The sequence below is a fragment of the Gavia stellata genome, chromosome 4, assembly GCF_030936135.1.
Source record: "Gavia stellata isolate bGavSte3 chromosome 4, bGavSte3.hap2, whole genome shotgun sequence".
NCBI classification, from domain to species: Eukaryota; Metazoa; Chordata; class Aves; order Gaviiformes; family Gaviidae; genus Gavia; species Gavia stellata.
The window spans coordinates 7344579-7473578 of NC_082597.1; the positions used below are offsets into that span (position 1 = coordinate 7344579).

Consider the following 129000-nt stretch of genomic DNA (forward strand, 5'->3'; position numbering starts at 1 on the left):
CGCGGAGGGCAGCCCCAGGCGGGGTCCTGACGGCGGGCGGCCCTGCTCGGGTTACCGGGAGGCTGCGGAGGCGGAAGTGGCTGAGGGGGAGGGGGGGGCTCGGCGGCGCGTTCCCTCACAGCGGCGGGGGGGCGGGGAAACGGGCCCTGAACGGCGCTTCCTTGGGGGCTCCAGCACACCATTCGACTTATTGCCCCGCGTGACGTCACTGCTGTGACGTGTCTTTGGCCGTGAGGCATCACGCCGCGTCACGCTGGTCATGTCAAGGGTGGCCTTTCCGAGGGGAGCGCGCGGCGGCTGTTCCGCACGGGTGGGCACCCGGCACGGCGCTGCCAGATCTGTTCAGCTGTCACCATGATAAAATACTAGGAGTAACAGTCGCATAACATCAAGTTATTACATAATTGGTGATTTAATGGAGGTTGTCTGTTGTGTTTTTGTAGTCTGAATCTGGTATCTCTGCTTTGCGCTCCTGTCCTGTCAGTATTCTTGTCTGGACATCCAAAGGCATTTTACAATGGTAAATTCAGTTGCACAAAACTTCCCAGTTTATTTGGAACGCTCACGATCTGCGCGTCTGGGCGTGGTATTGGCTGTTGGGCAATCCTGAAGTCACCCAAGCTGGAAAAAGCTGGCACAATCTAGAATTTCAGAGTGTTAATCTGGTATTTATTTTACATTTAGACTCCAGATTCTGACAGAAGATTATTTTTTTAGTTACGGGAAAGTGTTTACACCCCGCTAGACTTAGAAAGAGCACATACAAATATTGGGCCGTGAATGACGGCAGGCACTCGCCTGGATGTGCATAATGAGATCATTCAGCTGTTAATGCCACCTTTTATTCAGAGGCAAGAGTCAGCCCAAATATAAGACTGTTTACTGATGCAGAGTTGTAGGTGTGCTCTGCCAACTGGTACAAGACTAGACAGGGTTTTTTTCCCAGGAGAGAGCTCTCCTCCCTGTTGTTTAAACTTCATTGCTCATTTTGCAGCTACATCTAAAAATCTCTTGCTGGAAAAGTTTGAAAATATGAAGTCATGCTTGTTATTTCCACAGATCATTCAAGTGTCCCTGCTACACAAAGATTTCATTTACTTGCCAAAATGCCTCGAGTTACCAGGTTGATTAAACTGATTCACTAGAGTGGAGAAGATGTGCTAAACAGAGAGAAAAAAGGGTTACGTGGGGGGAGTAACTCCATGTTCGTGTTGGCGCTTTATTTTCCAAAGGCACCAATCCTGTAGCCTGTCAGTGGATGCCTTTGAATTATTCTTTTTTGGACTGCTTTGAAAAGGGGCACTCAGCATTATATTAGGCTTAAGTATCAGTTTCAGTGGCATTACGTCAAGAAATGTTGGCTTATTTTCTTTTGAAGCATATTGCTGCCTTTTCTAACATGAATAAGATGCACTATCACTACAATTTTGAAAGGAAACAAAAGCTCCTTCTCTATTTATACCACATTCCCACACAGCTACGACTTATGTTGGAACTGTCTTTTGTAAAGACCGTGCAAGTAAATCGTGTTTTAAGTTTGTCTGGTAGCTTGGAAAACTTTTCCTTACAAAGCACCTGTTTCATTTGTGTACATACTGATCAAGATTTCCTACTGACTTACCAAAAAGAAAACCAGGTAGATCTCATTTCCTGAATCTCAGATATGAAGCATGTCTTTCAATTTTTTTAATTCCTGAAGCTGTTCTTCCCAACTTTTTCAGTATGTTTCCTCAATTACCGGCAGCAAACATGCACTGACAGTAATCACAGCTGTGCCAAATACTGGCCTAACGCAGAACCTGTAGGTGTGCTCAGTATTTCCTTGTAGCAAAATCCAGAACATGACCTTTTTTGACAAGTGAGCCAATATTCACATAACTTTTTCAGACCCATCTGTTTTATTCCCAGGATTTTTTGGAGATCATTTATAGTCACTGTTTCCTACAAAGGAGCTCCATTTTTGTGCATATACTCTTTCAAGGTGTACAAGCTGGTGTCTCATCCTGTTAAAATGAATCACACTTGCTTATGTCCAGTCCATCTTGACATTCAGATCCAGGATAACCTCTCTTCATCACCTACCTCCAGCTGACAAACTTTGTCAGGACTTAATTTGTGGGCAGTTTTATCAGGTTAATACAAATACTAAAGTGGCAAGGACTATAATCCCTTTAGAAAAGCTTCCAGCTGATGATGATTTTTTATTTTAAATATTGCAAGTTCAGATCTGCTGGCTAGTCAGCCGTATACTGTTTAGTATACACAACCTTGATTTTGAAGCATTTCTAGTTTTCTTAGCCAGGACATCAGGTAGTACTGAATCAGCCTCACACAGGAGTCTTCCCTAGAACAGGTTCTCTGTGCCAGAAGAGTCAGGCCAGGAGAGTCCCCTTGCAGAGTCAGAGCATATGCCCTTAGCAGCGGTGTTTCTGCTGGCACGGGTACCACTTTCTCACGTTTAGACATGAACCAAAGTCAGCACAACCTTTTATGGACCCAGATACAGTTACAGCAAGGCTTTTGCCACGTGTAATCATGTCGTATGCAAGACAATTATGCTGGCAAAAGCCTGCGAAGTACTTCAAAGCTTTATTAACTGAATTTTGAATCACCGAAAAAACCCAACAAGTTACCTTGACAAGATATATATTCCATAAACCCATGCTTAGACTTGGTTAAAGCAGTAAGTGAACCCATATGTACAAATATTCCATTACTTCTCTGAGATCCACATTGTGTGACTGAACAATCTCATTTAGTCCTTTTTTAACTTTAGAAGATTTTTTGGAAGATGTTCAAACCTATTCCTCCTATCAGTATTAACTGGGAAATACTCCACTAGTTCTCTGTTTGCTTTAAGGCAAAATCACATTGATATCTGCTATTTGACTGATATTTGCTTAAGAACTGTATTTCATCATCATGCTATCTGCCTGCAACATTTGTCTTTTTCCCCAAGCACAGAATAGAAATATTTCACTGTACCAATTTTTTCTGCCTCTTTACTGTCAACTCCACAAAATCATGTAATGTTGCAACATTATTCTCAAGGTTCTTTTGTTACAATATACATTGAAAAAATAAATATTCAAAGCCAAATTTCTACTATGCTTTACTTTGTTGGCCACATGTAAACTGTCCTTCTATAGCTGTATCCTTTTGCCTTCTTTGCAGCTTTAAAGGTCATTCACTTTTATTTTTCTCCCAAATTGGCTGTTAAAAATCTGCATAAAACAGGCCTCAAGGAACACAAGTGGCCCCTCTCCAAGAACTGTGAATATCATAAAATCCCTGGCCAACTGTGGTCTCATAACTGATTTAGTTGCAAAATCCAGTTCCACCTGTTCCAAAAGCATATAACCACAGTTTGGGTTGAAGGAAAAAAAATACTCTTTGATTTCCCTGTTGTGAAGGCAGTCTGCAAAGTAGATTCATGAGCACAACCAAGCCTGTGGAAAGGTAACTTGTCAGTACCCCTCCTGCCTCCGAGGCCTGCATTCACACAAAGTTTACAGAATCACAGAACGGTTGAGGTTGGAAAGGACCTCTGGAGGTCATTTGATCCACCCCTCCCTGCTCCACCAGGGCTACCTAGAGTCAGTTATCCAGACGGCTTTTGAATATCTCCAAGGATGGAGACTCCACAACCTCTCTGGGTATCCTGTTCGAGCGCTTGGTTACCCTCACAGCAAAAACATGTTTCCTGATGTTCAGATGGAGCCTCCAGTGTTTCAGTTTGTGCCCATTGCCACTGGTCCTGTCACATGGAGCCTGGCTCCATCCTCTTCCCATCCTCCCTTCAGGTATTGACATACATTGATAAGAACCCCCAAGCATTCTCGTCTCCAGGCTGAACAGTCCCAGCTCTCTCAGCCTTTCCTCATATGTGATGTGCTCCATTCCCTTCATCATCTTAGTGGCCCTTCATTGGATTCTCTCCAATATGTCCATTCTGTCTTGTACTGAGGAGCCCAGAACTAGACAGATGTGGCCTCACCAGTGCTGAGTAGAGGGGACTGGCTGGCAATACTTTATCTAATGCAGCCCAGGATACCATTCGCCTTCTTTGCTGCAAGGGCACATTGCTGGCTCATATTCAACTTGGTGTCCGCGAGGACCCCCAGGTCCTTTTCTGCCAATCTGCTTTCCAGCTGGGCAGACCCCAGCATGTACTGGTGCATGGGATTGTTCCTCCTCAGGTGCAGGACTTTGCACCTCTCCTTGTTGAACTTCATGAGGTTCGTGTCAGCCCATTTCTCCAGCCTGTTGAGGTCCCTCTGGATGGCAGCACAACCCTCTCATGTATCAGCCACTCCTCCCAGTTTTGTTTCACAGAATCACAGAATTGCTAAGGTTGGAAAAGACCTGTAAGAACATCAAGTCCAACCATCAACCCAACACCACCATGCCCACTAAACCATATCTCGCAATGCCACGTCCACACATTCCTTGAACACCTCCAGTGATGGTGACTCCACCACCTCCCTGGGCAGCCTGTTCCAGTGCTTTACCACTCTCTCAGTAAAGAAATTTTTCTTAATATCCAGCCTAAACCTCCCCTGGAGCAACTTGAGGCCATTTCGTCTTGTCCTGTCGCTAGTCTCTTGGGAGAAGAGACCAGCACCCACCTCTCTGCAACCCCCTTTCAGGTAGTTGTAGAGAGCGATGAGGTCTCCCCTCAGCCTCCTCTTCTCCAGATTGAACAACCCCAGCTCCCTCAGCCGCTCGCCGTAAGACTGCATTCATCCACAAACTTTCTGAGGCTACACTTTGCCCCATCATCCAGATCATTAATGAAGATGTTAAACAGGATGGGACCCACCACAGACCCTTGGGGTCCGGTGACCAGCCTCCAGCTAGACTTTGTGCCACTGATGACCACCCCCAGGCCCGGCCATTCAGCCAGTTCTCAACCCACCTCACTGTCCGCTCCTGCAGCCCCACACATCAACAGCTCGTCTATGAGCGTCTTACTGGAGACAGCCTCAAAGGCCTGAGTGAAGTCCGGGTAGACAATACCCACTGCTCTCCCCTCATCTACCAGGACAGTCATGTCATCACAGAAGTTTATCAAGTTGGTCAAGCATGGTGAAGCCGTGCTGACTGCTCCTGATGACCTTCTTGGCCTTCATGTGTTTGAAAATGGTTCCCAGGCACCTGAGAACTTTAGATGAAGCTTTTAGATTTTGTTAAAACTTTGCTTCTCTATAACATGTCATTTTGTGGTAGGTTTTCCAGAGGTGATGAGGTTACTATGTCTTTTCCCAGTCTAACCACGACGCAGCATACCGTACACACAAGATTAAGCTTTGGTACGTTTCAGAGAGACTTTACTAGGAAATTTAGGCAGCCTTTTAACAGGAAATACCAGGATACTGGAATATATTTCTGAAGTCGCTGAAAGGATCAGAGAAATAGTCTGGACATTCACATTTAAAGGACATACACGCGGCCGACCATCCTGACGGACCCCCCCGCAGCCGCCACTCCGCCCGCGGCCTCCGAGGCCGCCTCACACTCCGCGCGCGGGGCGGGAAGCGGCGGCCCCACCCCGCGCGGGGGCGTCGGCGTCGGCGGGAGCGGCGGTTGGTGGCAGCGCGGCGGCCATGGCGGCGGCGGCGGCGGGTGCCGTGCGCTGCTCTCTGTGGCGGGGCGGCCTGCGGCGCTGGTACCGCACCGAGCGCGGCGTCTACGGCTACAAGCCGCGGAAGGCGGCGAGCGGGCGATCGGCGGAGCCGCGGGGCGCCGGGGCGAGTGGCAAAGCAGGTCGGACAACCCCCTCCCAACGGGGCTGCGCTGCGCTGGGCTGAGGGGAGGGCGGCGGGGGCTGCCCCGGAGGCGGGGGGGCTGCTCGTCCCGCCGGGGCGAGGGGGGAGGCTGGGTCGCCACCGCGACGGGTCGGGCTCTGCTCGGCAGCCCCACGGACGGCGGGACGGGGCCTCAGCCAGCGCTGTGGGGCCCAAAGTCCGAGGGCGTTGAAGCGTCGGTCTGAGGCGCTTCAAATTTTGTTCCCGTTGCCTCTGTGAGTGCCGTCCGGAGCCGCCGCTTCTCCTTGGGGCTCCAGGCGGGTTTTCGCTTGCCGTAAGGCAGAGCTTGGCCTCTCCGCTCAGCGGGGGGCTGAGCGGTGCGGGATCCGCTCCGCAAAGTCGTTCGCTTTGGTTCCCCGGAGGCCTGCTGGTACCTTGCCCAGCTCCACCGGCCGAAGTGACTGTGAGCGCATCGACTGCTGAAGTTACTTTGGTGATGTGCTCCTGTAGAGTTTTACTGCTCATAAAGTACCTCTGCCATGTGCCTGTGGATTTTCTTTTTTATATTACTGTGCTTGAATTAGCTAAGTAGAGGTAACTCTGCTGTAGCAGTAACAGTGATGCTTTTAGCTCAGTTTTATAGTGCATAAAAATGATTTCAAGCAGAAAACTCTTGGGATAGTAGTGTCGTCCCTGCATTAACACCTCAGGAGACTCGGGTAGGAATTAAGCCCGTTACGCAGAAGCAGGCGTGATAACTGTTTGTTAGCTCTGGGACACCGAGTCCCATCGCTGAGTAACCTCCTTGTTAAGCAAAGAAAGCGTTAATATATTTTTTATGTAACATTTTAAAAATTGCTTTTAAGTGGCTTTCTTGCTGAGAGTGTTGTGGGAGATGTTAGGGTTATGTTCTTCTGTTGTAGAACCCGTTAGAGAAGAGGACCTGTTTTGAAGAGGGCAACTGTGTGAATGTAATAGCTGGAGCAGAGTGCCAGCAATGGAAATACGAATGTCAGAGAAATAACTTTATGAAACGGTCTCAGAAATTGCATTATTTTGGAAAATGAAGGTCTTCAGACCTGAATACCATCAGTGCTGTGTCTTTATCAGGGCAGAAAAATCCCCCACATTAGAAATGCATTATAAACTGGTTCATATCATTAATTTGTAGCAGATTCTGCTGCAATGTATTTTGTTGGTTTACAGTTTATCGACCTGGTCTGTGACATGCGCTCAATGACAGTAATGTTGTGTGCATGACCTTTCAGCTGGTCAAGTTTTGCTTATGTCAATAATTTTTTGATCTCGATGCAAAATGCCTGCAACAGTGTGTTGCTGCTGTCTATTGAAAAACATGTTCACGTATTTGAATTTTTAGCATGTCTGGCTCAACACGTGCACATGCTCTTGGCTAGTGGTTCCTGCAGACACAGACTTTTTTTTTTTTAAAGTCATAGGATGTGAATTATTGTTAAGACCCTATCCTCCTGTCATTCCAGCAAGGTACAGGGAAGCAAAAGTGGAATGATTTTGAGTCGGCTGAGGAAATAAGACTTTGCACACTGATACTGTGCCATTCTCGAGTTGGAGGTACCTGTTGTAAAGAGATTCGAAGCAAAATGAAGTAGCTTTGCATATGTTTACAGGTGCCGAACTATGAGGGGAGCCATGGAGGAAATCTAGACTGTAGTTGCTTGAAAATTGAAGGGTGAGCAGATTTAGCAGTTTGATGATGGGAGTTGTTGTGGGGTGATAAGGTGAAAATAACTGCTTAGAAAAACCGTCTTTCCAGCCAGAACCCTTATGATTATCAATGGACAGAATTCTACTGTGTTGGTGCTGTAAATGGATTAAATGTGAGCACGTGTGTGATACTGTTCTGCTTTCTTTTTGTTTTTAGTTGACCATGCTCTTGCTCGTTTAGTAACTGCATACGCTGAACATGGCCACAAAGCAGCCAAAATAAACCCGCTGTTTGCTGGCCAAGCTGTTATGAACATGGTACCCGAAATCCAAGAGCTGGCAGAAGTTCTTCAAGGGCCTCTCATTACTACAGGTAAGTCTGCAGCCTTATCACAGCAAATTGTCTTCACAGGTGATTTATTAAGAGGCTGTGTCCACTGCAGAAGAGCCAAATATTGAGTGGTGGTTCAATCGGTAATGAACTGTTGGACGGAAAATTGTTAACTTCAACCTACTTACATGTTTGTTGCAGAAATCATTGTGTAATGAGTGGCTACCTTCTAGCATCTTTGGAAATCATGAACATTTTTACTTGTTCTTACAACTACTGAGGTTATACATTAATTTTTTTCGTTGCTGTAACATTCTATGATTTAGCATAATACTTAACACTGTAGTGAAGCTGCCAGAGAGCACTGGGGCAGAAGTCAAGACTTGTCTTTTCTTGGATCTCTTAAACTCTTGCTGTGACCTTGAACAAAGAAGGGTCTCTCTCCGTGCTTCATTTTCTCCATCTGCAAAACAGGTTCTTATTTACTTGTGATGGAGCTGGGATTGGAGCTCCTCTCTCTGAGCCACAAGATAGCAAGTGCTATGCTGAGTCACAAAAACTGTGACTTTGTGTCATTCATGGTAAACTCTTTAAGAAAGGCATTTTGAGCACCTTACAAATAAGCATGAGACCCTCATATTAATAACACTGAAGTGTGCTTTAAAAAATGTGCTTGAGTTTGGCCTTTAAATGAAAGAAAAGAAGACAAGACATGAATTTGTACTCTCAAAATGTTAATGTAATTGCAAGACAGCAGTTTAGATCTTAGTCCTTCCCCTTCCTCTCCCAGAGTGTCTAATAACGTTTATTTCCAACCAGGGCTTCTAAACATGGGAAAAGAAGAAGCTTCCCTAGAGGATGTGTTGGCTTACCTTGACCATATATACTGTGGGCATATTTCCATAGAAACAAGCCAGCTTCCAACTTTGGAGGAGAGAGAATGGTTTGCTAAAAGGTTTGAAGAGCTAAAACAAGAAGCATTTACACCTGAAGAGAAACAGCACTTGTGCAAACTGATGTTGGAGTCCCAGGTACCTTGTTCACTACTATTGAATTGTAATAGAGTCATGGAGTGCATCATGAACCCTTTACTGCTCCAGACATTATTCATGCAGAAAAAGAACAATTGCTATCCTGAAAAGCTTTGACAGTATGCAAGAGGAAGAAGTACAAGGTTTTGCCTGAGAAAGTGCAATACACAAATGCAGGAATCTCATTGGAGGTTGTTGTTGAATTTACTTAGCAGCCATTATTGAAACAAATAGCGATACCTTTTGGTTTGCATTGACTATTTCTAGGAATTATTTCTAGGAAAATATTTCCAGCCAGTTCCAAACTCAAAAGGCTTTTAGAACTAATTAGAACACAGATTGTGGGTAATATATATTCATGTAACTTATATTCTTTATCATCTGGAAACACAAATAATGACTCTACAAATCCATGAGTAATCAGTCTTTGAAAGTGAGATTCTCTTAGGCTAATCAACTGACAGCTTATGTTAAATGTTACTAATGGGAATGCAAGGTTGGGCAGAGCTCTATGAAATTTTGTGCTCTGGTGTAGCTGTTCTGTGTTTTCCTTTCACCCTCATGCTGATCTGTTTTACTAGCTTTAAAGTACGATGTCTTTCAAGGTTTTGGGAGAACAAAACAGAGTTGGGCTGAGGTGTTAGCTATATAGCACTGGTAAATTTGCTGCTTTTCAGCAAAGGAACTTTTGTTCAATGGATTCTGTAAGGAAGTGAAAGATCTAAGTACTCGCAAAATGTTTAGAGAAAATTTATTCCAATATTTCTGTCCTGTGAACAATTTTCTTTTTTTTTTCCCCTTTTCTCCCTGTGTTATCTGGAAGAATGGAAAGGTAGAAGAGCAGGATCTGTGAAGTCATTCCTGTTTCCAGTTTTCCAAGTGGAAGGAGTGTAAAATGTAGTATTTACTAATGACTAAACAGAAGTATATGGCACATTTCATATTTTTCGTGCCTCTTTGGCAGCTGAAGGAATTTTACAGTGACACAGGAGGGTGAAATCAGGACTCTGATAAATCCCCTATTGACTTCAGTGTGACAAGAACTGTATGTAGAGTGTAGAATTTGACAGGAAAAAAACCTGCTTCTATGTGTGATTAGTTTTGTATACATTACTCCTTGGAACTAAATGTTGCTTAACTAGGAGGCATTCAGCAGTTGGCTTGGATCTTTGGCTGTAGCTCAGTCTTTCCTTCTCAGTTACAGACTTCGTTTATTTTCAGTCTTCAGTTGCAAAACACTACAGAGACTTCCAGTGCTTCCAAAACTTTTGTCACTTGTGAGAGTTGTCTAGGAGTAGATGAATGGAGTGAAGTAGGACGAGTGAGAGGAAAATGAAGTAAATATAGATTCGTTTATTTTCCTTCTCTCAAGCATTCTTGTACCTATGTACTAAGGACTGGGTCTAATAGTAATCAAAATGAAATGCTGTCCTTTTCTAGCACTTTGCATCTCAGGATAATTAAGGTTTATACTGTAAAAGAACACCATTCCTTAATTTCCACCTAAAATAGGTAATCTATCAAGGAATTTGTAAATTGCTCTGTTGTTATATTTCTTCATGCATCTTCTTCCATGTTAGATAGAGACAGTGTGGTCCTCAATCCAACGTTTTTCTGCTAAAGAGATAGGAGCTGATATCTTGTAGTCATCATAGCTTCTGGTCTCAGACTGTGTGGGTGGACAATGAGCTAGGACTTTCAAGGGGTGTGCTTAGGTTTGTATGCCTTAAAGGTACAAATATAAATTATATCTCAATCTTATAAACAGAAGACTGCTGCTTAAAATAGCCTAATACTGAAGTTCTCCTGTTTTTAATAGGAGTTTGATCACTTCTTAGCCACAAAGTTTGCTACCGTGAAGCGGTATGGTGGTGAAGGAGCAGAGAGTATGATGGGTTTCTTCCATGAGTTGTTCAAGATGTGTGCATACAGCGGTGTGACGGATATCATTCTTGGAATGCCTCATCGCGGAAGACTTAATCTTCTCACGGGTTTACTTCAGCTTCCACCTGAGGTAAGAGACTTAAAATCTCATTGACAGTTGCTCTGTGCCTAATTTATTTGCAACGAAATAAAAACCTGGAAGTTTGTTGTGTTGCAAATGCTGAAGCAATAAAAAAGTTACCTGTGTGAGAGTGTATTCCCCTTCTGCCAGCACCTCAGCCAAATCTTCACAGGAGACTGTTAAAGAGAACTCTAATGAAGCTCTCTTTATCTGTTATCTGAAGCATCCTTGCAATTTCAGGAGTAGGAGAGCATACAGTTCTGTAAATGTTTTTCTTTCAGTGTGTCAATGAATTGTGAAGGGGATTTAACCAAATTTGTTTCCATGCAGCTCATGTTCCGTAAGATGCGTGGTTTGAGTGAGTTTCCAGAGAATTCCGCAGCCATTGGGGATGTTCTCTCCCACCTGACATCTTCTGTAGATCTTGACTTCGGTTCCCACAGGCCTGTGCACGTCACCTTGCTACCTAACCCCTCGCACTTAGAAGCAATCAATCCAGTGGCCGTGGGCAAGACACGAGGAAGGCAACAGACTCTGCTTGATGGAGATTACTCCCCAGAGAGCTCTGCACAGCCTGGAGATAAAGTTATTTGCCTGCAGGTATTTTGCTCACAATTTGTAACTGATCCTGGTAAGACTTCCTGGACTAGCCTGTGAACAGAAGTGGTGTATATAGAAATATCAAGCAAAACTGAATTAATGTAGAATATCAAGAACTGGGATCCTCTTTATGGAGAAAGAGGAGGGAAAGGAAGATTTCCAGGTGACATATGTGATAATACTGGCATTTAAACAATTCCACTTCTAAGATTTCTGAAGAACTGATTCTGATGCCTTCCTTTGTTGTAATAATACTCTGCATTGAGAGTCATGTGTGCCTTTCCTCACAGATCACTTGTGCATTTAAACCACCACTGGTAGTTTTCTTTTAAATTAAATGGATTTGGAGAAAAGCTATCAACAAGGTTGCAAAATATATAGGAGGATTTAGGATTTTGTCATTTTATCATGGTACTGTTGAAGAAGGTCTGCTGGAATTGGTTTTTACTCCTTGAACTGTCTTTTATAGCTGTGGCAGTCTGAGTGGCTCCTTGATAAATTTTAGTTTCTTGCATTGTATTCAACTTGGAAATACAAGAGAGTCAATCTCTTAAACGTTTTTTAAAGCTGGGAGTAAAAATGAGTTGGGGCAGAACTGTTCTCCTGTGAGAATAATAAACATGGAAGAAGTTACAGGTAGAAGTGGTAATATATTTCAGTTAAATAAATGTTTTGCTTCCTTCTGGAAGGATGTGGATACTGAGAAAAAGCAGAAAGGAGAATATGAAATATTGAGAAAACTGGAGGCAAGTTGGGGTTTTTATTATTATTTTTTTATTAAAAAAAAAAAAGGCTTTGGGGCATGCAAGTGCAGGAAAAAAAGTTTGTTACCTGATGCGTCTTCTCATCTTTCAGTATAATTATGTCAGTTAGTTTGGTAAGAAGTTATTGCTTCTTAGATTCTGTCTGTCTCACAATGTTAGATCTTCACTGTGTAGTAATGAAACTACTATGACTCGTTAAACAAAGATTCTTCAGGATAAATGGAGCCACCCTATTCAAGAAAAATATAACTTTTCATTTTTTGAAGGTGTAAGTGGTAGGGAGGGTTGCATAGTAGAGAAGAACAACATTTAACTCCAAGCTAGCCACCTCCGTGTTGGTAAACTGACTCAGAAGTATTCCCAAAAGAAAGAAAACGTTTCGTGTAACATAAACATCAGTACTCGTGATGTCCGTTCAAGAGGTCCGAGAGTTAGATTTAAAAAAAAGGCAAATTTTTACAATTGTGACTGTTAACTGCTGTCATTCAGTCAGGAAGAAAGAGACGAAAGCAGACACCTCCTCTTCCAGCATCTTGGTTTGGAAGTTTCTCTTTGGGCTTTCTGTTTTCATAGTGCTTTCTGTCCAGAAATATAAGTGTAGAAACTCTGAATTAAGGTTTACTTTGGCATTTATTCTATTCTTCCACTAGCCTGAGTGCCAGAGCTTGAGGGTAAAAAGAGCGAAGATCAGCTGAGGTGCCACTGTCAGTCTTCAGCTTAGTTGTCCAAAGTCTGAAGATCTTCTTTTCTAGAACTTCAGTGTGCTCGTAATATATGAAGACTATAAAACTCTTCTTGGTTAACTACCATGCACACTTCTGCAATGTTTAATTGTCCATCTCTGCTGAAGAGTGGCTTATTTTTCACCTTCTCGCATATCTGAACTCCATTTCCTGGACATCAGGCAGCTACTGGTGTTTATGATTTGAACTGAAATCTGAGAATAAGGTCTCCCTGAAATAAATTTCACATTTGACGTTCCACTGTCAGGGTCACTGTTTGATCAGTTAAACTTGATGGTGACCTTCCTTTTATGTTCTTTGCTAATGCTGCCCAGAAAAAACAGGTACTAGCAAAAACTGTTTCCAGCTTTCTGCTAGAATGAGTGAAATCCTACCTGCCCCACAGGAATTGAATCCTCTGGGGTTGAGATGCGTATAAAGAGTCTTGTGTAGTTGGATAGTCACTCTATTGGTAGGCTTTAATGCTTTGGGATGTACTGAAGGCTGTAAAGTTCTTTCAGATATTCTAGGGTCTTCACTCAAATGGTATCACCGAGATACGTAGCCTTCTTAGGCAGCAGAAGAAACCAGAAGGGAAAAGTGAAAACCCAACACTTCAGGAACAAGTGTAGCATGGTAAGGGGTAGAGTGGGGATGCTGTGTTGGCTCTCTCTTGCAGTAGTTAACTTTGGTGTTTCTGTGATGCCTTTTAAAAAAGTCTCTGTATTAGAACCCAGTGCTGCCATTCCATTGGTTGATCACACCTCCACTGTCTTCCAGGTGTACTTGCACCTCCAAAAGTCTCTTAAGGCTTGAAGCCAGTATCCCATAACGAAAGTAGAACTGTCATCTGGTTTTAATAAGAAACTACATCAATCTGAGTAGTGACTTTGATCTGCAAATGATCAAATCTACGTTCTGAGGAAGCTGTGATCAGATTCATCAATAGAGAACTATCTCTAGTTTCAAAACATTGAAATGCTAGATGATACTCATTCTAGTATCTCTAGCCTTTTTGGAAACCTGGGTTGAATGCCACAGTAGTCTCCCTTCCCCTCCCCTTCCGAACTTTTTTTATTTGCAACATTTATTTGCAGTTTTGAAATGTAACTAAGAACTTAGGTTTTATTTCCTTCCAAAAGCTTTTATTTACTTCTATATGCTTCCATTCAGTTCCTTTTCCGCTTTTTTTCCTATCATGTCTGTTCCTGTCTCTATTTGTAAGGTGGCAGTAGGCATAAATCCCAGTTCACAAGCATTTAACTTTCAGCAAAGAGTGCAGTGACTGCTGTGGTGACAGGCTTCCTTATGTTCAGTGGTCAGTGACTGGCTGCTGACTGCTGCAGCTTTGCTACAGCCATGGCACTTGCAGTCACCTATACACTGGTGGGTCAATTTCAAGAGATTATAGGTCCGTTCCAGGGAGGGATTACATCAGGCAGTCATGTACAGATGTTGGCTGCTATGACCTTGTGTTAGTGATAAGACTATATAAACTCTGAAGTCATGAAAACAGTAGTCTGAAAGGGGTTAAGAAGTGGATCCGGCTCAAACTATATCTGTTCTGCCTACTCAATTTAAAAGGTCCTGCTTAATGAGTTACAGCTTCAATTTTGCTGTTCCTCTAGTGTTTTCTAATGAGACTTTTCCATCTTGTTCCCTAATGTAGGTTCATGGCGATGCAGCTTTCTCTGGGCAAGGGATTGTTCCTGAAACACTGACCCTCTCTAATCTACCACATTTCAGAGTTGGTGGGAGCATCCATTTGATTGTTAATAACCAGCTGGGCTATACCACTCCTCCAGAGCGAGGAAGATCATCTCTGTACTGTAGTGATATTGGTATGTATAGTTGAATCAGATGGAAGATTGCCTGTTGTGTCAAAATGGATTTTTAACTCCAGTGTGAATATATGCTCTGCTATGGGCTTTTTATAGCAAGTGCCTATCAACTCTAGGGAGTTAGATTAATATATCTCCATTTTCATGATAGAGTAGAAATTAAAATTATTATTGACTATTACCTCCTACTGGCAAAAATTCAGATGCTAAAAATATGCCCTCCTCTGTCTGCTTTATGGCAAGGACTAAATATCAAGGGAAAATCTTGTCACATTTTTACGGGTTGTTATAAAATATTTGCAAGATTACTTTGAAGTCTTTATAACTCATTTAATTTCTGCCATGTCATTGTCAGCTTTTAAAAATGTATTGTGATGGAGTGTATAATAGATGTATTTTAAATATATCTTGTGAAATTTAATCAAAATAATTCCAGTGTGTTTTCTGAGCAAGATTTGTAAGTCAGATACTCCTTTATTTTTCTGGTTTGTTTGTTGTCAGGTGCACTTGTTGAGCTTTTAATTGAAAGATGAGGCTCATGCCATTTCTAAGCTTAAACTAGAAGTCTTTTGTTTTGGACTACTCTCCCTTAGTGACAAACAGATGTATTATAATTAGCAAGATCAGAAACATAGTAGTTAGTTTCCTTGTGTATGTCTCCTAGAATTAAAAATATACTAATGTTTGTTTTTAAGACTTAAGGTCAAGTGTTTGTGTTTGTCTTACGGTTTCTTCAAACCAAACAGGTAGATTCATTAAATCTGGTAAGGCAGATAGCATGTGTTATTAATACTTTTTCTCTGGGCTGGTTTTGGGTTTGGGTTGGTTTACCCCTCCCCTCCCCGCCCCTCACCCTTCCCCCCCCCCCCACCCCTTCCCCCCCCCCCCCCCGCCCCCATTCCATCCTTAGTTTTCCTTTCTTCTTACCTGGTCAGTGAGGGGATTTGAGCTTCAGGATTTTGCTAGGGAGGGAAACTTGACATGGGTCAGGAATGGCTGAAGCATCTTAATTTCCCAGAATTTGGGCAGATAAAGTACAAGAGGAGCACTCTGTTGCTGGGAAGATTTGCAGCCAAATTGTCGTACAGGAGAGCGTGTTAAGATGTTTGAATTTTGCAGTGTTCTCTTTAATTAAGAGACCTTTCTGCCTGGAGGAGCAATGGGTAGAATGACTACTAACAAGGGATAAGATTGTTTCTGGCCTGTATGAATTCATAGTAGTGATAGCTTAGGATAAGAAGGAAACAAAGCTCAGTTTTTGTTTGGAAGAGAAGCTATCAAATAGTTCTCTCCCATTCCCCGCAGACGTCCATCCAGATTGAGAAGATGTAGCAACTGTGTATAGAAAGTCCTCTGGGAATTTACTGCTGGTAAAGAAGTTGTGTTCAACCTGTGACAAATACAACAGGTTGGCCTAATTGCACTTCCTCTTGGGGAAGACTCCTACTCCTTACCCCAGCTCTCATCACAAAGAGTATCTTTTGTAGATTTGTTTTTGTTAAATACACTTCACATGAGTTGTCTGTAGTTTTCAGCAGAGTAGGTGTGTGTCCGCTTTCTTTGGAAGGGGTTGAGTGTGATTACTGTTGTTATGTTTTGAATCCCTGGGCAGGTAAAATTGTTGGATGTGCAGTTATCCATGTGAATGGGGATGATCCTGAAGAAGTTGTCCGTGCCACACGACTGGCTGTTGAGTACCAACGCCAGTTCCGTAGGGATGTAATAGTAGACTTGCTGTGCTACCGGCAGTGGGGCCACAATGAACTTGATGAGCCATTCTTCACCAACCCCAGCATGTACAAAATCATCAGGTAAGGGTGACACACTTGATGGGGGAACCCAAAATGTACTTGTGTCTACACCAAGATGCCTCTTGGAGAACAATCTTGCACATAGCCCTTGGATTTCAAATTCATGATGACTGGTAATCAGAAGGCAAAGTTGTCTTCTGTGTGCCAGAGGGAAGTGTAGATAATGTGGGAGAATGGGCAGGAAGCCAGCATGATGTTTGTCTCATCTTTGCCTGGTCCTGTTGGCTCCAATGGGGACTCATCTTTATGAGCATTTGAATGTATTCAGATTCCATCCTTATCCCCAAAGAAAAATACACATTAAAATTTACTGGCCAATAAATTCTGGTATTTTAGGTGAAGCATTTATGGAATGGATGGCTTGATTCTCAGCTAATACTGAAATCCTACTGTCAATTTGTCTGAAAAAAATATGTGTGATAGCAGAGTCACTCTAACTGGGAGGTTTTTTTGACTTGCATTTACCTGTAACTGCTGACTATAGGCAGGTTTTTTTTTTAAATAAAGGACTGTAAAGCACATATCCAAGAGAATTTTTATCTTTCTGGAAATGCCGGGAAAGTAAACTTGATGCAAATGAGTATAATGCACCCAGACATCATTTATTTTAGTTTTCCTTGGTACCTGACAGTAGTAAGGTGGTATTTCCTTGTTTTGCAGTGACACTGTTTTCAGGCTTAATGTCTATGGGGTTTGATTCCCTCCCTGACAGATCGCGTAAGAGTATCCCAGACACATACGCAGACCACCTAATAGCTTCTGGGCTCATGACTGAGGTTGAAGTATCTGAGATAAAGACGACATACTATTCTAAACTGAACGATCATCTTGCCAACATGACTTTGTATAGTCCACCTCCTACCAACCTGCAGGCTCACTGGAAAGGCTTCGTCGAGCCTTCTGCTAAAATTACCACTTGGGACACAGGTATGCCTGTACCGCTTCTGCAGTTTATTGGAGTCAAGTCTGTAGAGGTGCCTGAAGAACTCCAGATGCACAGCCATCTTCTGAAGACCTACGCACAGGTCAGTAGAGCACAATGATGCTTCTAGTCCCACTGCTCAAAGATGTCACCCTTTACAGGAAAAACTTTAAACACAGCAAGGCTGCCAGTTAGGGAATAGCATAGTATACTCTCAGAAAAGCAGCTCGCTCTCTTTTTTGAGGCTGGGATTATGCCATTTTTCCTCCAGTTTTGAAGACAGACATGTCCTCTCCCCCAAATCTGAGCATATACTTAATTTTGTTATTTCAACAGTATTTCATTGCAATGAAAAAAGCTTATGGAAAATATATTTTGTTGTTCTTACAAATAATAAGAACTATTATGATAAATTACTATAATTTATATACTTCATGATTATAATGAGTACTTTGTGAAAGAATGAATCAGGAACTTGGTAATAGCGTACACAGTTTCTGAAGTCAGTAGTGAGTGTTTATGTGTTATATATATAAACATAAGCATACACATGTGGTCAAGTTTGACAGTCAGTTTTTGATAGCTCATTAAGTTTGTGTGCAATAATTGGATTGGTTTGGGTTTGTGAAGTTTCCCTTTGATGAATGATGACAATGCGCAGGTGCCTGGTTGGCAGCCATAGAGAGGCTATGAGCTGGATATTTCAGAAGACTGATGTTCTTGCCCTTCCAACCCAAGGGAAGAACACCACAGCTGGGTATGATTATTTGTCTGCAGTTCTGCAGGCCAGAACAGGGGACAGTTTTGGAGGCTGAAATACTTACACCTGGTATCTTTCATCACTGCTAACCAAGCAAACCAAAAATCTGTCAAGAGCACGGTCTGTGCTGTGCTAAGATTTTTAATATTTTTAGACTAAGATCTAATTTATCAATCTAATCTACAGTTTGTTGGCAAGTGAACATCTGGGTCATCCATGGTTTTGTGGTCTTCAGGGCAACCTTTTTCAGGATGTGATGAAATAAGAGTTCATGTATTCCAAACAAGCCTAAGTTGGCTGTAGGAATATAGCATTTCTCTCTATAGTGGTTTTGTTTTCCTAGCTTCTAATATTGATCTGTGCCACAAAAAGAGATATAGATGGGAAAAGGCAAAGTAGTAACTTTTCCTTGTTTACTTGTTTAGTCGAGAGTTCAAAAAATGGAGGAAGGAAAAAAGCTGGACTGGGCAACAGCTGAAACTTTAGCGTTTGGTTCCCTCCTGAGCCAAGGTAAGAGGCAACTAGACAGCAGGCAATAAAATATTTTTGGTTTGATGACAATAAATTATAACATTAGATTTCTTAGGTGTTTCTAAGTCCAAAGATTGATATGATGTATAAACTTGACAATTTGCATTTGCATGGTACTAAGAGAAGGTAAATATGAGTCCTGTATTGTCACTAATGTTTGTAGATTGGGTACTAAATGTCTTCAAAGAATTGTTGCTCCCTCCCACTGCCCAAAAAAGTTGGTGCTTAGCAGTAAACACATGAGCAATGCAGCTGACATCAGTGAGGTCTCCCATACACTTACCTTTTAGAGTGCTTCATGCTACAATTTCTTTTCCCTCCTCTCTAGCCTGAATTCATCTCTCCATTTACATATGATACAGAATGCACATAATGTGCAGTTTGCTTCAGTAAATTGAACTATCTACCACAAAATAATTCGTGGCTGCACAGAAGAGAAAAGAGAAGTGTCTGAGCATCTCTGTGCTTGTGAGTTGGAGCTGCTGCTGGTTAAGAATTCCGCCTCAGATTTGGTGTTGCTGATGAGGGGAAATCCAAGAAGCAGCATAACAAGAGAAGTAATATTTTAGGAGTGGGGAGTTGTCCTGCATATTTTCTTCTTACATGACTTGCTAATCCAGTGTTTTGTTTATTGCTTGGCAAGGGTTTAATATCAGACTAAGTGGACAAGATGTTGGCAGAGGAACCTTTAGCCAACGGCACGCAATGTTGGTTTGCCAAGAGACGGATGATACCTACATTCCTCTGAATCATATGTCCCCAGACCAGAAGGGTTTCCTAGAGGTAGGTTCTGTGGTCCACAAGACAGCCTTCTTCAAGTTGTGCTGAAACAGAATGCATATTTTAAAGCTGCTGAGACATATGTAGGTAGCCTGTATATTCTGGCAAACACACACACACAGAGACATAAAAACTGTCAGAGCACCCCCATTCTTTGTAGTTACCCTCTTTACGAATTTAACAAGGGGTTTTGCTTTTCCTTGAGACATTAGCTATTATTCTTTTCACCTCAGTGTCTTCATTCAAAAGCAAAAAAGAGGTGACTGTCAGTTGCCTGTAGGAGTGCATGTCCTCAGTGTGCCTAGCACTGATGTGCCTGGTTCCAAAGGTTCCTAACCCTGGGTTGTCTTCTCCCTCACCCACCCCTCCCAACAATTTCCTTTTGTTAGGTGAGTAACAGTCCCTTGTCTGAAGAAGCTGTGCTTGGTTTTGAATATGGAATGAGTATTGAGAGCCCTAAGTTATTGCCAATTTGGGAAGCTCAATTTGGAGACTTCTTTAATGGAGCCCAGATAATATTTGACACTTTCATCTCCGGAGGTGAGTGTACAAGGAGCTAATATATTTAAAAATTAATCATTTGTAGTAAGGATATTTTTAGAAAATCCTTCATCTTTAAAGTAAAAGGGCAACGTGTTGAGAAAAGAATTCTGTTTTCTCAAGAAGTCTTGTGAGCTTGCCTGTGTGGTCCTGACTTCTATGCAGCTTTTCTCTGGAGACAATCATCTAAAATGAAAGACACTTGGCAGAAGACAGTCATTCGGAAAGGACAATTGATTATATTAATGGCCTTTCTCCCCCCCTAGTTATTTTACTGTGTGTATATATAGTTGATAGCTTTCTAGGCTGTACCTTTCCTTCATGAGGCATCTGAAAAATTTCTGAAGCAATACAGAAGGAAAATGGTGATTATTTAAAACAAACAAACAAAAAAATCCCACAACGACACCTTACAACCAACCTCTCAGTTTGACTCTAGCATGTGTTCTGAGTGCTCAGATACTGCATAAAGACCTCTCTGAACTGGAACATGCTGAGAAAATGGCTAAGATGGATTTCTAGAGTGGGATTCCTTGTATGTAAGCATCCAGAGTTTTGGCATCTAGCCTCACTTAGGCCTCTGCTCTCCCTCTATAATCATAGATGGAAATTCAGAGGCTCTCTTATCCCACCCATCCTCAACATGTATTTGAGGCTGGGATGAATAACCTTCTGGATTTGACTGTAATCCCTTAAATAGTGCAGGAGGTTTGATGTAGCCCAGGGGAACTAGTCTGTGGCTAGTACTGCTATGTTAGCTAGGACTGGCTCACAGGATGCTGCCTGGGTCACACCTGCAGAGAACCAAATGACAAGGTACGCAGAAAGTATGCAATGAATTATGGTTAGGGCTTTGCTTACTGGAGAGTTACCTTTGAGGACCCCTGTTAGTCAGGAGGACAGTTCCATTAAGAGGATTCTTAGATACTGTAGTGATGTTTTAGACTAAGTTTTAAAATCTTCACCATCTCATGTGCTCCCCATGGAGGCTTAAGTCTTCTGGAAGCCCAAAGTTACATGGTAATCTCAGAAACTTCAGATGATCTTATGTATGCTCTTTCACTGTTGTGAATCTCATGGCAAAATGCCAGCAGCATGTTTCAGGCTTGTATTTAATGATGTGGAAAGTAGCTGTTCTTTTTCCCTGAGTAGTTTGTGCAAAGTAATATGTGTTTTGTGGCTTTTTGTTCTGTGGGAATCACTTTCCTTCCTCCTCATTGTGTGTTTTTAGGTGAGGCCAAATGGCTTCTGCAAAGTGGGATAGTAATTCTTCTTCCCCATGGCTATGATGGTGCAGGCCCTGAGCACTCATCGTGCCGGATGGAGCGGTTCTTGCAGGTACCCCGCCACACCTCTCAGATTCACATATCCCACATCACAGCACTGGCAACCAGTGCTCTGGGACTCTTGCCGCAAAATGCCTCATGCCTGGTGTACCTGCTAGTGACATCAGAAGCTGGAGACATACCAGGATCGTACCCTCATGATGATATAGGAACGGGCTGGGCTGAAAGTGGAGGAAGAAAGGGTGTTGTGATGAGAAGGTGTAGGTCTAGAAGTGGTGAGGAAGCAGTTGTGGCAGCATTTAAAACAAAACAGCTTTGGTGCAAGTCTCTGATGGAACCTTGTAATAAATGCTTGCTGTTCCTGTTGCATCTGTCATCTGCCCAAGTGGGTGTGTGGTAACGTGAAATTTCCTAACATGAGATTTGTGTAGTGTTTGCAGAGGCCCTGTGCCCTCTGCAAACAGTCCTAGTGGGACATGCTTCAATACTGCCTGCTGACTTTTTTCTGATTATTGCTCCTCAGCAATGTCACTGTACCACAGAGTGAGTCCAGTAGCAAGACAGAATTGCTGAATTACAAATAGAAGACCTCTAATGGGCACTTCTTATAGAAAACATTTTGTGGGTTGGCATCAGAAACAGGCAGCCACCCTCTTGTGCAAACCACTCACAGATCTATTCACTAGGCACAGATCATACAAACAGAATGCTGGACACTATTAAATATCACTATTAAATATCACTGTGGCACGTTTCTACAAAAAAAAAAATCCATGTTGTGCCCTTGTGACTGTAGTAAGTAAATGAAAGCCTTTTCATCTGAGTAATGGCTTGAGGAGGGGTTTGCAGCATGTTTAGAGGAATGCTGTGACTCAGGTGGAGAAATCATGACCTCTCCACTGTTAGAAAACCTGTCATGCCCTGGTTACAATGTGCTAGAAGGAGGCAGTTCAGATATAATCTTACCAGTTAAAAGCTAAAGCCATTTCTTTTCTGAAGCTGTTCTTCCCTTGCAATCAATGTCTGAATTGGGATATTTGCCCTTCTGTACTAGTCAGCATGCCTTACATGCCTGTATTCTCTCTTGCATATTTGGCTCACTGCTTGCTTCTTGACTAGGTATTGCTGTGTTCCCCTTATACAGATGTGTGACAGCTCAGAAGAGGGAGTCGATGGGGACCAGGTGAACATGTCAATTGTGCATCCCACCACCCCAGCACAGTATTTCCATTTACTCCGGCGGCAAATGGTCCGAAACTTCAGGAAACCTCTCATTGTTGCTTCTCCCAAAGTGTTACTCAGGCTCCCTGTAAGATGAAAAACTTTCTTTTCCTCTTTTTTTTTCCCCTGCTCTTGCCCTTTCTCTTTGTTCTTCCCCTGTGTTCTCTGATCTCTGTTTTGGGGTCAAATCAATGGGGTTTTGCCTGTTTGGGGCTGGACAGGTTGAGGATTAAAGCTGGGTGGAGGTGAGCTAGAAGTAGTGTTGATTCCAGGTCTGGCGGTGTTCTTCGGAATCTTATCATCCCACCTTTCATTGGTGGGAGTGGGAATGGGAATGGGAGGGAGATGGAAGACTGTATCTGTTGTACTTACCAAAACCCTGTCTCAGTATCCTCTCCCCAACTCTGGCCTGAGGGAAAGGGCAGCAAGATTTGGTAACTTCCAACTCTCCCCCATTTAGGCTGCTGTGTCAAGTTTTGAAGAAATGGCTCCAAGGACAACATTCAAGCCTGTCATTGGCGACTCCTCAGTAGATGCTAAAAGGTAGCTCTACTTTCTTAGAGGAAAAGCTCAGAAAGGAAGTCCTGTCCTTTTTCCTACCTAACAAACAGCTCAAGTTCGAGGTGATAGGAAAGAGGGGACTTTGGGGAGAAAATGTTTTATGGTGGGTGACTTAGTTTTCCTTGTTTCTCTCCTTTTCTTCTGCTTACTTGTTGGTAGTTACCATATCTGTCTGCATAATTGTAAAGGGTTCAGGCTTTCAGCCCTTGCCTCCACGGGGAGGCTGTGACCGTAGTTACTAATCTGATGGGCACTATTCTGCACCCTGCCCATTAGTTAACAGTCACTGGGAGCAGCTGTTATGTGAAGAGATGTGCGATTTTTGTTCTGGTGTTGGAACACCTGGGCTGATGAAGTGAAGTTAGGGCAGTAATAGATTGTGTGTGTGTATCCTCTTCCTCCCTTCAGCTGTGATTATAGAGAATCCTGTTCACAATGGGTAATTCTGGCCTTCAATTTTTTTCCCTTCTAAGGTTCTTATCTGGTCCTTGTCCCAGTAGTACCCGAGTCTGACAGCGTCCTTGATGTTTGCATAGTCACTCACAATCAAAAGGCTGGAACTATCTTAGCATCTTGGTTTTTTAAGTGGGATGGTGAGGCAGAAGGGGTGAGGTTTCTCTCCTTGCCTTTATCCAGTAAGGTTAGGCAGCCAAGACCTCTCTGATTGCTGGAGGGTATTGTGTATCTCCAGCAGGCAGTTCCTCTTTGGCATGGAAGAGAATCATCCTCTGGAGGCACTTCTCTCCCTCTCTGGTTTATTCTCTACGGAGAGCGCATAGATGACTAGCTTTGACTAGGTGTTGAATTTTTTATAGTTAAAGCTAAGAGAGATGAATCCCATTGTAAGGTAACTTTCCCGGGATTACTGAAGAAGCAGGACCTCTGGGCTCTGGCATACTGTGCCCAAAGGTTAGTTTGTCAACTGTTGGAGGGGAGTGGGAAGGAAGGGAAGACAACAGAAAGGGTGGTCTAGGGTAGCAATTTAGCAGTTTAGTTGTCTTTAAAGTTTGGCTAGCTGGTTTTGTTGAAAGTGTGAAGTTTCTGTAAAACACTAAACTTGGAAACATTCCTATTTTTCTTTAGTGTCACCCAAGTGGTGCTCTGTTCCGGTAAGCATTACTATGCTTTGGTGAAGCAAAGAGAGACACTAGGTGAGAAACAGCACAACACAGCGATTCTGAGACTTGAAGAACTGTGTCCTTTTCCCCTGGAAGCTCTACAGCAAGAGTTGAGCAAATACAGCCATGCAAAAGGTCAGCCAGATTGTCACCTTTGTGTTTCTAGACTCTTTGAAGTATTGAACTAAATCCGTTGCATGCCTTCTAGGACAAAGAGTTGTAGTGGCTTTTTCCTCTTTGCTCCCCCCCGCCCCCACCATCTAGTGTTTCTGGAGTGGGATAATGCAAATGCTTACCGCTTGTGCTAAAAGAACTTGTCTCTCTGCTATTGTTAGCTTCCATAAAGCACTGCTAAAAATCAGAGTGAACCGTTTAGGGCATTTTTTGCATTGGTCTTTGCAGTCCAGTCCTTTAAGTTGCTTTTGAAAATGGCAGTAGAAAAGCAGAATAAACCCACAGTATACACTAACGGTGGACATACTTTTGGTTTGACTTCAGTGAGCTGTGACCTGGCAAGCCTTCATTTCAAAGATAGTGCCAAGACAAAAAAGGCAGAGGTGCTACAAAAGAAAAAACTGGTTTTCTTGGGCTGCTGAAAAGATAAATACGTGCATTTGTAACATACCCTTATCCTTCCTTTAGTCTTCATCTGGAGTCAGGAAGAACCACAGAACATGGGTCCATGGTCCTTTGTGTCACCACGGTTTGAAAAGCAGCTGGGGGTTAAGGTAAGATGTCCCCATGGTGTTTTAGTCTTTAAAATGAAGTTTGAAGTTCTCCTTGAACACAAAATTCTGTGATGCTTACACAAAAACCTAATCCTGATGCCTAAACCAAATGTGTGTTCTTATTTAAGCTATTTATGCTCTTTATAGCACCATTTAGTGGTGATGAGCAGGACTGGAGTTTTCTTTTACCCAATGTTTAGTTAAAGTAGACAGGATGATGAAAGAGGCCAGGTAGGAAACAACATGCTTGAAGTGAGTAGGAGGAGAGTCCAAAGCTGCTCTTTGCTCTGGCAAATCATGTGCTGTAATGTTCTTGGAGCCATGGTCTTTGGGAGCTGGAGGATAACTTCCTGCATTACTTCCAGCTGGGACAGCCTAGTATCTGACAGCAGATACCACCATGGCATCAGAGGACCTCAGGATGCAATCCTATGCTTTTGCTTCATTAATCATTTCCTACTGACTCAAATTTCAGCTCCGTCTGGTGAGTAGACCTCCTTTACCAGCCCCAGCAGTTGGCATTGGAACCCTACACCACCAGCAGCAGGAAGACATTCTTACCAACACATTTATCTAAGTTTTCAACGGACAGACTACTTCTGCTGTCAGTCATGTTTGATGCCTCCTCCTGTGAAGAACAAAAGCCAGACCCTGAAGACTCCTAGTTCTCCAAAATGGGAAAAAAGAATGGAACAAGTTCTGTAATGATGAAGCAATTTTTTCCTGTAGGGGAATACCTAAAGATGAGAGGTGATGCCTGTTACTCTAGATACTTCTTGTTCTCTTGTAGTATTTTCTACAAAACGTCTTTTTAAAGTTAAAAAAAAAAAGTCCAGTCCAGGCAGGAGGTCGGTGAGGTGGCTATAAAATACCTCGTATCACATTGCTTACCTGCACTTGACAGTTCCCTGGAGTTTCTGTTTCAACAGAAGTGTTAGTGCTGTTTGGTTGAATAAATGCTTCCCCATGCCTGGGAATGAGCCATTTCTATAGCAGAGTGTTGTGGATTTTCTCAATTCTTTTCCTATGGGCTAAGAATGAAATCTGTTGCAGCTGTTGGTGCTCTTCTCAACGCATGGGTTGTTAAAGCAGGATTTCGGGGGGGGTGGCCCTTGCAGGATGGCTCCTGAAGGCTTCAGGCACCACTATTTCTGTCACTGGGAGAAGCAGTGCTTTCACATCAAGCTTGCAGGTTGGAAGGCATGCTGCAGGGATTGTGCCGTGTTTTAAAGCCGTATTTTGTAGAGGCCAAACCAGTTTCTAGAGGCTAGCCTGAAGCGTGACACTACCTCCTACCTGGGAAATTCTTCTCGGTGCCCTTCTTCTGGTTTGTGGTTTGGTTTTTTTAACCCCAAGATTGTACTGTGTGGTGGGTTGACCCTGGCTGGATGTCAGGTGCCCACCAAATCTGCTCTATCACTCCCTTCCTCAGCTGGACAGGAGAGAGAAAATGTAACAAAAGGCTCGTGGGTTGAGATAAGAGAGATCACTCACCAATTACCGTCACAGGCAAAACAGACTCGACTTGGAGAAATTAGTTTAGTTTATTACCAATCAACATCAGAGTAGGATAATGAGAAATAAACCCAAATCTTAAAAAACACCTTCCCCCCACCCCTCCCTTCTTCCCGGGCTCAACTTCACTCCCGATTTTCTCTACCTTCTCCCCGCAAGTGGCACAGGGGGATGGGGAATGGGGATTGCAGTCAGTTCATCACACATTGTCTCTGCCACTCCTTCCTCCTCACACTCTTCCCCTGCTCCGGCGTGGGGTCCCTCCCACAGGAGAGAGTTCTCCACAAACTTCTCCAACGTGGGTCCTTCCCACGGGCTACAGTTCTTCATGAACTGCTCTAGTATGGGTCCTTTCCACAGGGTGCAGTCCTTCAGGAGCAGACTGCTCCAGCGTGGGTCCCCCGTGGGGTCCCAAGTTGTGCCAGCAAACCTGTCCAGTGTGGGCTCCTCTCTCCACGGCTCCACAGGTCCTGCCAGGAGCCTGCTCCAGCACAGGCTTCCCATGGGGTCACAGCCTCCTTCGGGCATCCACCTGCTCTGGCTTGGGGTCCTCCATGGGCTGCAGGTGGATATCTGCTCCACCGCGGACCTCCATGGGCTGCGGGGACACCGTCTGCCTCACCATGGTCTTCACCATGGGCTGCGGGGGAACCTCTGCTCCAGCACCTGGAGCACCTCCTCCCCCTCCTTCTTCACCGACCTTGGTGTCTGCAGAGTTGTTTCTCTCACACATTCTCACTTCCCTCTTCTCCGGCTGCTGTTGTGCAGTTGTTTTGCTCCTCCTTAACTGTGTTATCCCAGAGGCACTTCCACCGTTGCTGATGGGCTTGGCCTTGGCCAGCGGTGGGTCTGTCCTGGAGCCGGCTGGCATTGGCTCTCTTGGACATAGGGGAAGCTTCTAGCAGCTTCTCACAGAAGCCACACCTGTAGCTCCCTCGCTACCAAGACCTTGCCATGCAAACTCAATACATTCTGTTAAATTGGTCCATTGGTTTAGTTTTCTGTGTTGATGAGAAATGTGTAACTTCTCACTCGTACAGCCACAGGGAAGGTGCATTTAAGAAACCATCTCTTTTCTAGTCCCAGGCTGCTGTGCTGTTTTACCAGTTCTCATGAATGTGGCCTGGTTTTGAGGGCTCACTTCTGCTCAGTTTCTTCCTTCGGTGGTCCTTAGTTCCCACACAAAACCTTGCTCATGCTGGAAGAAGGCTGAAGTTGTGGCCAAGTAAGAGCAACAGAAAGTCCAAAACTGTGGCAAGCTAAGCAGAAAAGTGCAGTAAGGTAGGCTGCAGAGAGTTTGAGGGACAACTTGCTGGAAGGTGTAATAGTGAGGCCTCTTTCAAATACACCAGAAGCTGGAAGGGTGAGAGGCGGGAGAATTAGGAGGTCAAAAAAATCTGTTGTAGCAAAAAAACCCAAACATCATGGCTTTTTTTGGTTTTGTTTTTTCATTGGGGAGGTCCTCATCTGGAGGCCTGTTGGGAGGTTCCTGAGCAAAAACTCTCCTTTGCAGTGTAGGTATTGCAGACTTTGTCTTGAAAAGGTGTGTTAATAAAACAGGTTATAGAAGAAATCAGTGAAAGGAAGAGCAGCAAATGACAGATGGGGTAATCAGCCAGGTTTTCTGAAGGAGCTCAAACAGATACAGGTATTCAAGCCATTTGAAGAAGTTCCCAAAATGCACCTTTGCTCCAGCAACAAGATAACATGAGCAGGAGAGGACAGTGACTAAAAGGAGTTCAGTTTAGCCCTCACAAGCAAGGAGTGACCATGGGTCTTCCCCTTCTCGCTGCTTCTCCTGAGGGCCCTGAGAGGGCTTCTCCTGAATCCCATCTTCTCCTTCCAAAAGCAATTCTTCTTCCCTCCACAGTATGTGGGAGCTCTGTGTCCATTTAGAAGACTAGCGTGTCAGCTAGAGCTTCACAAGGGATCTGTTAGGACTCACTAAAGGCTCTGTTACACCACTGCCCTTTCCTTTCTGCCTGTGTGACTTTTTCAACTTAATGTGTTTGGAGGAAATGCGAAAAAAGCCCTTTGCCTGCTTGTTCCCAAACTACCCTCCACGCCCAACTGCAGAGACATTTCTGTAGCCAAATGCTCTGCACCCCAGCAGTCAGCGTCTGGCTCCTGGGTGGAAAGCCCTGCAACTCCCTGAGGGAAGGTTTCAGCACAGCTGTCATCTGGGGACAAGAAAGAAATCAACAAAGGATAAATGACCAAAACACTGAGGTTAAGCAGGAGAATAATGAAGCCAGATAGCAAAGGGAGGTAAAAGCTGCATGGGTCAGACCCTGGCGTTGACTGCCCTCCTGCTACTCCACGGCAGCTCTCCCGTCGCCACAGGATTTTTCCCAGCATTTTCTCTTTTCTGGTACAATTGACAATGAGATGTGGCACCTCCCTACTCCTCTCAAAGTTGTCTGGGGGAGTATGCTTGAATGCACCAAACCAACAATGAGCCAAAGACCTTTTTGAAAAGAAACAAGTGGGATTTAACCAAATCCGGCACTTCCAGATGGAAGGGCTTGGTAGGTGAGGAAGGGCATGCATTCACCTGGAAAAACAGCTCCCAAAAGTGTCTCTGAAGCATACTTTGGTATTTTACCCTAATTCATTCACACATTCATTCATTAACTCTACGTGACCCAGAAGTAACCTCTGTAATCTCTGTTCTGTTGTCTGTTTCACATGACTTCTTTAGCACATCCATCACAACGACATGAAATCATGTTGCTTCCACTTTGCTCTAGGAAACTTCACAACTTCTTATGTATTTTGAGCAGCTTTATGTAATCAAGACATATTCCGGTTTAAATTTCTGCTCTGAGATTTCCAAGGATTTCTTGCCATGGTCCCTGGGCAGTAGACTCTTCTAGGTTGAAATCGCCTTTCCTGAGAATGGCTGGAGCTCTCCCTGTCCTTTACTTCTGTTTTTAACCATGAATATTATCTAATAACAGCAGCTGTTCTCTCACAGGGATATGGTTACATTTTGTTTGGATATAATACTTGGGATGTATACTTCAGTTTGTTAGGCACTTTGCCCAAACAGGCACTTGTGTTGTGCTCGGTACTTTTTGTACAATTTATCTCCTGATGCTCTGCTCACAAAGAACCTCTACATCGATAACTAGGAAAAGGAGGCTGAAGAGTAACATTGCTTTGGCTGCAGCTGCAGCTAAGGAAGTTGTAGAGCACAATCATCAGCCTTGACTCCAAGCTGATGATTATGTAAAACCACATTTTTTCACTACGACGATACACGCAAGGGAAGAACAGACCCAGTATGTTGAGCTTCACATGGCCCGAGCCTGACCTTGCTACGCGCCACTCGCACACAAGCTGTGCAGGTTTGGTTACCGAACCAAGTAACGGATGCTGGAGTGTTCAGAGCCTGTTTTATCCTCCCTTTGGGACACACAGCTATTTCTGTAGTGCTGCTCGGCTAAATGCCCCCAGCCCAGCGTTGCTGTGCCACGGAGCCCCCCAGGGATGCCAGAGTAAGGAAGGGAGAGCTTCAACACAGCTCTCCGTGGTATCGCTGATGCAGATTGCCTGCAGAACACTGCTCTTCCGTGATGGCTAACAGCTACCAGGAGGAGGACAAAGGGCTTAACACTGTTTCTGTCACCGATTTTGGATGCACGCAAGGCCGTTTTCCACCTGTGTGCTATGCTCTGCTCTGCACGCAGGCTTGGCTCTCCCTGCATGAGTGCTGGATTGCTTTTGCAAAAAAGTGTTTTGGAAAAGAGAAGCAGAAATTGCGAAAGCCCCAGAGGAGAGTGCTGCTTGACAATGGGAGCGAGTTTCCTGTGTGTGCAGGAAACTTAACTTAATTCAAGAAAACACTAGATGAAGTGGTACACGAGTTGGGTGAGTGGGTAACAGAGCAGGTCCCAATCCTTGGACAGGAGAATTTTGTGGGTCATTAAAATAAGCAGGAATGAAGCTTTATGTGCTGTTAGATAGCAAAAAAGCTAACTAGCTAGAGAGGAAGTAGTACGGCATGTGTTCGTTGTGGTGTGTGAGCTGAGATGCAGAGGTAATAACAGAAGTTACGGATGGATGTTCCGGATTTTCAGAGAGAAGTGCAAGACGGGAAGAAAAAAAATAAAAATGTGAAGGAATGAGAAGATAGGTTGAGCAGTTCATTAAAGACAGCAGTAACTCTCGGTGACAGGAAGAAAACACATCAGGAAAACAAGTATTTTAAAACCAGTGTTTTAGTAGCAGTGTTGTTATTTTAGATTTTTAAAAAAATCTAGCTTGAATTTTGGAGGTGCAGTATTCATTCAGAATGAGCAAAGAAAACAAGACTGCATTTTGATTTTTTTACTTCTGTCACTGGGAACCCATTCGTAGGTGACACAGTAACATCTCTTCAGCACACCTGGAGTGGTGCATCTATGTTAGTACGGACTGAAGAAACCTCCTGGACCTTTTATCAATCACCAAAACATGGGGCAACAACTTACACAGAGGAAGGTTTGCTGTGAGCAAGTGAGCTAACAAGACCTGTAATTTAAGGAACTTTTAAGACAAATATGGCTAAAAATCTGAACAAAGAGTAGTTTCAAGAAACTTCCTGAAGCTCAGCTATTAACCCAGCTATTAACTTATAGATTATAATCTAGAAGTAAGATGCTAGGCCAATTAATTATGGGCATTTGTCAGACAATTCAGGAAACTATAAGTGAAAGTAACTGCCACAGGGTAACTAGTTAGTATTTGTAAAATTATGCTACATAAACTGGAAGAAAAAGCCTTTCTTGGCGATTTCAGAGAAGGGAGGCTATTGAACAAAATTCTTGAAAGATATTGTAACAAGGTCTTGGTTAAGAGCATTTCTTCTCAGGGAATGCAGAATAAAATACAATATATAGATTCAAGATTGGGGAGGAGCCCTAATCCTTCACATGCCTCATATTCTTTCTTGGTAACAGCCTAAACCAGGAAGAATACAAGCCTATGCATAGGATGAGTTACTCAGAAAGAATAAATATTATTTTAAATTACCGTATCTAAATCCTGCAGTGAATTCTGATAACCCTCATTTTACAGACCGTTGCTTATTGTGGCTGAGAGCTCTGAAGAAGGTATGATACCCGTTTTGGTGCTACCCATTTCCCGGCAGTCTCCATTGTCAGGTTCACTTCACCCACAGCCCTGTGATTTTATCAAATTACCTGTGAAATTATCACATCCACCCATCAGTATGGGTGGATTAGGGTACTACTAAAACACACCAGTACCAAACCGCTATATCTGTGCTTTTCCAATCAATACTCCTCTATCAACGACATCGAGGAAACCTACTCAAAACCCCTGAGGGGTAAGAAGATACCAGCACGGCTGCGATTCAGAGCGAGGGGGAGGTATTTTCCTCCTTCCGCACAGGCCAAAACGAAATCAAAGAATGGGTTTTTGCGATGCTACAGGCAGGCAGGGCGCTGTGAGGGGGCTGTTCCCGCCCGCGGGCAGGCACAGCACTGCCCCCGACACCTCAGCCACGCCTCGAGGCGGTGCTGTGCCTGCCCGCGGGCGGGAACAGCCCCCTCACAGCGCGCAGAGCATTCTGGGAGCGCGGCCGCCCGCGGGTCCTCCGCCGTTGTGGCTGTCCGCTGACAGCCTGATCCGGCCCGTAGCGGCGATCATCCCCCTCCCCTCGGTTCCCGTTCCCCTTGCCTCGGGGAAGGGAGCGGGGCGGCGCTCAGCGGGGGCGATATCGCCTTTCCCCGCCGCGACGGTGGCGCCGTCCCCTCAGGGCAGGGATAGTCGTCCGGAGCGATGCCTGCGCACAAGGGGGTGGGGCCCTGCGGCCGGCGTCACGTGACGGCGCCGGCCGGCGGCTGAGGGGAGCGGCAGTGACAGCGGCTGAGGCAGGCGGCCGGTCCCGCCACCGCCATGGGCAGTGAGTACGGACAGCGCCGTTCCGCGGGCGGGGGGCGGCCCGGGGAGCCGGCCCGGGCCCGGGCCAGCGGTCCTGGGGAACGGGGTCGCTGTCTGTGTAACGGGAGGACGTGGCCGGTTGCTGGCTCGGCGGACTGAGGTGGCGGCGTGCCTGAGGTGCCCGCCCCAGGGAGGCCGGAGAGGCGGCGGCAGCGGGGCACCCTCCTCCCGAGCAGGTTTCCTTGCTGCTGGGCAGAGGGTGAGACGAGTCACCGCTTGGCACCGCTTGTGCTGGGTTATTTTTTTTTTCCCTGGCCTTAGTATTTTAACATGGGAGCTGTGCCGCCTTCTGTAGAGCAAGATGCATCATCTGATGAGCCGTCTGAGGGCTTGAAATAAATAAAGGAGAAATATGTCACAGCAAAGTGTAAAAGTAGACATGGCATTTCGACCATAATCTTACTTAACTCGGTTTGCAGTGTAATAAATACATTTTATTTGAAGAGGGACTGATGTTTGTTTTCTGTGGCTATCCAGATGTGTTGGGGCTGGGAAAAATGTACACACTTTGGAGGACAAATTACCCACCAAGCACATGTGCTTTGATTTTTTTTTTTTTTCCAGAAAAAGACCTCAAACTGTTGAGCTTTTCTGTGTTTTTAAAGGAGAAACTGTGAAGACAGATGTATCAAAAGTTAAAATAAAATCTCTTGAAGTTCTGATCAGAATAAGTGTTGCAGTGTTTTAAATTAAGATTTCTAAACATATTTTAGAGATTGGATTCTTTTTCTCAGTTAAATATTTCCGTAAAACACAAGATACTAATCTCTACATGGATATTTTTTGATGTCCGTATCCTTTGCTTCTGTGTTTAACTAGAACAAACTGATACTAGGTCATTTATTTTTAGGTGGAATACAATTTAGTTCACTTCTGGTGATACATACAGTGCTGCTTCTCATCTAACATAATTCCAGCTGTGGAAAAAAGGATGGGCCAAATCTGATTAGAAGAAGAATTCTCTTTTCACATTTTGCCCTGTTCTCAACTGTTTTAAGAAGTGGCATTAGTTTTCAGACATTGAATTAGAGCGTGTGTTGATGAAATAATTCACTTAGAATTTGTTACTTACACTTTATTTTTTTCCCCCAGCAGTTAAATAAAGTTGTATGAAGCTTTATAAATTCATAAAGGTTCATTAATATATTTTTCTCTCTCCTTTTGTGTGTGTTTGTTTTTCTGGAACAGTAAAATTTTTAGAAGTTATTAAGCCATTCTGTGCAGTGTTACCTGAAATCCAGAAACCGGAAAGAAAAGTGAGTGCCACGTTATGTTCTTACTTTCATTGTCTCAAAGATCAGAGAATATTGTGATACTTAAGTCCACACTCCAATATAAATACAGACACTGGGCCCTAAAGTAGGACATATTCTTTGGAGGAGGGGGAATCCATATTAAGGTAAAAGATTACCATGATGATGAATTCTTAACAGCTTTCTGTTAAGTTGTTCCACTTGGTAATTATGCTAACTAATTTTTTAGAAAAAGTCTAATCTCTAGACTAAGTTTATTTAGCTTGAGCTCCATATGATTTGATCTATTTTAAAATTCTAGAACAGAGTTTTCAAGCTTTTTTTCCCCCTGTGGATACAACTGTTGTCTTTGTGGATACCACTGTTGGCTTTAAGTACTGGTCACAACTCTGGGCTTTGAGCTGGCTTATATATTACTTTGAAAAGGCTTGCGCTGTAATTCAGGAACCACAAATTTATTTCTTCCTTTCCCACAAAGTGTTTTCTACTCCCATTGCTGTGATTCACCTTGATGAAGTGGGAAAGTGGTCTGTGATATAGTTCAGGTAATTGCTCCCTTTTCTTTGTTCTGAAATCAGTGAACTGAGTTTATTTACAGCTGATCTCTCTATTCCCCTAGACCTAGAAACTCCTCCCATTTCTCAGAACATTTTCTATATTAAAATTAGTTAATTTCTACAGACCAGAAAGAGACCTGCCTTGTAAAAAAAACCCAAACCACCACCGTTTTTTACTTCCAAAACTCAAGCAAGCACATATCACCTAGGTGACAAGGGTTCTATTTAAAGTAACAAATTTACCTAATATTCATTGTCATGACTGGCATGAAAATTCCTTAAGAGCTAAATGTTGATTTTTTTATATTCTTAAAAGGAAATGCATAGCTGGGAACATGACACCATCCGAGAGAATCCTCTTTTGTTGATGAGAGATTCCTGAAGGTTAGGACTGGATGCAGAGACGTTTGTGCCAGTAACCATAGCTGAGCCTGCTGGATTGAATGGAGAAGATACAGTAAAAACTGCTGATTATTCCCCTCTGGAATTGATTTTTAAAAAGATTGGGATTTATCCCCTGGCTCTTTGCTCCATCTGTCTTTCCTTGTTGCTTTCCAGCATCTTTCCCTCTTGAGACAGGTTTCCAAACAAATTATCTAGATCAGAAAAAGGCATCTTCAGAGCAGGAATCTCCAGAGCCAGACCCTGTGCTAAGATTTGGATGCACCAGATCTGGGTGGAAAGTACCCATCTTTGTTTCTGCAGCAGTGAAGCTTAGTGCAATGTCCTGGTGCTGATTTATGGCATCTCTGTGACTAGTTGGTTACATCTATCCCATTTTTGTCTAGTGAAGTGGATGGGAAGAGGAAGCTAAGACAAATCTACAGATACTGATGTTTCTGTAAAGCTCATTGACAGTTGTGATTTTTCGCTGTTTTTTTTTCCTTCTCCCTTTCCTATTTGCCAGAGAGGAAGAGGGGCTTCATCTGCCCATGTCCTCCATCAGCAGATGAAGGATGCCCAGAGAGGTGCTGAGATTCCTGTCCTCTCTATTTGGGTCACTTTGTCTTTATTACTATCTAGGTCACTGTCTGGCAATGACTGCCAGTTGCCAGCTTTGTACAAACTTGGAGTGAAAATATAATTTGGAACATCTTTCCTAGACTGAAGAGCCCTTTGACCATTTTAAGTTCTGTTCCTTGTTTGTGTATAGTTTATCAAGGGATCTAGGTCATTCTATATAACAGTAATTCTTTGTTATTTATTGTTTTCTTGCAAGCTGTCACTGGCAGACATCATTAGTAATAGTTTTATGGGTTGATTAAGGCCAGGACAAGAAATTAAGATAAAAAAATATAAAAAGAAATCTATATTCTCTAAACTTCTATTGATTCTTAAGTGAAGATGAAGTTTTGATTCAATTGGGCTCTCATTGAATCATTTTGCCATTATTGTTGATGAGGGAAGCGGGCTTCGGGAGCGTTGCTTTTGTGCTTTTGTGCTTTGACCAACTTGATTAACAGAAGCAATTGCTGCTTTTTGTAGTTAGCAGCATCAGTTCACGTTTCCCTCATATGCACAGATTTTTCTAAGTAGAACACACTGTTCAGAACACCAAGATGATGATGCTCAAGTCCCTTCATTTTCACAAGTTTTAAGAAAAATGTCAAGGGAATAAAATGTCCAATTGAATCTGATCAGATGATGAAATGTACTGTCCCTGTGCTTGTTATCATTTGTGGCTGGAATATTTTGGTACCAGTCTGTATTTTGCTGTTCCTGGCATATGGATTCAGATGCCTCCTTTTTCTTTTTTGTCTTTTTGAATCATAGACACTGTTTTTCTTGTGAATAACTGTGATTTGGGTGATGCAAAATTTCTCTAATGCTCATATTCACCACAGTTACAGAGAGAGTCAGAGCAGTTGTAGAGCTTGACTGATACTTCAGAAGCTAAGGTTAACTGCTGGGCTGCAGGGAAGTCTGTACTTAAATTCTATATTGTAGAATTCAAACAGCACTTGGTAAAGTGGGTCAGCACTGCATAAAGTCTAACACAGGATACTGTTTGGATTTATTTGCTGCTGTCACTATTTTTCTTTTTTTAACTTCGTACTGTAAGTATTTTTAGCATCTGTCCTCTTTTAAAAGAGTGAGGCAGTATCAGTAAATAAATTAAATCACTGGGATTATTTTGCTTCTAAGTAAGTGCATGATTTAATTTACAAAGATAGAGACTACTTCTGGGTTTTCTTTTGCTTAAGAAGCTGTAGTGCTACATTGGTTTGTAGTTTCTCATTTGTGGGTGTTCAGTACCTATAAAACCAGGCACTAATCCTTTTTCTTGTTACTTTTGTGCAGGCAGATTCAGTGGTTGGAGGCAGAAAGCTAGTATTTCTGCTGTATCTATCTTATATGCTAGTTCAAGTCACATTTTAGTAGCGGCTGTACTCTTGCCTAGAGTGAACACACTTACCCTAATGTTTATGGTCCATGGAGGAGAGGTGGGAACTTGAATAGAACACTGCATCTTAGCTCTCTCTGGTCTCTTCAAGTGCATTTCTTTCTATCTCATGCTTTGAGTAATCTCTGGTTCAAACTTGAATCTGTGATTCTTCTCTTCTTGTACCGTGCGGTAGTTACAGTTGCCTCAAATGTTGTGACCCTGAGATCTTCTTCAATGTATTAGTGACGAATGATCGTTGATCTGACATTCTTTTTAAAGTAATGTATATTCTACATTGACAGAAATATTTTGGAGGGAAAAAAAGAGTCTTTAAAAATTATTTTGTGATCTGTGTCCATAAACATAATGGTAAATTTAAGCTTCTTCTAACACCCTTTGAAGAACTTAATTTGAAATATTTCGAATTGCTATCCAAAACGCATGGTTCTTCTGGTTTTTATCACTTGTCTTCACAGCAGTTAAATCTTTCCAAAAACCTTATAGTCCTTTAGTTTAGTAACTTCCAGTCTTACAAAACAGTGCCTCCAAGCTGTTGAAGCCTAGAGCACTAATCACTGAAGATAAGGTTTTTTGCATTAATCTTTCATGCTTGTTCTGGTATGTCCATGTTTTTAGCCATGCCATTGCTCTTCTGTAAATACCCACTGTATTAGAATACTATCTATAAAATATATTCTACTGACTGAATGTCAGCTATGCTGTGTGCTAGATGCCATTTAAGTTTTCTTTGACTATAGAGAAACCCATGACTTTCTCTCTCTATAAATTCTGAAATCATATTAAATGAGAAATGAGAAATGATGCCTTCTGGTTCAATATCTTCACACTTAATTCTGAATGATAGAGTACAGTGAAAATTCTACATACAATGAACACATTCATCTCTACAATCTGTTCTGTAGATCCAGTTCAGAGAGAAGGTACTATGGACGGCTATCACGCTCTTCATTTTCTTAGTATGCTGCCAGGTAGGTCTCCTGATGTTTTCTGTATTTCAGAAAATGTGCATTCTGTACATCTAAAATAGAATGCTAATATTATGAGAAGTTCTTGTTTTGTGTTGACCTACCAGTTTCAGTTATGTATTTTTATGGTTAAGTATTTGAAGTTTAGATAAAGAAACATGGTTCTCTGAAATAGTCTTTATTATTGATGGTATATGTTTTCAGAAACAAATGCTTTCTATTCAGTCTAAAATACATAGTGATTTTTCTTGTTATATGAAAGGTCCTATCAAATGATGATACTGGCTGCAGGGTAAACAACCAAGCTAACTATTTATTGAATAGTCTAAACAATCTGAGCAATATTATGCATTCTTTATCCTCCATTCATAGATAAATGTTAGCAGTAACAAGTTTGAAAGTGGAATAAAGTGTTTTTACCTGATTTCTCTTGAACAAGCTGATGGGTTCTAAAGATTGCAGAAAAATGTTTTTCTGAGGTGTTTAAGTTGACTTTTAGAACTTATTTTTTGTGAATATTCTGGCAAAGATGTTAGCTAAAACCCCTCCAAAACACAGGTCTTTGTAAACATTTACGTGATCTTTATTACTCACAGTGGCAGGAGTTCCTAGAACCTGTACTTGGGTTGTAAACAGATAGTGTTGGTTATTTTTAAAGACTACTTAGATATTGCCGAAAATGAGAATCCATGTATTACTTGATATATTTTTTTTAGAACTTTTAGACCTCTTAGAACATTTAAAATGAACTGTACATCTTCAGAATCAGGCTTTTTGTGTTGTATTTATTAACTTACCCATTCCAGACTCTGAAGCAGTAGTTTAATAATTTTTGTTTACAACTCTGAAGGACTGTTGAAAGGCTAAAACCCAGCTCTTGTACCTACCTGTTTTTTTGGAAGGAGGAGGCAAGAATGATACTAGAGTTAGAGAACATGTAGTTAATCTGTGATTTCGTAGTGGCTGGATATATGCATAATCAAGATTTTGAATCTATACAAAATATTACAGTAGTTGAATAGGAAATCAGATGGTGCAGATTAGAGTTTTCAGGAATTAATCTGTAAGATTGCCCTGATTCCTCATCTACTGTTTTTGTGAGTAAGAGGGGTTTTAAAGAGCTCAAAATGCCTCAGTATTGACATATAGAACATCGGAGGTTTTGTATAAACTTGGTTAACTCTGACAGTTCCACATGGGATATTTTAAAACATATTCTCAGATGTAGAATTTGAATATTTAAATTTGCTGGAGGAAGATATTTACGTTGTAGTTTATGGTGTATCTTTAATTGGTACTGAAAAGAAACTCTGTTTAGGACAGTTTAAAAAAATAAGAAACCTGCTTTCTTCTGTCTTTTCAAAGATGTTTTGCTAGTTTTCTCTTTTTTTTTTTTTTAACTCAAAATTCCTGCAAAAATTTTGGTGAAATAAGTAATGGAATATCATCTAATATTTTTCCCCTTTCTGTTAATGATTTGTGGTGGTTAACCTATTTATTTTATGCTTTTTCTGTTCTTTTGGGGGGTTGTAGTGCTCCAGAACCGCATATGTCAGGCATTTATATCTTCAATAATCTGGTTTATGTGCACTGACTCTTCTTTCTAGGGGGTTCTGCTTTTTCCTGTGGAAGGGTCTTAGTTTACATAGTTTAGTCCTCTGAGTCATACCCCAGTTGGAGGATTAAAATAGATGGTATCAGTATCTCTGTTATTGTGTGCTCTTGTTTAATTTAACAAAAAAATTGGAATAAATTAAATTAAACAGTATAACAGTTGAGTGATTACACGTTAAGATTTTTGGATTAATGCAAGCTTTCTTTGTGTATCTGCTTAATACCACTGTGCACTTTGACAGATACCTTTGTTTGGAATCATGTCATCAGATTCTGCAGATCCATTCTATTGGATGAGAGTCATTCTTGCGTCAAACAGAGGTTAGTAAATTATTCCTTTCTCTGTTTTGTATCGGTATAAACAGGCCAGGAGGAAAATGGTTGGCTGTTAAATTTCATACAACCCAGATGTCACGTTGAAACACTTTGTAAAGTTCTTAACACAGATGTAATTAAAATTGACTGATACTTGAGGAGTACTTCATCTTAGGAATGGGGTTTCCTTTGACATGCAGATGAGATTAATCTTGATTCTCAAGTTTTGGGATGATTCTGTTTTGAATTGTAGAGAAGGCTCTTTCTGATTAATATATGGGACAGGGAATCTCCTGCCCCACCACTTAACGAACAGCACTAATGTGCAGTATGAGAGTGTTGATCGGAAAATACCTTATGTGTCCAAGTCAGTTATGCCTCATAATATTTTGGCAACATTATGGGTGAGTAATTTTATAGGTGGGAAAGCTAAGGGCAGAGATGGTTAGGATTATAGTTTAGCAAAGCCAAACTAACTCATTTTAGAATAGACAAGTGGAACCCAATCAAATGTATAAGAAGACTTAAACTAATGCTAGAAGTCTAAAACTTAAGATGGGTGACCTGTCATGCATGACTTTAAATAAGGACACTGACCTCACCTGTATCTTGGAAAGCTGGCTGGAAGTAAGAAAATCCGTGGAACCCTCTCATGTGAAGGTACAAATTATTTAGGAATGGCAAATTTTTTCACACCAGTAAAGATAATAAATTAAGGTAAATAAGTTAGCTGTTTCAAACTCTACTGCGGAATTTGCATATAAAATTCTGTGTTTCAGTAGCAGCATATGATACTAAATATGCTATCCACTACCCAGACAAATGGTAACAGTGGCCAGGAAAAAACTAGAGAGACTGTGAAGGCAACAAAAAACAGGAGCGGGAAAGTTAATTTTCACCTAAGTCAACTGACTAGATGTCATTGGAGGATGTGAGGTAAAGGCTAAAGTTTTTGACATCCTAATTTTCTTGCTGTTGGAGAAGTAGAGATTTCCATGAGAGAGGACGTACTATTTAACATGGTACTGAACAGTGCGTAGACTCTAGAATGCAAGTATGAAAGAACCATATTATAGTAATGACTTTAATGCTTTCACATTTTACATTTTAGTAGTAGGGAAGACACACAAAAAATTAAAAAAAATAATTGCAGAATAATGCTTAAAATTTTTAAAAACCGGAACTGAAATGTAGACTCTGGTAGTTAGGCAGAAATGAAAAGAAGACTCCAGACAATAGGGGAGGTGCTCAAAACCCTTTGTTAAATTCAGATTACTTATTAAAGGCTCTTCAGGAAATTAAGCTATTGTGGGATAAGAGGGAAGACCTTCTAATGGCTTAAGAACTGGTTGAAAAGATCAGAAGAAACATCTGTACAAGTCTGTAAGGTGCCACCAGTTGAATATTGCGTGCAGTTCTAATCTACCATGCCACAAAGGATATAGTGGAGCTAAAAAAAACACTCAGGAAAAGGCACCAGGGAGAATCTAAGGTAGATATTAATCTATAGAAAGAGATCCTAAAAAAATAAGGATTTTTTGCCATGAAATGTATATCCCAAATGTCTTTTAAGTCTTCATCTTTGGGAAAAAAAGTGGATAGGGAATGGACAGTCACTTTTTCCTTATCACAGAATCACAGAATCACTAAGGTTGGAAAAGACCTGTAAGATCATCAAGTCCAACCATAAAAAAAAAAAAAAAAATACTGTAAGAGGGAAGGGACAGCCAATGGTATTATTAAGCAGAACATGTAACTCAAAGTTTCTGAATAAATTACTGGCAGAAGTTGCCAGAAGCAGTTTCTGAATAAACGACTGATACATGGGAAAAGGGAAATACAAAACGATACTTCCCCCAGAGAAGGGCCCCTTTCAAAGATGGGGTGTGAGGATAGATAAGCTTCTAGGCTGATCAGCTATGGATATACTGTTTCTACTTCTTTTCATCTTCTGCATGACCTTACAGACCATGCTTCCCCTGTCATTGGTTCTTGTTGAGTCTTTACAAGGCTGCAGTGGCTAAATATTTATATTATTTATGTCCTTTGAGTGACCCTGTAAAAGATGGTGATGAAGTAATTTGATCTGGCTTAATTGAATATTAAACTTGTAAAATGTGTCCTTACCCAAAATTTTTTTCTCTAAGGTTCCAGCTTGGGGAATGTGGAAAGTTTTATCACTTGGTAGTTCTAGTTTCTTAATTTTCATCCCAATTTTCAACATTTTGTTTTTTTAAGCTTTCATTATCTTCAGATAGGAGAAGTTTTTCTGGTATTAGCTGAAGGACAAATTAAATTTCAGAAAGTAATCTCTTTATAACGCTCTTGCTCCAAAAAGATTCTGTGGAAGAATGTTTCTGTATTGAGATGGGAGAGTATATTGTACAGGCAAGAGGTGGGCTATTTTCCTGAGTTTAATTGCTTTGTGTACATTCACTTCTGCTCCCTTACCTCATTATAATATAACTCAAGTAGATATCAGCACTTGAACAAGACCTTGCTGAGAATATTTCTAAATTAAAGTATCAGGTGGTAGTTCTGGTTTCCAGGTGCATCAGTCTGAGGATGCAAGCAGAATGAGTGGTGCCCAATTTTTATTACACCAGAAGAAGTGATTGGGAGGGCAAACCAGGCAGATTTTCTGGAATATACACCTATGTGCTGCAGCAGTAATGTTTTATGAAGTTATATCACCCTGTTCGAGATGTATACAGTTGGAAGTTGATACCTCTGTGACATTGTGCCAGTAGGTGAATTGGCAGAGTAGAGCATCTTAATGACATGTGTTTGTTTTGTTAAGAGCTAGTTTAATCCTAAAGTTCTGTGCTCTTAACTAGAGTCAGTGATTCCAAGAGTGGCATTAGCAGCCACTGTGGATCTGCACCATTTTTCTTGTGGTCTTCAAAATTAAACTTTTGGAAAATGTGACAGTTGAAGCACTGACGGAGTCAACAACCAGGGTGTCATGGTTTAACCCCAGCTGGCAACTAAGCACCACAGAGCTGCTCGCTCACTCCCACCCTGTCCCGGTGGGATGGGGGAGAGAATCGGAAAAGTAAAAGTGAGAAAGCTCGTGGGTTGAGATAAGAACAGTTTAATAAGTGAAATGAAATAAAGTAATAATAATAATAATGATAATGTTAATACAAATTGTAATGAAAAGGAAAATAACAACAACAACAAACAAGAAAGGCAAGTGATGCAAATGAAAACAATTGCTCACCACCCTCTGACCGATGCCCAGCCTGTCCCCAAGCAGCGGTCCCCTGGCCACCTTTCCCCCTAGTTTATATACTGAGCATGACATCATATGGTAAGGGATATCCCTTTGGTCAGCTGGGGTCAGCTGTCCCGGCTGTGTCCCCTCCCAACTTCTCGTGCACCCCCAGCCTACTCGCTGGTGGGGTGGTGTGAGAAGCAGAAAAGGCCTTGACTCTGTGTGAGCCCTGCTCAGCAGTAACTAAAACATCCCTGTGTATCCAGACTGTTTTCAGCACAAATCCAAAACACAGCCCCATACCAGCTACTATGAAGAACATTAACTCTATCCCAGCCAAAACCAGCACACAGGGACAAGATGCTTTGCAGTGAAAGGTTCCTTGGTATGATATGCCAAAAAGCTGAGCTTCAGTGTGCATTGACCTTTAGTGTTAGCATGGTTTCACAAAAATATTTGAAGTTAAAAGCTACGTAGGTTTCTCATGCTGCCTTCACAATTACAGATTTTAGCACTGCAGCCTTCTTTTGTGAGGAGATAATGGTCTTTGTTTTGATCATACCTGTACTGGAGTATGCATGTTCGAAGCGTTACGAAAAATGTTCCTTATAGGTCAGAAACCTTTCAACAGATGTAATATTTTCAGAGTATAATTCTTTAGGAGAGATGCTTGAATGGCAATTGTATTAATTTTTCTTCTTGTTTAGGTACTTTGATGGAATTAGGTATCTCACCCATTGTGACATCTGGTTTGATCATGCAGCTACTAGCTGGAGCGAAGATCATTGAAGTTGGTGATACTCCAAAAGACAGAGCCTTGTTCAATGGAGCTCAGAAATGTAAGCACTGTTTCAGTTAAAATTAATAAGCATGTTTTTATTCTTGAGAAAGCAGCCTGCCGAAGTGATACTAGATGTGAGATTTCTTTGGTAGGTGATTTCAGAAGTTTTTTTTAAAAGGATTTGCTTTCTCTCTTGTTTTAGTATTTGGGATGATTATTACCATTGGGCAAGCCATTGTGTATGTTATGACTGGAATGTATGGAGATCCTGCTGAAATGGGTGCTGGAATTTGTCTTCTTATTATAATTCAGGTTTGTAATGAGCTATTTTATGTGTAACTAAGACTGGTTAGATACAGTGTAGCTGGAAGGAAAAATCATTCTATGTCTGGTTACCTTTCATTTATTTATTTTTAATGCTGTAAAGCATCATCCTCTGTATCTTTCTGTCTATATATGAAAAATTCTAAATAATCCGTAAAGGAAGAGAAAGTTGGGATAGTTAATATCAAAAATGTTTCAGATAGGAGTGGCTATTTGATTCAAAATACAGGAATTAGTAGACTTGGAAAGCAGTAGCTGCTTGGAGGACTTCTCACTAAACAGCACAGATGCAGCTTTGAGACATTATCCTGTAGAGCAAAGCAGTAAATGCACAAACTTAAATGCTTTTTTGAAAAAAGTGCTTACTGAGTAATCTGTTTGCTAGCGTCAGTGTTGAAAAGTCACAGAGCTCATTGCCAGGTGAGATGCGCAGGCATTTGAACGTGAGAGGGCAAAATACTGCATGAATGATATTTAGATGAAAAACTTAATGATCACTCTCCAGCGTGATGAAAATACTGAAGCAGGGAATTAATACATAATTCTTGACTTGATTTATTCTTGTTTCTGCTTAGTTTCCTTTCTTTTCCCACAGCTGTTTGTTGCTGGTTTGATTGTGTTGCTGTTAGATGAGCTGCTACAGAAAGGTTATGGCTTGGGGTCTGGTATTTCTCTGTTCATTGCTACCAATATCTGTGAAACCATTGTCTGGAAGGCTTTTAGTCCCACTACCATCAACACTGGCAGAGGTACGTGTGTGATTACAGTTAGTTACAGCGTGTTTCAGTGGACATATACTACACATAAACTATCGTATGTTTATTGGACGGCTATCAAAAAAATGTTTTAATGTGTGATGATTAACTTCCAAAGTCAATTGTCTAACATTCAAGATGAAAATGTTGTCTGGCTTACATGAAGATTAATAACCTACAAGTTTGCCTTTCCTGATTTGAATGGCGGTAGTTAAAATGGGACTTGAAGCCCCTTGACTGAAGATTTTAGGATTTCTAAACTGAAATAGTCTTGTTTTAGCATCATTTAGTCCATAGAAATAGAGAAGATAAGAAATTCTGTATGTTCAGAGAGTTGTTTATGATCCAACTGTTGGTGGTGGCTATAAGATACTTTTATAGTTGGTGCCTCCAAATGACTTTAAGCTTGTTTGATTCTTCAGAGACTACCATCTCCATTCCTCAGCCAGTCTTTGACAACATCTGGTTGTCCTGAGACCCTAGAAATACCAAGTTAAGATACAGCCTGTTTGCATCAAGAAGTTAATTAGTTTAATGCATATGTTTGAAATCCTGAGCCGTGTTTTTAGTTTGCTTTCATTTTCACCTGATTTTTAGTAGAACCTTTGCATTTTATTACTGCTTTTCTAAAGTTATTTTTCTCCTGGTTTATTATTTCTTCCTTCCAATTATCCTCCTGCCCCCATAAAAAAAAAAGAAAAAGAGTATTCTTTCATCTGTGTGACTTGTTTGGTTTTTTTTTTAACCAGGAATAATGTTTCAGTAGATTATTCTACATTGTATAAGCTAAACCAGAATCCTGTATTGTCATATATTTGTTGTAACAGGTTTTATGTCCTATTGTATCTGATTTTATATGTGTCACTTCAAAATTTCCAAAAGAAAGATACTACCTTTTTTAATGTTTATAATTTACAGTTTAAAATTTCTTTTACTTTTTTGCTTTGTGCAGGAACAGAGTTTGAGGGAGCTGTGATTGCATTATTTCACCTTCTGGCTACACGAACTGACAAAGTCCGGGCTTTGCGGGAGGCTTTTTACCGACAGAATTTGCCCAATCTCATGAATCTGATTGCTACAGTATTTGTATTTGCTGTAGTCATATATTTTCAGGTAAAATGAGAAATGCCTCATGGTATCTCTGCAACTGCATAGGTAGAAGTGCACGGACCCTAGACACTGCAGTCACTGGGGAAAAATGCAGAAGTTAAACTGGAGTAACTGAAGTATCTTAGCTTTGAGTAAGGAACTCCTTTTATTTCAATATTGTTATTTCAGTAACATACCTCCGTGAAGTGCAGCTGTTAAATTTTATATCCAGACGTACTTGTACTCAGACAGTGATGTAATCTCACATTCCATTAAATGCCATACACACTGTGAGAGTATTTTTACTAAAAATGGATTCTGGAACTGCAGTGGTTGTATCACACAAATAATATACTTGATATTTATAGTTGACTTAAAAGAATACCTTTGGACAGAGCTAAAGAACCTTGATTCTCTGGGGTGTGCATGATACAGATTTGTTCTAGAAAACAGACGTGTAATTAATGCAGATCCATATGGTACTTTTCTCTTTTTTTTGTGTGTGTGGCTAAAATATTGGTTTTTTTTAAAAAAAGTAGTTATTTTTTTAAGCTGTTGAGTCAGAGTGCTGGCAAAAAACTGAATTATCTGGTTTTCAAATCCATGTGGCTTTTCTTGGGTCTACTCAGATGGGAGCCTGCCCCAGAAAACAGAAGGCTGGGCTTACTACCCAAAAGTCTGCTGTTAACTGGCTAGTTCAGTTAAAAGCCATCAAAGGCTTTTATCAAACCCTATTCTATAAAGTGTATTTTAGAGGAGTATCGTTTAGCAGATGAGAGATAATGTTTATGTAAAAAGAATGTAATACAACCAAGCAGTAACACTTACTTACAAATCCTTAAAATGTGTAATCCAGACTGCAGCAGAAAGCCTCTGGGTTTTACTGTCTCAGACCCTGCACTCCTTGTTTATCTAGCAAGAGCTCTGCGGTCAGGAATAGCTTTTAGGTGTACTAGGAATACCTTCTATTTTGGAAATAAACTTGGTGCATTTGTGTTCTTTCCCGTAGGGATTTCGTGTTGATTTACCTATCAAGTCTGCACGATATCGTGGACAGTACAGTAGCTATCCTATCAAGCTCTTTTATACCTCCAACATTCCCATCATTCTGCAGTCTGCCTTAGTTTCGAACCTTTATGTTATTTCCCAGATGTTGTCTGTTCGTTTTAGTGGCAACTTCTTGGTCAACTTATTAGGACAGTGGGCAGTAAGTATTTTACCGCTTTTTTAACTGCATAAAATCATATGTATATATTACTTCATTGTGAAACTTTGGTATTTAACCAGTAGAAAGCTGGAATACTTACTTTTTAACATTTGTATATGAAAGCTGTTTTAAACATTGAAGAGGAATTCCTCTATAAAATGTAGGACAGGAATGCGAGAGATCAGTGAGAAATAACTGCCTTTTTCTTCCCCTCTCATAGGATGTCAGTGGCGGTGGCCCTGCTCGCTCTTATCCTGTTGGTGGCCTGTGCTACTACTTGTCCCCTCCAGAATCCATGGGTGCAATATTTGAGGATCCTGTCCATGTAATAGTTTATATAATATTTATGTTGGGATCCTGTGCATTCTTCTCAAAGACTTGGATTGAGGTGTCTGGGTCATCAGCGAAAGATGTAGGTGTTCTGATAAACGTGCCTAAATGTTTTCAAATGCTGCCTCTAATTTTGAACTGACTAGCTGCTAACTGATTAGTTACTACTCTGACTAAATATCAAGTGACTGTGAAACACCGCAGCAGTTTCATAAAATGTTTTTTGCAGGTTGCCAAGCAACTGAAAGAACAGCAAATGGTGATGAGAGGCCACAGGGATACTTCAATGGTTCACGAGCTTAACAGGTAAGGAAGGGCTGGCTTCCAGTGGCGCTGCTGTACTGCGTGGTTAAGAGTGCTGGGGAGGTGTCAACTAGAGCAGATACTCATGGAGAGGTCTGAGACCTGTTTCCACTGCAAATGTCGAGATTCTTCCCATTCAGCTGTCGCCTTTCACAGTAATGCAGAAGATGTTCATAGCAGTAGGTGAGAGAGTAACGTGTGGTGTCTTTTGTGCAACTGGCATAATGAAGGAATTTGGGTTGAATCTTTTCCATGTTTGTAAAAGGAAGATACCTTGATTTTTACAGGTGTTTGATTTACCATTACTGAACTAAGATGACACTACAAAAGTGATATTTTATGCAGTATTGCAAAGCCTGCAGATCTAGACTGAAAGGTAGATCTATCCCTACATATTTAAGTCAAAGCAGTTATTCTTGGTCCTCTGGAGGTTATGTAGCATGCATATATATACAATTGTTACACTTTTAATTGAAAAGCTTTGCCAGTGTTCAATTATTCACACGGTTTTCCTATCCGTGAATATTTATTTTAGTTTCTATTTTGTGCAAATATGGAAGATAGTAAGAGGTAATGGCAGAGCTGCATTTGCAACGCTAAATTTGTTGCTCAGTGTTCTAGTTGGTTGTTTTAGTAGTAGATGTATTGTTAGAATCCTTGGATGAAAATTCATGATTATGAATACTTTTTTCTTTTTCCTGTTGGTACAGGTATATCCCTACAGCAGCTGCGTTTGGGGGTTTGTGCATTGGTGCCCTTTCAGTGTTGGCCGACTTCCTAGGAGCCATTGGGTCCGGCACTGGCATTCTGCTTGCAGTCACTATTATTTATCAGTATTTTGAAATATTTGTAAAAGAACAGGCTGAAGTTGGAGGAGTAGGTGCATTATTTTTCTAGATGTCCAAATATTTCATGATTTGTGTGAAAGGGAAAGTTTTGACAACATACGTCATTTAGTCCAATAATGCTATTTTCATTTTACTTGTTTCAAAGTGCTACATGTCCCATTACTGTAATGGGCATTCAGCGAGGCCTGTGCGCAGCATTAGTACCAGCTGCCTTAAGAATAAAGTTTACATTATCTTGTTTAAGTATTATCTAGTGTTGCCTGTAATGCTGGAAACCAATTCATCTACCTTGCTGTTCAAACACTACAGTGAGATGGTAAAACGTATCAGTTTGGTATCGGTAAACATTTTTGCACACAGCATTGAAATGTTAAATTTATTTCCCTGTCCTTAATAGGAAAGAATAAAAATCTGAGTTCAGATTGCCACGTGCCAGTATTCTTGACAAAATTTATTTGTAGCCTGTATTTTACATTAATTTTTTTATACTTTTTTAACTTGCATTTCCCCATTATTGAACTCAGCCCTCCCTATTCCTTTGTGGTGTCTCCACCCAGGCACCTTTCTCTTAGCTCTAAGGCTGGACAAGCAAACGTTTTACCGGAGACTGATACTCATCTCACCTGTGAAATGGTTCTGTGGTGGATTTGCTGCCTTGCAGGGCCTGGGGCACTTCAGTTTCCTGCCCTGGGCCTCCCGTGAGGCAGCGTGGTAGCTGCTGTCATGCTAGCAAGTCAGCCCAGTAGTTTTGTTTAAACATGTACTTGTGAAAACTGTGCCACTGAAACTTCACGTCCACTTTGCTTTTGTGAGTCTAAAGAATGAGGCCTGGTTCCTAAAGCAGTGTTCATAGAAGGGAAAGGGGGGGAACGAGGAGTTCCTGCTGAAAATTTATTTATGTTGTCGCCCTTTGCAGCGGCAATGTAACAACTGTAAACGTTAGACAATAAACTTATTTAATTAAGCTCTCTCCTGTGTCTTACCTGTGCAAGATGTAATTCATGTGCAGTTTTTGATCATTTCTAACAAGCTTTGTTAGTGAGGTAGGTCTGGAAGGCTCCTTTTTTAATCTTTATTCTTTGTCTTTCTAGAATATAATTCTGATCAGTTTTTAGCAGCCTTAATTAAAAAATCTCAAGATTCCTGCCCTTAAAAATCATTGAGCTTTTCTGCTCAAGCTGTAATCAAGGACAGTTTCCTTTTGATTTCACATTTTGATCTGTCTTCTCTCATGCTTAACTTGAAAGTAACTTTGTGTTGTTTGTGAAGGTACGAAAATCCTAACCAAGTTTTCTGCTTCATTTCTAAGCTAGGTAAGTCTTTGTAATTATGCATGCTCATCCAAATTTATTTCAGAGGAAAGACTGTGATATTAGCATATGTTTATTACAACTCTTAGACCTCTAAGCAGTGGCAGTTGTTTCCATCATGAGAAGCAAATGACTGTGTGCAGACACACGGAAGGTTTGTTTGGCAAAAGATTTACCTAGAAGCGATTAGTCTGAGCGAAGGTGCTGCCTAGGTACAGGGATGTGTCCTAGGGAGAGGGAGAACTGCAACGCCCTGCTATCTTGTGTGTAAGCCCAACTGCAAACAAACCCTGGCTGGGTCCTGCGCTGCTGGGTTTTGCACCACTGGCTCTGTTGCTGTTGTTGTTATCAGTGTTGTCAGAGTCTGTATTTTCTTAGATCAAAGAAACCAATTTTCTCTTTCCGGACAGTTCAGTTAGGGTGGGGAGAAGGAAGCAACAGCTTCAGGTCTAAATCATAAAAGGAAGTTCCTGAAACTGCGGTTTCAAATGCTGCAGCCAGAGCATGCACACCCAGTCCCTGCGCAGCTGCTGCGGAAAATGACCTACAGTTGTTGAAATGATGCTGCCTGTGGTCAAGAGAGAAGTGCGCTCTTTGCGCTGTCTTCCTCAACTTGAACAGGCGGTGTTACAACACCAACTACAGTTACTTAAACATCTTCCTTATACTGAAACGTAAGCGCAATGATGAATCTAGTGAGAAACAAGCTGTTCTGAAAATTAAGCAGCACTTTTATTATGATTATTCTGTCAAGGCTTGATAGACTGAGCAGTTAGAAGAAATGCTTTTTGTCAGTTATATACTTCCAGATAAAAATACCAGAATCTTTCCTACAAATACTTTCTTTTGCTCTACAAGTAAAGCAAAGGACCTTTATTACAAGAAGTTATACTTCTAAGCCATCTGAATTGGGCAGTTTTCAACTAAATTTCTCATTGCCTAGTTTTAGAACTTCATAAAAGGAACCTGGAGCGGTTTTTCTGCTGCACGCTTCAGGGCCAATGCATAAGTATAAACCCTGGCATCCACCGCAATATGTTCTTCTGCTACTAGTTCTGAAAATAAAACAAAAAAATAATTACGAGATGTTGTTAAAACTTCTCCTCTACATAAATTTAAGTCCTTTACTAAAATGAAAATGTATAGCACTCCAGACATGAATTCTTCATGCTAACACCTAATCCTATCACTAACTCTGTGACCTGGCCAAGTCTCTGACAGCTTTTTGTTTAAGACGCAGTATTCCAGGATGAGAAATGCTACGAGGAGCTATGATAAGAGAAGCTAAGGGGTTCCTGAAACTCACATTAGTGCAGTGACTGTGTCTGCAAGCTCTTACCATCAATTCTTTGCAGTAGGTCGTTCTTCGGAAGTGAAAGAACTTCCACAAATTCTAGGAGAGAAGAAAAAAAATGTTGTGCACTTTTAGTTTAGTGAACCGTAGAGGAAATGTACCTCAGTGTCCTGTCCTTTACAGCTTGAAAGGGGAAACAAACTGGCCTAATGCTGATCACCATCCAAAAGCTGTGAGCCTTCATGTATCACAAAAAGACCGATTAAATGGGGGAAGGCAGTGACTGGGGTCATTAAAAAACAGGTTTGGCAGAAAGAAATAGGGAAGGAGCTGGGAAAAACAGTGTAGCTGACAGCTATGGAAGATAAGAATCCTTCTAAGAGGCGACCTTCTCCCTTCTAAGCATGGAAAATACACTTTGGTTTGGCTTATACTGGTATAGTAATGGATTGTAGATGTGTTTGAAGACCAAAACAGCACAAAGACAAAGGGTTTGTTCTTGATGAATTTGTGTCGGTCTAGACCTCCCCTGTCTCTCTGAATGAGCTGTCTTTGGGGCTTGAACAACAGCTGTTGGGGATTCAGTAACTGGTATTTCCTGAGATACTGGTGCTATAGGTGCAATACTTGAAGATAATTGACGCGATATTGCCCCACAAGAATTTTCATGTCTAGGCCAAAGCCAATCTATCTTATGCATGTTTGATTAGGGTCAGGAGATCAACCAAGCCCAAATAAATAAAAAACAGTTTTAACTGACATTTTCTAAGTAAAACTTGTCATACGAAGATCACGCTTGACCTTACTGTCACTGTGAGCACAGCTATGTAACGTACCTCCATCATCTGCAAATAATAAAAAAAAAAAAGTTAAGGATTTTGAAATACACTTGAGTTTACAACTAAATACCATTTCAATAGCTGACTGATCGTGAGTGACGCTGTAGATACTTCCAGGGTCAAGCCACAACCAAGAGGAATATCTAGGTTTGCTTACAGCCCTCACTGAAGGCTGGCATCCAAATTTCTCATTCTGGGTGTGCCAGCACCTGACACTTAACATCTAGGCCTCCCCAGTGAATTTAGCAAAGAAACACGTCTCTGCTTATCTATCTAGACTGCAGGATATGATTTGAAGGACATAGAGCATCTAAATCAGCTGGGACAGAAGAGATGCAGTGGTAGGGGTAGTTCTTCTGAACCCATTCTTTTGTTGTCTTCTCAGAATTTTCAAATAAATGGGACAAAACTCACCAAGTTTTTGTTTAGGTCTTGTATTCTCAGCCTCATCTCCGTTGATGGTGACACTCACAATGTGTGTCGTGCTGTTTGACAAACCCGGGTCCAAGCAGAGAGCTGCCAACAAGCACATGTAGAGGTTAATTTTTCAAAAGCAGAAGTCAGGCACCTTGACCTTTTAACAAAAGCTTTCACAGAAATATATCATCTGATACAATAGGAGAACATACATTTGGCAGTTCATGCTGGAAGAGTTGTGAAAAGTTTGTTTTCACATGTTCTTAAAAGTAATCGTTCTGTAACTCTCAGCTCTTTTACAGATTCCTTATCAGACTTGTTTTCAGCACCTAGGTTTACTTTCCATTCCCTAGACTGAAGATTAAACTGAAACTACAGTTCCCTTATAGACTTCCTCAGCCTGTTAGAGTCTAATTTTGCCATCACCTGTCTCCATCTTTGTCAGTCCCCAGCATTCAGTTGTACCCGATAATCAAGAGCCAAGCCTCAACCGTAATGACACTTACTTGAAATCATATGCTTCACCTTTCTCCCTACCTTCTCAAGCTTTATATATGATCCTTGTTTTGCCTCCGTTTTGTTTTTATGTAGGAAGCATTGGATTGGCAACAATCACGTTCCAAAAGATCTCTGGATTAACTCCAATTATTCTCTCCTTTCTTGTTGGAGAACCTGAGTACTGTCACCTCCCCACAGCTGCCATGAGGGTGACCTCCACTCAGACTGCATCATGCAGCTATTTTTTCTAAGGTCACGGATGTTGTTCACATTAAGTCCAGCAATTTGGACCTTTACACTAAAATGCCAAATCACAGCTTGAATAATTGGGTTTTGTGTAAGGGACCTTAATAGCGAAGTTTTCCCCTATAGACATTAAACTACTAATTTAGCCCTGTACGTTTAACAGGAGTTCAGCAACTGACTCATCAAGGACCAAAGTCTCATTGGTACAGCCATGGGATACTACTCTCTGCTAATCTGCGTAGACTTTTCTGCATAGAGTTTTCCTTTGATTTAGAGCATTTTAGGCATTCAGAGTACCGATCACAGACAGAATTAGCTTTGGAAAAAGAAAAAACAGCAAAGACCTGGAGTACATTCAACGACTTCTCCCTTGTACCCAGTTTCTTCCTCCAACTCTCGCAGTGCAGCACTTTCTGCAGTCTCATTTTCCTCAATGAGGCCTGTGAGATAAATAATATACAAGAACAAGTAAAAAGTTAGCACTTACCCCCAATATCCATCCTGAGATCTAATACAGCTTTACAAATGAGATGAAACATTGTCACTACCCTATTTTTACAGAGAGATCAACTGAGGTGTTAAGAAGGACTCCAGTTCCAGGATTCAGCATGCTGCTGCCCATGTCTTCAACTGATTATCTACAGGAGCATGCTACCTTCCCAGGAAATGGCATTAACATTCTCATGAGGGAAAGAAGCCAAATGCTTCAGCTCTTACAGAAAGGAGTGGACGGAAACGCAATATTCTACTACCAGGCTACTGTGCAAAATGCCTCCAATCTGCTAAAATGAACTATGTTTATTTTGTATTCTTCATTATCAAATATTCCTATTTTTGAACAGCACAGTGAGCTACAGAGCTCACCACGGTTTTCTGGTTAGGGCTACTTCACTAAGTTTGACACTCCAAGCACATCTAAGCACACTTAACTGTCAGCTTTATGTGACTCAACGTTTCAGTCACTTACCTGCAGGGAATTCCAAACAATAGCTGTTAATTGGAGGCCTGAACTGTTTCACTAAGACAATGCAGTCGTAGTGGAGAGTTCTCTGTAGTACCGCTATCACGGCTACACCTACAAATAGCGACGAAAGACACAAGAATCTGAGTATATCAGAAAGTGTGTATTTAGTGCTAGATCTGGAAAGGAACCCAAGCATTGTTCCTCTGAGCATTAAACTTTTAGATGCCTGCTCCAGAATCCTGAACGATGAATTTAAGTTCCTTATATCATGTGTGATGAGACATAAAAGCCCAAAATGGGATCTTCAAAGTACCCAGCAAACAAGAGGCACACATACTAAGCAAGACTGAGTATCAGCCCACCAATATCTAGGGATGCGCTCTCTTGCCTGCAGACTGTTTGGAAGCCATGGTATGGAACCCCTCCTACATTCCTTTCACAGCTAAATCATGTCCCTCTCTTGCCCAAAGAGAACTGTACCCCTAGCCCCTAACAGCAGATGCAGTTCACCAGTCTGTGAGCCACCCTGTATCAGGGCATCCATCATGTCTTTGAAACTGCTTTATTGTTCTTAAGTGAATACAATGATCTTGGGAAAACTCCTACCAGTAAGGTTCCGATTCTTCAGCACTGAAGTCAGCACTCCATTAGCTCAGGGGTAATAGCAAGCTCTGCTGAGCTATTTGTTCCGCATTCTCATTCATTCAGAAACAGATCGGCTCTAAGTCTGCACTGTGAGTTTATCAGAAGAACTTTCACAGGAAAAAATGCAAACAAAAAAAGTCACCAATGTCTTACCATCAGCTGAAACACCCTTTTTGTTGCCAGTACGCTTTACCGTTTCCCAAGTTCTGTTTAACACAGAGAAAAGAACAAATGGATACATAAGTCATCTTCCACCCTTGCTACTTGCATTTAAAAGCAAAATATACCATCACACAGTGAGGCCCCACAAGAAAGCTGCTGGCCTTAAGCGGGCCCTGTCATATACTGGCACTGTAAAATGTCTGTAATATAATTTTGTTTTGCCTACTTAAAGGATGGAGAGAGAAAATAGTTAATTAATGATTGTTTCAGATCACTAAAAATAAGGGAGAGATGTGATTATCACAGAACAGGCAAGCCTTATAAAAGTGATCCTGGAAAAGTGCAAAATAAAGCAATTTATATATAAAACATGTCAGATTTTGAAAGACAGTTTTGTAATGAGACCACGTGCATTCTATCTTTTATCTTGCTTTTGCATAAGTTTTATAGTGTAAGTTATTGTGAACACTCAGCTCAGTTACTTGAGCACAGGAGCACGCAGGCAAGGAAGACCAAAGCTTCTCTCTCAAAATAAGCAATGGGCTGAGTAAAAAACAAAAATCCACCAGCAAGAAAAATCCTTTCACAAAAGCTTCAATCTTTGCTGTTTTTTAAAAGGATACTTTGCTGATGAATTGGGAGGCACTAGAGAAAGCAATGAGTACAGAATCTAACACATTAAGGGGAGAGAAGTAAAGCCGTGTTGTCACATCTACGTAAATACAGCAAAACTAATGCATAGAAAAGAATTGGACAGGCATGACAATATACAAGAGGACAGTAACATGTCAATAGCGTGCAAGATCCAGCACCTTCAGCACAGAAAAAGGAGCCCTTAATCAAGAACCAGAAAAGTCACGGGACGGACTCTCTGATCATCACAGTCTAGTTGCATAGCTAGAAATTGCTTCTGCATTGCATCTTTACAAGGAATGGAAAATGCAAGGTCAACCAGAGTCCAATGTGCCCAGAAGAATTTAGGAGCCAAATTTGATCCCACATGCTAGCACATCTGCTAGAGTAAGATTCTTTTTTCTCTGAACAGTACAAACTATAAGGGAATTGCACAATGAACAGATCTCATCTGGTGTTGAGTAATAGGTTTGTAATGCTCATATTCTCTAGCCTGGGGCTAGTCCATACAATTGGGAACATTACAGGAATCTGAAATGCCAGAGAGGCAATTACCTGGTTTTACCGAAGGGATCAGTGTAAGTTGTTTCTTCAAGCTTCAACCATTTTCTTTCTACAATTACCTAAAATAAAGAATTCTTTGTTAAATACATTATAAGATTAATCCCGAAGATATTTGGGGGCTAAGGGGAGAAACAACACAATTATTTTTTATTTCTTCTGAAGACAAAATCTCAGAATCAGAATACATGCACGAACATGCAACAACGTTCCTGTAGCTATTACGGAAAAAAAAACCATTTACTCCAAGCTCTTGAACAGAAATAGAAAATAAGCCCAGTAACTTTTTTTAAGGTGACTTTTATAACCACGTTTCAATGAATTCAGTGGGATTTTATGTGCTGGAAAGTCCTCATCTTTTTAGAAACATTTTGCAAAGGTTATGTTTCAGCTGAAAAAGAAAAAGGGTCACTAGTCTGCGCGGACTTTAGCTACGCTGGTGATTATGAGTGACCACTTATCAGCCTAATAGCTAAACATGCAAGACTGAAATCCAACCTATTTTGAAACTTTTCTTGCCGTGATCTCAGACTGCGGCTTTGTGTAACCGCTGGTTTCTGTAACTGCGAACAGTAATACATACCCGCACTTTTAGGATTTCTGAGACCTCCCGATTGAATGCTTAGTGTTAACATCTTTACAAAATGTCTTTTCTGAGCTAAATGAGTTTATTTGCCCTGTGATGTTTCCTCATCTTTTATGTAGTTCCTTTAAAAGGGAAAAATCCCTAGGTATTAGCCCAGGAGTTTACCTCTTTTAATGTAACTTTTATTTTAAGCTTTGCTAAAGGTATAGGCAGACAAAAAGCTTGTCTCCAGAATTTTGCATCAAGCTGGCCATAGGTCTGACCACAGAAATCAGAAGTAATCAATAAGATGAACAAATCACTTCCTGTTGTCTAATGAGACACACTGCTGACAGAAACAGTGCAAGCATAAGCAAGGGGAAAAGAGGACCTGGGAAAAAAAAACACAACATGATATTGTAGCAAAGGATGAAGTCCGAGAGGCCATTCATGGGGTTGGCAGACTACAATCCTCTAGTGCAGGACGAGGAGCAAATAGAGCCCGTGAGGCCATGTAGATCTTGAACTTAAAACTGAGAGATTCATCAACTAAAAAAAGAATAGAGAAATGAAATGTAGTTTATGATGCAGCTATAACTAGAGTACAGAAGCACAGTACAGCATCAGCTGGAGGCAGAAGGCAAATCAGAAGTCATTCAGGTGTCCAGCAAATTATAACTAACTGAGCTACACGAACTCAACGTAATTCTTAAAACGTGTTCTTGAGAACCATTATTTTGATAGGCAATTGAAATAACAATAGAACTCCTATGGTTGTAAACGCAGCTATCTGTACTTTACATGTAGGAGTTTTGGCATTTATTTTGGAAAGTATAATATTTCCATCTAACAGGAATTGGAAAAGGAGAGCTATGTGTTCTCAAAAGGGCCTTCTAATGGCTTTGTGGTCAAAAAAACAGCAGGAAAGGAGAAGATGAAGTATATTATGCTCATTACAGGGACAAGAAGTAATTCCGTTTGGAAGCATTCAGGTATACTTTAAATAGCTTTGTATTCCCTCCTAAATCACTGCAGAACTAGAGTACAGGAAGATCCAAAAGAGAAATAGATGAAAATCATGTTCCATTTGTTGTCCAAGGAGAGGAACATATACTTCAGTTAAGTAAACACAGTCAAATATTTTGTGTGAATGAATTTTTTTAAACATTGCAGAGAACACAAAGGACTAGATTATTGATTGTGGTCCCATATTGCTGCAGCATTCAACAGAACTGGCAGATCATTACCCCTGTCACCAAGTTATCGTTTGCTAAGCAGAAAGGGGAAAATGGCTGAAATCAGAACCACATCACTGTCCCCAGGAATCCTAGAGGAAAAAGAAAACCCTAGTCTGTAAGAAATTAGACCTATCCAAACTCCAAAAAGACAAAAAAAAGAAAAAGAAAAAAGTAGGTTTTATGTGTACAAAACAAACAATGTCAAACAAAGTGTCTTGTTTTTAATCAGGTATTCTTAAGTACAGCTTTTGGCCTCTACTGTCATGGGGCAAAAATTAAAAAGTACTATAGGACATGTAGCATAAATATTTACAATGGAAGTGTTCCACAGTCCTCTAAAGTTAGGTGAAACCCTTGCTGCTAACAGCCTACAGGGTGAGAAAACTGAAAGTTGCCAGGTTTCCCTAGAAGAAAAAAGAGAAATTTATTGTCATCCGCCTCATCGGGTGCACAATTAAAACCTGTGGAAGCTGGGCCAGAAGCATAACTTCTACTTTGCTAAATCCTCTATTTAGGGCCAAAGGGCAATTTGCAGGACGTGTTGCACTTACCGCACTCAGTTTTAGAATGAGTTATTTTTATTGCTTTATCTATTACTTTGATGGGCAAATATCATCTGCTTTTGTTTACAACAGCCTGACTGTGGGTTCCCAGAAACAGGAAGAAGGAAACAAGATCAGCCGCTACTTACTTTCATGGAAGAAGATATTCCAACATCAGACCATGTAGTTACTGAAGAGTTACAGAACCACTTTTAATATAAGGGCCACTGGCAAAGGCACAGTAAATACTCTCCTGTATTAATGCCACAAAATGACTAAAAAAAATGAATAGCTTAAAATATGTAAGATCTAATTACAAACTTCCAATGACACCAAAGAGTACAATATTCCAAAGGAGAAGAACCAAGAGGCATTATAGGGAAAAAAAAAAAGAGGATAAAATTAAAACCATACCTGCAAAAACACAGGTCTTAACAGAAAACCCAAAAAGTTTACAAAAATGAAATCCTTTGTGCTTGAGAAATATTCGTATTAAAAAAAACACTCAAGGGGAAAAGCCATAAATATACCCCAACAATGTGAGTCTCTTCTTTCCTGAAAAAGTTTTGTACCTTGAACCCTAAAGAAATTACACGACTGTTCATTCCAAGGAAGGAACACTGGATAAAAGAAACTACATCTGTGTTATAACAACAGCGTGACGCTGTTGCCAACCCTGCCTTTAACACCAAAGATTAACTTTTGAGAATTCACTTAAAAGAGAACAGAAACAAATATAGGCAGTTTAAATTAGGGTGAAAGTGCTCCTAATAAGCACCCAGAAGCACCCCCAAATTCCTTCCTCAGGAACTGGTATTTTCTGATTCTGTAAAGACGTGAGCACAATATTTTTGAAAAAAATCTTACTAATGTCTTTAGAACAGCAATTACCTAACTTCAAACCCTTTCAGAAAGCATCGAAGAAGGTACAATCCTAATGTTAAGGCAACTCTTAGTGGTTCATCCTACAGAAACGGAAAACAAGGCTGAGTTTCATGATCCACCAATTTGTATAGTCTCTCAGAGGTATCAGCATTATTCCTGAACATTGAAAACAGCCTGAACAGACAATACAAAGAACAGCGGCAAAATAAAAAAAAAGCAGCTTAAAATAATGCAATGCTGTAGACTTCTCTCTCCCCATTGATAACATGTATGATGATTTCAACAAAGAGAAATGCCACCTTTTTTAAACTCTGACCATCAGGAAGTGTTTTGTCTATTGAATAGATTTCACAAACATACAGCATCTACAGCACTTCTTACTCAGCACTCACAAACATTCTGATCAGTCTCAAGTAATTGTTATTTAACAAAAAAAGGTGTCAAAACCAAGCATGTTATACCTCTTCTTTAAGGACGAATTGTCTAGCAGTTTTTGGAACTTCTGTGGATGTCTCAGCTGCCATTTTCAGGAATGCCAGGCTTTTCCCCTCCTGTGCAAAGTCCAGATTACTATGAAAAAAAGTCAATATTTGCTTTCAGTGTAAAGTTAAAAGGTTCACTTCTGCATTCTAAATTAACAAATAAAACTTGCTGGAGAAGGTTAGGGACATGTGATGGCAAGTGCAATTCACATTTTCAGTTCCACCCGAAGGCTTCAGAGTCAAATAATTCAAAGGAGAAGCGGAAGCTTGGGTCAAATCCCCGACTTACATAGTTGTAATAGTCCTATCAGCTGCCAAGTAACTATGCTGGCTGAAGACACCCTCCTTAACTATTTGAACGTCAGACACATGCAGAGACAAAATTGATCCATTTTAGTCAAACTGTTTCATTCTGATCTGGGTGAAGTGCTCTGTCAACACAGCACAACAGGACTACGCGCTCCTCTGTGAAAGCGGAAAAAAAATCTTACACCAAGAGGACTTCAGGTGTAAAAATTGTCTGCTATTGAGAAAGAATCAGAACTAGAACCTACCTCCACCTTACACACACCACAAATAAACATGTAGATGACTCAATCCTTCCCCCAGAAAACAAGGTCAGAAAGTCACCCACGTGTTGCAAGCCTAGGTGGCACATGGAGTTAGCGTGACCAAAGCACGTCAGTCACTCTTACTGGGAATGATGTGGCTAACACCGTGCAAAAGACAGTTGAATATATGCCCAAAGCAAGGCTCTGCACCTGCGATGCCTCAGCCTGCACCCTAACGCTTCCTAGGAAGGTAAGATTGTCCACTCACTCTCAATCCAGTTCTAGCTGAAAGGCACACCAGGCAGCAGAAAAATACGATGCATTAGAGATTCACCATTAGTCCCCCGTCTTGCTGCAGAGCTACGGAGCACTTTCAGCACAGAAACTCTTATTCCAAGGAAGCTAAAATCTGATATTAAGTTGTAATACTGAAGTCCTGAAAATCAGCATGAATCATAAGCAAAAAGACAGTGCAAAGAAGAAAACCAGTTTAAACACCAGGAGAGATGAGATAATCTTAAAGATCTCTATCATTCTTAGTGTTGATGGTCGTAAACTTTCCATAAAGTCAACAGGAATCTTTCCGTTGACTTCAACTAGGGCTTAATAAGGCTCTGTGGGGTCTCTAGCAACGAACAGTACCAGAAGTGAGTGATCACTTTCTCTGTCATACCCAATTATAGGAATTTCATTTTTTACTTCATCTTTATACTTTTATGACATCTATTGCACATCTGTGAAACATTTAAGAGCATGCAGCAACAATCAGCTTTCTTACATATTAGATAGGCATTTAATTCCACAAAGTAGTTAAAAGGAATAGGTAGTACAAAATATTTCTGGTTATTAGCAGGATTAAAACTAACATACATAAATCCATTTCCTCAGATGTACACAGGGCAGGCTCTTTCTTAGGTCTTAAGATGTCTTGTTGGATGAAATAGGTCATAGTGGTCAAATGTTCAAATTGTTTTTATGTAACACAAGTCTTGAAAAGGAACTCTGACCTATTAAACCCAATTCCGTTCTTTCAAAAATATGTTCTATAATCCTTTCTTGAAGCAATGAAACTCCACCTTAAAACTACATAGGTTTACTATCTACCTTACTACTATTTGTATGAAAAACTGTTCTAGAATCTCACTTGCTTATCTATCTTCCAATTTCTATCCCATATTAGTTCAGTTAGCTGTTACCCATTTGTTCTTGAGCCAGCAATGTCTCAAACTCTCTTCACTTAGGATTTAAGAGCTGTAGCTGGACAATGGCCACAGTCTCTTGCTATGACTCGGAAATACAAGATCAAGCTTTCCACCAAACTTATGCAAAAGTAGCACAGCCCAGCATAGGAGTTCCAAGTGTTCCTGGTCATCCAGAGGAAACAGTCAAAGGAGGCTCTGTGTGATGCCCAAAGTATCCAGCTTTAAAAATATAAAACCCTTACATACCTAGCTACAACAAATTCACCGTTTGGACAGAATTATAGCCTTTTTGATTGACAATATAAACATATCAAGAGAGTACATATTGAACCATATCCTTGTTAAATTTTTCTTTGATCAGGCTGAATAAGTCTTCCTCTTTTAGTCTCCCCTCACAGGAAATCTTGTTCCATTGATCACACTGATCCTTCCACGTAAGCTCCCAAGTATCAGTGTATCTTTCTCAAATGCAGATTACCACAATTGTACCCTAAATCCCACAAGCAGCTATAGTAATGTTTGTACAACAGTATTAATACTTACCTGTATCAGTTACAAATACATACTAGAACCTCATCTCATAGCAGAAGCTCTTTTCAACACAGCTTGCTCCCTTCTGCAGCGGACAGATTCAAGGGTGGCTTGCGACTTAAAATAATAAAAAGATACACATCTTCAGTGGTTGGAATTATCCTTGAAATCTAAAATAGGTGAAAACGAGACAGGAAGACTCATCTATCTCAGCTTCTGTAGTTTTGATCTCCTCCACAAGTGGGTGCAATAACTTTATGTATGAGTGACATTTTAAAAAGTTCCACCAAAAAAGTAGTTTTTTCCAAATTCAGTTGACTGTATACAAGCGAGAATTTCTGCTGTTAGAAAGCTGAAATACCATTTGGTTAAATGAAGGCTGTAATTCTGGTACCTCACATTAGTCATACTGTCAAGGGTGGCAACACCTTTTGTTCATAAACAAAATTAGCTGCAACCGAAAATTAAACTTAACACTAAAATGTTAGGTTTCTAAAGCCCTATGTTAGGTTTCAGAATAGACCTTGTCTTGCAGCCCTCAGTCAGGAAGGTTCTTCTATCTCATAAAATTACCACTGCATCATTTGAGTTAAAAATGCAACACAGCTCGCACAGCAGCCTGGGAACCTGACTACCTGATTTACGATTACATGAACTCTATGAATATAAAATTTCAATAGTTATCAGTGCAATCTTAAGAATATGTCAAAGTGTCCACATTTATCAGCCTTCTTAGCATGAATCAACAGCACCTGAACTACAAATTATGGAAAAAAACTGTTTGGCCCGCTTCTACCTTCTCTGATGATTTTTGTTGCTAGTATTACAGGCTACTGCTGGCACATCATGCTACTTGTTCCATTTACTTCATGTGGGGGTCAAACTCGGACCTGAAAAAGGCATCCCATTTATAAAAGGTACAACTTTATTCCCATTGCTTATTCCTTTACTGAGCGGCTTCCTTTCAAGGCAACGTCCAACCATTCTACGGTTTCCAAATTATCCTTCCTAGGAGTTAAAAACTTAAGCCAACTGAGGCCTGTGAATCAGCTTAGAGAGTAGCCAAGCTATCAGGGCTTTACATTAACCTATCCAAGTCACGATAGATGGATTAGTTTTTCTAAATCATTTTTCAAAAGATATTCTCTGACCCAAACTACGCATCCCAGCTGACAGCAACCAGATTTAATGGAAGCTCAGCAATAGCATCCTAAGGCAAGCTCAAAGTAAAACAAAATACAGGGTTTCTTACAAAGAATGTCCAAAGGGACACTGGCAGTCTTTTATGCATGATTTAACCAACAGCACGCCCAGATAGGCGCGCTGAAGATAAACATCACTAAAAGCTCCTAAGTCACTTTAGACTTGTTACCATCAGTCAGTGCACTCACATTTCAGCAATATGATTCTAGCATTGATATCAGTTAATTGGCAGAAGTTGATGGGAGAGAGGGAGAGGGAAAAAGTGGGGAAAATAGTTCAACTTTTGTCATCTTATTTGGCAGCATGGATGACCCACTGAGCACCAAATAAAATATGGAAAAATGAATGGTTCTTTCCCGCAGAACAGACCACAACAAAGACTATCCTGCATAGGCAGAAGAGGGTGAGCTGCATCTCCGTATTGTTATCAACCTTCCAGACAACTGGCGTGTGAGAGGGCCTGAGGAGACGGCCTCAAATGGCAGATGAGGGCCTTTGAGGAACGCATCAGATGGAAACGACTCGGCCCTCCACCCAGGGGACACACAGGCACAGAGACAACGGCAGAACCACGGGGCTTAAAATTGCGTATTATTCCGTTATGACTTGCCTCTCCCCAGGATAACAACGTGAAATGAAATAGAGCCCTGCTTGAGGAGAGAGGAACCTCTGCCGCTGTAGAGCTGTGTTGTCATAGAATCGTTTGATGCGTTGTAACGCTGGAGAGATGAAATCTTACACAAGCACATACAAAGCAAGAAAGCAAACCCTGCTAGGCGGGAAGAACACCCGCAGCTTCCCTAAGGCCACCCGTGTTTCCAGCGTCACCGCCGGGAAACCCCCGCTTGGGCCACGCACACGTACGAGGCCGGGAGCGCGGGCCGGCAGCTGAGGGGAGCCGCTCCCGCGGGCGGGTACGGTGAGGTCGGGGGCAGCCGGGCGGGACGGGCACCGCGCAGCGCTGAGGCGAGGCGAGGCCGCAGTCGCGCGGGCCGCTGAGGCGGGGCCGGGTGGCGCCGCGCCGTGTGCACCGCCGATGGCGGGCCGGGTGGCGGCCAGAGCTGCGCGGGGAGGTTCCGGGCGGAGCGGGCGCTTCCGGGAGCAGCGGGGCGAAGCGGGCCGAGCCGGGCCGTGCCGGCTGGAGTTGGGGTGAGGGGGAGGATGAAGAAGGAGCAGGTGGTGCACTGCCAGTTCTCCTTGTGGTACCCGCTCTTCCGGGCCGTCACCATCCGCAGGTGAGGGGAGCGAGGGGTGCGCTGTGGGGCTGGGGGCGGCCGGGCCCTGGCGGTGTGGGGCTGGGCTGGGTGTAGGCCTAGGCTGGGCGAGGGGCCGGGAGAAGTGGGTGTGTGGGGCCTAGGGGAGCTGTTTGGGAGGGGAGGCGTGTGGGGCTGGGCTGAGGGGAGGCGTGTGGGGCTGGGCTGGGGGGAGGCGTGTGGGGCTGGGCTGGGGGGAGGCGTGTGGGGCTGGGCTGAGGGGAGGCGTGTGGGGCTGGGCTGAGGGGAGGCGTGTGGGGCTGGGCTGAGGGGAGGCGTGTGGGGCTGGGCTGAGGGGAGGCGTGTGGGGCTGGGCTGAGGGGAGGCGTGTGGGGCTGGGCTGAGGGGAGGCGTGTGGGGCTGGGCTGAGGGGAGGCGTGTGGGGCTGGGCTGAGGGGAGGCGTGTGGGGCTGGGCTGGGCTGGGCTGGGCTGGGTTGGAAATAGGCTTGTGTTGGGGCAGGGTTGGCTGGGATATAGGGTACCTGTGCGGGGCAGAGCTGGAGTGGAGGTGGGGAAGGCTTGCTCAAGCTGGACTCCCAGGAGCTGGGGTCTCCTCCCTACACCCTGAGGAGGTGTTTCGGGCAGCCCCGGCTGCAGGCTCGGCACCCCTGTGCTCCCTGCTCTCCTGGTAGGGCTCCGTGCCTCCACATCACTGCTGTTCCCACTTGGTTGCTCAAAGAAACTGAGGCTGAATGCACCTAAACCAAGTGGGTGACTTCGTCTTTCTGGAAGCTGTAGCAAATTCTGCAGTTTCTAAGGTGCTGCTGCAGGTCACGAGGTGGTTACAAGAGCTACCAGTAACTCAGGAAAATCAAGCTCAAGATAGTTGTCCTGTTGGATGAAAAAATGCTGCCATAAGGCTTTTAGTAATCAAAGCATTTAATGTTTTATGGTTTTTAGTGTTTAGCACATGCATATTTTTGGTAAGTTTAGTGATAGTCCTGCATTTTTGGAACATTCAAGGGGTATAGGCAAATTTTGGTTTGGACCTCAGAAGGGAAATCCTTAGTTTGAACAAAATGTTGTCTCCTTCTCACTGGCCACACGCACTCTTTCTTTGAATTTCTTAGAGCTTTGAAGGAGTCAGGCATTTTCGTGCATTTCATCTAAAATTTTTGCCTCTTTCTCCTCTATTTCCCTGGAGGGAAAACGGGCATTGCTTCTTGGGAAGGGATGAGAGGGGAGAAGAAGAAATTTTTTTTTTCATAGTGTTAGAGGATAAAACATATTGAGGTATGCTCTATTAAAAAATAAATTTTTATTCAACTCTTGTTATTATTTTAACAAGTATTATTAATGATAAATTATTAAAATAATTCTCATGTTTCTTGCAGTGTTATACTTCCCCTACCAAAGAATGTGAAAGAATATTTGCTGGATGATGGAACGCTTGTGGTTTCTGGAAGGTAAAGTGTTTCCCCCCCCACCTCCAAGTATTAACACTCTTTTATATTCACAGCGCTATTTTGTCTATGTTTTGCATAGTGAGTTTTTTAAATTTGACCAGTCTGGCTGCAGTAAACCTCATACTGTATGAGCATGTGAATAGGCTGACTGTTACTGTTAGTAAAACTGCCTTATGGCAGATCCTAAAATCCATTTCATACGTTTGATTCTAGACCAAGGGCACTTTTTTCATTTTTCCGCTGCCTTTCCTTGCAGGGTCTACCAGTCTCTCGGGTGCACAGCCTGCTGGTTTGTGTTTGGTTGCTTTGATACGGCTAGCTCTGGTTCAGAGGCTTGAGCTGTGCCACACCATTCACATGCCTGCAGCCTTATCCAGGATGAAGTGACATTACCTGAGTATAATTCTCAATAAGATAAGCTATATATCAAATGTTAGTAATTACTGAGTTTGTGCAATCATTTGCATACATATAATCTATGCATATGGTAAGACTGAATGTCTTGTATGTATACCTATGCCAAGATTTTGGATGGAGAAGAATGAGTTGGATAGATATGAGAAACAGTTGGTAAGAACCCAGGCCTTGTTCTTTGTTTTTTCCTTAGAACCTCACTGTGTGGCTTCCTTATAAAATTATTGTTGCATGCATACATCTTGTTAATGATCAGAGTTGGAAATAAGTCCACACTCCATCGTTTCCTAACTGGTAGTTTGCCTCTCACAGAGCAACCAGTTAGGCTGTGAGTATAAGGGAGCTATGTCTAATTTCTCAGGAATCAATTTATATAAAATTGAAGCTGTTTAAACACCTTGTAAAGGTTAAAAGTCTTTTTTAATTTTAAAATTCTTTTTTTAATAAAAGATATACAGAAAGTCAGAATTGTTTTTTAAACCATTTTGGATAAGAAGTAATATTGTCACCTGCTTCTGCAGAATTGTGCAACTTATTTAGCAGCAATTTATTTTTTAATCAGCCTTCAGAAAAGCTGAAACTGAGGGTTTGACTTTTCAGCTATGTTATACAAACAATTTCTGCTGTCTTCAATAGACAAATGGACAGCTGTATAATTGACTTAAATTATATTTTTTAAGATGCTTCCAGTTTAAAATCCCTTTTAGAAACCAGTTTTACTCTGTGTTGAACTTTCTTAGCTAGAAGTCAATGTGGTCTTCTTGCAGTCAAGGCCAAGATTGCTTTCAATCTTCAGTTAACTCTTATCTGACCTCCAGATCTCAAAAACTGAATTGATAGTTTAATCCCAATGGAAGTGCATTAAGGGACTGCAGACACTTAGCTTGTTGAAGAGTTGACTTTTGGCAGAGATGTGCATTTGAACTTACCCTGTTTGCTACAATGACTTGCTGTGAATAAGTCTTCTTCGAGAGCTTGGTCTTCTCCTTTAAGATCTTCACACTCAGTTATATTGGCTAAAGAACTTCAGAGTCACCTAAAACTTCAAAGGCATATTTGCAATCAAGTGCTTTCTCCCAGATATCCTAATGCAGATCTCACCTATGTAGAAAAAGGAACTTTTCGTAAAGAAGCTAATGACTGTGTATCCACTTTCTGTAGGATCTTCTTTCCTGTGTGCTGAGTGTGAGAACATTTTCTTTTCAGAACCAGAAATTCACAGATCAACATCTGAAACTCAAGTTTTTAAAATTTTTACTTGGAAAAGGAGTATGGAGGCAAACCATAATTTAAATTGAACTTTTTTTTAAAAAAAAATTTTTTTTAATTTGTGCTTCTGTGAGAGTACAGTAAAGTTGGAAAAGAATGATTAATAGGGTGTTGAAAAGCTTCAATTATGGTATTTTCAGAGCAGAAAGTGATCTGCTAATTTGAAAGAAGTGAAGCGTTTTGCATAGGGCCCAAGTGTAATGCCAGGGTGTTTGGTCTTCAGTTTTCTGTACTGGCTTGCTCTGATTTTTCTGTCAGGGGTTTTGAGCCTTAATCTTCTTAGGAAAACAGTTTGAGATCAACAGCTGGTAGATGCTGTGGAAATGTAATCTATATGATCAAGTCAAACTCCAGTGCTTAATTTTTTTTCCTGCTAATTTTTTCTTTTAGAGAAGATCCGCCAAGTCATGCTCAGGAGGGGAGTGACGATGCAGAGGAAATACAGGTCAGTATAAAATGCAACTTAATGTCAAATCTCTTGAGAAAAATACAAATGTGTAACCTTTTCTGCATAATTTATAGGTGAGGAGAGTACTTCACAAAAATAACAATCAAGTGGTGGTTGCCTTGAAAAACTTAACATTATTTGTACTGTGACATCAGAGAAGGCTTAAAATATTTCTGTGCTCTTTCACAAAAGACCTTTTTTTTTTTTTTTAGTTCTTCATAATTGCACTTGTAATAATGGGTAGGGAATGTTGAAGGATATTGGAATTTAACTTAATGTTGTTTTCATGCCCTGAAAAGTTAGAAGGAGGAGTATATTTGGAGGAGTTATTTCAAGAAACAGTGAAAGTTTCTGAGGCCATAATAGCTCAGAAGGTATTCTAGAAGAAAAATGCTGAAAAATGTTGTAAGCACAAGGTTGACAGATGGTACAAAAAGGAGATGAAAAAGAAATATAAGTGAAACTAATGGATCATGGGTCCAAGGATGGAAGTGCTGGAGCTGGTGACAAGCTTTAGACAGGGAAAACTCTGCTGAGTTCTGAAATGTCTAAGTTTGTGATATAAATCACAATTAAAATATATAGGTGTTGTCTTCTATCCATACTTTAGCATAGTACTTCTGCTGAATATACAATTTTTTTTCTGTCTTAATTTACGGCTGTAATAGTTGGAGTTTGGTGATGTTATGCTATGGGAGTTCCAGGGCAATGATTTGATCTACATGTTGTAGGAAGCCATATGGATTCTGATGTTCTTATAAAGGATGTCTCAGGAAACCAGTAACATTTGATTTGTTCTTGTTTTTAACAGTGGTCAGATGATGAGAACACTACAACACTTAAGGTAAGGTCCTGTAAAAGCCTAACATGTAGGTTTGTCAGCAGTATCCTTTCTGCAACCTTGTGATATAAACTTGTTGCCAGTTAGAGATATCTGTTGCTGTATTTAACATTTTTCAGACCATTCTAGATGGATGGCAGTGTAGATGTCTGGAACTTTAAAAAAGTTTTGCTGGCTTAATTTTATTTAACTAAAAATAAAACACTTTTCTTCATCCCCAACAATCACACATTTGTTACACTATAGGAAATGAACTAAAGTATGGTTCTAAATATAGCTGTCTTTCATTTTCACCACTTTGAATATTTCCCAATTACTTAATCAGACTGGATGCAGGAGAAACAAAGCTCCTGCAGCTCAATTTTCACAGCTCTTCTTTTACACCTTTGCCATTATTTCCTCCTAAGTACATTTCTTTCTATCATCTTTTTTTTCCTTTTTCTGTCTTTGTGCTCTCCTTGCACTGTGCCTGGCTTAGAATGGGGATCATGATGGATACGAACCAGGCTTCCTTGATCTTTTTTTACATCTCTTTTGAAACTTGCTGTTGCCCTATCATTGTCAGAGTTAATATACTTGTGCCACTTGTCTGTCATTGATAGTGTTACTTCAGTCCTGTTAGCTCCCTAACATTCAACATAGTGTTGAATTGCTCACATTGGATTAGGTGCAATATAAACACAACCCTGCTTTGAGTTGTGCATATACTAGCACAGAATTTACAGCCTAGATTTTAAAACTAAAACATGCCAAATTTGCACACACTAATAGCTTCAGTTCAAATATCTAAGCTTTGATAAAATAGATGCCTTAGGTTGTAAATTTTTCAGAACAAGGCTTTTGGTATCCATCTTCTCTTTTGTGAAGCTCATGTTAATGTTGCTAAAGACTTAATACCATACTTTTGAATCAGGTTTCATTATAGTGTACAACACAGTAAGGAAACATATAATCAAAAGGTATGATAACTATCAGAAGGGTAGAGGCCAAGTGATTTCAGTTTAGCTAGGTAAGCATTGCATACTGTGTATGGATTGCAACTTTACAGCTAACCTTTTACTGGGTCTGGCTGGGATGGAGCTAACTTTCAGCTGCTGCTGAACAGTGCTTGCATAGCATTACTGTTTTCTCTTTTCCCAGTCTGCCCCATGCCCCTCCCCAGCAGGGGCAGGCAAGAGAAGGAGAGGGGACAGAGCCAGGACAGCTGACCCAAATTGTCTTAAGGGATATTCCATACCATATGACATCATGCTCAGCAATAAAAGCAGAGGTAGAGCAAGAAGAGGGGTGTTTTGCCATCCAAGGTGGCTCTTCAGAGACTGCCAGGGCTTTGTCTTTCATCAAACCTGGAACTTTGCAAATGGGTAATAATGAACATGGTTTGTCCCCGTGGCTAGTTCCTACAGAAATACACCTACATTTGGTCAAAGAAAGAGTCTCTAAAAGTAGAATTTCACAATGTGCTCTTTATCATCTCGTAAATTTGGTGAATGATTGCCCTGAAGACTCCATCAATGGCAAATATGCTTTCTTTACCTGAAAACTAGGGACTGCTCTGAGGCCAGTGAGTGAATGGAAATAGTCTTCTGTGCTTTAAATGTTGCCTGTTACCACTTTGACAGTGATGAAGAGAGTGAAGAAACAGCCTGTGTAGAATGCAGAAGGATGGGGAGCTGCATCTGGAGTTACCGCAAAAGATGAGAATGGATCAAGTAGCGATGTGGAAGCTGAGCAGGGAGACAGTGGGGAACATAATTTGTCAAGAATAGTGGGACAGGCTGAAGACTGCTGTTCTGCATTCACTGTCAGCCTAGGGCATTCGTATCTTACTAATGATAAACCCCAGTTTATAATTCTCTATTGGTTTCTTGGCTCAGGGAGCAGTAAGGTGGGCTGTGGTTGTGATTGTTCTGATTTGATGACCCACCTGAGTTGTCAGGTAGAACTTGTTTCCCTTGTCCCTTCTCTATTCTGAAGAAGAGTTAGAATATAAGATTGTAGAAAATTCTGTGTTTAAAAAATGTGCATTAATATTGATGCAAAGTCAGGCATTCAGAATTTAGGAAATGCTAGAATCTAGCTTGTTTATGCAGCCTTAGAGCTATCATCTTGTGTATATTTCTTCAATTGTGTTAATCAAATGACATGATGGTAACATTTCCCTGGGGAGGCTTAGTATGTGCTGGTATTAGATATATAGTACAACTCCTGACTTCTGTCAAAACAAGAGGAGATTGGATCAGAATGCAGTGGATGAAGAGTTTTACTTCTTGCAGGAACAATTTCTAGAATTGACTGAAGCTCTAAAAATAAAGTAAAATAAGAGAAGTGCTTTTTCAGTTTTCCAAGTGTAGTTTCCCATGGAGACTGGGTAGTGTACTAACGAAAGTTTCAGAATGTTTGAAGTTCAGTCTACGTCACTGTGCTAAAATGTGAAAGGGTTTTTTTTAAAGTGTTTGCATTTGGGGGGCGGGCTGCAGAAAGTAGATGCTGAAAGGTATGAACTTTTTTAGATCACTTGTGTGGCTGTGAGGGCTCTGTTGTTTTAGAGATACCAATTAGCTTTAGCCTAGAAGTTGTCTTTGCGTTGAGTTTAAAAAGATTTAGAAATAGTGTTCTTATACACTTTTTGCTATAAATCCTATTTCATGAAAAACCTTTGACATGTGCCTGAAATCCTTTCATATTATTTTAAAGGTCAGCAATCTGTTTTTTTTCTGTTGCACCACATTCAGAGTTTCTAGCATCCTGAGAAGTTTTTTTCACCTATCTTATGTTTATAATATTGACAACGTTCTTTACAAGACAGGGTTTTCTAGTCCAACCCATACCTTTGCAGTGTCCACTATTCTGATGTAATATATTACTAAGGAGCTACTTTAAGACCTAATTTAAGAGCTGATTAGTTAAAGTATTACTAACAACATTTCGTAAAACTAAAGCTTAAATGAGTTGTCACTCAAATGGCCTATGAATTGATTTATTTACTTCTACTCTCTTACTGTGCTCCTAAATGCAGCTAGACAACTATTACAAAACAGAACTGATCTCTTTCGTACCTTTTAATACTTTGACAGAATGCAACAATATTTGTATTTTAGGTTTTTTAAAGAGATGCTTAATTTTAAACAAACTATTTTTGCAAATTTGTTTGTTTGTTTGTTTTAAAATCTTCTTGGATCTTATTTGTATATAATAATCTACCATCAGGTATAAAACAAGAGGTATGTATTTAAGGTCTGTTTATTTGACTTGTGTGTTTGCCAGCTGTTGCAACTTGCATGATGAACGTTACAAAGTTTCAGGTTTTCCCCTGAAGTTCATGGAATCTTGCTAGTAGTAAGAGTGAGAACTGGAAACGTATTTTCAATTTTCTCTGATTGAAAGAATGTCAGAGTTGATTCTTAAGCAATTTATTTCTACAAATACGTTATTTTTCTGGGGTTCTTTGTTCCTGATTTTTGGACACATTTATTCCTTCTACAATATATATTTCTAATGGTATTTAGAAGATGGCTACACTTCACTATTAAATGTATTGAAATTGATATTTTTGTTGTTGTTGTTCTTTGTTCAGGCACCGGAATTTCCTGAGTTTACAGCTAAAGTTCAAGAAGCAATAAGTTCCTTGGGTGGTAGTGTTTTTCCTAAACTTAACTGGAGTGCTCCAAGGGTAAGAATGCTGACTCCCAAAACTTGTAACAGATGTTAACAGAAGGATTTTTTCTTGTTTGTTTTATCTTAATGCATTGGAAAGTAGAAGAGACTAGTGGTTCTGATAAAGGAAGGAGTGATAGTCAATGTATCAGTGAAGTGTGATCCCACAAATTGTCCTGGTGGATTAGAGCTAGATTGTGCACTGTTTGGTGAGGGTGATGCAAGATGGCACTGTCTTTCTCACATAAAACCCTGTATCCTTGTCACAGATAACAGTATGATGGTCAGACTCTCCTCATTTAGGATATTAGTTGAAAACTTTGCCTGTGATAAAGATTAAAATCCCCCACATTTTTTTTTTTTAAAAGCAACAAACTTCACTTCAGTAATTTTTAAGAACTCTAACTGTATGTTAAGGATGGGTGCACCCAGATGTTTTTGTATCATGTTGTCTTGTCTTCAAGCATTCCAGGAAAGTGCCTGGAAGCAGTAAGGCAAAAACTTAGTTTTTAAATGGATCTGCTCCGCTTTCAGCAGCGTATTCATAAGAAAAGCAATAACTATTCCATGTGTCTTGTAACAGCTGATGAAGCTTTCCTCAAAATCCAAAAATAATTTTCTGCATGTATTTCAAATGTTGCATAATATTGAGTGCTGACAGATCTGCAGCTTGCATTCCTTCCTGCTAGTAAAGGTGTGGTTTTGGATAATCTCCTTTTTTGTTTAGGATGCCTACTGGATAGCAATGAACAGCTCTCTGAAATGTAAAGCTCTCAGTGACATCTTCCTCCTCTTCAAGAGTTCAGACTTCATTACTCGTGACCTCACTCAGCCGTAAGTAGATTTCTTGGAGACAATCTTATTTATACCCAGTCAAAAAAGCACCCAACCCTCTGAGGGTAACTTTTCAGTTCTCTTGAAAGATCTTACTCTTTACTGTAAAGTAAAATAAATGTGTGATACGAAAATACATATTAATGTTTAAAAGTTGTTTAGGTACAGTAATATAAGTTTCAGGTACAGTAGTAAGTTAGTTGTTGTTTGAAGCTTGCCCCACCCCTTCCCTCCTTCTTTGTCTCCCTCCACCCTGCAAAAATAAATGCCAGTTCCAATTTAGTGCAGAGAATTGTGAGGCAAATTATATTCAGTGTTACTTACCATGAGTGAGTCTTTCCTAGTAAACCAGAATGGTTTGCCTAGTTTCAGTCAACAGGAGAGGAGCAGCCTCCATTTTATTCTTATACTTAATTCTCTTGATTTTAATATGCAAATGAGTGAAAAGCAAAACAGTAAGACATTCTATTAAAGTAATACATGCAAAATGACGCTATGGACTAAGAGCATTTTTACTGAGTTGTTTTCCAGAGCAAGTGATGTTTTAATCTTGGGGTTTTTTGCCTTCCCACCCCTCTTGGCATTTACTTGTTGCTACCTACCTTATTGTTGCCAGTTCTTAGGGTAATACAGCGTGACTTTATCATGTCCCTTTCAAATTTTAAAGCTGTTGAAGTTTGTGTGACTGCCTGGAAGATGCCTGAGGCTTCTGCTAATGTATTCCTAGAGCTCCTTCTGAACCCAAGTTCTTGTAGCTCTTGAACAAATGCACTCCAGGAACTGTGACTAGGGTTAATAGTTACAGATAAAGTTACAAATACGATGTGCTTGGGGTTTATTTTATTTGCTCACGTGAAGAGAGTACTTAATTGTATAGGAACAGTTCCTGTTGTACCTGCATCTGATTCATGTTACTCTTTTCCAAAATGCAGCCTTTTTCTGAAAGAAAATAATATTATTGGAATTTAATGTTCTTGTTACTATTATTAGTATTATTTTTTTTCAGAAAAGCAGAATTTCAAAGAAAAAGGGTAGTCCATGGCTTGGTATCTGAGAGATTGTTTTCCAGTAATTATTCAATACTTATTTATGTTACTGCAATATTTAGGAGACTCAGCCAAATGCAAGGCCCTTGTTCTAAGTGCTTTATAGAGGGTTACCAAGCATAATAGTCCTGTGTTAAGTAGCTTATGACCCAATAAAAATTGTCTTGTCTAAAATATGAAATCAGTTGCATTAATGCTGTGCAACTGCCTTCTTTTTTATTCCTGCAACTCTAATAACACTTTTTTTCCCTAATTTGTTGGTACATGAAAAAAATTACAGGTAGCAACATCCTCATCCTTATCTCTGCATTTATGGAGTGCTAGCAATGCTGCCAGTCCAATTCTGATGCCAGGTTTTACATTATGTCTAACCTACAACATTATGAGGTGCAGGGGAAGAGACTGAGGAGGGGAGAAGATGTTGGAGTGAGAAGACAGTTTGAGAAGTATATTGGACTCAGGAAACAATTTTGAGCATTGAGAATTTACGATTCTGGGATCACAGAAAATGAAAGGGATGGGGGAGATGAGAAATCTATAGTTTACATTTCAGAGGTGAGTGAATAGTAATTCTCAGGAGACTTTCGGTGCCTTACCAAGAAGCGCTTTTTCATGGTTTCCCGTAATGGGAGGCTAGGTGACTTGGCCAAGTGTCTTGAGAGCAGTTTGCTCGAAGGTTTTGAGCACTAAAATTTAATGTGTCCTTTGTTGTAAATGCTTTCAGGACTGAGTCTTGTGGGTCTGAAAAGAACTACACTTTGTATCAAGCCCTTTGTGAATATTAAATAATACATTTTTTGTATTCTACTATCCTCATGTATAAAGATGTTCAGCGAAAAGTACTCTGAGCTCCTTGGAGAATTCCTGTTTGGTTAACCACTTTCTAAGGAGCTTGGGACACAATCAAGTGTTTAGCAAGCACCATTTGGTTTAAAAGATGTGGCAACTCTGTGTGTTTGTGCTCTTAGTTTATGCCATTTGTATGGTAGAATGAGTTGGTTTGACCACCTTCACTGAGACTGAAATCAGTGCATTTTCTGTCAGGTTTTATCTCGTATCAGGTAAAGTTAGTGCCTCAGCTATTCACCTTGCCTTCTGCAGGCAGTGCTGGCTTAGTAGTAGAGGCAATGAATGCATTCTAGCTCCTATGTTGTGAGATTTCACAGCATGGGTGTTAACTTGAACCATCAGTAATTTCACCTTAAGTTCACACCAGGCTACGAATGGTAGTGGCTGGGCAGCCTGTAGCAGGCACGCTCTCTTCTACTGATCCTGCTGTGGGAGAATAACCTCTAGCAGAAAGACCACACCTCAAATTGCAATAGTCCAATCCATTTAATTCTTTTTCCAGTGAGATAAGATGGCACACACCGCCAGATAGCACAGCTCAGCTAGTGGGTGGTAAATAAGCCAAGCTTGTGAAACGACTGTGGGATCATCATCTAATCTAAAGGTTTACATGAAGTTTCATTTGAGAATTGTATTTATTTCTCTTCCTATAACGTCTAATCTAATATTGGTATAAATTCGCGTTATGGGTTTTTTTGCCAGAACAGGCTTTCTTGTTTTGGTAAGGTAGAGTTAATATGGGTAGTGTCGCCTTGCAGTTCCCATGAATTTAAATGGAAGTTGTACTTACGGCTAGGGGAACGTGTGTAATGTGTAAAATCACTTTGGTCTCTATGGATCTTATATTTTATGAATATCTTGTACTTGATTAAAGCACATATTATTGTCCAGTCTGTGCATGGTTATTTCTAAATTGCTAAATTATTTGTACAAAATGTCCCCACCCAAACAGCGACATTAATATTGCTGAATCAGAACCGTGGTCTTCCTTAATTATACTATTGATTAGCTGCCAGTTCCCTAGTCCTTAGCAAGCAGAAATTAAAAATGTAGCTGGCATAAGAACTTGAAGTGCTGAACAAATGGAAATTGGATACATAATACATCCAAATCCCTTGGAAGGGCTAGTCAGAGGGAGGAGAAGGGATAAATGCACTATGTTTCTACTTCTTTCATTAATACTCAGTATGGTCTAAAAGTTTCTTGCCCTGCATAAGTAACAGCTGAAATGTTTTATACCCGTTTTTTGTTTTTTGTTTTCTGTTCAACTGTATTAACTTAAAAATCCACTTCATGGGTCATAGTATGGAAAAGTCTTTGCAGTGGCAATTTGAAGATCTGTTTCTTAATCCAGCTTTGCCAGTGACGTGGGACTTAAGGCAAACCACTTTCTTTGCCTCTTCCTTCCTCTCCCATTTCCTATCTTTTTGTCTGGTATTGATCCATACATTGTTCAGGTTGGGGAACTGCCCTTGCTGTAATTCTCAACTGTCTCAAGTTCTGAGTAGACTTCAGCTGTGCAATACTTCAATACAAACCATTTAAAAATATGGTCTTAATGCAAATATACTGAGCATGACTAGATAAGCTTTGACTATTTAAAATGTTTGGATTCTCTCATGATGTTGACAATTTGTTTGGTTGAAAAGTTCAGAATAATGAGTTAACTTTCCTCCTTGTTAATTTTGTATAAATTAACAAAGATTTCAGAGTGATGCACTCATTATTGTAGTCGATGTTGTTTCTGCTTCAAAGTAAGCACTGTGTTTTACTTAGCTGAGTTCACAAAAAACATTGTGGGTGGTGTGATCCTTAACTCTTCAGGTTTTAATGTAGGCTTTCAAAAACTCAGTGTTGTAGATATGTGATAAAAACCCCTTGCCTTTCTAATTGGGATTTCTGTTAAGTGATTAAAACTTCTCTTTTGAACAAAAATCCCTTTAAAGCCCTGTTGAGTATATTGGTTTAGAACAGTTTTTTTCCTTATTGTTAGAATGTGTGGACTACATTTTGTTAAGACATGATTGCCCACCTTGAGACTGGTATAAGTATTAGCAGTAGTTCTAATGATATGATAATGCCCTTTGAATTGTAAGATAAGCTTGTTGTTATATCATGCTTGTTAATAAACCTTGGAAATTTTGTCAATCTTCAGAGATTGTTCCTGTTCTACAGGGCAATACTGGATGTTTTAAATCTGCAGATGCTACTATTGGGATTTTGAATGGTAAAAGTGTTCTTATTTTTCCAGTTGTTTAATAATCACACCTGTAGAGGTGAAATAAAAAGTCCTGTTAAGTTCAACCTTGTCAAAAAGCAACCTAATGCAGAGAACATCTTTTGCAGGGATTGCCCTTTGACTTACTGTAGAGGGGCAGTATTAGTCACATGAAGCAAATGGCTGTTTTCTGATGTGCACTTAAGTGTTGTAAACTGACTCAGTATTTTATTGGACCAGCTGGTGCTATGGACCTCTTGCTTCCAGAAGTTCATTCCTGAAAACTTTTTGAGAAGCTGGTTAGACAGGAGAAGTAAAGAGTCTAAAAGTAGCCACTCAACCCTGCCTAAGCCTGGGAAACAGAGTGAAGGGACCATCTATGCCACATTTAGTAGGTAAGAAATATCTACTAGGTTAACAGAGCAGATGAAACAACTCCCACTGGGCCAAGGAAAAGTTTCCAAATATATTAATGTACAAGATAGAAAGGAACATGAGGGGAGATGCAATTTTTTGTTTAGTTGTTTATAAGAGGGCTTGTTTAAATTTTAAGTGCCTGTTTCTTAGAACAATTGAGAAAGTTGCTCTTGAGTGAGGTTTAGTTCATCAGGCTCCTAAGCACATTGTTTAACTTTAAAACCTAGCAGATGTTTTAGTCCTTTTGTTTTTAAGCTAGCATTGTGACTACATTTTTGATACCAGACTTAACACTTCTAAATATTGAATTACAAATTGTAAAGGAATTATAAAGTTTTTCTGAGATGTGGAGGAGTAACAGCCTGTCTTCTCCTAACAGAACATAGGAGGCAGTGTTGGCTCATAATGATGTGACTTGGCACTGAGGATACCTTTTTGCAAGAACGGTAGCTGTTGACTTAGACTTTAGTAAAACCTATTTCGAGGTAGACAGTTCCACATGAGAGGATGAGGAAAATGAGTCCTTCGTTGACTTTTTTTCCTTGAGGTTTTACTCGCATCCCATTTTTCCTAGCAATTTACAATGTAGTACAAGATCCTCTTTTGAATGGTGCATGAATTTCCTATTTCTTTTAGTCCTTAAAGTTCCAGCAAGGTTCAATATTCAAGAAATAAAGATGCAGTTCAAAGGCTGTTAGAAGTTTCTCCCTGATATTTTTTTATTAAGGTTTTAAAATAAACTATGAGATGATAGCAGGGGAACTGTCAGGTACAGAATAGCTTTTACAATTTTCATTATATTCATAATAGTTTATTAGCCACAGAATAATCTCAGTGATTTGCAAGTGAGTTCGTGGCTCTCTTAGCAGGATAGGTACTGGAGGTCTTACAAACCTTCTTAGATTGCTTTTCTCAGTGTTGGAAACTGAACCGCATAATAGTTTCATGTAGAGTGTCCTGTTGTCAAGTATGTGCATTTGGAGATTAACGTACAGCTCCTACATATGAAGAGACCTTGATCCTTCTGTTCTTGACACCTCAGTATGAATCTGTAAACAAGCTGTTGACCACTGCACAAGGCCTATAAGCAGTGGAGTTTAATTCCTTCACCCTTAGTAGTATTCAAAATCACAATTTTCAAAGGCTTCAGAAAAGAGAGCCCAGATACCTCTCAATTTTGGGTTCCTGAAGTCTTTCTGGTTGTTCTTTCAAGTACCTCCAAACCTGAATAGGATGCAGGTTAAAGAAACCCCACGTAGCCTTCTGCCTCTTAGGATCAAAAGGCCATATGTAGTAGACTAATTCAGCTGGGTCTGAACAATTAATGCTGCAGTACGTTGGTAAAAAATACAAAATTGCAACTACCTCAAGTTGCCCAAAATTTACCCCCCCAAAAAGGGGTGGTAGTAATGTCCTTTTGTTGACAAAAATTCATGATACTATATAGAACGAAAATGAGACTGCAAAAACCTGGATTTATTTTGCCTTTTGCTGCATTCTCCCACTTTTTCCTCACTGGTACTCAGTCCTGTGTCATTAAGTCTCAAAAAAACCCCACGTTACTGTGTCTTGCAGTATTTTTGTCTATGCTCATCATTTTGCCTGTTTGCTTGATTTGGCAGCAATACCTGAGCAGTCTGTGTGGCTTGGGATAGCACCCAAGGATTTCATTTTCTGACTTACAAGGAAAGAGAAAGTATCCTTCGCCACATAGCTCTCACCCAAAATATTTGAGGGTTGAGCAGGGGATAATTTTGATTGTTTATAAGGCTGTTTTTTGACTGCTGGAAAAGACTGCATGTTTTTGGAATGAAGCAGATTGCGGGTACCCCCATCTCAGATATGGAAGTCTGTGAGAGGTAATACAGGTCCTAGTGTGCAGGGTCTGTAAAACTCCATGTGCTGGACTTCAGCTGCCTTTTTATACATAGTTTATGGTTGTTGGGGGGTGTGTGTGTATGTTTCTTGAGCCTGGTAGGCATCTGTGCTAGTAAGGGAGGAATTTTGAGTCTAGCAAAACTGTGAGCTCTCATGAGTTTGTTTCTATTGCCTTGACAGTTCTTAAATTGCAGGGAATATAATCTGTAGTTGAAGGATGTTATCTGTTTACATAGGCTTACAGATATATATGATCTCTTTGATTACAGTACTTTTGGAAAGCATGCCTGTTATCTTCCTTCTTTTCTGCGTGTATCGGATATTAAAGTCTAAACTAAAATGTGTGACATTTATTTCTGCTGGCTGCATACTGAATGAACTCTTGCAACAGCTCTGTGCTTCAAACTGAAGGCTGGGCAGCCATGTCTTACAAGCACAATGCTTATATTAGAGATGTTAGACTTTTGGATTGCTTAACTAAGTTCAGTGCCAAAGGGAGATGGTATAAATGTTGCCTTTTAAGACTATTCCTCAGCAGTGACCCCTTACACAGTTCTGTGCATCAAAGTAGTTTGTTGCCAATAAGGTCAGGGAGTACACTTAGAAGGAAAATGCATCTTCTTTTGCTAATTCCCTTTGAAAATTACAGGATTTATTGCAAGGTTTGCTGTAAAATGACAAAAAAGTACATAGAAGTTGGCTTGGGTATAACTGCCTCCATTCTTGATAGTTCCTGAAAGGTGGCACACAAAGTCAGCTACTCACAAGGGACAAAACCTTGACATTTGCTTGCAGTTACGGAATTAGTTTTGTTTATTCCCACTCTCGAGGTTTGTAAGAGTATTTCTTAAGGCTCTTAATTTAGAAAGATACCATGCTGTGGAATCAGAAGTGCCGAGTGGCGCTGTTTTGCATCCGTTATTCATGGAAATGAACTGCTGTAAGGCATGATGATGTGTCTCTGTTGTGTGGTTTAGGAAGTTAAACATTAAAAGTACTAGGGAAAACATGCTGCAATGAAACTAGATTAGATTGCTCAAGTTTATCTGGTTCTTTGAGAATCGAGTTATGCCAACATAACAGTAAAGAGGAAAGGAGCAGCACTGTTGATTCAAACAAAAAACCTGAACAATGAATAAACACTCACATTTTAGCCCTGTTCCTGTCCAAATTTAAGTGCTTCCAGATCACACTAGATGAGAAGAGGTGAATTCCACACTACCCCACCCCCATCCCACCCCTGCCAATAACTGTCAAAAGGAGGCTTGTTATTGATGTATTGAATTTACTTGGTTTGTACGTCTTGGAGAGAATTTAACAGTTACTTTTGTGATTGATAGTGGGGGTTATTTTTCTCACTGTGGCTAAAATCTTACATGAAAAAGCAGACTTTGATGCCTGTGCCTTTTCCAGGTTTATTCACTGTACTGATGATTCCCCTGATCCAGCCTTGGACTATGAGGTGAGACTCTTTGCATGATTTCTAGGTAATTTAAATTAATTGCTCACAGGTGGGCTGCCATTTGTGCTTGGGTATGTGCCCATAAAATTTGTTTTGTTTGTTTTAATTGTGTTGCTTGGGCAGTGTGGGGAAGTCCGGTTAAGCACTACAGGTCATAAGGAGTTCATTTAATTACAGATCACATGAGCTAAAGTTCAGATTTTTGAAGCTTCCTTGCCATTTCCTCTCATGTCTGTCAGGTTTTGCTAGGAAGGACAAGTTCAGTAGCTGAAAATCGTATATTCTTGATATTATGCTGCTTGTGAACATCGCAACAGAGGTTACTAAGAGAGAAGCTAGCTGTAGCGGCTGGGGGCATCCTGAACTGAAGTAGTCTATCATATCTGTTCCATATGCTCATTGCCAGATTAAAATGTTAAGTTAGCAATGTAAATATTAACAATGCCTTAAACTCTTCATGTGGTGCTATCACTTTTATGATAGCATCTAGTCATGTCTCTAATAATAATTTTTATGTAAATATAGCATTTGTCATCATGCTGTGGGCTTAAAGGGCTTTAGAAAAGTGAATGGACTCTGTTTTGTGGGTAGTTTTTTTTTTTTTAAAGCAGTATCTTAATGTGCTTTAAAAATACGGGGCATTTGAAAGTTGGAACAAAGAGTTTCATGTTTACACTGTAGGTAGGAGTGTCACCTTTGATTACTGAGGTTTTTCTACTGCGGTTGATAGGTGTTGGGAGTTTCCAGTACCCATGAGCAGTAATTGAGGCCCTCAAAATAATGGATCCATCTGAATACTTCAGCTTAGGAAATGCAGAAACTTGAGAAAGTGCCAGAGACATGCTTTAATTACCAGGCAGTCTGTCCTATTGACTATAATAGTTTAGTTACTATTTCTGTCCCATGTCCTTATTTTAACTGGTTTACGCCTTCAAAGGCGTCACAGAATTCTGCTTGGGTGTATACCAGAATAGAGGTTGATTTAGTTAAATTTAATTCTGCTCATCAGCTCTTTTGACTGGGGAGCAATTTTCTGCCAATTCCATGACAGATTTGTTGTGTTGTACAGCAGGGTTTTTTTGTTTTCCATGCTTTATCATTAATGTAACTTTGAAGTTGTTTCAGAAATAATTTCACAGTTATAAATGCTGTACAAAGTGGAAGAACATAAGATAATTAAGGTGGGAAGGGACCTCAGGAGGTCTCTAGTCCATTCTCATGCTCAAAGCTGGGTAAGCGATGAGATCAAATCGCATTGCTTGGCTTTTTATCAAATCTGGTCGGAAAACTTCAGTGGATGGAAGCTGTGCAACCTCTATGAGGGAGCTGTTCCAATGCTTGACAGTCCTCATGGTGAAAAAGTTTCTTCTTATGTCCAGTCTGAACCTTTCTACTTTAAACTAGTTTGGACTAGATGATTTTTTTAAAGGTGCCTTCCAACCAAAAGCATTCTGGGATTCTATGAAATTAATAATAAGTCTAATTGCTTTGAAGTATTTGCTGAGATGATTATGTGAACTGCAGGTTAAGATTGTTTTGTTTTCTTGTATCAGGAATAACTTCAGAGGTCATCTTACTATTACAGCAGAACTGTAGATCTGGAAGGTATACCTGTTGACAAAAAGTAACCTGTTGCCTTTCTGAAACAATACTTTGTCATATGTTTTTCCTCTATAGCTTGTTCTTCGGAAATGGTGTGAACTAATCCCTGGTGCAGAATTCAGATGCTTTGTCAAGGAAAACAAGCTTATAGGTAAGGATTTTCTTAAAGATAAAATTACTAGCTGAAGTTCTTAAGAGTTTCTCTGATTCCTTGAATCAGAGCTAAATCTGAAGATGGTTCTTTCTTATCACACCTCGTTTCTGGAATTAATGTTTTCTTTCTGTAATTTAAAATGTGGCATGCCACATTTCTCTTTCCATTGTATTTGAAAGCCTGATGATACAGCATACTCAGTCTTACAGTGGGAATATTCTTAATTCTAATTGCTAACTGAGAAACTTCACCCAAAGGATGTTTTGTAAGTGAATCTTTTATATTTGGGAGCAAATTGCATTGTAATCAACTTGCAGAATGAATACAGAGGCAGTTGGGTATTATGCTGATAAAATGTGACCACATGTGGATTTTATATGCAGAAAGTTGTGGAGGTCAGAACATGTCCACAGGTGTACAAGGTGTCTGAGTTCATACTGTATTCAGTGTAGCTTAGTCAGAAAACCTGTTGATCTGTTACCCTGTTTCAAAATCCTAAATGTTTCAAATCCTAAACGTTTCAAATGCACTGAACAGCTAGGGTATCCACAGCATGCAAAGAGCTGGTGGGTGCATTAGGAGATCTGTGACAGCTGGAGGATAGGCAGATTGTGCTAGAGCATGCATTTTAGGCAGCTCTAGGGTAAGTTTAGTTGAATTATACTCCCCTGGATGTATTGACTATTCTCTGCTGACATCTAACGTACATACAGGTGCTTGAATTGAGCAGTTTAATTTCAGGCTAAATACTATTCTGGAGTTTGAATTCAGTTTTGGTGTGGTCTACCATGGAATCTTTAAAGATGAACAGAAATGTGAATAGCACAGGACTGGGGCACATTTGTCCTTAACAAGATTGAATCATTTTGCTTAAACTCTTCTAACAAGGAAACGTTATAGTAGTGATGTAGCAAAGCTCTAATCCAGTCTTTGTAGGAAGGAAGGTGATTTTTTTTTTTTTTTTTTGCTTTAAAATAAAACCAGGTTTTCTCATTTTGTCTGTCTCATACCTACATATTCACAAGCACCAAGATGCGTATATACAAGTGGTCTGTCCAGGATTCCTTGTGATGATATGGAAGGGAAGGGATATTAGCTATCTAGCCCTCATTGTTTCTCCTGGCTTCTTCTCAGCATGGTAACTATGTGCGTGTATTGGATGTGCCTTTTTATACCTGTTAGGAGCTGTTAGCAATATGTCACTCCATCCTGTCCCACCTCTTTGAATCATTAGAAATGTACTCCCTGTTCTTTGTTTCCTGATCTGGGTGTCCTATGGAGCTGCACATAGATGTTTCGGGATGTGCTAATCCAGGTGCTGTCAACACCTACCATTCTCATAGCCCTTTTATTTGGCTGTTCCTTCTGTTGCTTCCACACTTATCTTCCCATTCTCTCTCCATTCATGCCAGTTGCAGGGTTTATTACAGTTCTCTGTAACAGAGTTTATCTTGCTAATAGCAGAGATTCTCCATTAAGCTGGTATTGCTTAATGGCTACTCGCATAGCTTTTTGAAGGGGGAAGAGCTGGATCCTGTCCTGTTATGTGCTGCTGGAAGACCACAACTGCCAGAGATATGCATCACTGTAATAGCCTCTGAAGCATTTGAATGCAGATTTATTATAGAGTATATATTAAGTGATAATTTACTTTCTCAAAGCATTTGTGCGCTGGCTAATTGAACACTCTCTATGTTTCATTACTAGGTTTTGAAACCTAGTAGATCTACCAGTATGGGTTTTTTTTAGCTAGCGCTCCAGCTGCATTTCTGAAGACAGTTCCAAGATTTTTCACAATGTGTTCCCATGCTCTTAAAATTAATAAGCCTGTCAGTCAAACTAAGGATTGATACTTGCACAGTGCATGAATGATTTTTCCAGTTAACATCTGCATCCCCTGAGATGCCACCATCTCTTGGTTTTTGTTTTTAGACCTGAGTTAAGCTTTGCAGTTGTATTTCAAATTTCCACTGACATCATAAACTTTATATGAACTTTTTTAAAGAGCACATCTTTGGAGGAAGTCAGCATTGTCTTACAGTAAAATTTAATCTCTGTGTTTTGTATATGGTTAAAACAGCAAACTGCCATCATTGGTACATCTTTCTTGGGGGATTCTGGCTTTTTCTTACCCTAAGTAGCATGAGTTACTCATTCTGCATCGATGGGGCAGGTCTTGATTTGACATTTGTCCAGCAGGGTATTGCAGTGGCTTATGTTGATGTATCCTGTATGAGAACTTCTGTCACTTAAGATGCATGCCAAGTGTATAAGCCTGTTGATGTCAACGTAACTCTTGTCTTGTAGACAAACAAATGTTTGCAATTAAGAGCTTGTGATGTAGCTGGGATAGTTTATCAAATGTCAGATATGCAAGACAGCCCTCAAGGGGGGCAAATGGAAGAAATAAGGTACTAGACTGCATGTCATCTTGTTGATTTTAGGATTTAAGGTTTCATCTGTAGTGCCTTATCAAACAGGTACGCTTTATTCCTCGCTTAAAAATCAGTTAAATGAGAATCTTTACGCTAGGATCCATCATCTTTGCTAATGTGCAAGCCTGACTTCTACCTCTTTCATTTCATGGTTCCAAATTCTGGTCCCTACATCTGAAGTGCAGAAGAGAAAAGGTTTTTGACCAGAGTAACCAGCGGGAATAATACTGAAAGGAAAAGACAGGAACTGGAAACTTAAATGCAGGCAAAGTTTCCTCCTGAAATTCACTTTAAAATAGTCAAGAGCGTACATACAAAATGAGGTTCACAAAATGTAGGGCATAACTGTTCAAGGAAAAAATTCCTAATGGAAGTGCTTTAAGCCAAACAGTAAGTAATTCTTAATGGTTGAAACTTGGGAGAACCCCATCTTCTGAAATATAGATAACATGCCTGTCTCTGATAACTGCATTTTTTTCTTGTTGGTTTTTTGCATGCCTAAAGCTCTTCATAATCAACTAAAATTATTGACAGGTATATCACAGAGGGACTACACTCAATACTACGATCATATCTCTAAGCAACATGAGGAGATCTGTAGATCAATACAGGAGTTTTTCAAGAAACACATACAGTATAAATTCTTGGATGAAGACTGTAAGTATCTCAAGGCTTCAATTAGCAAGGGGAGCATGGGGGAGGGAAGGAGGATGTTTATGAAGGTTTTCAAATATTTATTGCACACATAGTTACAGAGACTTAAAAACAGAAGTGAAGGTTCTACCTCTTTGAAGTTCTTTTGCAGGGTACTGTGAGATTTGAAATTGAAAGGGCTTGCAGGGCAAACTCCATAGAAATGAGACCCATCCTCCTGCCCTGTTGCTGTTGCCAAGCCAAGCTCTTTTCCTCCATAGCGCACCGAGTTGCAATGTACTAAATTCCAGTTTACTGCTGGAGATCAGTGGAAAAACGGGTATTTCTCAATAAGTAATGGCATCCCTAATATTTTAAGTTTGTGGATATGTATCTCTCTTCATAGCTATTGCTTTCACAGGGCTTGGTTCCTTTTAACTTGGGAGACTCTTATAGCTCTTGTTGCTGAAGCACGCAGAGCAATGTAGTTTTTGAATTACTATAGAATTGGGAACAAAAAACCCCTGAAGGAATAGGCTGGAGCTTTTTAGGAAAACACAACAAATGAGTGAAAGATCCCTTCAGAAGGCATAATAACTTTTTTTTTTTGGAAGGTTTTTTCCCCTTATACTTGTTTTTAATTAAGAAAAATTCTAAACCTGGGAAGTGAGGTAGGAAATGCTTAGCAAAAGGCATTCAGTAGTAAGAAGAATACTTGTTTATAAAGATGTTGTCTGATGTTTGCTGCTAAATTATTTATGTATTCCTTGAAGAAAAGATTTGTAAGTTTCTTTTCAGGAAGTTATAATAATTTCTCCTAGAATATTGATGGGCAGCAGTTCAGCTGCTGAAACTTTTGAATAAAAGCCATGGTATTTGGTACACCTAAGCAGCCCAAGTAAATTGTCTTGTTCTTTAAATGTGGAGTCCTTTGCAAATTTTATTGCGAATAGTTTCCTGACATGGTTTAGTGAGAATTGAATAGCGTTCCATTGTGATGGGTGATCAGGAGTCGTGAAAAAGATGATGAAGAAATTTAAATTGGGTATGGTGTGGGCCAAACCTCAGTTTAGTAAAACACATAAAAGTAAGAATTGTGTGGCAGTTGTATTGTCTTCTATAAGGCTTTGAATATTCAACCTTTAGGTAAGTTTTGAACGTGGTTAATTATTTTTCTGAAACACCAGAGCAGTGAAATAGATCTGTCCTGTCTGACTTGCTGAAAAAGATACCTGCTAATGCCAGTTTATCTTCTATTAAAATTCTTAATAATTTGACTCTGCAGGGTTCTTTTATTTCAGTCCAGAGAAGTTCTCAAGGACTGCTCCTTGGAGAAGAGTAGTAGTCTGGAAATCAGTGTACTAATTCAATAGGTCCATAGCCCTAATGTTTTGAAGGAAGATCAGTCATACAGATCTGACATTCTGATTACTGTCTTTTAATTTGCCTCTGTGTTTCAAAGTAATTTTAGCTGGTATGTAATCAACTGATAGATAAGAATTCAGGGCACTATTTTTGGAAATTGATGCCTAGATTTAGGCTCTAAAACTGCCGTCTGGTGAACTGAAAGGTCTGAAGTGTCATGTTATGTAAAGGACATAAAACTATGCCATCTGAGTTACCTTCTGGGAAAAGGACGTTTCAGGGTGACCTTCTGGGGTAAAGGTTTGTTAACCTTTTGTTCTTAGGCACTAAATGCTGGTGACTTGTCCTTCTGCAGAGAAATGCCATGCAGAAAATGTTTTTTCTTTTTTTTTTTTTTTTTTTTTTTTACCACCCTTCATTCATCCCCCAGCTTATCTCTCGATCCACTGTCTGGTAGCATATGTGTTGTTAACAATAAAAATCTGGGTTTGCTTGTTTGTTTTCTTTTTAAACAGAAAGGTATTACAGCTTTTTTCCTGACTTCTTGTTTCATTGGGGATTTTGATGCTGTTTGCTCTGCTTTTTCCAGTTGGTCTGGTAGCATCTCCAGATGGAAGAGTTGAGTCAGAGCAGCTGAAGCATTGCAGAGTCAGAACAGTAGGATAACAGATGGGTGAATGCTCTATAAATACTTTAAATGATGTTAGAACCTCCTAAATACCTTTCATAAGAGCCCAGTAAGAACAGTGTTCTGGAAGTATTGATACTTACTGTAGAGTTGAGCCTTGGCTTACCTTCCATTTTGAGCAATTGCTGATAAAAGTTTTACTACAGTCTCACTGGCAGATGACACTCCTGCTCTTCTGAGGAGCTCCCTAAGAAGAGGGAACAGTTCAGATTTTCTTCTCTGTTCAGTGTTTGTGAGTGTCCCAAACTAGTCACCAGTGTGCCACCAGTCTTAACAGGGATGTAAATTCTGCTAAATGCCATTAGCCTCAATGATTGCCATAGGCTTGCTTTAAGCTGACAGGCATCATTTTATAATAAAGCTCAGATGCAAGTTTTCTGTTAATGAAATACAACTAATGAGAGTACACGGTACAGGCAACAAGTTCAGTTGAACAGCTGGAGAAGAAACTTATGGTTGCTGTGCTCATCTTCACATTGATGACTTAGCTACCGAGGACTTGTTGTCTCAAGAAAATTATAGCACTTAATTCTGGAGTGGCATTTCAAATTGACGTAACTGAGCTCGTGCAAAAAGCTGTGTGGATTTTTAGCTTATATGGTCAAAAACCGTTACATGACTGGCTTTGGTGCTGTTGAGTTGTGGTTTGCCCTTAGCCCAGACAACTTTGCATGAAATGTTAGATTAAGCTGCTGAGTAACTTTACATGCATGAATGTGATCAATCAACATCCCTGTTACTGACGGGCAGCTTCCTGAGTAGTTGCTGAGGCTCAAGTGTTCTTCAGTCATATCCTGAGTTTAGTTTATCCCACATGTATTGGGAAATCTCTTTGCTGAAATACTCACTTCCTTATTAGTGAAGGAAGTGACAATACAGCATTTGTCTGAGGTTCTTCTAAATCTGGCTTTTCTTTTTCTTTCTTTCTTTCTGCTAAACTGGTACAACTTCTGCACGTAGTTACGCCTGAATGCTTATCTGTTGATTTCCCTAGCTGAATAGGAGGACAAAGATTTGTTTAACCATGCAGAACAGAAGCTAATAGAAAGATGCATGTACAAAGATTCATGCTTAATTAAGTCAAAGGGATGAACAACAATGGAGCTACGCAAGGCAGTTTTGCGTCAATCACCAAATAGCAAAGGGTCTGTTTGAAGGAGTTGTTGATAATCAGCAGGTGTGCTGTATCTGCTCTGGGTTACACTAAACATAGCTATTTCACTGCCACCTCCTCCTCAGCACGTCCACCGACCCCTTTGTTCCTACAACCTGTTTGTCTTGCTATCTGCTGAAGTCCTAATCTCCATCAAGCAGGAGCTTTCTCTTATTAAATGTTTGTGCAATGTCTAGCACAGTCGAGTCTTGATCCTTCCTTGAAATTTCTCCATTCTGCTGTAAACCAAACAGTAGTAATGCTGAAGATAAACTCTCAGCCCAGAGAGAAGCTTATCAAATGTTCTTCACTGGGGGGAAAAAAACAACAGGAAAAAAAGAGCATTAAATGGAAAAACCTGGCAGCTGATCTCTCAGTGCATTAACAGTAGTTCTTGAAATGTTTCTACTCCCTCTTGGAAATGAACCTAATTCTGGCTTGCAGGTCTTTAGACATATTGACTTTGCAGATTGTGCTGGGTACACAAGTATCTATTCAGATCTAGACATCTTCTGTGAAATTATGTATCTTTTAAGTTTAACATATATTATTTTTTCTCCTTTTCAGTTGTTTTTGATGTGTACAGAGACAGCAGGGTAAGTGAACAATAGGTTGTATATAATTGTTTATTCTGTGGAAACTGTTCCTGAAATGCTACAGAGATGAAGCCGATAATAGCTTCATCTTCCTAGAAGTGGTTCTGGAAAAAAAAACAAAAACCAAAAAACCCCTACCTGATGTTATCATTCTGTTCCCCAGATCTTTTTTTCTATGTTAGACACTGCCTACAGTAGGAAAATAATAGGATTAGGGGTGTAAATATGTCTGTGCCAGTGATGTAATTATTTAGTAAATATCTTCCAGAGAAGTAGTCTGTCTTAAAGCACATAACTTTGGCTTCAGCTGCAATTCTGTCAGTTCTGTGAATCCACTGGAGGCAATTTAGTTTTCAGTGTGACACAGAGAGTCTTTGAAATAACTTAGAATGGAATAGAATATTTCAGTTGCAAGGGACCTACAACAATCATCTAGTCCAACTGCCTGACCAATGCAGGGCTGACCAAAAAGTAAAGCATGTTATTAAGGTCATTGTCCAAATGCCTCTTAAACACTGACAGGCTTGGGGCATTTTCTTTTAAGACAGGTACTTAATCAATATCATGCAACATTACTAAACTGTTTTAGTGAAGCACTGCCTGTTGTTAAGGTTCCTTCTGCATAGTGCTTACTCTGGGTGCTTTTGACGAAAATGTATCTAAACATTCAGCCAGAATGGCTGTGATATTTCAAAAAATAAGGTGGGAGTGATACTTTGCTCACTAAAAAAAATTTGGGGGGTTCTTCCAAAAAAAAATCATTCCTTGGGCGGGTTTTTTTGTGGGTTTTTTTTCCCTGTGATGTTTTTCCCTATAGCATCAGAACTCATCGAAACTAATCATTAATATTTCTTTATATAATCCGTGTGAGGTTGGAAAATGATAACTTGTACTTCATATATGGAAGTCTGGGTTATGAAGGGATAGTTGTCAAAAGAGTATATGAATATGGCGTGCCTGGTTTGTGACAGATGGAAGCTAATTTTTTCTTTTCAAAGGGCTCCAGCTGTGGTTCTGAGTGCTTGGCAGATCAGAACCCTGAACATCCAGATAGTGACAGAGTGGGGAGAAATGTCCCATTTGAACTTCAGGTGCAAATATCAGTGTTAGTCGCATCGACCTCTCCTAGGGTCCATGGAGAGAAACAGGTCAGATGAATTGTGCTTGAAAGGCACACATTTATTGTTTTAAAAGCAACCACAACCAAAAATGCATTATGTAGCCTTAAATCTCAAAACCTGATTTTGGAAATCACGTTAGTGCATGAGAAGTAAGTCTTTGTTTTAGCTTAAATTTTTTCAAAATCCTAAACCAGAAAGGCACAAAAAAAGGCCATATACTTTTGCTATGTACATTTTTGAGTCTCACTGTTTGACTTGTTTACAATTATGGGATTGGAGAAGGTCTTTATTTGAGTTGAGTTGGGAGTATTTGTAGTAAGTCCTGATTCTGACTTTGTAGCTAAAGTATTTTGTAATTGTGTAATAGTAAATCATGCCATAGTTTGCATGACAGAAACTAAACAGGAATGTGTGTCATGTGGGAAAACAACTATTGTACGGTTACTCAGCACAAGTTTTAACGTAGGTGCTTAAAATCAGGCTACGGGCTAAAAACAGCCATGCCGAATGGTGATGAAAATTATCTGCCCAGGCTCAGATCATCAGACTTGAGGATGCTGTCAGGCAAAATGAGGAGCAACGTTTCAGCATTGAAGCAGGTTCTGCCGTTGGGTACTCTGCCTCACAGCTGAGGCATGAAGACAAATTATTTAAGTAAAAGGTTTCAGCCTGTGTGATCTCAAATGAGCAGTGTTTCTTCATCTGTCAAGATAAAATGTATCTGTTTGTAGATATCTCTTGGTGCCTTCTACCCTCAGGTCTTGTAAACTGCCAGATAGCCCTTTGTGTGTCAGATCCTCCTCCTTTCACACATACTTTTGTGGTTTGCAACTGTATTATTCATCACTCCCTTTGTATGTGAGTTATAGGCAGCAAAAGAATACTGAGTGTTGCCAAGTGTGATTAATTTCCAGAGCCTGCTCTTCTCATCATGGCAATCTCACCTACAGAATAAGAAATGTCCAGTGTCTGCTTATTTTAAATTCTTTCAATTCTAAGTATTCAACTTGGAGAAGCTTGGTCTTTGATATGGTTGTTGAATGAGAGCAACCCCCTGCCCTGTGCTTACTTTAGTTACTTGAGAGACTGTACAGAGTAGGCTGCCACAGGTCCTGCTCGTTGAGTTGGAGGGTGGCATAGAAGCAGCAGTGGCCTGGTTGAGAAGCTTTTGTGTGTCTGCCTTTCCTGTTACACTCTCTTCACCGAGCTCATCTGAGCTAGTGCCTGTCTTTGCAGACAAGTCATCTTTTACAGAAGAAATGCTGCCATACAGTCTTCCAAGCTGGGTGATCTGGAGACCTAGTCCTGAAGAGGTTATGTTGCAGGATTGGTAGCCTGTTTTCATTTGGATCCACGTCTTTTTTTTTTTTTTTTTTCTTTCTTTCTGCTAGCAGGTCACAATTGTTGTGCAACAGTTGACAAGCCTGAGATTCAGCTCTGCTGTTGCTCTTTGGGTATCTCCCAGGTGTTAGCAACTTGTAACCATGTTCAGGACAAGTCACTGTGGTAAGACAAAGAAATTCAGTGAGTGGCTCCAGACCACTGCTAGCTCACAGCTGCTCTTGTTAACGTGCAAACTAGTGCTTGTGTCTTTGCCTTGTGAGCATTGTCACTCAGGATGAAGATGCAGCTGGAATTAGGGAGATGTAACAGTTCAGTTTGCATTTTATTTATCTTTTAACTTCCTTTAAACAGCCTTTGTCATAGGCACTTCCTTTCAGCAGCGTGTTGCTTAATGCTTTAATAAAACAAAGTGTGAAGCTGACATCATATGGTAAATCTATTGGTTCCTGTTTTAGGATGAGAAACAAAGCTTATGTAATACAGGTTGGGGTTTTTTTCCCCTCCAGATATGCACAACTTTGCTTTCCTGGCTTGTGCATTTCTGCGCTATCACGTGACCAAGATTAGTAATACTGGAAGATGGCAGATAAATAGCTTTACTAGTGCTCTTCAGATACACAGTGCAAGTCATCTGAAACTACATTTAAATCATGACATTATGTGTAAGACTTGAGAGAGCATTTAATCTTACGAAAAGATAGTTTGGTTACTGACCCAGTGTTATATACACTCCCTTTAATGAGCCCTGAAAAGGGATATTTAGTTTGTTTTGACACTTCTCATCAATTTGCAGATACCAAAGCTCAGTGCATATTTAAGGCCATCTCAAGGAATCAGTTGGTGTTGTAGATGGTGTACTGCTGTTTGCAGGGAGGGAGAAATACTGCTGGGTGCTCACAAAAACCAGGTGTCGCTTTCAGTAGTCTCAAAACCAATTTTCAGTTTTTTCAGGGTACAATTCTTCTCTAGAGAAATGATCTTGAGTTCCTGTGAAAAAGCTGAGTTTCATGTATTTGGGGTGAGGAGGAGTCTCTCTGGAAGCCTTTCATAGGGAAGTCCTTTATTAAATATAAACATTTCTGATGGAATCAAAGATTCTCTGAACTGCTGAACAAATTTTGCCAGCCATTGCTTCAGTGATTAAAATGGGTCATTAGCTTTTTTTCCTAGTGTGATAGAATAAATCTAAAATTACAGATTCCTCCTCCTACTGCCTTGGAGCTAACAAGATGTCCCCGTTAGCAAAAGTAAAACATCACTTATAATGAGAATTTGTGACTGCTTTTGAAGAGGAACAGAGATGGAAAATTATAGCAGAGCTTGCCCCTGTTCGCTCTGTGCACCAATGGTGTCAATATTGGTGCAGAGGTGTTGCAACTCAGCCACGAAGATTTGTGCTTCTTCACCCTTCCAAAACAAGTAAGAAACCACTCTGGTCTGTGTCCCTGCAATTTGCAGCTTCTTTTGTAGCCGTCTGGTTTCGGTACTGCTGTTGCAGTGCATTGGCTTCTTAAAATTTGCTCTGCGAGAGCTGTAACCTGTGGATCTGCCCTGAGAAAGAGAGAGACCTGTGAAAGTCTGCATGCAACCACACTCTCACCAGTTGGGGTGCTGGCTCAGTTCCAGTTTACAAGTAATATCACTGGTTTCGTCTGTGCTGGGACTCCCCCCACCTGCACTAGTAACTCGCTATGGATGATAACAGACCAGCCAGAGCATTTCTGTTCTCTATTGTATAGGTTTCCATGCGTTTCCTATTCTATAGTACATTAGTGCCTGTGTGGGTGGGAGAGGAAGTCTCCATGTTACTCTGTGACTGAAGGCTTCAAAAGCATCTTTGTAAGTTAGAAACCAGATGGCTGTAGTGTAAATCATTGAAGATATTTGCTGTTTGTATCAAGATTAGGAAGATCTTTTAAGGAAGAAGTTCCTTCAGGAATGAGGGAAAGAAAGAGAAAGAAAAATAAGTTTTTAGTAGCTACACAGTCTTCAGGTTTGGTTTCTAATTCCAGTTGATCTTTAATAAACATGATAAAACCTTTCAGTCCTGCTTATGTTACAACAATCTATTTCTTTCCATGTTTGATAGATCTGATTTCTTCCAGATGCAATACTTGTTTTGCAAATTCTTACTAGCAGTTGTAGTTCTATTTCATTATAATTTATAATAAAAGTTTTGTTTTATTAGATTAGATGACATTTTCTTGGGTAAGAAAAGATGGCTCTGTGCTGGGGGTTGTATCTTGACATGACTCAAGGAATGCAAACTATTTCTTGCTCCCCTGCAGACGTCTCTGTTACCTTTAATATGTCATGTGAGTCTCTCTGCTTTCATTCTTCAGTTGTAAAACAGGCGTGCTGTTGTGCATACTACCAGAACTGTTTGAAACGCAAATGTATTCTTATGAGGAAAGGCTGAGGGACTTGGGTCTTTTTAGTCTGGAGAAGAGAAGACTGAGGGGGGATCTTGTCAATGCTTATGAATACTTAAGGGCTGGGTGCCAGGAGGATGGGGCCAGTCTTTGTTCAGTGGTGCCCAGTGACAGGACAGAGGTAACGGGCACAAACTTGGTCATAGGAAGTTCCATCTGAACATGAAGAGGAACTTCTTTCCTTTGAGGGTGGCAGAGCACTGGAACAAGCTGCCCAGAGAGGTTGTGGAGTCTCCTTCTCTGGAGATCCTCAAAACTTGCCTGGATGCATTGCTGTGCAACCTGCTCTAGGTGACCCTGCTCTGGCGGGGGGGTTGGACTAGATGATCTCCAGAGGTCCCTTCCCACCCCTGTCATTCTGTGATTCTGTATTAAAGATGAGGCAGAAGGAACTAGTCTGGATGACTGGTAATGGCTATATTAAAAATACCTGTATGTTATTCTTTATCTATATCTGTAGCACCTTTCAGCTTTCATGTTCTCCACTAGCATTTTGCAGACCCTGCTCTGTATTTTTAGAGTCCCTGCTGTTCTTGGTCTCAGAAATCTTTGTAGACTGCTGACTGGACAGCTGTGCTGAGGTGGCTTTAGATGGAAAGCAAAATCCTTGTTTGGGGTTGGTGTTTTGTTTTGGGTTGTTTTTTTGGTGTTTTTTTTTTTTCCTTCCCATTCATGCTGTCTGGGGATCTTGGGGGACCATGAGGATTAGACAGAACTTCTGTGGTGTCATCTCAAAGCACCTTGCATAGAACTTGGATTTGAGCTCTGTCTGATCTTCTGTTTAAAAAAAAATAAATAAAATAAACTAGTAAGTCATAGCTTGCCATGTTTTAAAACTGTGTCTAATGTAAAGGATGTTAGAATATTTGAAGTGCTTAAACCCAGATGATACCAATTTTGACATCCTTTTATCTAAAGAACAAGTATACTACAGTAATATCAGTGTATGTGCATTCTCTTTTTTTTTTTTAATAATTCTGTTGCTTGTTTTAATTCTTCTGTCATTCCATTGCAGGGTAAGATTTGGTTAATAGATTTTAACCCATTTGGTGAAGTAACAGACTCCCTGCTGTTTACGTGGGAAGAACTGACCTCTGGGAAAAACTTGAAAGGAGACCAGGGTGAAGGGGAAGCAACAGAACAGGTAGAGCCCTTCGGTGAGGGAGGCTGGCTAACAAATACAACAGGCATTATGGCCTTTTTTTTTTTTTCTTTCTTTCTTTGATATAATCAAATTGTGAGGCAAATCCCACTGAAGTAAATGGATGTCCTTAACTGATGAAACAGTAAACTCTTTGTAAGTAGAATCTACCTCATTAGACAGTAGTTAATCTCAACAAGTATCACATGCTAGTTTTAGATGCCTGCAAAGGATTTTTTTAGTTCAAACCACAAGCCCGTATTGCAGCTTTGACCACATTGTGAAGATGCCCTGAAACTTGCTTTTATGCAGTTCCAATGCACTCTTTTTTTAAGTTTCTCTTAAAATCTGTTACTTTTCTATTTAATCACTTAGAGTTCTGCTTTGTTCCTGATATCTGTCATACAGTTTCCCAGAGCTCCAGATTTATGTTTGGGGGGAGGCAAAAAGAAGCTTAACTTCTGTCTCTTCCTCATATCGAATACCCTCAGGGAAGCCTTGTCCTCTGGTTGAACTCCGTGGACTTGCAGAGCAGGCCATATCTGTGTCTCTTCCAAGCTGTATTGCCTCCGTAAAAGCAAATAACTTCCCATTAATACAGAGAAGGAGAAATAGTTTTCATTTATTTGTACTCTAGCTTTTTTCTTACTGCATGCTTGAGACTGAGTCCTCACATCTTAACGAGTCCTTAGGCAGCTGGATAGAAGATATAAAGTAGCATGTTACTTGATCTTGGGAAACACTTGGTGACAACACTTTTCTAGGAGAGATGGCTAGTCAGAGAGCGTGGGCTTTTCTTTATTTTCTAGCTGTTAAACTGCATTAGAAGTAACTGAAATTACATGCTTTATTGAGCTGATTTTAACATTTGAGCTTTGCTTTAGTTCTGTCACCATTTTCCTAACACATTGAAAGGGAAATACACCACTCTGCAGGCTATCATTCATGATGTTTTCTCTTAGTCTCACTGTGTGGCTATTGCTGTATGAAAACCCATTCAATGAACCTTCCTGCTAAAAGCTGTGTCTCCTTTTTTAAAACACATTCCCAGTTCTTGAGCAGTCCATGGGACACCTGAATTTTGTTTTGAGGATTTCTTTTTCTCAGTGCCAGATGTTTTATGCCGTTTTCTCTGGTGTAAGCCTGGATGAGAAGTAGAATGACTTGTCTTCATGCTTTAGCTTACATCCGATCACAGAATCTGGTGTGAAGTTACTGAACTTCTGTCTTTAAAATGAAGCTGCTTGTTGCCATACAGTGGGCAATTATGTTGCATGTCAGTGTTTTGAACTGAAAATTATATCAAGTTACCCAAAACCTGTTGCTACAATTGAGTGTTTAGGGATATTTTTGGATATTTTGTAGAGATATTTTTTCCTTCAGTAAGTAAATTGGTTGGAAAGCTTAGATCATAATTTTAGGAAGGTTATATTTGCAAACATGGGTTTAAACAAGAAACCTGTGAAGACAAGTTTAGGGATTCTATTGTAAAGATTATTCACATATTTATGTAGATACTATTGCCCAAAGTTCCTTCTAGCTCCATTATTACAGCACTGTTATAAGCGTATGTATATTAAATGCATTAATAATTGATACATTTTAGAAACTATGAAGTGAGGGAATCAATGCCTTTATTTGACTGTTATTAACGTTTTCACTTTTGCTCTTCAGTGGGCAGAATTTTTAATAAGAAAACTACAAATTTTAGAAAGCACAGGTTTAGTTGAATGAACGCCAAATAAACTCATTGGCAAAGTGACTCAGACAATCTCACAGATGAGTTCAAGAAACATTACTAACTTTATTCACGTACACTGTTCTTGTCTTATCCAACATCTTTCCCAAAGGACTATCCAGTTTTCCGTTGTACGAACAGTAAAGTTACTGTCCAGCCTAGTCCATACCTGAGTTACCGACTGCCAAAAGATTTTGTGGACCTTTCTACAGGAGAGGATGTTCACAAATTAATTGACTTTCTTAAACTGGTAAGAAGTAGTGAAAAAAATTTCTGACCTTCCATCTTTGTGTAATGGGAACATCCAAGTGCCTGGAATTGTGCTTTTGTAATTAACATAGGTTACATAATTCCAGAAAAAGTAATGTATGAAGCCATCATACAATGTACTGTTGGGTTGATGATTTTTTTTGTTTGTTTGTTTTCTGGGTTTTTTTAAGTGATGAAGAGCAAGCTTTCATACTGATCTCACTTCAGTTAATTAGTTTTATCTTTACGGGAAGCAATGAATGTAGTTTGACAAATCCTACTGAAGGACCTAGCTGTTTTCTTTCTTATTTAAATGTAAATACAAATGTAGTATAAATGGAAATGCATTTCTTGAATGGCTGAAGCTAATGCTTTTAAGAACTTTTAAAAAAGTTAGAAGATAAGTATATTAGGAAAAAAACTTAAACACTTGTTCCTTTTTCAATACGGTTTCTTTGTTTGATGAACAGTGACATGAAAACATGACATCTTTGTAAGCTAGGGAAGGGGGGGCAAGTTGCCTTCATCTTCACCTCTGACTTCTGCCACCACCATCATGTTTTCTAGTTCTTGTAAATTCTGCTGGTTAACGTATGGGGAAAATCTTGCTCTTTACTGGAAATAAAATCCTATAGTTTGAGGTGGGGGAAAGGGTTGATATTGCTCTGTTCCATTTGCTGGGAACATTATCTCTTACCGTTCAAAAAATGGCTTAGAAATGCAGTCATTGTCTAATATCCATTGTATCTGGAAACACTTGTCATGAGTTATTAGTGCTCTTACTTCAGATAACTGTGTCCTAACATTATGAACTCTTCTGTTGTGTTGACAGAAAAGAAATCAGCAAGATGATGACTGAGGTATCAAGAAGCATTACACTGAATTACAAGCAAGAAATGTGGCAAAAGCTATATTTAGCATAACTATTAAGCTATCGATTTAAAGAAAACCTGCTTTTTATAGTAAATGAAAGATCTGAAGAGCTGTTCATCCTGTGTGTCTGTTGGTTTATATAAAAGTGTAGAAAAGTTTTTTCAGGGAAACATGAAAGGTCAGGGTGAGTTCTCACTGGATTCCAGGTTAAATGCAATTATACCATAGTGCAAGCAAGCAACAATCTGAGTGCAACTGAACAACTGCTTTCCTGTCTCATAATGTGAAGATTGATGCCATTGAAGTATGCCATCGGACTCTTCAGTGATAAATATGACAACACTTAATGCTTGTGCAGTTAAAACATCAAGCATTCTCTAAATTTAGGCACAGTCTTGCTTAAAGTACAGTATAGTCACAAGGAAAGAAAAGAATGTACAGTTTTTTCTGTAGTAACCTTTTGAAATTGTAAATTGACTTTGTTTTGGGAGCACTTTTCATCCTTCCTTTATCTGTAAAAAAAAAAAAACCAAACCACTTTTTTTTTGTTATGAGGGCTAGTACTTCATTTCAGAGAACAACTATAGCTATAGCAGAGTATTTAAGGTTTGAAAATTTTGCATTTCAGGAATTTGAAATTCTGAATGCATTTCAAGTAAAGTAGTATTTTCACAGTAGGTAAAGCCATGAAATTTGTTAAAAATCACCAAACTTCATTTCAATTTCATAATAAAGCTTTCTTGAAACTTATTTTTTAACATGATTACATACTAGACATCATCTGTGGCTTTAATATAAATAGTTAAACGTAACATCAACCTGTAATTTTATATGTGGATTCAGTCTTGTTTCTTTTGTATCACATCTCTGAGTTTCTTAAGAAAATGATTACTCTTTCAGCTCTTAAAATTCTGTATTCATTTGGTAGCACTTCATGTTTTTTGTATAAAAGGAAGCTTGGCTAAATTTGGGGAAACAGAAGCTCTTGTTACCGATTTGCTGTTATTTGGGAGGTGAGGGGAGGACGGTTTCAGATGAAGAAACAACTAACTTTTGAATATAGGTGTTTGCATGGCATCAATAATTTGTTAACAGCATGCACAATTCCTGTTGAAACTAAAGGACGCTTGGAGATGCTCATAGCCCCTGGAAATTGGTTCCTATTTCAAACCAGTTATGAGATACTTTGTGTGTGTATATAAAGCTGTTCATGTTTCTTTGCCTTGCTTTTGCTGTCAAATTGATACAGTGCTCAGTTACAGTTTGTTCTTAGATGTTAAATCTGAGCTTAGATGTTAAATTATTACTTACTGTCTTTTATTTAGCTTCAGTTTTGAATGAATACTTACTCCAGTTAAAGATTATGCAGATTAAGAATCCAGTTCTACCAAATACATTGATGAAACATCACAGATTAAAGCTCCTGGATTCCCAGAGTACAAGATCTGCCCTACACTTGACACAATGGAATCTCCTTTTCAATAGCTTTTTGTACACAAATTTGATGATCATTAACTCAGGGCTGGGCTATATCTAATCCTACCGTACTGCAGGACTTTGGATGAGTTTTATCAGAGGGATTCTTTGAGTATAAATGTCTCTAAATCAGGTAGGAACTTCATAAGGTAAAAAAATCAACAAAGCTTTCCTTTATCTTTTAAAGTTTCTAGCCGTAACTTAAACTATTGTGATGATCTAACCACACTTCCTTTACACAGATAGCGCCCTGGAATTTCCAGCAGATTCATAAATGGTTCTGAACTACAGATTATTGTCTTTAAAAAATACTGAGTCTTGGTTTAAAGCTGTAAGATGGCTTCCTGCATCTTTTTTGTGGGCTCCACTAATTAATTTATCATTATCATACCTTTCTGTGCTGGATATTCACCAGAACATATACGGTGTCAGGACCAGTTTGATGGGACCCTATGCACTCTAGAATGTCCCTTTAGGTGAGTAGGCTGGAGCAGTAGCCTTTTGACAGTCCTTTGCTTCTTGGCATTATTATTTATCCTGAAAATGATGTCCCCAAGTGAAGTGACCATCATCAGTGCAGAGCTCTTACATTTGCTGGCAGCTTTTGTATGTTTGCGAGAACTGCAGTCTTCTGTGGGTGCTCTGCATTTTTAGTTCAGCTCTTCTAGGACAAATCACAATGGAATCGGCCACTGGCCTAGCACCTGGCTCCCTAAATGGCTTTGCTTGTTGCTAGCCTGTGCTGGTCCTCTAGTTAAAGGACCACCATATAACATGCTGCGCTGCTCCTGTCTTCTACCTGGTGCCCTCTGGCACAGCCTACCCCTCCATCCCTCATCGGTTTCAACAGCTGTTTACCATACTCAAGGTCTTCTCTTTATAGTTGTATGCTAGTGATAAGTGAATTCAAAGTTTATTTTTCTCCCCTATGATTTGCTAACAGATGACCAATCTGAATTAATGGACTGCTCAGCCAAGCTATCAAAGGCTGGTAACTAACTTTATTTCAGAGTTGCAGGAACTTATGGCACTTCCTCTGGGCTTAGTGTTCATGAAGACCATAAAAGCTAGCAGAGCAAAAATACTAGTCCCATGTTCAGGTCCTGATACAGAAAGAGTCCCCACTATAAAAATCCATTCTACATAATCAGATTCCCAAAAATATAATATCCTTATAATCTAAATATATACTTTATATTTAATTTGCTTCTTTCTCCAACTTCAGGTAACCAGATGTTGAATTTTTTTTGTCTGCTAGATTAAAGATTCCTCTTCTAAAAGAATTTTCATCCCATATGACCTTTTGGTCTTCTAGGATAATTAACAAACATATTCCTCTTGGGGAGGGGAGGAAGCTAATGTTGCTACATTAAAAATGCTTCCGATCAGTTTTAAACTGAATAGTCTATGACACTTTTAATTCCTTTTTGAGTCATCATAAAATCAGTTTCTGCCTCTAGCCATCATACAGAAATTTGAAAATACAAAATTCCAATTGTTCAGGCCCTTGTTCATGTGATTCAATGATATGATCACCATTTGTTGAGTAAGGGCTAGTGATACACTATATATTCTTAGTTATATGCTTAAAACATTGTATAAAGGTATTTGTAATCTCACCTAGGTAACAACAAACATAAGAAGTTTGAGAGTGAGGTAGCATGCGATCGTTTTGTACAGATGCTTGCCTAACTGTATCCTCTTAAGAAATCTGGCTATGTCTAATGGCTCAAGAGTAATGAGGCTCAGTTCTTGGACTGCAGCTCTTCCAGGAGCGCCAAAGAAAAGTCTTCTCCATTTCACAGCCAAAGCTTGCGGTATTTAATCTCCCAGATGGGTAGCGGGGGTCAGGATTCCAGTAACCCCATAAGTAGTAGTTATTAAGATGTAGCGACTTAGTTCGGGATTTGGAATAATGCCTCTGTATTTCTGGGCTGCAGACTGTCCGTTCTGTTTGTACTCCTTTGACTCTTCTTTTTCCAGTGTTGTCCTCATCTTTCCTGACCCACCAATCTAGTATTTGGGTGAATGTTAAGATTAAAATAAGCAGTGGCATGGATAATACTGATCTGAATTTTAAAACCTCTCTCTGTCCACTTTTTCCCTCCCTCTTAGAGAATTTTTTTTGAATGGTGCTCTATAATATCTGAAAAAACCCTGAAAGTAGGGGAAAAATAGCCATCTCTGAGACTCAATAAAACAAATACCACTTGTTGGATTCTGGTCACAGTGTATGGCTTGTGAAAATACCAACTGAATAGAAATTTCGTGTATCTCATTCTTAGGCACTCTCCTGTTGGTGATGTCCAGGATGCAGTGCTGACCAGAAAAAAGGTACTTGGTGAGATGCAGATCAGATGCCTATTTAAGCAATATAAACTATTAGACTAAACTGTCAGGGTTTCAGGCTTTCAAGAGAGTGTTGCCAGACAAAAGGATTCCAAAACAGATCAGTGGTAGCAGGGAGATGGGTAATAGCATGACACAAACCTGTGTAAAAATACTTCTGGTACCTTTGTATACGACTGAGTTAGTTCAGATTTGGGACAGTTTGTAAAAGCTAAAGTGTTGAATAGCTGGAGAAGACCACAGGGTATCTGTCAGTGAGTATAAATAGGCAAATCGTCTTGGCAACTGGTAAATAATTTCAACCTTAGAGGCCAAGGTTATACAATTCAGGTTGTGTTTGGATAGTAAGTCTATCACTTCAAGAAATAATACTGGACTAAAATACATATCTTTGGCTAAGAGAAGATGGGCCTTAAAGTGTGACACAAACAGGCCATAGTGCTTTTGATTCATGATGGATACTTGGTAATGCTGATATTTAGAGGCTTAATAAACCTGTCTTAACAAAAGTTTGCCTGGATGTTGAATTAACAGTGTCTTTATTTCTGTTTGAATTTGATGACCTCTGTAAAGAAAAAGTCTCTAACTTCGGGTCATCCTGAAATTATACAGAATTAAAATAAGTTTTGTTGCCATAACTGGGGTGTTTTGTGCAGACCTGAAGCTTTCTCAAAGGTACGGAGTCCTTAAGCAGTAATGTGTGATTATAGGTTTTTATAGTAATAAAGACATCATCACTGCAGTAAGAGTGGGGGCTTTTGGGGGGGTGGGATGGGGACCTGCTATATTTCTGTGTGCAAACTATTGTAGCAATGTACTCCCTGGGTACCAAGAGTGTTTGACTGCTCTAAGGTCCTCTTAATAGCTGACCAGGCTTCTTCCAATGACGTGTTTTGGCGGGTTGTAGGGAAAGTTTGGTTGGCTGGTCGGTCAAAAATGCTGACTTCTCAGAACCTTCTTCCATAGAAGCATGCTAGTTACAAATAAACTTTCAGGAGAGATTTGTGACTCCTAAACAGCATTTCTGGCCAAGAGAAAGAAAACAATCAATCCTTGTTATTCCTAGTCTTCAGGGCTCAAATCCAGATGGTGGATGGGCTTAAAATGTTGGTTTCTGTCTTAGCTTCTGCTGTGAAACTCTGTCTCCTGACAGACTGTTGCACTTTATTGATGTAAATGAATTATTCATTGGAGTTGGGACTGTAAGAGGCAGGAGAGAGAATGAAGCAACATGTTAAGCTAAAATGTCTGTACAGCGATATGAGGAGTACGCAGGAGGAACTTGATGTCAATATATGTCAAAAATAGTTGATGGACATTGCAGAGACTTTGGGAGATAAACTGCAGCGCTGGAACAGAGACACCAGTGGTTCAGGAAGGGCTGGAGGCATGATGCTGAACATTTAATGGGGTGTGCGTATTTCCAAAGCTTGGGAATTGTAGAGTGGTTGGGTTGGAAGGGACCTTTAAAGACCATCTAGTCCAACCCCCCTGCCATGGGCAGGGATGCCTGCAACTAGATCAGGTTAATTAAAGCCCTGTACAACCTGACCTTGACCTTCTAATGATGGGGCATCCACAACTTCTCTGGGCAACCTGTTCCTGTGTCTCACCAACTTCATAATGAAAAAATTCTTCTTTAATGTCAATACAACTAACCCTCTTTCAGTTTAAAACTGCTGCCCCTTGTCCTGTCACTAAAGGCCTTGGTGAAAGTCTCTTTCCATCTTTCCTATAAGCCCCCTTTAAGTGTTGGAGGGTGACAAAAAGGTCTCCCCGGAGCCTTCTCTTCTCCAGGCTGAACAACCCCAACTCTCTCAGCCTTTCTTCATAGGAGAGGTGTTCCAGCCCTCTGACCATTTTCATGGCCCTTGTCTGGACCTGTTCCAAGAGGTCCACGTCTGTCTTGCACTGGGGACCCCAGAGCTGGACACAGTACTGCAGGTGGGGTCTCATGAGAGTGGAATAGAGGGGCAGAATCGCCTCCCTTGACCTGCTGGCCATGCTTCTTGTGGTGCAGCCCAGGATACAGTTGGGTTTCTGGGCTGGAAGCACACATTGCTGGCTCATGTCCAGCTTTTCATCCATCAGTATCCCCAAATTATGAAGTCTGGTGAAAATGGGAGGTATTTGCTACTTGGATATCTGTTGGGAAAGTAACACGGAAAGACTTGAAAAGACAGAAAGTTAATGGATTCTTTTTCCAGAGGACAGAGTTTGTATTTCAGAAGGTGCAGAGTGCTATTCTAGAGTTGGCTGTTCTGGATTACAATCAGGTTTATTAGAAGTGGTTAAAAATCTTAGAGGTAATTCAGGTGAAAGTGGCTGTGGAGTTGGTATTTGGTGTTCTTGAGAAAGCAGGGAGATGAAGGGAGCAGAGTAAGGACCTCAGTAGGCAGTTTCAGTAAGTGTGGGTGTTGGTGCCTGGGTCCGTTTGGGAGATAATGGGTGGGATAACTGAAGAGAGAAGCTTTTTTTTTAATGGCCCAGCAGCAGTCTCCTAATGTGAAGGAAAAATGGCATAGCGAGGACTTGTAAGGATCAATCAAAACGAAACTGCAGAAATTGGAAGGAAAGGCACATGATTAAATGTGAAAAGGTGAGGGGATGGAGAAAAAACGATGGATGATTCAGAGAAAACTGATGCATTTAATGGTTTTTTTGCCTCGCTATATCCTTTTTACAAGCAAAAGAAGGAAATTAACTGAATTATCACAATGTAGCAGAAAAATTGCACTTGAAATAGCTATTGGTATGTAGCCAGAGAGGGTATTTTGAGTGAGACTGCTATATGTTTTATTGGAGGGCCTGTGTTTTTCCCTGACTTCATTAATGACTGGACTGGTAAAATATATAGTCTGTATAAAAATCTGTGGTTGTCACCGACTTCAGAATACAGGCAGGCACTTTTGAGGGCTGTATCAGAATTTGAAATGGCCATAATACGCAGGAAAAATGGCCTGAAATAACAAGAAGATATTTGATAAAGGCGAGTGCAAAGTGCTGTAGTTAGAAGGAGAAATCAGACGTTCAAGTACAAAATGGGGAAAGAGCTGGCAGAGCAGCAGTACAGTGGGAGTGGATAAGTTACAGTAGAGACCATTAAATGCAAGGCGATAATAAGCTGTTGGGGGAGGAAAAACGCGTGTGTCATGCTGGGCTAGCAGGAGAGAGGGATGGAATAAATGAGAGAGGTTATTTTGTTTGATGTGGGGATGGTGTACTGCGATGTGTCATTTTAGGCACAATATTGCAAGAAATACATTGGTCATTCGAGACTGGCCAAAGATTGAATCATAGAATCTCTCAAGTTGGAAGGGACATATAAGGATCGTTGAGTCCACCTCCCTGCTCCTCGCAGGACTCCCTAAAATTAAGCCATATGACTAAGGCTGTTGTCCAGGTGCTCCTTGAACTCTGACAGGTTTGGTGCCGTGACCACTTCCCTGGGGAGCCTGTTCCCATGACCAACCACTCTCTCAGTGAAGAACCTTTTCCTAATGTCCAATCTGAACTTCCCCTGACTCAGCTTCCTTCCAATTTCCTTGTGTCCTATCACTGGTCACCAGCGAGAGGAGATCAGCACGTCACCCTCCGCTGCTCCCCTTGAGGAAGGTGTAGACTGCGATGAGGTCACCCCTCAGCCTTCTCTTCTCCAAGCTGAACAAACCAAGTGACCTCAGCTGCTCCTCGTAAGTCTTGCCCTTGAGACCTTTCACCATCTTGGTCGCCCTCCTCTGGACACACTTTAACAGATTGATGTCCCTCTTACATTGAGGCACCCAAAACTGCAGACAGCGCTCAAGGTGGGGCCACACCAGTGCAGTGTAGGGTGGGACAATCACCTCCCTCAACCAGCTAGCTATGCTGTGCTTGATGCACCCCAGGACACGGTTGGCCCTTTTGGCTGCCAGGGCATGCTGTTGACTCATATTCAACTTGCCATAGGTTTATACATCGATGAGATTCCCCCTGAGTGTTCTCTGGGTGCAACAGTCCCAGCTCGGTCTGCCTTTCCTCACAGGAGAGATGCTCCAGTCCCAGACGGACTTCTCCAAGGGGCACCCCAGCGATGGAGGACAGCTCTGAACTCAAAAAGCTTAGAGAAAACTACTGCAGTCATGAAACATTTTTCTAGCTTCAGGCTCTAATCCCAGAAGGAACAACTTGGCCTATCACACTATTTTTGAAGCCCAGGGCAAGGTAGAAGCCAGCAAAGGGGCTGGCCTGCCTTCTCAAGCTGGCTTTTCCAAGTTAATGCCTGCTGCTTTTGCCGCGGCAAGATGCCGCTTGTGCCCTGGGTTTGGGGTTGGGAATGCACTAAGAGCTGCCCCCCTCACCTGGTGCTCCACATGCGTTTCTTCCCATCCAGCTCTGCGTAGGCGCTTGCATGGTGCACCAGGGGGGTGGGCAAAGCCCTGCTGCACGTCACATCCTCACCCCCCTTTCTCCTTCACGCTCCCAACTCCGCTCTGAGACCCTCTCCTCTTGTACCATTGGCAGCTTGCGGGGGAGTCGAGAGGGAAACGAGAAGGAGGCATCCCCACAACTTCTCCATCCTGAAGAACTGAAGATGGTGTTTACGCAATGGGGACAACAGGGAGCCCCCGTGAAAACAAGCCTGATGCCGCCTTTGCTGCTCGGTGCAAGGTGGCAGATGGCAAAGGGGTTGGCCTGCCTTCTTAGGCTGGCTTTTCTTCCCCAGGATCAAGGTCTCAGCTGGACCAAGCATGAAGCTTCAATGCGGTGGCATGTGCTGTGATCTGTCACTTGAAGTATTGCATTGAAGTGTGGCAGCCCTGCCCGTGCCAGAGGCGCTGGCTGCCCTCTCCTGCAGAAGCCTGGGCCGTGGCCATCACTCGGGACGGTGGCTCTGCAGAGGTGCGAGGCAGGACACGGTGTTTCCCACACTCCCTGGTTCAGCCACTGAGCTTTATGAACAGGATGAGCAGAGCAGGAGATGACTGCAAGGACTTCTTGTCACTGCAAGACTTTGGATGACGTCCTCTGCTCACAGGAGCCCCGGGGAGGGAGCGTGGCTGGCAGAGTGCCCGAGCCCTGTGCTGAAGGGGGTCTCCCTACGTCCTAGAGGGAAGGGCTCTGCTGGACTCTCCAGGCTGAGAGCACAGGCAACGGTGCCCTCAGCTAATGAGCTCCCTGGCTGCTCGTGGCGCAGCCCGAGAAGCCCCTGGCCAAGGCCAGGCTGTGACCTGACTCTTGGTCCTGCCGTGGTGACGCCAGGAGCGTGCTGCACAGGGTCACAGGGAGGGAGCCCGGCATGCCGTCCCAGCCGTGCCCCGTGCATGGCCACCAAACGCAGGGACAACCCCTGGCCCTGGGTACAGGAACCGCCTCGGGGCCAGCACCCCAAAGGCCTTCCTCCTGTGTGGGCCTCCACTGCGACATGGGGGGCCCCACCACCCCCGTGTCGCAGTGCCACCACCCGGCAACGCAGTGTCACCATGCCTGGGCAGGATAAAAGGGGCCTCCCGTGCCCCCCTGCCAGGCTGCGCCATCGGGACAGAGCTGGCCGGGGGCCACCCCACGGCATGGGAGAGGACATCTTTGAGGGGACGGTGGGATTAATTGGAGGGGCTGAGGCGGGGAGACTCGATGCTGGACGAGGCTGCTGGAGGTTCTCTGCTGCAATTCCACCTCCCGGCAGGGCTACGTTCAAAGTTATATCAGCTGGATGGAAATCCTGCTTCATCCTTCCTTCGGGGAATGGAGACAAGCTCCTGGGGAGACAAAAAGTGCCACAAACACCTGGAGGTGCTCAAGGCTGTCAGGCCTTTTCAGCTGGATGGCAGTGGCAAAAGTTGCCTTGGTGGCTTGCCAAGACCACGGGAATATGTTCTGGGCGCTTGAGGAGCACTGCAGAGCTTGCCATCCTTGTCCCCTGCGGAGACAGTGCCACTAAGAACTGGGCTGCTGAGATGTCGCAAGGGGTATCAGTGTCAGCACCTTCCCCCAGTGCTCTGGAGCACCCACTGGTGTCCTGCCGGGCACGGGAAGGATTCTCGCCCCCAAGGTCGATCTGGCCGGGGACTTTTTGCCATTCTCGGGAGTCCCTGAGGTAGCGCTGGGATGTGGGAGGGAAGGCGTCGGGCGGTGGTGGTGTCCCTGGTAGGTGTGACCACCCGGTGGGGCCGGGAGCCAGGTCTTGCTCACATGCTCAGGGAACAGCCGATCGGAATTTTTTCCCCTGGGGCAGATTGGCACTGGTCTCCGGGGGTTTTTTGCCTTCCTCTGCAGCATTGAGCATGGCCACTTGCCAGGGCTTCTCTGGGCCATTTTGGGTAAGCAACTGCCCGCTGCGAAAGCAGCACCACGACAACGACGCTGGTGCCCTGGGTCTGCAGTCAGGAAGGATGTTTTTCCCCCAGGGAGGTTGGCACTGGTCCCCAGGGCTTTTTTCCCTTCCTTTGCAGCATTGAGGAGAGCCCCTTGCCAGGGCTCCTCTGGGACGTTTTGGGTAAGTTCCTGCCTGCTGCTCTTGCAGCAATTAGATGCTTCTTTTTCAGCATGAAGATGCCGCTGGTGTCCTGGTCTGGGGTCAGGAAGGAATTTTTTTCTCCCAGAGCACTTTAACACTGGTCCCCAGGGTTTTTTTGCCTTACTTGGACGCATTGAGCACAGCCCCTTGCTAGGCCATTTTGGCTAAATAACTGGATGCTGCTCTTGCAGCATGAAGATGCCACTCGTGCGCTGGGTCTAGGGTCAGGAAGGACTTTTCTTCCCCGTGTGTTTTTTGCCTTCCTTGGCCACGTTTGGCACAGCACCTTGCCAGGGCTTTACTGGGACATTTTGGCTGTTCTTGCAGCATGAAGATATCACAAGTGCCCTGGATCCCCTGGAGCTGCCACTTTTCAGCTGTCCCTGCATTCAATAAAAGTGGAGTTTTCTCCTTGATCTGCGTTGGAGTTGTGTGTGGGAGCCTTGTCCTGCAGCTGTACTGTCAGCGGTGGCACGTATGCTCACGCCATGGGCCTGGCAGTGCCCGGGCAGAGCCAGGAGGGTTGGTTGGTTTCCCAAGCCTAGCCTGGGTCAAAGTATCTCAGCAGCCAGAGTGCAAGGCATGTTCAGCCACTGCCTCCTGGCCACTCAAGCTCAGCCTCAGGGATGCATTAAGAGCTGCCTTTAAATTAATAGTTCATGGGGCAGTTCATTGTTATCAGAAGCAAATGTGATTAATTCGAAAAGGCAAATGCTGGATCCTTCAATATGGGAACAGGTGCTGAGCTCTGTGTTGTTTCTAAAAGAAATCAGCTAATACATAGCAAAAATGAGCAGGGAGAGACCTCAGAGGAACAAATCTTCTAATGCCAGCCCTAAGGAAAGCTACAAGGGGAGCCTGGGGAACCTGCAGGAATAATATTACTTATGCTTGGTCTTACTTGAGACCCTTCCTCACCTTACTTCTTCAAGATGCAGTGAAAATTTCTGCCTTATCCAGTGAGACAACCCCCCCTCAAACTTAAAATCTCACCTGTGGGTGTCATGTACCCTTTCAAAGTTGTATCCGTGCTTGATTTCACTGATTACAGATGGAAGCCTTTGGTGTTTCCCTATGTGCGCGTGGCTGCCACCATCTCCTGGGGGGACGCGGTGGTCTTCTCAGCGCATGGGGGGAAGAGGAGGGGGAATTCAGCTCCAGCAGTGGGGTTGGATTTGGGTTTTCTCCCTTTTCCCGGAGGTGATGATCCACACCAAGTAGTGAAGTCAGCCAGAGTCCGGGAATAGCAATTAGTCTCTCTTAGAAACCATTTGATTGGCATCACTGAGCTGCAAAAAGACCTGGTGGGCTTGATGATAGATTTTGATTGCCTGGAGATAGGTTTTTCTCTCTAATCTCACAGCAAGAGGAAGAAAACTCATCTGGTATCTTCTGTACTCGCATATGTCTGGGAAAGGGATAGTGGATCTTTTGAAGAGGAGATGCAGAATGGGATCAGGCATGTAAAAGGGAAGGAAGTGTAGTGTTGGAAGTCCTCCATCTCAAAGGGTTTACCTTGCAGCATTTTGTGATCTTCGGAGTGTTGAATACCCTTAGTAAGGAACAAAAAAAAAGACGTTAATATTATTTGCTGGTAATTTTTAATTATAGAAAATCATGTGTGAGGATGCCGTGTGTGTGTGTGTTTATTGCTCAACCCCTCTCCATTTTTAACCTAATTTGATCAAGAGCTTTCTTAAAAACATTCAATATCATGAAAATAGGCAGCTAGATGGAGAGATGGGCAAGAGTGAGATGCTCTGAAAGACCCCTCCTGAAGGAAAGGCATCAGTAGTGGTTTCTCTAACAGTCAGTAATGAATCCACGAGAAAAATCTATCGCAAACACCCCGAGGGCAGGAGAACCTTCAGTGCAAGTTTCTTTTATCAGTCACTCTTGAAACAAACCCCAAAACCTAAGTCTGCGCAAGCCTTGCCTATGTTCTGCTACGTAGCCGATAAACTTCAAATGAGTTCATCAGAAATGTTGAACTATTGAAGAACTTTGGTTAATCTGGACAATTTCGAATTGCTTTTGATGACCCTTTTCCATAAAGAAGACTTCAAAATAACTGCTAATGAGTGCTAATTGCTGCTTCTTCACCAGTCAGGCCCGCATGGCTCTAGGCAGTGTTTGATGATGACTCCTTCCATCTCAGAGCGAGTGACATTTATTTACTGGATTAGCCATTAGGGAAACTGAGTGGATTTCTAAATAAAATACCTGACATCTTAAATACCTTGGCAATCAGTAAAAGAACCACCTTTTACTTCTTGCTCCCCAGATCATGCTCAGCATGCTTCCCTGTGCTTTAGGGAGAAGGACCTTTTCCATAAACTCACGAGCTTCTGAGACCCTCACTGCACTCAGCCTCTGCCGTGTGCATTCAAGGGAGAAAGCGGAGCACTGCCCAAGGATGGAGGCTGCTCCACGCTGCGCTCTCAGGTTGGAGGACAGAAACTGGTATGTAATATTTAGGGGTCTCATTCTCATTTTTCTTATTCATCCTGAGATTCTTATAGGCATGGAAACAGTTACTCCACTTGCTCCACTCCTAAGCAAAAAATTACCTGCTTCTCTTTAATATGGACATATAATTTCTTAACTTCAATTATGTTGTTTTAATACACATAGCAAAGATAATTCTCCTTAATTATTACCTTGAGCACATGGCTGCACATGCTGTTTACAAATAGGGTTTTTTTAGTAGGAAATCTGCATTAGTCCTAAATATTGAAGTGTTTTTCATTATCGAGGGTGCTAATAAGTTATTCAGCCTACGGCTTTCATGTGCCAGGAGATAAGGGCTGTAGTGACTTCATGGTTGCAAAGCCCTCTTTAAAATTAACGTAGGGGAAAAATAGGACCCAACCCTGAAATAAATGAACTGGAGTCGTTCCAGACACCTGCAACTGCCACGTGTAACCATCAGTCTTGCGGCTGACATTTATAGCTAGAGAAACAGGTTTCTGTTTGGAATGGCATTAACCAGCTACTGGGAACCTCTGAAGCCTGAGAACAGCGTTGTGTGCTGCTGCCAGTGATGTATTTTCTTCTGAGGTTTCTTCAGCAAGAACTTCTGCCTGCAAAAGGTCCTCCCTGGGCAGGAGGTTCTCCCTTGTCCTCCATGCCCACCGTAGGGATGTCCTTCAGCAACAGGAGCTTCCCCAAGTGGTCTTCTCCCATCCATCTCGAGGTTGGAAAGAGAGAGGGGAAGGGAAGGAGGCGTGTTGGCAGGATGAGTGTGTTAGGTCTCCAGGCCTAAAGAGGCTGCTGTAAAACAAGGGAAAACAGTGGCTTTCAGCCTTTTTCAGTTCACAGAAGCTTCTCCAGCAGAAGTGCAGAAGCTTGGATGGGAAATCTGTGTTTCTTGCCTTCGTCGCCTCTTACAGGCACCTAAGTGTGCATCCGTGACCTCCAGGGACTCCACGGTCATGGGCTGAACACCACAGCTATAATCAAGGAGGAGGAGGTCTTCCCTAGTGGGATATTGCTTTGTAGCTCATTCTTCTCTCCTGCGATAACCCATTATGGGAGTCAGGACTTCCAGCACACGCCTTGCACCCACAGCACCCCAACCTGTGTATGGAGAGGATCTTCATAGGGAAGAACTGCAGGATGGAGTTTCCCCTGTGGAAAAAGGACCAGAAGGAGCTGAAGCAGAGGCTAAAACAAATAAATGCAGTAAATTGTTCTGCAAAACTAGGAAACCAAGTCTGGTTTCCAAAGGCTTCACATCCCCTGTGTCTACACAGGCTCCCTTGCATTAAGCTCGCGTCCCTCCCATGTGCCCCGTTCATCCTCAGTCTTCTCTCTGGTGTTCCTCAGCCATGGGCAAGGCAAGACACAACCTCCCAGGGCTAATTTTGAGTGGTGTCTGGGCTCACCAGCTCATGGGCTATCTGGTCAGCCAGAAGGACAAACAGAACCAGATAAATGTTGCCCTCACACTGCAGCTTGTTAAGGAAGGCACTGATTTCAGACTTTTTTTCCTCTATTCAACCATTGTTTTTCACAAAACACACAGCTATTTCAGATCTTTGATTTTTAGCTGTCAAAGTTGATAGAAATTTGCCACTGCACTACTTGTGGGGACAGACGGAGAGACAGAGCAATCACAAAAGCCCTGAGCTTTAAGGAAACCAGGCTAAAACATGGGGTGCGTTTTGCATCTCAACATCCGTACACATCTTTCTTCCATCCATGGCTTCCACTGGAGTCCCATCCATCATGCTGCCCACCGTCCTGCGTGCACGGAGGCTGTGCTCAGTCCGTAATATTTTACGATGTTTTCCATGAGCCTCCAACAGCTTGTTAAACAAGATAATCCTGGCTACACACTTCTTACAAATGTTTCCATTCATAGATCCAGCACTTGCTTCTCCTAATTAAAGGTAACACTGCCAGTTCGGATATGTTTTGTCATCAATAAAGTGAAGGGCACCTTTAAATTAAAGTAATTAATAAGAAGCATAGAAGACTATTAGCATGAGATAATAACACACCTGATAAATTTAGGAATTTGTTTTCCCACTCTAATTAAAGTACAATTTATAAAATTTAGCTCCTAGCCTATACTTTTTTTCTTCCTGTTTGATGATTTGTCTTACAGTATCATTCAGGTCTATTTAAAAAAAAATTGGGTTTTGGTAAATATTTACCTAAGAGCATCTTTTGGAAAAAGTAAACATAATGATTTTTTTGAAAATTAAGACAATGATTTAGGATTCCCAGTGACTTAATGCTGACTTTTGTCTAATGTCAGATTTCAGTAAATTCTATCAGTTTGAAATTCAGATGTTGTTTATTAGGTTTGGGAGGGACTATATGGAAGAAATAGAAAATAAGGGGCAGAAAATTACTACCGTGGAATATAGGGGTGAAAATGGAGAGCGGAACAGGAGACAGATGGTTACCTTGATCCAAGCAATATTTGCATGTAGGTTAACCTTGTTCAGGAGTTCCATTGAACTGGATCCTGTTGTAGACAATGACACCATGCCCTTTGCAGTGATGAATTTGTAGATTTTGAGCTGAGCCTTTCCAACAGCGAGACTCCTTGTAAGTCAAACACAAACTTAAGTATTCTAGATCTGGTACTTTGACATAAAAAAAATCAAAAAGGAAGCATAAAATATGCCTTATTGCCTATATACTTGTAATTATGTACCTCTAAGGTGGTGTAAGGTGACTCTGTTCCAGCTTGAGTGTTTTAGCTGTGCTTTGGGTATGTGAGTGGAGATGCTTTATGAATGTGTGTTTAGCTTTGTGCACAGTTATGCAAGAACATGTTTCTCAAATAGAGGAATCCTGGAAAACACAGAGAGATTGCAGTCCCCTCCACCCTGGAGCACCAAAAACCTCTGCAGAAACTTCACACCTTCTCCAAGATTTAGCCCCAAGGGAAAATGAGGAGAAGGGAGCAGATTTACAGGTACTGTGCTCCGTGGTGGTAATGAAAACAGCGATAATCCGATTCATTTCCAACAGCTGGAGGGGCTGTCCATGAAATGGCATCATCCAGTCTAAAGACTCTGGGAACTGCCCCGTCCTTGAGGTTGAGGGAAAACCTGCTACAAAGGCGGTTCGTGGTGCAGCGGTCAAAGCAAAACCCAGCAGGTTGGAGCCCGCCAACAGACTGGTGCTTGAAATTTTTTTTTAAGAGTGTAGGTCATTTTATTGCATATACAAGCCAAAAAACAGAAGAAAACAGAGAGCAAGCAAAGTATATTTTCAGTCTAAATTGATAGGATGAGAACAAGGCATCAGTTTGGCTCTCAGAACATCGTCTGTGCTTGATCAGACGAAATAGGTGTGTGCAGAGCCAACTTCTGCTCCGGACAGTGATGAGAGAGGAAGCAGAAGGAGCCAGAAAACCCGATGCTCAGGTTACAGTAATGAAGGCCAGTTAGGCAATTCGCTACATCCCTCAGTCTGTCCTGTGCTGGAAGAGGCTGCCAAAGAAAATATACTAAGGGGATGTGTTTTGGAACTCTTTCTGCTGCTTTCAACAGTAAGTGTCAGAGCTCCTGGCTTGGACTGGCCTGGGGGCTGCCTGCAGGATGTTTTTTTGGGAGGACATCAGAGTCTGGGTCCGAGCTTGCTCCACAGTGGGATAACTCCAGCATTTTGGACATCTCACATAGGTTCATCATTTCTAGAGAGTCAGGTGTGGGCTGAGCCCCACAATCTAGGGCGTTATACTGTGGCTGCTCACATCAGAGCAAGGCAAACCACAACATTCTGGAGTAAAGCTGTGCTTTTGGCCCAGTCTACTTCCCTTTGGCTTCCTCTTTAGCATCAAGCCTGTTTGTGAAGGTCTCAGGTGTATCGGACTGGCTTTTCACCTCTACCATTCCTGTCTCAGCATCTCGAGCATGTTTGGGAACCAATAACTCAGCACAGATATGTGCGATTCCCAAAAAACAGGGGAAGGAGATGCTCCCTTCTGGCTGTTTCTAAGGTATGTTTGAAGACTCTGCAAGTCCTTACAATTTCATCTTTGGCTTTTTCATGCTCTGAGGCCATGCACCTCTCTGCCCTCCTTCCCCCCCTTCCCATCTTCATTCATTTCCTTCCACAGAACCATTTCCGTCCTCCAAATGTGAGCTTTATTAAATTGCATTCACAGCTCATTAGGGTCTGCCAATTCATCTAAGGGAGCACAAAAGCCAATATCCTTGTGAAAAGCCATTAAAGCTGGAATGCTGAAGAAGAAAGGCACCCACAGGCCTGCTCGCAGGCTTTGTGATGGGCTGTAGCACAGAAGCCCACCTGAACCTGAAAGGCTCCTTCATTTAGCAAAGCTTTACGCCGGCAAGCTGTGCTGAATAGGTAAGGCCGGATCCAGACGGGTCCTGAGGACCACTCCTGTGCAGAACTCCTTGAAGCACCTTTACAAAGCCACAGCCTCGCTTGTTTCTGAGGGATCTGCCAGTCCAACACACCGAGGAGGATGACAACGGAGTGTCTTGCTAGAAAACCAGATTTGGGGCAGCAGAAAGTGCCCAGGACCTGGACCAAGGGCTCAGCTTGGGATGCAATGGGTTATGGGGTCTTACTGAGTTTTTTCCAGAAACTTAAATCTTGGTATCAAAAGATGAGTTTGCACTGCCCAGACAGTGGCCTGATGCAGAGGTTGACAGGGAATAGCTCCCCTCCAACCTCCCCCGGCTCCTGCCCAAGCCCTGCAAGACAGCAGCAGCCCCAGACATCCTGCTCGGGCAATTCTGCCTCCGTCTCCCTCTTCCTCCTGCTCCATGACCCCTTTAGTCTAGGGTCTCCAGCTTGGGCATTGCATGGGGACAACCTATAATGTGTTTTCCTGGTGTGTCCAGGACTCACAGTCCCATGCAAGACGGTGTGGGATGGGGGGGACTCAGTCTGCACACCCCTGCTCCGGCAGCGCATCCTCACCATGGGGAGAAATCACAGCACAGCACTTAGAGCAGAAAGGTCCTGTCGGCTGGCTGTGAAAATGAAGATTTCAGTTTTAGTTCACAAACTTGCTCTTGGCTTTTACAGCAGTGTGGAAGTTTTAAAATTGGTGTGTTTTTTCTGTCTTCATGATATAAATGAATATAAATATAATGGCATTGTACCATTGCACAAGTTGTAATGCTTTTCTTTCTGAATAAGCACTAAATCACTAAAGCAGTCATGGGTTTTAGATACTCAGAATCCAATAACTTTTTTAATAAAGGCTCTTGGTTAAGTAGTTTCTAATATAACAGCTATTCCTGCCACAGTCCTGGTGGAGTCTGCCTCAGTTACAGTCCTTGAGCTACTAAGCATCATCATTCCTTAGATACATTCTAAAACATCTGGAAAACTTGATGGGAGCTAGAATGAAATATTTTTCCCTGTTGGGCACAAATCCCATCACACTTTCCTGGGGCTGCAGGCATGTTAGTTCCAGAGCTCTGGGTACATGGCAGCAGCAGCAGGACTTTTTTCCTGCAGCATGGCTTGATGAGTGCATGTGCAATGCTGGCAGCCCTGCCGCCGTTGGGGAGCAGGTCGTATGGTTTTGTCATTTCATTGACCTTACTGTGAGAGTTGGGCACCCAGGATAAAGGGAGAAAAGAGATTTTTGACTTTTCAGTCGAGAATGTAGGAAACGAGTCATTAATTCACATTTTCAGTTGTGCTGAGAAAGAGGGAAAAAGCAATGTTTTCTTAAGGGTAGAAGAACAAATTGTTATTTTATGCATTGGAAGAGAGCTGCCAGCAGGCCTTTAGACTTTCTTCCCAAACAAGAATAGTTGTCCTTTCATTTCAGATACAAAAGTGGAAACAAATGTGCTTCTTAGCACATATCTTCTCTCATTCAAAAAAAAAAAAAAAATCCCAGAGAACCATGTTCTCTGCTGATAGAAATCAGCACAGCTCCAAATTTATACCGTCTGCAATGCTGACTGCAGCTTTACAGGCAGAAGTGATTCGAAGAGTAGTGCTGCAGCTCTTTTAACATTAGCTGGAGGCCGGTGGGGAGCAGGGAAGGTGCAGGGAGCAGCGGTTTTGGGAAGCAAGTTAGGTTTATCTCTGCACCGCCTGGGGCAGCTCTCCATGCAAACCAGGGCTTTTGCATAAAAAGATGTACCTTAGGGATGCCTTAACCCTCCACCGAGCTACTAAACAATCTGAAGCAATGCAAAGCAAACTCTGTGCTGCATTCAAACAACCTGCTTAGGATCCACCCGTCCCCACCCCTGTGATGGAGCTCTGCCCGAGTGCCTGGCTGGCCCTGGCATCCCCTCCGCTGTTGCTGGTGCCTGGCTGCTTGGGTTTTGGTGCTAATGCATGGTCAGGGTGATGCTGGGACCACAGCTGTTTGCTCATGCTTTCAATTTATCTATGCAAAGTTGAAAAAAAAAAAAATTCCCTCTATTATTTACGTACAATGCAGCCTGCCTTGTAGGAAAAGCCCTTGGTCCCTGACTTTCTTCCTTTTACGTGCTGGTCAAAAAGGTGATGTTTTTCCCCCAAGGCTTTTCCAGGCTGAGACAGGGGACAGCAGGAGCGTGCAGCTGGTTCAGCGGAGGACACATGAAACAATCCTGGTTGGTGAGGCCTGCGTCGTCTCAGCTGAGAAATTAGGATGATGTTTCTTGCAGCTTTTGCAGCAAAGGAGACCTGGAGGCAGGATTTGGAGGTGGCTGCTGAATGCGGAACGGTTTTTGGGAGCATCCCTCCCGCAGAAAGGGCAGGGTGAAGGAAAGCAAAGGCTTGGTTTCTCAGTTCAGCGCAGGGCACATCAGATGCACAAACAGGCTGTGTGAGAGCCCTTTGCTGTGAGCCCCTGTGGCTAATATTGATTCAGCATCGGTAAGTAGCAGGGTGGGAAAGGATCCCCAGCAAGGCCACGCTGCTGAACCATTAAGCAGCAAAAATGCTTCCTTGGCTCCAGGTTCATTTTGCCAAGGCTGGAAACAGCCCAACCAAAGAAACTCATAAGGGTGAAAAAGTGCATTGCTAGAGAAGGGGGAAAAATGGGTGGAAAAGTCTTTCTGTTAAAGCTGCTTGCTGCAGCGTTAACTTCTGCTCCCGAAGCGCTGAATGGCAGGAGTGCAAAGGGGAAAGCCCTTTGGGTGTCCACACAGCCACACTTCACTGGGGCTGAGCAACCAGCGATGGAAGAAATTCTGGATTCTGTCCTAAGGGTAGTATTTTCTTACTGAATTTTAATTACCTTTCACAAAATGCCCCTTTTTCCTGTATAACGCCGGTAGGTAAAAAGTAGTGCCAATTCTGAATATATCTACAATTTCCCTTTCTTTAGGTTCTTGCACTTCTACAGATTCCCCCATGCCAAACTGGGAATAGCTGTATTTCCACTGACTGTTGAATTCTTCACTGGAGTTTTACCAGGATCACTCCGCATCGACTTCAAACTGGCGTTGGAGAAGGGATGATGATGGTGACGTGCTACCTTCAGACTTGTCGGTCGCCGCTTGGCACTTTGAACACTGAAGTTGGGAACCATCACCCACAGCTGGATGAAATCAGGAATTTTTGATGTGAAGTTGCCCAGTATTAAACTGGCATGAAAACTGCCTCGGCCACCAGCCTATCTGCTCTGGTTGCTGCCGTGGCTTTGGGAAAGCAAAAGTCCTGGTCTTGCTGTGAATAAACCCTGTGGATCCACTTAAAGGGAAGTTGGCAGTACAGCAGTAAAAAAAATCCATCAGGAGGAAATGTATCTTCATGTATTTTTAATTCACAGTCTCTTTTCCTACCCAATAACCCAGTAGCTGTTATAATTACTGTAATATATATAATATATACTATAAGAAGAAGCGGTCCCAAACTGATTCCTGCAAGAGCAACCCCTGCATCAGCAGCTCGTACACCCATTCCTCCCCAACCACAGCCACCCTATGGGTTTTTTTAATAGAAATTTCTTCCTAAAAGGAAAATATTCCTACTGTTCATACACCTACATGTCCAAATGGCTATCAGCCTGGCTCTTCCCTTAAGGGAGAAGGCAAGGGGACCTTGACGCCATTTTTCTTATGGCAGCATGGAGGTGGATGGGGGAGGAATAATAAGAGCAGTAAGGAAAAGAGAGGAAAGAAGAGGAAAGAGCCCTTTTTCCCCTCCATAGGATATATACTCTGAAGACAGCCATTCTCAAGGAAACAGGAGCTTTTCTTCTGTCTGGGAGGTGATTTTTAAGGCGTGCAAGGCATCGAGTGTGTTAGTGCAGTCCCCTCTTGGACAAAGAAGTGTCTCGGAGCTGGGGGATGGGAAGTGGTGGCAGCGCGTACGGGGTTGTTGTGCTGGGAGGTAATGGGAAAAATAAATGAGTCTGTGCTGGGTCGAAAACATCACAGATGAGGCTATTACAGGCCTGTTGGTGCGACAGGTTCCTGGAAGAGAGCTGTTTGTCTGAACAGCCATCCTGTGCGCTCTAGCCCATGACAAACACAGAGTAACCCAGGGTACAAGAAGACCCATGTCACGGTGCTATAATAAGACACGTGGCATCAAGAACAGTTTTACCCCTTCCAGGAGAACAGCAGGCATTTCTGGAACAGCGCTTTTCACTAATTAAAGCAGATCTTGTTCAAAAAACCCCAACCTGCTGAAATCTTCATTTTCCTATTTGGTGCCTAAATTAAGGATCAAATAGGCTGGGTCAAACAGACTCTTCCCATCCCCCTCCTGATGCGAATAACCAAGGCTTTAAGGAAAAGGCAGTACTGGATAGGTATTAGCACAGGGTCTGGTTTAGGACTGTTCTCATCTGTACTGTGATTTTCAGTTCACTGCCTTTGGTAGATCTGCTTTGCTTTAACAGTCTGAAAGTGCCTGAGCAGTGATGCTGCTGGAAACCAGCCACCCATCTAACTTGCCCTGATGATGATGGACAAGGGGACAAGAATCCAGCTGGCCTTTTAGGTGTGCAGTAAGATGGAAACTAGGGGAGGTTTTTGGATGGGTCACCTCCAATGCCATCGAGAGGTGAGGTTCCAAGCCAGCAGCCCAGCTTTGCTTCTCAGTGAATGCTGAACAACGGACACTTCCATCCCTTTGGTAGGTATCGGAAGTGGATTGGATGGACCTGAGCGAGACAGCAAGCTCAGACATGGTGTGTGCATTTGAAGGCTGAAGGTAGGTGAGATGAGTCCAGGTCTTTGTCATGGGCTTCTAGGAAGAATTGCAGGTGCATTGTGCTTTTTCCAGGCCTTCATCCACAGCATGACTGCCCCATTGAACCATACTGGTGGGAGCAACGGCCTTGTCTGCACATGCAGTGCATGCACCCAAAACCTAAGGGTGAACATGGATGGTGCATGCACGATCTCCAAGAAGTTTGAATCTTTCTGGACAGTCCCTGCAATGCTTGGTGATGTTTGTCTGTTTTCCCAAGTTAGCAGAAGCATGGAAGAAGCTGTACAAGGGCAGGATGAGCTCACCTTAATTGTAAGGCTTTGCTCAGACTCGTGAAGTCATCTGGCCATAGACCTGTGACTATCTGCGTTAAGGTACCTCTGTCAGAAAAAATAAACCCTTCTGCCACCTCCTTACCATTTGACCCCAGCCCAGGGTTCTTCGTTAAGGCTAATTAAGACTGTAAAAACCAGCTGTATAACATGGCTGTGGTGCACACAATCCAGCTCGGTAAAGAGGAATAATGTTTCCAAGAGTCTGCACGCTGCAGTCATTAGTCTTGAAATAAAAGGGATTTGAGCGTGGCAGCTTGCATGGGAGTTACACTGGTGGACACCATCACTTTTCTCTAATTTTTTTAAACATACAAATCATTGCAATGGCATTGGGTTTGCACAAGTAATCCTGGCAAGTTTGCCCTAATAGCTATAGCTGACAACTGGATTGTTAACATCCAAGACTCAACCTGCTCGTTGACTTCTGAGCATGGGAATGAATCAAGTCAAACCGTCACTGCAAATGAAACCAAAGATGATGGGCTCTGATACTTTAAGAAGTCAGACAGATGAGGTTTATGCTTCGGTTTTACTAGAGAACCTCTGCCAAAGTCCATTTCGGAAGGGACACTGTCACTCAGGTACTTGAAGTCTTACCATGGAGATGGGACCAGGACAGGACTTGCTCTGCAGCAGCCAAGCTCTAAAGTGGGGTTGAACAGAGATAAAACAAAGGCCATATAGTACAGAAAACTTTTTTGTGAAGGGGATTGAATTTACATGGAAATGTTCAGCAAGGGAAACAGTGGTGTGCAATGTAAAACCTCACACTAGCTGGTGCAGAGCCTGATCAGATCTTATCTGACCACAGCTGGCACAGTTGGCAGGCACTGGAAACACACAAATATGGCAAAACACAGCACAGTCCCACTCAGAAAGTGACCCATGGGAACAAAGAGTGGCCGAGTTCCTCTCCGGTGGGAGGGCGATCAGTGGCTGTGCTGGGAGATGCAGTGTGCGGAGAAAAGCCAAAAACCACACAGCTCAGTTTGGGAGAGGAAGGAATGAGGGTGCAGCTAGACAGTGTCACCCATGGGCATAGTGAGGCGGCGGGAACATGGGTTGAATGCTTCGTCTGGTAGATGCTTTTGGGGCAATAGCAGCCTGGGGGTTGTGGGGAGCTGGCAGGAGGTTGCTCCTGCCGGATCATAGCTGGCTTTTTCCAAATAGTTGCTTTTGTGCTCATTTTCCATGAGCACTGGCTCACCTCTCCTGAACAGATCCAGGTCCCAGCCCAACTGTGGAGCCTCACAGGCATATTACAGAAACTGTGGAGAGATGTGGGACACCACTATTTAGTTAGTCTCTTTGGTACAAGCTGTTGTCAAAACAGTGAGACTGGAGGAACTGGTGAGAGATGCAGTGTGGTGGGTTGACCTTGGATGGATGCCAGGTACCACCAGGCCGCTCTATCAGTCCCCTCCTCAGCAGGACAGGCAGGGAGAAAATAAGAAAAAAACTTGTGGGTCAAGATAAAGGCAGTTTAATACAGCAAAAGCAAAGGCCACGCGTGGAAGCAAAGGAAAACAAAAGATTTATCCTCTACTTCCCACCAACAGGCAATGTCCAGCCAATTCCCGGGAAGCAGGGCTTCAGTACACGTAGTGGTTGCTCTGGAAGACAAATGTCGTAAATCAAATCCCCCCCCTTCCTTCTTCTCTTAGATTTTATGGCTGAGCAGACGTCATATGGTAGGGAATATCCCTTTGGTCATTTTGGGTCAGCTGTCCCCTCCCAAGATCTTGCCCACCCCCAGCCCATTGGTGAGGGGGGAATGTTGGAGAGACAGCCTTGGTGCTGTGCGGGCACTGCTCAGCAGTAGCCAAAACACTGGTGTGTTATCAACACCTTTTTAGCTACCAATACAAAGCACAGCCCTCTGAGGGCTGCTGTGGGGAAAATAAACTCCACCTCAGTCAGACCCAGTACCTGCAGTCAAGCTCCTGAACTGTTTCTCACACCAGGCTTTTGTTTTAGTTGGAAACACGGACCTACATTTGGGAGGGGAGGTTTAGGTGTTCATGAAGGGTTGGGTTAAGGTGCATGAGTTTCAGTGAGACTCACCCTGATTAAAACATGCCAGTGACATGGATGATCAGGCCAATGGCTTCTCTGCACCTCAGTTTCCCCCTCTGTAATGAGGATGATGATGATGATGCTTATCAAACAGCATGCAGTGATGATAAATCAAGACAAGCGCCTTGATGGCAAATAGGACACAGATCATCATATTCCAGCAGAAATTACTGCACAGTCGAGGAGAGGAGCCTCTTTTTGACAGCTGCTGGTGTTTGATGTGGCTGTAGAGCAGGTTGTGTGCAGCAGTCACTGCTCATAGCCCTGTACATGTGTTGGAGATGAGGGAATGCAAGCCTACAAGAGCCCGTGAAGGCATGATTCAGCCCATAGTTGTCCTGAGAGAGGGTTTGGCAGCTTGATGGTGGAGGGAAAAATGGGTATTGCTAAATGAAAGGAGGAGAGTTTGATAAAGCGCCGTGGCTTTCCTCATTTTCTATGCCTATGCAAATTTAATTAAGGAAGAGTGCCTAAAATACGCCATTCAATTAAATGAATTTTCAAAGAGGACAAAGTGAACTTCAGTTCCATCAGAGAAAGCCACCTGCATTGTGGCACAAGGCTTAGAGACACCCGTCTGATTAAACCCCATGTAACAACCTTTGTGTGCCTGTAGCTTTCATATCAATTAGATGAAAGCACAGTTTTCCAGCTGAGTTATAGAGCTCTGAAATATGAGATTCAACCTTCTACTAAAATCCTTTCCCCCACCACCAAACTCTGCATAACTCACCTTCTGGAGCTCTTTGCACAGTCTGCTCACATCCCAGCAGACATGAGTTTGGACAGCTGGAAGAATTACACCGGCTGACACCGGTCCTGTTGTCCTGAAAGTCAGGAATTCCAGCAAAACATTCCAAAAAATGTCTGCTTTTGCTAAACACTGGCAACTTCTGTTTTCAGATCTGGCAGTGAATGAGACTTTTGGCTACAATTGCAAAAGCGGACCCTTTCTTTGCTTGACAGCTCATCTGGTAATTATGTTGTGTAAATGGACCTTGGCTTGCAAAGAGTGGAGGGCACTGATTTAGCCCTTGGGCAGCTTCAGCTCAACTCCATCACTTGTTTGCTGATGGGGACTGCGCAGAGTGAGAGAGTGTTTAAGCCTAAATCCAAAAGATCATCCCAGTCCCCCACATCAAGTTTATGGCTACTCCATGAGTAATGCCTGATCTTGTGAACAGGATTATCACCTGCTTTAGTCACCCTCTATCAACCCACCTGGTAGCTTGAGTTCACATATTTACCCTCCACACAGGAACAGCTGAGCTCAGGGCACAGCCTGGGGCAGTCCTGATGTCCCTGTTCTGGAGGAATGAAGCTCTCATGCTTTTTCTAAAGCACCCACTGAATTCAGGGTTTGCCTGGTAGGGAGCACTAGGGCGTGTTTTAACCTGGTGCAAAAGCATGTTTCATGTAAAGAACAAAAATTTAGATTTGAGCAAGGTCATGCTTATGTGAAAGTCTACATTTCCCTTCCAAGCCGGTGGGACCCATTTCTCCTGCAGGTCCTCTTCACCCATTAGCTTTTTTTCCAACCTGCGCGTGAGCTTTTAATGGGACCCACCCTGGATTTGGGGGTCTCCAGCTTCCCATGACCTGCTAAGGTCCGCCCAGCTATTACAGGGCTGGAAGAGGCCAGGGTATGCCCAGGAACATTCCTTTCTCCTTTCCACCACTGTCCCTGCAACACAACCCTGTTGCCAAGGAGCTGGTGCTAATGGCCCAAGCTTGCCTCATGCGGGCCCTCAGGGCATGAATAACATGATGGAGAGGGAAATGGGGTGAATAAATATAAGATTAGGCTCTGTCAGCTGCTTCCCTGCTTGATATCCAGTTAGCCAGGGAGCCTGATGCTCACCTGGGGCTTTTGCAGGGGGAAGGGGAGGAATGTATTCCCCAGCAGATCTCCTTGTTGTCAGTCAGGCTTGCCTCTATGCGTGGAGATCTCTTTGTGTGAGATAAAAGTGCTGCCAGGTTGATTTTTTCACTGCCTGCTCAAAGGCATTTGCTTTTTTTTCTGGTAGCCAACACCTGGAACAAAAGGCCAAGGGGACAAGCTCAGCCTTCATTCCATAAGGTCAGCAAGTTTCTGTAGAAAACCAGAAAGGAGAGACTGCTCCAAATGTGTGTTTCTGTGTCATATCATGATTGAAAACAAATATCATAATTTTAACCTGGAATCCCATGATGCTTAAAAGTAAGTAGTGTGAAACCACTGAAAGCAGGCCTAGATAATGTGTTGGGATGGGGAATCTGCCCATTGATAAAGACAAAACCACCTCACCTCTCTTCTGGGTCAGTTTGGGCAACAAGACTCAGTTCTGGCTGTTGTCTCATGTGCTCATCACCTGCCGATGGCACTGCGCCTCTTCTTGCATGTGAGTGTAATGTCAGCCTGGACTTAATGTGGCGGCTGTGCTTCATTAGCAAAGCTCCTTCTCTCCTCATTATTCAGCAATGTTAATGTCTGTGGAAGGAAAGGACAAAATGAGCCAGGTTCACGTCAGTTCTGTGAGAAACACAGGAAAACAGCAATGTTCACCAAATGGGAAAGGGAGAAAATGAGGAGATAAAAAAAAAAAATTCATTTCCAGCTTCTAAGAGGACTTTACCAATAACAATATAAAAGATAGCTGAATGTTCTGCTTAAATGAAAAAAGTGATTACTTCACAGGCAAGTAAATGGCTTTCCATATCTTCTTCCCCTGCTTGTGTCATTTAATTTTTTTTTCCTCCACTCTTCAGCTATTATTTGACTCCATCGGTGTGGTGAGATGGTGCTGGAGGCTGTCGACGTTTCTCCTGGGTGCAAGTGGAGGAGACATCCAGAATAAGTCACCTCCTTTAGAGGGGATGACTCTGGCCTGTCACCCCTGGAAATGAGTTGTGTTGATACAACATCCACATGGCTCAGATGAGCACATCAAGCTCAAGAAGATGAAAACTCATAGTAGATGCAAACCCTTAACAGTAATTTGTATGAAGCTGAGTCATGATCCATCCTCAGGGTGAACACGGACCCAGTGCAAGCATGGGCCAGGCTGGAGAGGGAAGAGAGGCTCTTCCATGCTGTCAATCAGCATAGCTGTAACCACTGCCTGTTCCCAGCAGGTAGGGTCTGGCTCCTACATGTTATTTTGAGGTTCACAAGCCCAGTTCCCTGATGGATATATCCATTGGATGAAAGAGCAGTGTGGTGGGCAGCTAAACCAGCAGAGCCCCATGTCCTATGGACTTGTGTCTCCAGCTGCACTTGCATCTTCTGCGGGCTCCCTGATGTCCAGCAAAGCGACCTGCCTCTCCAGGGAGGGAAAACTGGATCTTTTCTCTCTCCTCTGTCTCCTCATTCACAGAAAACTTCTATTTTTGGGCTTCCTTACAGTGGTGTTATATGTGGTTGGCATTGGGTATGAGAGTCAAGAGTTACTGGTCATGGAGGAGACAAACAGGCACACGCATGGAGGTGGTGCAGAGAGAGGGGTGATCAGATAAACCTCCCCTCCTCAGGGTACGGGCTATAAACCCCACGTGTAGAAGACAGTAAGGCTGTAAAGTCAAACTCTCAGGAGCTAGGAAATGCCAGAATTAAACAGCCTGCACAGCCACAGTTTGGGCCTTTGTGCACATCGAATGTGATGCATCCTTTAATTATCTGATCACCTATCATTTGGGGTTATTTTAATCCAGTGAGTTGCTCTAGGCCACATTAACACACGCTGTTCAAACCACACACTGAATTCAACATTAATTTCCTTGCGAGCTCCTCTGTAATGCTTCAGCATCTGATCAATATTAATGCATTTATCTTCACAGTGCTCCTGCGATATCACCCGCTGGTGAACTGAGGCACAGAGAGATTAAGGCCAAAATGATCAAACGCGCTTGCTAATTTTGGGTGCTCAATTTGCAACACCGGGGAACTGATCTTCCAGAGCGCTCGGCATTTCACTGCTCTTTGTGTGCCCGAAGCACAACTCCCATTGACTTGTTCCTGTCTCCCAGTGTAAATCCAGCCAGAGTGTCCTACATGGGGCAGCCAAAATAGGAAGGATGCCCTTATGGGCAGCTCCTTCGCTGTGAAGCTGAATTCCCTATGCTGAACTGTTCATAGCAAGGGAGAAATCTGGGGCGGGGGGGGGAACACCCAAACCCCAAGTAAATCTGTATTATCATGTTGACTTGGAAGTCTTTGGGCAACTTCTTTTTTTGATATTTTTGCAGCTTTTGAGTCCTTACCTCATCACCTAATGTTCTTTCAATGTAAACTTTGTAGATGTAACATCCTAACTCATTGCTCAAAACCCAAGTGTGCAGAGCCAAATCAGCCAAACCAACCGAAGAAAGATCCAGTTCTCATTTTGACCAAAACTTTGCTTGTTGGCAAGGCTCAGCCTCTTGGATCCCAAGCCCAGATCTCTACCTCTGCAGCTCAGCCTGTTGGATACAGAGCCCAGACCTCCACCTCCGCAGCTCAGGGAGTGAGAGAGGAGAGGTAGGAGCAGGGTTTGTGCTAGCTGTGCAGCTCTCTAAAGTCATGAGACACTTTTTGGTGGTGATTTCACACCGGGTACTTGGCAGCAGGGAAACACCGATATTTGGGACTCTGGAGCTCAACACCAGGAACCGAATAGGGTGTGTGGTTTTGCTTTCTGTAACTTTTGCCCCAGGGGTATCTCCTGTCCCTCATCCCTTTGTCCTGCCCATCTCTCATCTGTTCCCTGCTCTCCTGTCCAGCTCCTGCCTGCTCTCCCATTGCTCATGTTCATCTTTACCACCATGTTACTCCTCTCTCTTCTGCTTTGACAGTGGCAGTTTTTCCCCCCTCTACATTTTATATGACCGTGATTTACAACCCCGAGTATAAAGATTTATGGCAATTCACACATGGCACAGCAGATTCCAAGTGATGCATTCAGCCTGGTAATTATTGTCTTAAATCCCAATTTTTCCATAGTGAATCAAGCGGCATCTGCATCACGTTGTTAAGGCTTTTGTACTCTAACTTCCTAGAGTTTATTCAGATGAGAATAAAGCCAGGGAAGAAAAGTCACAACTTAAAGAGGCTGGCTTGCATCTATGAACCTCACGAGTAATATAAGCACCTGGGGGCTTAACCAAGCACCAGATGGTCTTCAGGCAACTAATTGCAGGCTGAGGATTCACATCTATATCAGCGCTTGCTTATTCCACTTTACAGACATGGTTAAAATCCCCACGGCAATTTAAACTCCCTCCTCCCTGTGAGAAAATCAGCACAGGCAGCAACGATCTATCATCTCCTCTCCCTTGCTTTTGTATGTTTTCGGACAGTGTTTTAGCTATCTAAGATGAGCAAGGGCCTTAGGTCATCTTAAAGAGCTTAAACTGATCTAAGGCTTTAACGTGCTTAAGGGTCATGTAGGGACGTTAATTATAATTAACCCTAAAAAGGACACAAAACACCTTATATCTAAGAGCCGCAGAAGTCTCTTGTTTGGCGTGGATTCTTTTTTTTCTTTATGTGCACCCTCTTCATGTACAGACCATGTCAAAGTCCCTAAAGTCACTGAAAAGTCTTCAGTTAGCTCAAAGGAGCATTGCTGTTGGCATCAGCTGCAGCAGACTGAGCCTGCTGTTGTGGACATGCTTAGAGGTGAGTTTGTAATTTTCTGTACTGAACTGGCGGTGTCAAAACTAACCTGGAAAACATGAAAACTGAACTATAAGCACTAGTTTGACCTGTGGCGAAACCCCAAAATCCGTGGTCTCCTACTAAAGTACACTTTTCAAATTGTGGTTCTTTTTAATTATTATCCTAATGAAAGAAATAGCATTGAAGAATTTTTTTTTTTAGATAAGCAATTTTCTCATTTAAAGAGGCATTTAAAGTTCTAATTTAAAATAAGCACTTCTCTCTCTCTTTTTTAAGCAAGCATTTCGTGTCATAAGATAATTTTCTCATGACTCAGTGTAA

The 129000-nt window shown here is 41.7% G+C and overlaps 4 protein-coding genes across 7 annotated transcripts; 3 read left to right on the forward strand and 1 right to left on the reverse strand.

Moving 5' to 3' along the window:
- The first annotated feature begins 5606 nt into the window (after positions 1–5606).
- DHTKD1 (dehydrogenase E1 and transketolase domain containing 1) lies at positions 5607–25964 on the forward strand. The gene is made up of 17 exons (XM_059816001.1): positions 5607–5766; positions 7648–7803; positions 8581–8792; positions 10612–10806; positions 11128–11397; positions 14553–14724; positions 16337–16535; positions 17248–17560; positions 18643–18727; positions 19392–19531; positions 19918–20068; positions 21300–21406; positions 22499–22663; positions 23036–23118; positions 24220–24389; positions 24897–24982; positions 25458–25964. The coding sequence occupies exons 1-17, from the start codon at positions 5607–5609 to the stop codon at positions 25557–25559; spliced, it is 2766 nt and encodes a 921-aa protein (XP_059671984.1). The 3' UTR covers positions 25560–25964.
- A 6411-nt stretch (positions 25965–32375) lies between these two features.
- SEC61A2 (SEC61 translocon subunit alpha 2) lies at positions 32376–49381 on the forward strand. Of its 3 annotated transcripts, XM_059816051.1 has the most exons (12): positions 32376–32408; positions 33635–33702; positions 37566–37631; positions 39485–39563; positions 43482–43613; positions 43758–43867; positions 44475–44628; positions 45587–45747; positions 46733–46930; positions 47151–47342; positions 47490–47566; positions 48274–49381. In XM_059816051.1, the coding sequence occupies exons 1-12, from the start codon at positions 32402–32404 to the stop codon at positions 48458–48460; spliced, it is 1431 nt and encodes a 476-aa protein (XP_059672034.1). In that variant the 5' UTR covers positions 32376–32401; the 3' UTR covers positions 48461–49381. The 3 variants fall into 3 exon arrangements, with proteins under 3 accessions (XP_059672034.1, XP_059672035.1, XP_059672036.1); XM_059816052.1 differs by lacking the exon at positions 37566–37631; XM_059816053.1 differs by lacking the exons at positions 32376–32408; positions 33635–33702 and adding an exon at positions 34619–34640.
- A 1058-nt stretch (positions 49382–50439) lies between these two features.
- NUDT5 (nudix hydrolase 5) lies at positions 50440–62087 on the reverse strand. Its single transcript, XM_059816947.1, has 10 exons — positions 61989–62087; positions 59672–59780; positions 55975–56042; positions 54778–54830; positions 53983–54090; positions 53360–53455; positions 52265–52370; positions 51540–51544; positions 51061–51114; positions 50440–50776 (listed from the first exon to the last, which is right to left on the reverse strand). Exons 2-10 carry the CDS (start codon positions 59732–59734, stop codon positions 50667–50669), a joined length of 663 nt encoding a protein of 220 aa, XP_059672930.1. The 5' UTR covers positions 59735–59780; positions 61989–62087; the 3' UTR covers positions 50440–50666.
- Positions 62088–64323: 2236 nt separating this feature from the next.
- CDC123 (cell division cycle 123) lies at positions 64324–101335 on the forward strand. Of its 2 annotated transcripts, XM_059816192.1 has the most exons (13): positions 64324–64414; positions 65768–65839; positions 67913–67967; positions 68782–68814; positions 72389–72484; positions 73196–73302; positions 81124–81172; positions 82850–82925; positions 85898–86020; positions 89770–89798; positions 95711–95839; positions 97687–97824; positions 98656–101335. In XM_059816192.1, exons 1-13 carry the CDS (start codon positions 64341–64343, stop codon positions 98680–98682), a joined length of 1008 nt encoding a protein of 335 aa, XP_059672175.1. In that variant the 5' UTR covers positions 64324–64340; the 3' UTR covers positions 98683–101335. The 2 variants fall into 2 exon arrangements, with proteins under 2 accessions (XP_059672175.1, XP_059672176.1); XM_059816193.1 differs by lacking the exon at positions 85898–86020.
- Positions 101336–129000: the final 27665 nt, after the last annotated feature.

What these genes read in the sequence shown, in the direction of transcription:
- SEC61A2 (XM_059816051.1), top strand. An exon ending in TCCAGAAACCGGAAAGAAAA is followed by an intron (nt 33,703 to 37,565) that starts GTGAGTGCCACG and finishes TCTGTTCTGTAG; the next exon opens with ATCCAGTTCAGAGAGAAGGT. An exon ending in TTTTCTTAGTATGCTGCCAG is followed by an intron (nt 37,632 to 39,484) that starts GTAGGTCTCCTG and finishes GCACTTTGACAG; the next exon opens with ATACCTTTGTTTGGAATCAT.
- DHTKD1 (XM_059816001.1), top strand. Translation starts at nt 5,607, where the DNA reads ATGGCGGCGGCGGCGGCGGGTGCCGTGCGCTGCTCTCTGTGGCGGGGC. An exon ending in TCTGTACTGTAGTGATATTG is followed by an intron (nt 14,725 to 16,336) that starts GTATGTATAGTT and finishes ATCCCTGGGCAG; the next exon opens with GTAAAATTGTTGGATGTGCA. An exon ending in AAGTGTTACTCAGGCTCCCT is followed by an intron (nt 22,664 to 23,035) that starts GTAAGATGAAAA and finishes TCCCCCATTTAG; the next exon opens with GCTGCTGTGTCAAGTTTTGA.
- CDC123 (XM_059816192.1), top strand. Translation starts at nt 64,341, where the DNA reads ATGAAGAAGGAGCAGGTGGTGCACTGCCAGTTCTCCTTGTGGTACCCG. An exon ending in ATGTGTACAGAGACAGCAGG is followed by an intron (nt 89,799 to 95,710) that starts GTAAGTGAACAA and finishes ATTCCATTGCAG; the next exon opens with GGTAAGATTTGGTTAATAGA. An exon ending in AAGGGGAAGCAACAGAACAG is followed by an intron (nt 95,840 to 97,686) that starts GTAGAGCCCTTC and finishes TCTTTCCCAAAG; the next exon opens with GACTATCCAGTTTTCCGTTG.
- NUDT5 (XM_059816947.1), bottom strand. Translation starts at nt 59,734, where the DNA reads ATGGCAGCTGAGACATCCACAGAAGTTCCAAAAACTGCTAGACAATTC. An exon ending in GATCCCTTCGGTAAAACCAG is followed by an intron (nt 54,831 to 55,974) that starts GTAATTGCCTCT and finishes TGTGTTAAACAG; the next exon opens with AACTTGGGAAACGGTAAAGC. An exon ending in AGTCGTTGAATGTACTCCAG is followed by an intron (nt 52,371 to 53,359) that starts GTCTTTGCTGTT and finishes GCTTGTTGGCAG; the next exon opens with CTCTCTGCTTGGACCCGGGT.